This window comes from Neltuma alba, unplaced genomic scaffold, assembly GCF_004799145.2.
Source record: "Neltuma alba isolate B1F8T4 unplaced genomic scaffold, ASM479914v2 tig00007577_pilon, whole genome shotgun sequence".
Taxonomy (NCBI): Eukaryota; Viridiplantae; Streptophyta; class Magnoliopsida; order Fabales; family Fabaceae; genus Neltuma; species Neltuma alba.
Genome location: NW_021634817.1, coordinates 1 through 122,567, shown reverse-complemented (window position 1 = coordinate 122,567; position 122,567 = coordinate 1). Strand labels below are relative to the sequence as shown.

The window sequence follows — 122,567 nt, the reverse complement described above, 5'->3', positions numbered from 1 at the left end:
CGCCGCAGGAGCTCCGGTGATCGACTGGCCAGTAGGGGCTTGGTATTTTGAAACAATAAAAAAGAAGGACAATTTGATCTTTTCATTTGACAAGATAATGCCAATTTGGTCTCATATGACCAAAATGGGATTTTGCAAGTTGAGCGGATGTTCCGGTCATTCTCAAGTTAATATGTCATTTTTCTGTCTTTTTTCCTTTAAAGATCGTGAAAGCTAATTTTTTAATTCCATATTTTCTTATATTATAACTACACAAGGCACCTATTAACTCGACATGGGTTAGCATATATTGCAAAGTCGAAGGTCATCAACTGAACTATTATGGTATAACCCGTTACCTATAAATAAATGCTTGGTATAAGAGTTAGTGGGATAAATAAATTTGATTTGAAATCTAATTACGACCTTAATCTATTTTATTTCACATTCTTTTCAAAATATCCCTCTCAATTATGAGAGATTCTTGCCAAGGTATGACTCCAACTTCCTACACACACATGATTAATAAATGGAATAGCTTAGAAAAATCAACATGTATTTGTTACAATAATTTTAAATTAATTAATTTTTTTAATTTTTTTTAGGGTTAAGATGCATCAAATACCTAAACTATTTCGTGATATACCCCGCACCTTGAAATATTTTTTCAAGTGCACGCGTCTAGTACCTTAAAGTATTTTGTGTACGTCTAGTATCATAAAGTATTTTTAAGTGCATCCAGCACTCTAAAAATATTAAAAAATACTTTATGATGCTTAATATACATTCATTTAATGGATATTTTGAGGAGATAATGACGAAATTAAAAACTATTCATGAAATAATACTTTAAAAGTACGTCTTCTTCTAAAAAAATTAATACTTTAAGAGCAAAATTACACAAAATATTTTAGGGTACTAGATGAACCTGAAAAAATATTTAGGGTGGTGGATGCACCACAAAATACTTTATAACGCTAGGCGCATTGACAAAATATTTTGGGATGCTGGACGTACGTCTATTATCTTTTTTTAAAATTAATTATTTAGCTCTTATATTGAAGATCGAAAACATAGTACAACTTTTTATAAATTTCATATGACATATTACGCCCTTCATTTCTTTAATTTTTGCACATTAATTACCTAAGGATTAATATATTTATCATTTTACAGTCTTCAATTTTCATTATAAATATATTACTCTTATCCTTAATATTATATATATATGTATATGTATAGGAGTAGTAGGGGTTCAATTTAGTCATAAATATAAAAACCTCAATCTATTTTGTTCCCTTATTTATCCAAACTAACCCTATTGATTGTATATGTAAAGAAAGATTGCATTAAACAATAGTTTCAATCCAAATAATTTTTAGGTTATTTTGGAGAGAGAAACCAACACATATTTTTTACAAATATATAATTGAATACTTCTCTTAATTTACCGAAATTAGTTAAGTAAATCTTATATTAAAGACATAAAGTAATATATAACAAAGATTATGAAACTTAAAGCTTTATATTTTGGATGCATTTATAATCTTTTGATGTCATATATATTGATCAAATATTAACCTAATTAGTCATAAAACTGTTCTATACTACTTTCGACTCTTAATATAAGAGCTAGTTGACTAATTTGAGTAGATAAAAAAATTAGTTAAATTAGTTATTTGTAATAAATAATTGTTGTATTTTCTAAAATACTCTTACTAATCATGTGCGTTAGCTAGAATTACTATTTGATAAAATCTTTAATATATGCAACTATTATAAGGATTACTTTAGAAAAAAGGAATAAACATCAAAATAAAGTAAATTATGATTTTATATTTAAGATCAAATTAAATATCAAATTAGCTCTTTATACCGAGAACTGGAGGCAACAAAATAGTTATTAAAGAATATGCCCGCCATATCACACAAGAATGTGGATTTTAATTTAATTTCATTGCGGATCTGAAGATTTTACCGATGAGTAATTTGTAAGTGTTCTCTAAGTTACTGTATGAGATATGTCCAAATAATTCTGGTGAACAGCCAAGATCCAACCTGCGTAAACTTTATGTACAAATCAATGGTCAACTTAAGTATAAGGCGTTGACTGTAGGTGTATGGTGCTTATTTAATGGAAGCTACAACCGTGTAATTATATTCACATATTCAAACATTGGGCAAAATCATGCAATATAATTATGTGTTCCTAAACAGTGTAAAAAAAAACCGGACCGGACCGGCCGGTTCAACCGGTAAACCGGTTGAATTCGGTCAGTGGTCCGTCGGTTCATAAGCTAAACCGGGGACCGGTTCAAACCGGATTGAAACGGTCAAACCGGTGTGAACGGTGAAAACCGGTATGAACGGTATTGAACCGTTTTAAATAAATATATTGATATTTATCCTATTTTTTCTCATTTAACTCCTAATATCTCAATTATTTATAGATAGATTTAAATGAATTTTGATGATGAGTTTGGCATCAATAATATTAATTTAGTTATTGAAAAAATTATAAAGATCAAAATTCTCAATATTGTCTTGTACTTATTATTATTACAATCAATTATTCTATGTATTTCTTTATATTTTGTTATTAGTAATTATTATTATTGTTATATTTTGTCATTTTTAATTAAATTAAATTATTTTAATATGACCGGTTGATCCCGAGTTGACCCGGTCTGACCCATTAACCCTTGAACCACTATCTCAACCGGTTTTAGTGTCCGGTCGGTTTTTTGTTCCTTGGTTCATAAAGTGCGTAACAACCTAAGGATCGTTTTGTTCTGTTTTGTGTCATGTTCTAGTATTTATTTGATCTCTCTGGTTCTGCCACACCAATTAATTAATTAGTGTGGAATATTATTGGGGAAATCACAAATAAAGACCCTTGAATTAGCAAAATCACTCTATGGTCACTGAATATGCTAAATTACTATGAGAGGGACCGGTCTCAAATTGTAATTATGAAATCATGGCCAAATTACTAAAATACCCCTCTTTAATTTTTTTTTTTAGAAAAAGAAAGGCACAGAGCCTCACCGGAATCCGCCACCGGCACGGAGCTCCGGCGGCCGCTTCCGGCGGTCTTCCTTTGTTTTTTTTTTTGAAACTGTTTTTTTTTTTAAATTGGGGGGGAAAGTGAGGTGGGGGGATTTGATCCCCCAACCTAATGCTTCCCAAAATAAGGAATGACCATTGAGCCAACAAATTTTTGTTAACATTATGATGCAAAAAAAAAAAATAAGTTAACTCATTTACTCTTGTTCCAGGTGATAACAACAATACATTTGGAAATAACAAGTTCTGATTGTAAAATAACACGTCTGGAATAAAAAATTAACAATATTTTTTTATAACAATAAATTTTGTTGCAGGCAATAACAACAATACATTTAAAAATAACAAGTTCTGATTATAAAATAACAAGTTTGGGATTAAAATTTAACAACACGTTTTTTTTTTATAACAACACACTTTATTTCAAGTGATAACAACAATACATTTAAAAATAACAAGTTCTGATTATAAGATAATAAGTCTGGGATTAAAATTTAACAACATGTTTTTTTATAACAACACACTTGTTTCAAGTGATAACAACAATACATTTGGAAATAACAAGTTCTGATTATAAAATAACAAGTCTGGAATTAAAATTCAACAGCACCTTTTTTTTATAACAATTAATTATTTTATACTTTGGAAAATAAATTATTTATAACTTATAAAAAGTACTTGTAATCTATTTAATTTGCTAAAAAAATAATTTTTATCTCCAATTTATAATCAGAACTTGAAGTATAATTTTTATAGATTAAAAATACTTTTTTATTGTTCAAATTTATAAATAAAATTTAGGGAAAATGGCAACACACTTTTTTAATTTTTTTTTAAATTTTTAATCTATATATCTATACAACTTATTATAAATCAAACTACTCTTATAAATTATAAATAGTACAATTTATTGTGGATTAAAAATACTTTTTGACTGCTTAAATTTATAAATGAAATTTATCTCTAATTTATAATTAAAAATACTATTTTATTCTTTAAATATAAAAACTATTTTTAATATTTAAAGAATGAAATAATATAAAATTTATACTATGATTAATAAATCAAAAATGCCTTATTATAAATACTTTATAATTTATAAGAAGTAGTTTGATTTATAATGAGTTGTATAGATATACAGATTAAAAAGTATTTTTTTAGAGAAATAAATATATTAAAAATATTTTTTATAAGTTATAAATAATTTATTTTTTAAAAGTATAAAATAATTAATTGTTATAAAAAAACGTGTTGTTAAATTTTAATCCTAGACTTATTATCTATAATCAGAACTTGTTATTTTTAAATGTATTGTTGTTATCACTTGAAACAAAGTGTATTGTTATAAAAAACATGTTGTTTGTTAATTTTAATCCCAGACTTTTATCTTATAATCAGAACTTGTTATTTTTAAATGTATTGTTGTTATCACTGAAATAAAGTGTGTTGTTATAAAAAAAAAACGTGTTGTTAAATTTTAATCCCAAACTTGTTATTTTATAATCAGAACTTGTTATTTTAAATGTATTGTTGTATCACTTGAAACAAAGTGTATTGTATAAAAAAACGTGTTATTAATGTTAATCCCAAACTTGTTATTTATAATCAGAACTTATTATTTTTAAATGTATTATTGTTATTACCTGCAAAAAATTTATTGTTATAAAAAAACATATTGTTAAATTTTTATTCTAGACGTGTTATTTTACAATCAGAACTTGTAATTCCAAATGTATGTTGTTATCACCTGGAACAAGAGTAAATGAGTTAACTTATTTTTTTTTTGCATCATAATGTTAACAAAAAAATTTGTTGGCTCAATGGTCATTCCGTATTTTGGGAAGCATTAGGTTGGGGAATCAAATCCCCCAACCTCACTTCCCCCCCAATTAAAAAAAAAAAACAGTTTAAAAAAAAAACAAGAAAAGACCGCCGGAAGCGGCCGCTGGCGGCCGGAGCTCCGGCGCCGGTGGCCGGATTCCGGTGAGGTAGTGGCTTTCTTTTTAAAAAAAAAAATTAAAGAGGGGTATTTTGGTAATTTAGCCATGATTTCATAATTACAATTTGAGACCGGGTCCCTCATAGTAATTTAGCATATTCAGGTGACCATAGAGTGATTTTGCTAATTCGAGGGTCTTTATTTGTGATTTCCCCATTAAGTTTTATATTAAAAATAGGAGGAATATATATTATCCGATCGATAATAATGTCAATGTAAACACATCGTTCGGACCGCTGACCTCGAATATTAAAACAAGAGCCATGTGATCAATATCTCAAGCAAGCGTTTAATGTCAGTATTTTTGTTTTAACTTGTAGTCCCTTTCTTTTTTTTTTAAATAACGTTCACTGCAAGAATTCGAATAATCGAATGTGCTTCATGTGTGTAGGTGTGTACATTAATACATTTCGTTGGACGATTGATTAATGCTTTTCTTAACGTCATTAATCTTACATCATGCTTGCAGATGTCTGACACAAGACAACCATACCAGCAACTTCTTTAATAAATTGAATTTTCTAAGCCTAACATTTACATTCATATGATTTTGAATCTCTCGTCCTTCACAAAATAAAACTGTGTGATATGTTTGAAAAAAGTGGTAGCAAGTAAAAAATAAAAAATAAAAACAAAAGAAATGTAAACTAGAATCATAAAATACAAATGAAATTCCGTACATTATTAAACTTGTGACTTGGCATTTGCAGGAAGCTCTCATGTTAATGGGCCATATTGGGCCCTTTCAATAAAATGGAAAGCAAAAGCCTGATAGGAATCAAACGGTCAAAAGTAATGGGCCGCACTGTTCAATTCACCCGCCCTCCTCATAACTGCGCCGTACAGAGGGATGATCAATGTCGTGGATTCTGGATTTGACGCCGTTCTTATGTGGCCACAAGACCCTCTTAACTATATCAGGATGCTGAATTATACTTTTATTCAATGTAAAAAAATCATCATACAACAGGCCTTGTCCATATATATAGACCTACACATCAGATGGGCTCAACTAATTAACTCCTAGGCCCAAACCGAAATAAAACCAAACACTACAACAACTCAATACTCCCCCTCAAGTTGGGGCTGAATACATTGGAAGCTCCTAACTTGCTAAGCAACCGTAATTGAATCTCTTTTCCTACTGGCTTTGTTAATATGTCTGCTTCCTGATCAGCAGAACGAACATGCTGAAGCTTTACTATTCCTTCTGTCACTTTCTCACGAACAAAGTGGCAATCGATCTCTATATGTTTTGTTCTCTCGTGGAACACTGGATTTGTGGCAATATGGATGGCTGATTGACTGTCACAATATACATCAACTGGACCTTCCATAGGAATCCTTAAATCAGATAACAAACCTCTAACCCAAACAACTTCTGACACAGCTGAACCAAGGGCCCTATACTCAGCTTCAGCAGAGGACCTTGAGACTGTTGCCTGCTTCTTGGTTTTCCAGATAATGAGAGTGTCTCCTAACTTGAGAAGATAACCAGTGACCGACCTACGCGTGGTCTCGCACGATCCCCAATCTGAATCACAGAAGCAGCTTAAGGTCAGGTCCTGTGTTGAACTCAGTTTAATCCCAAGTCCTGGTGACTGTTTGAGATATCTTAGGACCCCCACAGCAGCTGCCCAGTGTGATTTCATTGGCTGCTGCATGAACTGACTCAAGACCTGCACAGGAAAAGAGATATCAGGCCTTGTCATTGTCAAGTAAATCAATTTTCCAATCAACCTCCTATACTTCCCTGGTTCATTGAGCAAATCTTCCTTTCGATGTCTCCCTTCTTCATATGCCACTAACTTTAAATGTTGTGGCATGGGCAAAGTGAGTGGCTTACAAAACTCATTCCTGTTTCAGCAAGGAGATCCAGTATATATTTTCGTTGTGACAGCAAAATTCCCTTCTTGGACCTTGCTACTTCAATCCCCAAGAAGTATTTCATAACACCCAAATCCTTAATTCTGAAGTGACCGTGTAAAAACTCTTTAACTTGACTAATTCTTTGTTCAGAATTCCCAGTGATTAATAAATCATCCACATATACTAAAATAATCACAAAACCATCATCATAATGTTTCATATACAGGGAGTAATCATACTTACTCTGCAGAAAACCCCCATTAAGTAAGGACAGTGATAACTTTTGGTTCCACTGTCTTAAGGCTTGTTTAAGCCCATACAAGGATTTTCTCAATTTGCACACCACATCTCCCCCTTGGTTCTTAAAACCTTGGGGTATGGTCATGTAAACCTCTTCATCTAGATCTCCCTGCAAGAAAGCGTTATTCACATCCATTTGATACAAGGACCAATTGTTTACAGCAGCTAGTTTTAAAATAATTCTGACAGTGACCATCTTTACCACTGGTGAAAAAGTCTCATTATAATCCACTCCTTCGGTTTGATTATATCCTTTAGCAACCAATCTAGCCTTATACTTATCAATAGTCCCATCTGGTTTATATTTCACTTTATAAACCCATTTACAACCAATTGGCTTCTTACCTTTTGGTAAAGGAACTATGTCCCAAGTCTTATTTTCTTCTAATGCATCAATTTCAGATTTCATAGTATTAACCCAGTTATTGTCAGTTACAGCATCATCATAAGTAGTTGGCTCAATAACAGAATCAATAGAACAAAGATAACACATGTATGATGGAGAAATATTATCATAGGATATATAATTTTCAATGGGATATTTGCAGTCAGATTTATTATTTGTGGACTTTGATTGAGTCAAATTACAAACATAGTCTTTGGCCCAAATAGGTGGCCTCCTTTCCCTAATGGAACGTTTGCTAAACTGTGATGAACCTCCGTTTTCATTTCCTAAAACCTGATCACTTGTGTTTAGGCTATTAGTGTTTTCAACACTATGACGTTCTTCTTGGTGAGGCTCCCTCATAATCTGTGGAATTTGTAGAGAAGTATCATTATGGTCATCAAAATAAAACATTTGTTTGAAATCTGCAGATACTCCCCCTTGATCACATCCACTCTTGTTTTTAAAAGGAAATACATCCTCAAGAAACCTCACATGTCTACTAACAAATAGACTATTGTCCTTAAGACTTAATAAGGTAAAACCCTTTTTATTATCAGGATAGCCTAAGAAAACGCAGGGTATAGATCTAGGTTGCAGTTTATCTCTATTAATAAGATCACTAGCATATCCCAAACAACCAAAAATTCTCAAGTTCTCATAATCAGGTTGATGTCCATAAACAATTTCATATGGGGTTTGGAAGCGCAAGACTCTACTAGGAGTTCTGTTAATAAGATAGGTGGCCATTTTCACACATTCCCCCCAATATTGAATCGGAATACTTGACTGTATTATTAAGCCTCTAGAAACTTGCATCAGTGTTCTATGTTTTCTTTCTACAATACCGTTCTGTTCAGGTGTATAGGGCAAGTAGTTTCATGTAGGATTCCCTTTTCCCTAAAGAAATCTCTTAGTTCAAAATTAACAAATTCAGTTCCATTGTCACTCCTTACCCTCTTGACTGAAGCACCAAAGTGATTCAAAACGTAAGCAAGAAAGCCCTTGACATGATACACAGTTTCTGATTTATGTTTCATTAAAAAAGTCCATGTAGCCCTTGAGAAATCATCTACCACCGTGAGAAAATACTGAAAACCTGAATGTGTAGGTACTTTATAAGGTCCCCACACATCCATGTGTAATAAATCAAAACATTTATCAGTTTTAATACAACTGGAAGGAAAAGGCAGTTTAGTTTGTTTGGACAGGGGCATGTCCCAATCGTTTATGTAAAAGCCACAGATCAGCATGTGTAGCAGAACAACATACATCATTAGAAATATTCGCACAAACATAATCTTTCTCTAATTCCAACAGATATAGTCCATGTACTACTCTACCAATCCCCTTCATCCTGCCATCCTGAAGGTCCTGCAACATGCATTTATCAGGGTAAAAGGACACAACACAGAGCAATTCTTTGGTGATTCTAGATACTGAAATCAAATTGAATTGGAGCTCTGCAGCATATAGGACGTCTTTCAATTCAATACCATTAGGAAACTTAATATCACCTATGTGGGTCACAGAAAACCTATCTCCATTCGGAATTTTTATGTTTCTAATTGGTCCATTATAAATTCTGTAATTATCTAGTAACATTAAATCACTAACCATGTGAGTGGTAGCTCCTGAATCTAAAACCCATTTACTATGACTTATATCAGAGGAGACAAGAATGGGCAAACCTGTACCACTGAGAGCATGTGCACTTGACGCAGAGTCTTTCTTCAGAAGCTCCAGCAGGCGTTCGTACTGTTCAAGTGTGAAGCTGGGGGAAACAGTCGACACGTTTGTGAGAGCCTCTGCCTCACGGTTCACTCCACTCTGTCTTCCCTTTGCTTCTGAACCCTGTTTTCCTTTAAAACCTTTGTAGTCAGCTGGGAATCCCACTATTTCCCAGCAATTCTCTTTAACGTGGCCCTTCTTGCCACAGTGTTCACATTCTGGTGGAGGGGCTCCTCTACCCCTTCCTCTTCCCCTTCCTCTGCCTCGGGCTGCCATCGCCATTCCCTCTATGGGGTTACCTCTCTCCATGTTTGCAATGTTCTTCTGTGACTCCACTTCAAGAATCATCGCATAAGACTGGTTGACAGTCGGAAGGGGTTCCATTAGGAGTATTTGACTCCTCGAATTATCATAAACCTCATTCAGGCCCATCAGAAATTGTAACATTTTTTGCCTTTGCACAGCTTCACTATACAATTTAGAAGTATTGCACGTACAGGAGGGAATTGCTATCAGATTACTCTGTTCTTCCCATAGCTCCTTGAGACGCGAATAATATGCAGAAACCGAAAGATTGCCTTGACGTAAGGAATTAATCTCACGGTGTAAAGAAAATATCCTTGACCCAGATACCTTGTCGAATCGCTCTCGCAAGTCCTCCCAAGCCATCCGTGCATCTTGTAGATATATGAGACTGTTCGCAAGATCCTTGGAAACCGAGTTTAAAATCCAAGAGAACACCACGGCGTTGCACCTCTCCCAGTGTTCCTTGAGACGCGAATCTTGTTCAATCTTTTCGCACGATCCATCTATGAAGCCGGTCTTGTTCTTACCTCGAAGTGCAATTAACATTGCCTTGCTCCAAATCGCGTAATTCTCACTTCCCGTCAACACCTGAGTAATGATCGACGTGCCTTGCGTATCCGAAGGATGGAGGTAGAGCGGGCTCCCGAAATCAATTGTTCCGTCATCGGAGCCTTTCGCTTCTCCCACCGTTCTCGTCATCGTCAAATCAGAATTCACGGGACTCTAATCGCGAGATGATTCTTGAATCAGGGTGATTGAAAGATTGCGTGGGTGTCTTCGGCAGTGGTTTACCTGTTCATTCTTGAATCGCAGTCAAGGATGAGGGATTTGGAAGAATACGGGTTCCGGTTGCTGGGCCCTTCTGAACCGGTATCAACGGATCTTGACTGACCCGTGCTCTGATGCCATCTTAACTATCAGAGATACACGCAGGATGCTGAATTATACTTTTATTCAATGTAAAAAAATCATCATACAACAACAGGCCTTGTCCATATATATAGACCTACACATCAGATGGGCTCAACTAATTAACTCCTAGGCCCAAACCGAAATAAACCAAACACTACAACAACTCAATAGACCCAAACAGAAGTGCGATTCTAATATTGAAATTTATGATCTTCTTCGTCTTCTTCTGCTAAGAAATTCTTCCACCCCCGGTCCACTTTATTTTTTATATTTATCTGTTTTTTTCAAAGTAATCTTTCTAGTAGTTGGATATATGATTAGTAAGCATATTTTAATAAAGATAATATATAATTATTACAAATAACTAACTTAACAAATATTTTTAATCTACTCAAATTAGTTAACCAGTTCTTATATTAAGGACTGGAAGAGCATACCTGCAACATCCAACACGAAAACACGTACGAGAGGGCGCAACGCAAACTTCATACCAGATACACAGCTAGGCTCACGTTGTCTGCCTTATTTTGCTTCTCATTTCAATTTGCTCCTCCTCACTCCACAGATTGTATATCCAAATTAATTACTCTTGAACATCACTAACAGATCTCTCATAACACTACATGTTTTTCCTTCCATGAGTCAATAACTGCCAAGCATTTCTAAAACCTCTAAATACTGATGACATGAGTTTCAATATAAATTGTAGCTAGATTCTCAATACAGTTGAAACTTGTGTGTTCGATCATCCAAGTTACTCAATTTTTGACTTCACGGAGTGTCCAGACATGAACACGCCAACCCTCGCAGGACTTGTAACGTTTGCGTAAATTAATTTCCATTTTCGATCTTCTCTCGTTTTTATAATTCACAAAATAAATCTCACCAGCGCTTTACATTTTGAGATGCTTGAGAAATCTTGTTACGCATATATTCGACGAAATAAAGATTCAATTATATACTACCTCCGACCTTTAATAGAATAGTTTGTTTAATATTTATTTTAGTCTTGAATATAAAATTTCAATCCACTTTGTTTCTTATATATATCTATTTTTTCTCAAAGTAGTCCTTGTAATAATGATAATTATAGTCAATATACTTTATTAACAGGAATATTTTAAGAAATACAACAATTATTTGTTATAAATAACTAATTTAACTAATTTTCTTAATCTACTTAAATTATTCAACTGCTTTTATATTAAGAACTGATCCTAGTATCTTGGCTTCAATTAATATAAAAGTGCTGTCCCACATGGAAAATTCATCCACCACAAGAACAGGCATTTATCAACTTCAAATACTTTTTCCGATGGTGAAACCCCAAAATCCATATCTCCTGGGGCTTACGCTCCCCATACTCCATGGAGCTTAGAGAATTTGATTGGAATAAAATGGCTAATGTCTCCTCAAATGAACTGCCAAAGCAAAGTTTCCATTAACTTCCTAGTATTGAATGTATTAAGCAGAGCTTGGCAACCCTTCCTAGCAAAAGTGCTTGTGCGTAACTCCGCACACGCGTATCTCAAAATCTGTAAAATCAATCACAAAAAACTAATTCAAACACCCCTTAATCCCATTAATGATATGTGCATATTGTCGCTTCAAATTTAAAATAATCAGTATAAAATAAAAATATACTCCTCCGGTCCTTAATATAGGACCCAATTCTTGAGTTGGTCTTAGTTTTAAATGTAAGACTCATTTCTCATATTTATCAGTTTTCTCTAAATTACTCGTATGGATATTCTCTCAACCATAATCAAGTAGGAGAGTGAGAAGGGGTATTAAGAAAGATGATTATGGTGTTTTAGGAAAAATGCGTCACATTTCTTATAATTAACTAATTTACCTAACTTTTTTAATCTAATCAAATTAGTTAAATATATTTTATATTAAAGATCGGACGAGTATATATTTTTAGTTTACCTATGACCAATCCATGTATGATTGAACTACGCAAAAGTGAATCAGTATCTTACTTTTAGGACACAATGGTAAGTTCAATTTTAGTAGTGCCAGTACTTTACTCCCGCCATTGGAGTTTCATACGCTCTGGAGTCTGGATTTTTAAAAAAAATAAAATACTGAATTTATATATACTATTGTTTTGCTCAACATGGCTTCCAAGTGGAAGGTACACTAAAGAAGAAATGTGATCCGTACAAAAGCTTCCCATACATATCTCTGTTTTCTGATCATGCAGTGCTGCCCTTCTTTGACCACCTTCCCCCTTGTGATTCCACCCTTTAACCCACCGGCTTCCTTCCTTCCTTCCCTCCCGATCTTTTGTTTTCTTTGTTTTTTTTCCTTAAAATCCGCCCTAAATCCCCCCCTGCCTCTCTCTCTCTCTCTCTCTCTCTCATATGTGTGTATATGTGTATATAATAATTAAAACTACCTCCGGTTCCTAATAATACAGAATTTCATTTAATTTTTATTTTTGTTTTAAATATAAAATTCTAATTTATTTTGTTTTTTATATTTATTTATTTTTTTAAGATAATTATTCTTTTATAGGTCTAACTAATAAATTTGATTAAGAAAAATATTTTTTTAAAAAAATATATTTATTATAAATAATTAATTTAATTTATTTTTTTAATTTATTTAAATTAATCAACAATTTGTCAGATGTAATATTTAATAAAGCAAATCTGAATCCCTAAAAAGGTAGCCAATCGATGATTCAGAAGGTGAGCCGAGTACAACAGAACGTCTGCCACCTTCCCATGCTTCATCAATTATATACAACAATAACTAGAGCCGGGAATCAGGGCCGGCCCGGCCCTCCAGGGTCGGCCCTTCAGGGCTGGCGGGCTTAAAAGGACTGGCCCTCCAGGGCTGGAATTTTAAAAATACCCCAACTTGTTAGGCCCGGCCCTTAAGCTACAGGGCCAGGGCCGGCCCGCGGGCTTTTGGCCCGTTTAAGAAAAAATACTATTTTTTATATTTATCATATTTTTTATAAAAATAAATCAATGAATTATTAATAAAAGACATAAATATGAATAAAATTAAGTCACATATAAAATATCATCATATATAAATATTCATCAACATCTAAGAACATCTAAAACATTCATTAACAAGATAACAACATCTAAAAGTTTTATCTATAATGCAATTGTACAATAAATAAACACTATTATTAATCTTTTGAAACTTCATCATCACTATAATTAATTACTTTTCTTCATAAGTATACTTTTCTTTCGTAACAAAAATATCAAGTTTTTCTTCTTTATAAGAATTTTATTTTTAAATTTTGCAATCTAACTATTTTTTTACTTTAATGTGAGAAACATTGCTGTTAAAACTCATGAATTTCTAATTCAAATTATAGAATCACAAGTTATATAAGTATAAAAATATTCTATTATCAAATATATATATAGTTTAAAAATATCAACGCATATAATATAAATCAAATCATTATTAAAGTCCAAATTAACCCATTTTTTAAAAATTTAATTGGATAAATTATTATCTAAAACTAAATTTACTTTTAAAATGATAATAATAACTAAATATTTGAAATATTATTAACAATGTAAAAAATTAATAACATTAATATTATATAAAAAAATTTTAAAAATAAAAAAAATATAAAAGGGCTTAAAAGGGCCGGCCCGTGGCCCTCCAGGGCCGGCCCTTTTAAGCCCTCGGCCCTCCAGGGCCAGCCCTCCAGGGCTTATATTTCATTTTAAGAGAAAAATATCAAGCCCGGCCCTCATAATCTCAGGGCCTAAAAGGGCCGGCCCGACGGGCTCGGCCCGTTTTCCCGGCTCTAACAATAACCCTGCCCCCTCCTTCCTCTTCTTCCATTTTCTTTTTAGATTCCTTTTATTTATATTCTTAAAAATAAAAATTACCATACACTGTTCTTCATAATGAATAATATATGATTTATCAATGTAACAATTAAATCCCGTCTCCCCTTACATTTTTCGGCCAATAATTTCCCCTTACATTTGAATTATAAAAAAATTCACACTTTTTTCACGGGCCTACTCCTCTGCCTACTTATACACCGAAATCCCAAAGGTGTATCGACCTGTCATTACAAGAAATGGCCACGTGTCTCTCGCTGCACACCATGGCCATCCCCTCCCCCACCCTCTCTGCCACCACCGAACGCTGCTGTCCCCGCCGTCGCTCAATGTCCCAGACCCTCACCACACCCCCGGCGCACGTTAGCGCGTACCCCATGTTCCTGCATCCCATCAAACCCCTCAACGGACGTGTCCGGAATTCACATAGCAGCTCTAACGTGCCCGCCAGGCGCACCTTAGCGTCGCCGTTCCTTTCCACGATAAAGAACGCCTCATCGTTCACGTCCATCGATGTTACAATGAAGCCGCCCACAGTGGACCAGAGCTCATGTAATAACATCTGGCTGTTCAGGTCGAACACTATGAGCTGTGAGCTCGTACATGCCACTGCCAGGCCTTGGTTCGTCACCCGAAGCCGACCCACCGGTTCGATCAACTCCGTCAGCATGTGCCAACCCATGACGGTTTCCGGGTCAGTCAAGGATCCCCCGATGAACACGAGCTGTTCGTTTTCTGCGTCCCAAATCTGAAACGCCTGGCCCGGGAGCCCGGCGAAGAGTCCTACCCACCAACGGCCACGTCCGGCGAACTCTACGAGGACTCCGCTATTGACCACGTCACCGACGCGGGCCCTACGGGTGTGACCATTTGGCTCGTCGAGGTGTGCCACGTAGATGTCCCCGTCCAGCGTGGCGAAGACGAGCCTGTTGTCAGCGATCACGATGCCAGACACGGATCTCGCGAAGGGACCTAAACGGTTGGCTTGGTGGGACCGGTATGTCCTGAAGTGGACGCGAGTATCGAGGTGGAAGAGGCGGACGGTGCCGTCGGTGAAGCCGCAGGCGAGATGTTCATCGGAGAGGGTGAGGCAGCGGCAGATCACGGTGCTGTAGTGGTCGTCATCCATGTCCGACGGGCCAAACCACAGGGAGGCGTAAGCATATCTGCCGGCGACGAAATTCCTGGCCATTCGGTGCCAGTGAATGAACTCTTCATACCACGTGTCTCGCACTTGCACTGTGCGCCGCCATATCCTCTCGGTGAGCTGCTGCCACAGGCGATCCGACCGTGACACAGCCCGCCACCTCGAACAAACCTGCGTGCATTCAAAAAATGAACCAAGCAACAACTTTAATAAATAATATTGAATTGAAATAATTACATGAATCTGAAATATTCGAATGTCTAGACTCTAGACAATAGACATGATACAACACTATTCCCCCATCGAGTTGTCCATCACCGACATTCCCATTCAATGAGGAGTCAGAATAAATAACAGTGAAAAAGCAGTATGGCACAGTTTTACGAAGGAGTTCCACTGTTTATAATGCTGGGTCGTCGGAGAGCAGTCTTATCATGAATAAATGAATACATAATAACGTGAAAAGCTTATAAAACACCGAATTTTATTTCAAATTTCATCAACAAAAGTTACACAGGAGTATCAGTTTTCCTTTAAGTTATTGTTTTACTGTGTATTTATTACTGTGACAGCATATTTTGAGCAACGAAATGAAATACGAAAGGGCCTGGCTGAAGCCAGAGGGCAATGGAGGATCTGAGTTAGAGAGAGAGAGAGAGAGAGAGAGAATGAATGGTTGTGTCTGGGACAGCATGATGGCATCATCTGGTGGTGACAATGGCATGCGCGTAGGCTTGAGAAATAAATGAGAGATGCAGGGCTAGGGCTAGGGCTAGAGGAATACAGATTACAGATAGAGCAGGAGGAGATAGAAGAACAAGAGAAGCAGGAGAGACTAGGCACTAGAGAGCAGTAGCAGAGCTCATAAGCTAGCTGTCAGCTTGTCCCTGTCTCATCGATTCTCTCACTCTTCGTTATCAATTAATTAATCTCCTCTTACCCACGCTAGATTCGAATCCTCACAGAAACAAACACATTCATTAAACTCCCTTGTTGTTGTTATTATTATTCTGCAAAGTATATTCGAATCATTTCCAGTTTTCCATTTCATCCTAATAAGCTCTTCATAACCATCCGCGTTACTGTAATTGTAATCACTAGGAGGATAAGAAAACGAAAAGAAGAATGCACCCAGAAGGTATGGTTATGATTGCTGTGAATGAATTTACTTTGGCAAATGTACATGTACAATAAAAGAAACCCAGCAGGGCAGTGTCCTTTGAGGTTGCATTATAATGGACAATGATCAGATTTTGTCATGTAGTGATGGGAAGTATAGCTAAGAGTGGAATATTTGTTACAGAGGAATGGTACTATAATGAATTATAAATACCATACACTGTGTGTGATATTTATAACACATGAAGGGAAAAAAGAAGAGGGCTCTCGTGATATGCCTAACACTTGGTACAGGAAACATGACCGATCTGTGATAGCTACCTAACTTGTTGGTTATTACACAACCCAGTGAGGGTACACCAAGTACAATCTTTTTTGCATAATCCATGAACATTCAGATGCAGCTCACATCATAAAGTAATGTTTGGACAGAGAAATTATTTAAAAGTGAAGTCAAAGATATCAGAAGGATTGGGGTCAAAGAGAGAAAAAGGTGAAGTGGTAGGGAGGGGTTTCAAGTGTTACCCTAGCAGGCTACTTCCCTCAGCTGGGGTTGCCCTTCACCAAACAAGAGCTTTATGATAGCCAAAAGTAATGACTTGAAAGATATGGTTCTCTACTTTCTTCTATCTTGTGGTCCCATTCTTCTTCCCTCCAACACATGCACACACAGACTTCTCCTTTCTGTTTATTTTATTGAATTGACAACATTATGGGAGACAGTAAAATTTTTTTCCTAATTTTAATGATAACAATTCCCTTGTAATTGTGTGGGTATATATAGTATCTTTACTGAAGTTTTTTACTAATTTTCATGAATAATTATAATATTTTAGTGTGATTTTTGTGCTGGTTAAATCAAGAGGTCAAGTTTTACAATAAAATTTAGGGTCCCCCCCCCCCCGGGGTCTTGTGTGGAGGATGTGCATATGAAACATGGGATCAAAGCGTGCTTCTTGCAACAGCCATTTCTCTTTCATTTCCAAGAAAGGTGTGACCTAGGGTTTGTCTTTGTTGAAAGCTGCGAATCTCTTACTTTTTCCACACTCCCCCAACAACTCCTGACTCTTAATAATAATCTCTCAGGCTACCAGCTTAGATCAATATCTTTACACCCAAACCTCAAATTAAATTAACTAAATACCTTGAAAATTTATTATGAAAGTAGTAAATCACAGTAGGAGTTTAACAACAGTACAGTTAACAAATCCTCCATTTCATTACAAGCTTAATATAATCCTTCCAGTTTGTTTATTATATATAAGCATGACCTTATACGATGGCACTAAACCACCTGATCTCCAACAGTTTAAGCCCTAATAGTGATAACCCAGGTACAGTTCAAATTATGTCATATTATGAACATGGATATGGGAGAGGAGAGAAAAAGAGAGTTGAAAACGTTGATGTGACTATCTGGGAAGAATAGCAAGAAAAGGAATGAGAAGACTACACGTAACATAACGTTATAGAAGGTGACAGGGTAGCAGGAGTTTACGAAGACAGGCATTGGGCTCCATGTGCTTTTTGGCATTACATAGGCACATGTTACTTAAAAAAATTTTGTTTTTTTGACTGCTTTTGTTTTGTCACACATAACAAAACCTAATCACATCACGAGGTACTTCTCCTGCTGTGTTCTGACCCCCCCTAACCCTAACACAAACCCCTCCTTACCGAACAACATTAAATATTCAATTTCGTACAATATGATATGATACTACCCATTTCCAACAATAATATGCATAGTAGTATATAATAACCTTCGGTCGTTTTAGGTGCATGTTCATTCAGTTCTCCCGAGTCCTCCAATGTCCGTTCGCTAATCTAAAAAGTACTGATCTATTGTAGAGCACAAACAGATGAGGTTTAAAAAACCAAGAAAAAAAGATAGAATGCTTTGGTTCGCTAGGCCTTGGTAGCCGTACTGAGAGAAAGTGACAAACACATATATTTTTATTGTATTATATATAAATCCAGTTATAGACGTTATGGAGGCTTGGCTAAAAACTTGTTTGTGGAACTGGGACGAAGAATGGTTCCAATATATATATATATATATATGTCTTCTCACGTAGTACTAGTCTACTGTAAAGGCGATTCTTCTCTGGTATATATTATTTTTATTAGGAACAAAAAGCCTGTAACGTATTAAATTGTTCTTAAATATGAAACTGAAGAATGGAAATAAAACCGCATATTTTCTGCATTTCAAAAGCTAACTAAATATGGAAATGGAAGACTACTCAGGACGAAACATAAATGCTTATATGAACACATCACGAAACTAAGTTTGAAGGACATAGGGTCTCTATCTACAGGTAGAAAGGCAAAGAATGGATGTTATATGGGAACCAAAGGGGAGCCAAGTCAAAAAAGGAGAGAGGTTCATGCCAAGAAAAGGAACAGCAAATTCCAAGCCATTTTTTAGAACCCTTTTTTGATTGGATATGAAAAGGAGGTCCAAAAATAGACATTTTTAAAGAAGTATTACCACCTGACAGGGACACATAATAATACAATAATATATACATTACATTGCTTGTTTATTTGAAAATGACCCATGAAACAGTTTTCCTACCATGAACACTAAACCTACATTACCACTCGTCTCTCTATATGCATTGATTTGAATTTAAGACCATGAATCAATGCATTCAAAGAACCCCAACAAAAAAAAACAATTTTAGAAGTTTTTTAAACAAAATAAAAATAAAATTCCCTTGGATTCATCATTTCGATATCCACTAAAAGGCAGAGTTCAGTTTTCTTTTGCAGATAGCAAAACTCTTCATGTTTGACTTGACCCATACTTTGTCCAGTTTCGGATCTGTTATAACCACTACTTCCTCCGACCAGATTTTTCTCATTCATACATTCAAAAAGACAAATCCTACCGTAAAGGCAACCAAATCATATATTACACAGAGAAAAGCCAAAGAAAAAAAAACGAAGAAGAAGCTGACATAGTAAAGATACGTTATATGATGTATTGTAGTTGACCTGGAATTCAAAGAGTAACGATAATGGAAGTTACCTGAAACAAGTTGGCAAGCGCAGGAGCTGCAGAAAGACGACCAGAAGAGTGAGAAGCATCAGTGGCGACTTGGACGGTTAAGTCTTCAAGAAAAAGATCAGGCCAAACATCATTCATGGCACGACGTGGACGAGACGAAGTGGGCTCGTCAGAATATGAGATTGTTCTTGAGCTAGGGCCAGGATCAGCACCAGCATTATGGTTATGATTGGGACTATCGTGAGGGGAAGATGAAGACGAAGAAGAAGATGATGAGGAAGACATGAGAGAGAGGGGAGTAGAAGGGGTAGGCTATAAAAGTGAGAAGAGGAAGGACCAGAAAGGAACAAGGACAAAAAGGTGGGAGATAAGGACACAAAGTGAGGGACCCAAATGGAAGTGTCTGAGATTTCTCAAGCTTTATGTGTCTCTATAAAATCACTTTAATAATAAGATATCCAACAAATTGCACTTTCCCTTTTATGAAAATATATTTAAATCATGGTCGGATTAGTTCATTATTATAAGGTGTCTCTCTGAGTCTCTCCTTCTTTTTTTATTTTATTTTAAAAGCCTGCACTTTTTTTTATGCAAGAAGACGTGGATTAAGGGTTAAATTGCAAATAAAGTGTTTACTTGAGTACCAAAAAATTGCTAAGAGTATAAATTTGCTCTGAAAGTTTAATAGTAACAATTTTATCTCTTATTACTAAAAAGCTAATGTTAATTGTCAAAATAGTAACGTTGATTAATGGTTGGAGGCAAAATCGGTATGATTTTAAACTTAGAAAGCAAATTTGTATCTAAATAAACTTTCAGATACCCAATATTTCTGAATAAAAACTTTCAAGACAGATTTACATGTTAATCCAGTGAATTAAGCATGGGACTTGACAAGAGAGAATTAGATATTTACAAATTGAAAAAAAAAACCATGTTTCAAGTACTAACTATCATTTAAGCCTAACATTAGTTAAATTTAGGTTAATCATGATATTAAATACTCTTCCAGTCCTAAATATAATAGTGCAAAAATATAAGACACATTTTGTAGTGTAATAATAGTGTAATAATCATGATATTACACTACAAAATGAGTCTTATATTAATTACACTACAAAATACGTCTTATATTTACGATTGGAAGATTATTAAATTATTTTTATGAAAAATAGAATGAGTCACAATTTTAATACTACGAATTTTGCATTACAAATAAACTAATTATGGTCAAATATTTGTTGATGGTAAGTTACTCCAATAATAGTGTCATTAGTTACGTGAGGTCAAATATTCTAGACTTCAGTTTGGTATTGAAATATTTGTGTGCGTAAATGTTGAAATTGTGTGAGATAAAAAAATTACGATGAAATATATATTTATAGAATATATCAATATACAAATATGAAATATGCATTTGGCTTATTAAATTTTGTATGTAATTAAGAACACAATTATTAAAAAATAGTAAATCACATATACTTGATAAAAATTAATAAAATTTTAAATTATCTTATGTATTATGATAAAATAAACATTTGACCATATGTATAATCTATGTTCCCCTCCCCCAAACAAACACGAGAAAGAGTGCATAACTTGATGTACTATATGGGCGTTGATAGTTTTTCTTATTGGGATTGGTTAATTAACCACAAAAAGCTCAGTAATTATCACCTAATGCAATGTCATATAATGTATTATTTTTTAAATATAAGACTTATTTTATAATGTTATATTTAAGAATTAACTACAAAAAATAATATAACAAATTATTACATTACAAAATAAGTCTTATATTTAAAATCAAAATAACAAGTAATAATAATCTTGTATTCATTTAAGTTACATGAAAATTAAAATTAAAAAGATTGACATGCCTTCCAATGACCAGCCATGGCAGAGGACTCTGCCTAGTGGTGGGCAGTTTGCTAGTGGTAGAGGATAATGCATGGTGATAGTGAACGACATTATGACACTTTATTCTTTTAACGACTATCATATCAATGCATCATTTTTCATCTCAGTTTTTAGTATCATTAATATAAAACCTAAATAATTAATTTATAAATATTAAAATTATTAGTTAACTTAATTATTTATAATAAATAAATATTATCTTTCTTAAAATATCTCTATTAATTATATGTATTAAAACTACCTATTTATAAAAACTTCTTAACATCTATAATCATTACAGAAATGACTCAGGAGGCAAAATGAATAAATATTAAAAATAAAATGAATTGAGATTTTATATCTGGAACTAAACTAAATATCCAACTAACTCTTATATTAAGAAACAATAGTGATATAAAGAGATTTTACATAACCAAACTTTACAATATAATAATGATAAGTACATCAAAATGTAACCAAACTACTATAGTAAAATGTTACCTCCAATTTTAATGTAAGATATAGTTTGTAATTCAAAAATATAGTAAAAAGAAATACTTTACCTTACTTGATAATGATATGCAGTCAAATGACCCTATATTATACACAACAAGCTAGGGATTGACCCTCAAGCGAGTCTGTGCCTCCTTGTATATGCACTATTTATTTTAAATTTCGAACCTATTAATATATTCTTCTATATTTCATAAACAAAATGCTAGCTTATGGAATTGAAGAACATGGGATTTTTCTGTAGTTTATACATGAATTTAGGTATTTCTACCCTTTACATCTTTTTTTTTTGGGCAGTATTTCTACCCTCTACATAATATTGGAGTGAAGGAATGAAAATATATGCGATTTTAAATTGAAACTTCTAGGTCCCTTTGCATTATTTCTGCTCTCCCTCTCTCTAACCGGATGATAGATTAAAACTTGGCTGCATTAGAAAGCCGAAATTTTTAGCTTTTGCAGCTGCATTGCGGAGAGAGAAAAAAATGAAAATAAAAAAAAGATAAAAATATTTAATTGGGTCCTATTTTAATCTAATAATTTGATTTTTTTTCCAGCAATAATTTAATTTAATTACTTTTCATTTATTATGTTTTTAAATTTATCAAATTATAAACATGTGATGTCCTGTCTCACTCCTTAATATAAGACTTAATAAACTAATTTTAGATGATTATAAAAGCTAAATAAATTATTTGATTATATCATATATTCACGATCTCTCTAAAATATTTATACATATCACTTGATTATAAATAAATTTATAAGTCAAATAAATTAGTTCGGAGAAAATCACACCCAATTTAGTTATTTTACATCTAAAGTTATTTTTTTATTACTTATCTAAACAAGTTTCAATATATAAAACTGGTTTTTATAAAAATCAATTTAAACATAAATTACATTATACTAATTAAATTTTACAAAAATAAGATAAAATAAAAATCAATTTTATCACTATTAGTGCAAGCACACTTTAAAAGATTATCCAAATCAGAGCATAAAACGTTCTCGATTTTTGTCCCGGTCTAAGTCTTCTTTTGGGTTCCCTTTTTCTTTTTCAAGACGCAGTCAGATATTTTTCTGATATAAAATACATTTTCCGTTTTAAAGTCATAAATGTCCTTTGAATTTGAGGTTTTTTTTTTGGCCTTGCTTTGAATTTCAGTTTGAATCATTGCAAAGATTGAACTTATTGAATTTAAGTCTAAAGCATGTCTACAGATCCGAATCTTTGTCTATTAGAAAAGTAAAAGATAACTTTCATATTTATTTCCTATAAAAAATGTATTTTTTTCAGAACAGGTTATACTAACATGTTTTGACTGGCGCGAGCTAGTCTAACCCATTTATTAAATAGATAAAAACCCAACTTATTTTAATCTATACTGGGTGGTTGATAGCAGTCTTTCAAGTTAAATTGTTTCGCTCATCCCTCAACCCTAATACTATATATCTGCATGTCCATGTCAAATTGTATGCGCACCACAATATGAACACCTCTAATATCTTGGTATAATTTATTATCTACATGCTACTATCTCCGTTCTTAATTATAAGATCTTGTTTGTTGACTACAATCATTATTATCTATATGAACATGCGGCGTGCATTGAGTCATGAGCTTGTCTATATTATATTATTTTTTATTTTCTGTAGTCTCTTCTGATCTGTATTTGAATTTCTTACCTATTGTTTTGTTCAAATTTATATACGATTTAATAGGAAATTCAATTACCTCGGAAAGATTTTTTTTTTTTGCTATCACTTTTATTTTCCTATTAGAAATAACCTTGTTTAAAATACTGTCAAAGAAAGTTAGCAGCATTAAACTCAAAATTCAAAGTCTTATAAAACTACAGGGACCAACTTTTAGGATGACAGGAAGTACTTCTTTGGTCCTATTTATAGGATAGAGATAGAAGACTTTTTTTTTATCTTATTTATAAGACACTGAGGGAAATTTTTTGTATGAATATATAATTTTACCCCTCATTTATTATTATGTTGATTTTGTTTACATAAGGTATAATGTATATTAAATAGAGATATAGTTGAAAAGTTATTAAATTTTAAATGCGAGTTAATGAAGTTTAAGATTTTTCTTAATCTATATGAAACATACTAAAAATGCCTTATAAATAGGACCAGAGGAGTATAGTGATGGAAAAAAAAGAGGAAATAAAGATCAAAACTACTCATTACAAGCATAAGTACATGGAATGGGTTCAACTCCATAAAGTTATCAAGTTGATACACCATGTAGATAAGATTGTGAATACTTTATAATTAATACTATCCTAAACATAATTAACCTAAATTTTATTCTATAACAAAAAAGGCAAGAAGGAAGGAATGAATACTTAGTTGGTTAGTGAAGGAATATGGAGAGGTATGATTGATTACTTTTAGAGGAAGTGGAGAATGTGGAAGTTGGTCAGAGCAATAAGCGCCAAAACTATAGTGAGCGTGGAACCAACTGTCCCTCATTTTTGTGCCACCATTATGACCAACACACATCTCACTTGCAATCATTATTATCAATCCATAATTGGCTATCTCCTCTTAGACTATAGGATCTAATGGAAGTTGTGTGCATGTACCTACCAATCATGGCTTTTTTTTTTTGTTTTTATATATTTAATAATCATCAATCCTCCATTCTTGCTGCTTGTCCCTTCATTCTTGCTACATCATTAGACTCTCCGATCTCTTACTTATTGTCCCCCCACCGCCCCCCCTCCATTTGCACTTCCTTTCAAAATACATTTCATTTGTTGCCTATATTTCCTTTTGACTACATGATTTCCTTTCTTCTTTCCCTTTAATATTTTTAATATGATTTCTCGTTATATTGAATTAAGATTTTTTATGGCTTTTTAGAGTAACTATTACCCCGAATCCTTAACATAAAACCCGATTAACTTATTTGAGAAAATTAATGAAGGTAAATAGATTATTTAATTATATATAGTACATGTTACATTACCTCTATAAAATACTTATATATATTGCTCATCCAGTTCTTAATATAGGACCTAATTGTTAAGTTAATTTTGATCCTAAATATAAGACCTATTTCTCATATTTATTAATTTTTCTTAAATTACCCTATGGATACTCCCTCAACTATAATTAAATAAGTGGGGGAGGGAGGATATTAAGAAAGATGATTATGATGTTTTAGGAAAAACATGTCATATTTCTTATAATTAATTAACTTACTAACTTCTTTAATCTAATCAAATTAATTAAATATGTCTTATATTAAGAAATGAAGGAGTATTATATTATATACTAGTTCATAAGTTATTTGTAAGTCAGGAAAATTAGTTTGAAAAAAAATAAATATAAATATTTAAAATAATTTATTTAGCTTTTTTAATATTTCTAAATTACTCAATTAGATCTTATATTAAAAAGGTAGTATACGTATATATGGTGTGATTTTAAGATGTAAAGAAACAACGTTATGAACGTTAAAAGAAAAAAAGGAAAAATGACCCTATACATGATGATTTACGTTTACATTACTATATTGCTTAATGTATGAATCATCCTGTTTGGGTCAGCGACTGTCAGCCCAGAAGTAGCTTATTTTCATCATAAGTCCGTTTGGAAAATTAGAGTCTGTTTGGGAGAGCTTATGGGCCATTGTATATGGAGACTAAAAGCTGGATTAAAACACACTTAACATTAAGCTGATCTAAGATAGCTTTTTCAAGTGAAAATCATGCTTATGTTGGTGGATTGTTGGAATTGTCAGATTATTATTTTTCTCTCACTCCTCCCTCATTATTCTCTCATAAAACTCAAACTCATTTGGGTAATTTACAAACTAAACTTGCTAACTTAAATTCATTGTATTATGTAAATTCATTTCTTTATTATTTTTCATTTTATCTAATAAAACTCATACCCATTTTGGTAATTATACAAACTAAACTTGCTTTTATTCAATTATAATCCAAACAAATTTTTACCTAATCCAACTTTTACAAACTAACTTTTATAAAATCTAATCCAAACTCAATTTACATCATCTAATTTAACTTTTATCCAATCTAACCTTTTTAAAAATCTAATTGATAGTAAGCTATCTTTTTAATCGTTAATCTAAACGAACCCAGTGTCTGTATACGAGGGACCTCACGTTATCTCCCCCCACGCCATTCCGTTCGTAAATGAATGCTATTTGGTTAGGAGTGCCTTGTCATTTTCGTGATCCTATTTGGTTTGGCTTACATTAACTAGAATCTAATGTGATTTTTAAATATCCAATAATTTGATTATAAAAAATATTTATATAATATTAAGACAAAAACTCAATTTTAATACTCTTCATTATAATAACTTTAGAATTACTTGATCTCAACTATTTTAAATTGATCACTAATAATACTCCTTCCATCCCCTAGTGTAAGATCCAAATAACTAGATAGAGAAGTGTTAAAATTAGTTTAAAATAATAAATGTGTAAGAAATACACTTTTTTTAATATGCCATTATTTATAAGTGGGTAAGGCAGATCATGAGAGTGAGGAAAAAGATAAGAGAAAATACATGTGGAAAAAATAATGAGTGTATTAATCAAAGGTAAAATGAGTAAAAATACATTTGGACAAATCCACATTATTATAAAGATATTAAGAAGAATCAAGCATGCCTCTCTCTCATGACACAAAGGAATTTTACAAATTAAATATTTTATTTGAATATGTTCATATCCTTTGTCTATTTACAGACAATGAGGCTATCTGTAAATAATATAGCACTTCCATATAGAAGACCCCGTCCATAAGCACCCATTAAACAAAGGAACACCTATAAACACCAAAGGATCGCATAAAGATGCCTGCACTCGTTAGCAACTGGATCAGCAACTTCTAGTTTATCGCAGCTGAGGAGGCCGCAGAGCTGATAAGTCAATATTAGATCCTCAGCTGTTGTACATTAGCATATATTCAAGAAGAGAAAGACACATGATAACAGGACCGTTTATGAAACTTGCTTCTCTTTACATTTTTCCCCATCCATCTCTCTAACTGTATAATATGAATCAATTTGTGACTGCTGATGATCTGGGCTTGTCGTTAAACTAGTTCAAGTGTCGCTGCCTCGTGCGAAGGCCCGAAAGAGAATCACTTTCAATTGAACTAGAATTTACCTTGAGCAAAACCCGTGATGGAATCAAAATTCAAATGTAAATGAACCGTCAATAATCATAAAGGAGGGATTTCACAAATAATAAGATAAAAGACAAGAAACACTCTAAGATATGTTTGCTAATTTCATTTCATAAATATATCACATACAAATATGTCTAATTAAATGAATTAAAAAAGTTTCTCTGCACATTATTTTGACAACTCGTTAGCAGACTCATAAGGTTCACTTAATTTTGTCCTAAGCTAAAATACTAAACTAGTCCCATGATTCCAAAAACTACTACATATCATAAGTTGAGGATAGTGCATTCATCCAAACCATCTATGTTAATGTCAAGTGATATTTAAGGTGTCATTTTGGTCCACACCTGCATGCGATAACATCAAACAAATAAGCTATTGTGCGACTATAAATCTGCTGAGTACTAAAATCAGAAACCAAACCCGAAATACCAGTATAATGTGCATACAAAGTTTCTAGAAGGGACCTTATGGGATCGGCAAGTATTCAGTCCTAGGCAAGGGAGTATTCTCATTAGGAAATGCAACCAATTTCCACCTTTTTTTCAAGGTACTTCTTTGGCTGTCAATGGACATCAGAGAAAATAATTAGTTAATGCAATCATGTTCAACAGTGATCTTTGGGTCTATTGACTCCTCTACTTCAAGAATGGAAAATGAAGCAAATGCATGGTAACTTGCATATGCCACGATACATGCCTCCCCATTCATCATAAGCAAAAATTATCAACTAAGGAATAACAAGGGACCTATTGTTACCAGAATAATAAGATCATAGATGATTCAACGAACATTTCTTACATTGAAGCATGCAGCGTAAGAGATGTTGTTCCAATCAGACATCCATGTAATGGACAGCTTTAAGATTCATAAAACATACATGCTTATGGGCATAGAAACTCACAAGCTAAGTTGTTTGTCATTCTTTTTTTCCCTGATACCGCAGCATCAATTGTTTGTCATTCTCTACAGGGGTGCTCATAATTTTCACTTTGTCAAATCCTCTGGGCAACAGATGCCTAGCTTCCAAGTCATCACATAATATTGATGCAATTTTATTTTTTCCACACTTGCAAAGTCCACAGCAGAGCTCAGACAAAATACTAGAATCAGGAGTCATGCATCTCCCCATCATGTCTCTCATGACTTGGATGGCTCCATCAAAGTCTTCATTTTCGCAGAAGGTAGATATCAACATTTCGAAAGTGTGCTCATTTGGATGGCAATTACTCCTTATCATACTTTTATAAAGTTGAAAGGCACGCTCAGAGTTCTTTTTCATACACTGGCCAGTAATAAGAGCAGAAAAGGTAGAAGCATTTGGGACCAGGTTCTCCTTCTCAAGGTCCTTGACTAGATATGCAGCTTTCTTTGTCATACCTTCCTTGCATAATCCCCAAATCAAAGCATTATAAGTCAAAATATCAGGTTTAACCTGATTTCTTGACATTTCCTCATAAAGTTGACTGCTCAGCTCAATGTCACCAATTTGACTATATCCCTTTATCAAAGTATTATAGGTTACAATAGTAGGAGATACATTATTGGCCTTCATCTCAGTGAAGATTTTATTTGCTTCATGTAGTTTACCCTCCTTACAAAATCCATTGATAAGTGTGTTAAATGTGACCACTCCAGGCTGGACCCCATTCTTCTCCATCAAGCATTTAATCTTCATGGCCAAAACTAGAAGACCCTTGTTACAGTATCCTGAAATCAGTACATTATATGAAGCAATATTTGGACTTAAACCCCTGCTCTCCATCGTCTCTAACATTTCAACAGCCTCCTGTAGCTTTCCCAATTTACAATAGGCACACATGACCATATTGACTGTATAAACATTTGGTGAAATGCGATTACGAAGCATTGCATTATAGAAGGACAAAACTATATCTGCTCTATGCAATTTAAGCAAAGAGCTTAAATATGCATTGCATGACTCAACAGTAGGGAAAAACCCATACTCCTTCATCCGGCAAAAAGTGTCAGTTGCATTTCTGCACTTCTTCATATGAGCAAAAGTCTTGAAAAGAGAGTCAAAAGCCCTAGGTGAAGAATCACATATACGGTAGGAATACAGTAATGCTTCAAATAGTTTAGAAGGCAAATCTAAGACATTTGAAGCAAGAATATTGCGCAAAATGGATTCAGCAGATTTAAACTTGTGATTTTTGGTGAGAATATGGACAAGTATGGAATAGGTTTCAAGGGTAAGCGAGTCAGACTTATGACTTTTAACCCAATTGAAAAACTCAAGTGAGAGTACATGGTCTCTTTGAATTTTTAGCAGAACATGCTTAACCCTGAAACCTGTTAGACCAGATGATAATAAGTTTAGTTTGGCCCAGTCTGAGTTAATTAGGTGGCTGTGAGCTACATTTACAAAATCAAGATCCTGTCCTTTGGGTTCAGGTATTGTTCGATGAGGGATAGGGAATGGGCTTGAAACTCTTATATTCGGTTTGTGAGGAATTGAAGATTCAATGGAAATGCGATTGCCAGCTGATGGATCAATTAAAGCTGAAAATTGACGAAATGAAATCTTTTTCATTGCTTTCTAGATTGTGTAAACAAATGATCTATTTCCCCAACGGACGATAAAAGAGATTTGTTCTAACAAAATCAATGTTGCTCACGAAAATTTTCCTCCAATGTAGCAAATAGAGGAAGGGAAGATAAAGTTCAGATAAATTGATGTGCTCAAGCATTCTCCAGGAGAAAAAGTGGCACACATACTCAACGATGAACCTTAGTCAATTACCAAAGAATGGTTCCCAACGCGCTTCCTCTGAAACAGAACTTATTACGAAGAAAGTCCTCAGCAGCGTGGAATTGAAAAAGAAAAGGTCCTCTGCAACTTGTGTAAAGAATCTAACTCAATCTGGAATCAATTTTTGGTGGTGCGGTATATAGAGGCATTGCATAGACCTTCATGGATACTAATTTTCTCGTTGAAGAAAGGTAGAGCCCTAACATTAAACAAATTATATTCAATTGACATCAAAACACAGCAAATAAGATTCAGCAGGCTATGATGGACGAACATTGAAAGAATAGCACGGCAAACAAAGCAGCAACAAATGACTCAGTTTTCGAAAACCAAATAAAAGGAACAGATAAATTCGAGTTTTTGAAAATGAGGACAGGATCACAGGCTAGTTCCGGGTTGGACATTTCAAAATTCAGAAGAGAGAAACACGAAAAAGCTAGGCACCTGATCACCAGAAGAGAGAAGTAAGATGCCATCACTTGAACACTGGAGCTGCTCGACTTCCGCCGTAGGAGGCTAAGGCCAAAATTCTTCCAGCTGCTACGGGCGGCGCCGTCGAAGGAGTGTGACGTCAGCGCCAAGGCCCAAGGGTTTAAGCATCGGCATTTGACGTCCACTCGCGTTCACGGCTCATTAATTAAAAACGGAAAATTTCTGAAAGTTCACTTTTGTATAAATCCTCTTTTAATGTTTACATTATAATACAAACTATTTTTACACGAATTTTTTGGAAAACCTATTATAAATATCCAAATTAAGAAAATTATTAGTATCAATTTCTTTACCTGAAACTTTTCTTTATTTTTTTCCTGGTAAAAACAATTGTATTGACTATTGATAGATGCTCATGGTTTGCATGACTCTGATTTAAATCCTAATAAATAGATGAATAAAAATTGTTGAGTAAAAATAAAGTGGAAAAATGACTTTTTAATTCTCCTATTTTAATTTTTACCAATCTCAATATTGGTCCATGAATTTTTCTTTTCCTATCATAGTTTCACTTCATTTGGTTTAAGAGTTAATTTTACATGGAGTTGAAAATTAGATCAACCGATCTTGAGGTAAAAGTAGAGCCAATAATATAGGTATTGTATTATTAACCCATTTAACCTCTCCCAAAAAAAAGAGTTGAATTAGTAAAATTGTACTAGTGATTGTAATCTACTTAGCCTAATCTGTTTTAAAATTTTAAGTCTTTTGATTATCATTCCAAATTTAACCACAAACTTCTTCTTTTTTTTCCCCTCAATTTTTTTTGGTTGCCCACCCAGTTCACCGGAGTTTTACTCCGATTACATCTGGATCCGACCCGCGTCGTACACTTAGCTGTGGTAGGTGAGTCTCCCAATAAGAATTTCTGCATATGCTGAGGCTCAAAATCGAGATCTCGTTTAAACGGTACCAAGTAGCTTACTACTTGGACCAACCCCTGTTGGTTTTTCTTCTAACATGAATAAAATTTGTCTTTGGATGCAGCCCACTATCATGACCCAACCGGCTTTGAGTTACGCACAAATTTGATAGGCTTAGGTTTGGGGGCCCAAAAAATCTTCTCCTCTCATCTTAAATGTTAAAAATAATTAGGAATTTAATTTTAATCTTAAATGTAAGATTTAATTGGTTTTATCTTTTATATTTACTGAATTTTTTTAAACTAATTTATCTAACTTATAAAGTGATATATAATATGATATGACACACAGTGCTATTTTAAGAAGGTTATGTTAATTTTTTAGAATTAAATAATTTATTTAGCTTATTTAAATGATCTAGATTAATTAAGTAAATCTCATACTACCTTTGGTCTTTAATATTAAACCTCGTTGGAATTTTATTTTGGCTCTAATTATAAGACTTCCATCCACTTTATCTCTCATAGTTATGTATTTTTTCCAAGATAGTCCCTCTAGTAATGGTAGTTTTAGCTAATAAACTTAATTAGCACGATATGTTAGAAAAGACAACACCTATTTATTACTAATAACTAACTTAACTTATTTTCTTAATCTTCTGAAATTAGTTAACCAGTTTTTATAATTACGACCGGAGGTAATATTATGGATATGAGAAATAATTAATTACACTAATAAGAATGAATGTAGACTTGTCAATGAAAATATGCTCTAGGCTGCATGCCGGACCATATAACTCCGTACCTTAGCGCCGCCACCAAATTGTAGTGTCATTCTTTTTTTTTTTTTTTGGGGACTGAAATGTTAGTGTCCTTCTAATTAACCTCAAAATCTAGATAATCATTAAAATAATTGCCCACATAATTAAATTGAACAACCAACACGACGCGTATAGATAATATATACACCAAAAGTATGGTTCAATGGTCAATAATATATATGTATATATGTCTCTTGTTCATACTGCTCACCTTCTGGACCCTCATCACTATTAATTAAAGGCAGGTGAAACTAACAGCAATATATATATATATATATATATATATATATATATTTATAGACACGCTTTTGAAAGGAACATGTTTAAGTATTAACGGGAAAAAACCTTTTCGCAATTATATTTTATATATGTTTCCTGGTGATAGAAACTAATACCTAATCGCAATTGGCTGAAATATATATATATATATATATATATATATATATATATATATATAAAAGCAAGACTTTCCATGGAAAGTGTGAACGCTTACTTCGATCGTGGATCACTTTGAAGATTCAAACAGGGGGGAAATTAATGACTGAAGTAAGACTAATTCCACAACTAATCTGCAATATACTAATACTCATCAGGTACTCATCTCTTGACCTGAATTGCAAGTTTTGGACCTTTGGTTTACCTCTCGGCGACCTTGAGGTCAATACAAAAAAACTAAAATAAACCTCACCACTTAGTACGTGTATTTAAGCTCACTTGTATTTTGTGATACCTTTTAAATAATAAAGGAAAACGTACTCCTTCTAATTGTCATACATATATATGTAATTCATATATATATATATATATTAATTAGCTAACTCTAAAACCTAAATAAATTTGGAATGTTACACAACACCTATTTATTACAAATAACTAACTTAGCTTATTTTTTTAATCTCCTCAAATTAGTTAACTAGCTCTTATAATTAGGACATGAGGTACGTAGTAATAACTAATCACAATTGGCTGAAAAAAGAAACATAAAAGCAAGACTTTCCATGGAAAGTGTGAACGCTTACTTGGATCACTTCGAAGATTCAAACGAGGGGGGAAATTAATTATTGAAGTAAGACTAATTCCACAACTAATCTGCAATATACTGTTGCCCATTAAGTACTCATCTCTTGACTTAAATTGCAAGTTTTGGACCTTGAGGTCAACATAAAAAATACAATAACTCTCACCACTTCGTGCGTGTATTTAAGCTCGCTTATACTCAGTTATACCCAGAATCATCAACCAGATCAGAATTTAAGGTTCTCTCTCTGCACAACATCTGAAATATTATATTATACTGTGTTCCATCTGATTGTTTCAAAATTTGAACATGCCGGTGAGTTTACTCTAAACTGATTTTTGATCCCACACACTGGCTAATTTTAGTTGTGGAGCTGTGTAACGATTGAAGTATATATGTGTTTTGTGATTTTGGTTCAGAAAAAGATAATTATAAAGGTGGAAGTCCGCAATGAAAAATGCAGAAGCAAGGCCATGAAAATTGCAGCAGTGAGACCAGGTAACTTTGAATAATGCAACATTTAATTTTCCTCTTCTTCCCATTCTGAATTTCTTTAAAAAAAAAACGTTTCTGGCTCTGAAAAACAGGGATTCTAATAATGATAATATAAATTGATCCGGCAGGAGCAATAATTAAAAGATACTACTTCCGGTCCTAATTATAAGATCTCATTTATAGTTTGCAAATGAAATCCTATAAATAGGACTGGAGGTAGTATATATATAATTGGATTCACTAGAGTTTTAAGTTCATTTTCAATATATATATCATTATGACTTTCACTCACATCTGACATCCCAACAATAATATATCGTGTTTCAGGAGTGATGTCGGTGTCAATAGAAGGAGAAGGAAGAGACCAATTGGTGGTAACGGGTGATGGAGTTGACTCGGTTGAGTTGACGAACGTGCTAAGGAAGAAGCTAGGGCATGCTACAATTGTGAGCGTGCAAGATGAGAAACCAGAAGAGGAGAAAGAAGAAGAAGTGAAGCCAATTGAATACGTGGGATCTTATAGTTCCTACTATCCTCCTCCGCCTCCTTACTATCAAAGAGTCGTTTATGATCCTTACCCTAGCAACGGCTTTATTTGGTATTGATTATATGACTCCCAAGAAAATCAAAGGCTTGATTAACAGCTTCAAGAGAGAGAATAAAAGAAAAAAAATCAAACATCTTCATGAAGAATCTCAATTATTCAAGATGAAGTATTTTTGTATACGTACCATCATTTAGCTTATATATATATATATATATATGCAAAAGTAACTTGTTATAAATTAAAGTAAAACTATAGTTCTGGCAATACTATAGTTAATCAAGCGTTGAAAAAAAAAATATTGGATCCGTGTTTAAGCTTTCATATTAACATTTTCGACTTAAAATTTCAAACTGCGCAATTCCTTTAGTAATTTAGTGCAACATGACTAATTAAATAGTATTGAATCTCGAAAGTCTCCATGAAAAGGTTATTAATCCAAAGTGATAACGATATATTTAAATAGAATATAGGATGATATATCGAAGGTGGCAATGGGATCTAAATATGCCTTTGGAAGAAAGCTAAACAATTGATGTATGCCCTTTTTTTTGGTGAAAAATAAAAAAGTCACGGTGTATAGGCAAAAATTTATTCACTTAAAGATTTCGAAGCAAGGAAACAAGAAGTATTTAATTAGTTATACTTCTCTGATCTTAAATATAAGACTCCTTTTACAGTGTAATTTTTACTTCAAAAAAGGTTTTATATTTAGGATCGGAAGAGTATTATTTATTAGTGTTGGGTTTTGTAATAAGACCATCTTTAATATATTACATTTTGTGACAGTTTAGAATGTATGAGTAGACTCGTCATTGAAAACATCACATATTCGATGTTTGAGATTAGCTTTGAACCAAGAATTTGTTATTCTACTCAAATGCATTAAAATTTTTTCTTTTGGGGAAACACGGCCATTGCTGGGATTGTGTGTTTCTTTTGGAGAAACACGACCTCTTCATATTTGTTGTGTTAAAAAGTGAGTCTTTGCGCTTTCTAACGTTTCTCTTCATTGTCTCATCTATCATTTGATAGAAACTTTTTTTCGCTAATTTATAATTTCTCTTCTTATTATATTGATATCATTCCTAAATCTACTTAGCCTAATTTTTTTTAAAAGTCCTTTAACTTTATGTAAGGTTTCAGTTTGGTCTCTTAACTTTTAAAAGTATACTTTTAGTCTTTTAACTTTAAAATTATTAGTATTAAATGATATTTTTTGTATCAATCATAATTTTTTTGAATATTAAATTTGATATGTTAGCATTTAGTAATATTTCATCAGCATTCAAGAGTTTAATATCATCATTTTTTGTTAACAGTTTTAGGGTTAGAAGACTAAAAGTTTACTTTTTAAAGTTAAGGGGCCAAAATAAAATCTTGTGTAAAGTTAAAAGACTAAAAGTATACTTTATTTTTTTAAAACTTTTAAGTCTTTCGATTATCCTTCCAAATTTAACTACAAACTTCTTTTTTTCCTTCTCAATATTGAAACTTCTAACATCGTAAACAAAATTTGTCTTTGGGTTCAGCCCAATATCATGACCCAACCTGCTTTGGGTTATGCACAAATTTGATAGGCTTAGGTTTTGGGGCCCAAACAAATCTACTCCTCTCATCTTAAATGTTAAAAATAGTTAGGAATTTAATTTTGATCTTAAATGTAAGATTTAATTGGTTTTATCTTTTATATTTACTGAATTTTTTAAAACTCATTTATCTAAATTATAAAGTGATATATAATATGATATGACACAGGGCTATTTTAAAAAGGCTATGCTAATTTTTTTTAGAATGAAATAATTTATTTAGCTTATTTAATTTGTTGAGATTAATTAAGTAAATCTTATATTATGGATATGACAAATAATTAATTATACTTATAAGAATGAATGTAGACTTGTCAATGAAAATATGCTCTACGCTGCATGCCGGACCACATAACTCCGCACCTTAGCATCGCCACCAAATTGTAGTGTCATTCTTTTGTTTTTTTTTGGGGGGGACTGAAATGTTAGTGTCCTTCTAATTAACCTCAAAATCTAGATAATCATTAAAATAATTGCCCATATAATTAAATTGAACAACCAACACGACGCGTATAGATAATATATACACCAAAAGTATGGTTCAATGGTCAATAATATATATGTATATATGTCTCTTGTTCATACTGCTCACCTTCTGGACCCTCATCACTATTAATTAAAGGCAGGTGAAACTAACAGCAATATAAATATATATATATATATATATTTATAGACACGCTTTTGAAAGGAACATGTTTAAGTATTAACGGGAAAAAACCTTTTCGCAATTATATTTTATATATGTTTCCTGGTGATAGAAACTAATACCTAATCGCAATTGGCTGAAATATATATATATATATATATATATAAAAGCAAGACTTTCCATGGAAAGTGTGAACGCTTACTTTGATCGTGGATCACTTTGAAGATTCAAACCGGGGGGAAATTAATGACTGAGGTAAGACTAATTCCACAACTAATCTGCAATATACTAATACTCATCAAGTACCCATCTCTTGACCTGAATTGCAAGTTTTGGACCTTTGGTTTACCTCTCGGCGACCTTGAGGTCAATATTAAAAAAATCAAATAAATCTCACCACTTAGTGCGTGTATTTAAGCTCACTTGTATTCAGTTATACCCAGAATCATCAAACCAGATCAGAATTTAAGGTTCTCTCTCTGCACAACCTCTGAAATATTAGATTATTATATACTGTGTTCCATCAGCTTGTTTCAGAATTCAACATGCCGGTGAGTTTACTCTAAACTGATTTTTGATCCCACACACAGGCTAATTTTAGTTGTGGAGCTGTGTAACGATTGAAGTATATATGTGTTTTGTGATTGGTTCAGAAAAAGATAATTATAAAGGTGGAAGTCCGCAATGAGAAATGCAGAAGCAAGGCCATGAAAATTGCAGCAGTGAGAGCAGGTGACTTTGAATCCAACATTTAATTTTCTTCTTCTTCTCGTTCTGAATTTCTTTAAAAAAAACGTTTCTGGGTTTGAAAAACAGGGATTCTAATAATGATAATAATATAAATTGAGCTGGCAGGAATGATAATTAGAAAGATACTACCTCTGGTTCTAATTATAAGACTTTGTTTATAGTCTACGAACGAGGTCTTATAAATAGAATCGAAGGTAGTACATATATAATTAGATTCGCTGGAGTTTTAAGTTCATTTTTAATATATATATCATTATGAATTTCACTCACATCTGACATCCCAACAATAATATATCGTGTTTCAGGAGTGATCTCGGTGTCAATAGAAGGAGAAGGAAGAGACCAATTGGTGGTAACGGGTGATGGAGTTGACTCGGTTGAGTTGACGAATGTGCTAAGGAAGAAGCTAGGACATGCTACAATTGTGAGTGTGCAAGATGAGAAACCAGAAGAGGAGAAGAAAGAAGAAGAAGTGAAGCCAATTGAATATGTGGGATATTATAGTTCCTACTATCCTCCTCCGCCTCCTTACTATCAAAGAGTCGTTTATGATCCTTACCCTAGCAACGGCTTTATTTGGTATTGATTATATGACTCCCAAGAAAATCAAAGGCTTAATTAACAGCTTCAAGAGAAAGAATAAAACAAAATCAATCAAAATTCAATCTCAATTATTCAAGCTGAAGTATTTTTGTATACTTACCATCATTTTGCTTACGGAAAACTGACTTGTTATAAATTTCTGGCAATACTATAGGATAATATAGTATTGAGTATATGAGTATATGATTTATGGGGGGGAAAAAAGTATTGGATCCGTGTTCAAGTTTTCATGTTAACATTTTCGACTTAAAATCTCAAACTGCGCATTTCCTTAGTGCAATATGACTAATTAAATAGTATTGAATCTAGAAAGTCTTCATGAAAAAATTATTATTCCACCCACGATTTTGCAAGTGATAACGATACATTTAAATATAATATTGCCTCCGGTACTTAATATAAGATTTTGTTTGACTTTTATTTTGGTCATAAATATAAAACCCCGTCTATTTTATCTTTCATATTTATCCATTTTTTTCAAGATAATCCTTTTAATAATAGTGGTTCAAGTCAATAAAATTGATTTACAAGGATCTTTTAAGAAAGATAATCCTTATTTATTGTAAATAACTAACTTAACTTATTTTCTTAATTTATTCAAATTAATTAACTAGACTTGAGATAGTATAGGATAATATATGGAAGGTGGCAATGGGATCCAAATATGCCTTTGGAAGAAAGCTAAACAATTGATTTGTACTTTTTTTTGGGTACAAAATAAAAAGTCAGGGTGTATGCACAAATTTATTGGCTTAAAAATCTTAAAGCAAGGAAACAAGAAGTTAATTAGCTATATTATTTATTAATATTGGGTTTTGTAACAAGACCATCTGTAGCATGTAAAAAATGGAAGGAGATCCTCTCAAAATACCTCGTCTTTTTCTTCTAAAATCCGATTTTTATCGTTGAATTAAAAAATAAATAATTCAGATTTAATATTTTGAAAAATATTACTATTATAGTAAATAAATAAGAGAGAAGGTGGATATCCATTAATCTAAACTATTCATTTTTTAATCCAACGGTGGAGATGAAATTCTGACAAAAAAATGAGAGGAGGGATTTCAAGGGAATCTGGATCCATAAAAACTCTTTTTAAAATGACCTCTTAACAAATGTCTTTTTAATAAATTTTTTTCCTCTCCTCTGTGGGAGTTTTCTCTCTCTCGAGTGAGAGGTGGTTTTTCGACGGTTATCGTCGTAGTTGTGAGAGCCCTTCGCCGCCCACTGCGACGGAGGTAAAGAGAGTTTCAGGCTATAACGCATTGTGATAGTCCTGAAGTGGTGAGGTTCAGAAGGCATAAGGTGGAGTTTCGAAGGAAATGGAAGGAAGTTCAAGGGAATTTCTCTGAGGTTCGAGAAGTTGCAATCAGAAGGAAGAGTTGGCTGTGAACTTGACTTGGTGGAATAACGATAAGAGGAAGCTGTGTGGTGGTGCGCTGGTACAGAAATTAATGACCGATAGGCACCTTAATCGCTTGGTCACGATTCAGATGATTTGCAAGGGTTGGAACCTTGAGAGGACTTCAGATCTAGAGATAACAGATGCAGATCGGAACGCTTTTAGCTTCGAATTTAGAAGACGCGATGACTATTTGAGGATCCTGAGAGGGAGGCCATGGTCGATCCAAGGAATCTTGCTGAATGTTCAGTAATGGCAGGAATTTACAATCTATAAGGAGGTCGACTTCCATTACTGTCCTTTCTGGATTCAATTTCAAGATGTGCCATTAGGAGCAATAGATGAGGAAAATGCAGTCACATTGGGATCGATGATCGGTGAGGTGGTAATGGTGGAGAATCCTCGGAGGAATAATCTGTTGATACGGAGCTTTCTACATGCTCGAGTGATTGTTGATTTAAGAAAGCCACTGATTAGTGGAATGTGGACTCCAAGACCAAATAAGGATCCAGTGTGGGTCAAGGCTAGATATGAGAGGTTATAGAATTTCTGCTATAAGTGTGGAAGAATTGGGCACGATCAGAGGAATTGCACGTATGTGGAGGATGAGGAGTCTGAGGCTGAATTGAAGTATGGAGGATGGTTGAGTACTCAAGCTGCTAGACCAATTGAGAATACTGTGAGATGCTGTAGGAGTGATTGGGTGGAGTGTCCGGAGAAGGGGAAGGATGCTGATGTGAGAAACGCTGGAAGAAGTGAGGATGTTATCAGGGGAGGTGAAGCGAAAACTGATGTGAGACCTGCTAAGAGTGACTGTGTAGAGGAGGCTTTGAAGGAGGGAACAATAATAAGGGAAGGGGAGGTGGAAAACGATGTTTCTATTATTGTGAAGAGCAGTGAAGTTGCAAAAAGTAACGAAGGGATTGAACTTGCGGTGGAAACTCCTCTGGTTAATGATAAGGAGGTCAAGTCTCCATTGGTGAAGAGGGAAGACTTATCAAAGGCCATTGTGATATATGGTACTCAATCTCCAATGTCTAAGGTTGTAGCAGGTCTTAAGAAAGTTAAGCTGAAGAGGCCATTGGAGGAAGATAGTGGGAGAGAGGAGATTAAGAAGAGAAGGATTGATTTTAATATAGTGGAAAATTGTGAAAATTCACCCATCGAATCTATACGGAGGAATGAGGGCAGGAGATGTGTGTGGGTTCTAAAAGGGAGGATAAGGAGAGGGACTAGAAGGAAGGGAGGCATAAGTGGTGATAGTAAGGGGAATATGGCGAGAAGTAAGGAGGAAGTAGGGAGTGGAGAGGAGGTAAGTGGGGGTTTGCTGAAGGAGATTAATGAGGGTTGTGGTGGCTGTCCTTTAACAGCCACCAAGGGGCAATGATGTTATTATCATGGAACTGTCAGGGCTTAGGAAGGGCTCTGACAGTTAGAAAGTTGAGGGAGGAGTGTTTCAAGAACAAGCCCTCAATTGTCTTCCTAATGGAAACAAGAATGAAGGATGGAAAGATGCAGAGGTTGAGAAATAGGTGTTAGTTGGAGGAGGAATTTTATGTTGGGCCAAGAGGGAGGAGTGGAGGATTGGCCTTGTGGTGGCAGAAGGAAGTGGTGATTTACATTTGGTACAATTCGAAGAATCTGATCCATGTGAGTGTTACCTCTACTACTATTAAAGCTCCTAAGTTCATTACCTTTGTGTATGGGGCTCCAACGGTGGAGGAGAAATTAGCAGTATGGAACAAGCTTAGGAACATTGCGACAACATTAATGGCCTGTGGCTCTGTATTGGTGACTTTAATGACATTGCTTCTATTGATGAGAAGTGGGGATGCAGGCCTGCAGATGTTAGAAGAATCTTGAATTTTCAAAGAATGCTGTCTGATTGCTAGTTGGTGGATTTGGGGTTTAAGGGGTCTTCCTACACCTGGTGTAATAAAAGGATGGGGGATGATCATGTGAAGGAACGTCTGGATAGAGCTGTGGCAAACTATGAATTTATAGATGAGTTTCAACATGCTACGGTGACTCACATTGAGCCAGTTGGATCTAACCATCATGTGCTTCTGTTGAACTGTGATTTTAAATATGAAAGGGTGCCTAAACCGTTCAGATTTGAGGTATTCTGGGCAGAACATGAAGAGTTTCTTTCAGTAGTAAGGAGGCGATGGAGGTTTGGTGGAGGGGATGCAGAGAATAAGGTCTATGAAATTCTGTGTAGACTTTTGAAGTGCAGGAAAGAGCTGGTTAAGTGGGGAAGATGAACCTTTCTGAATGCAAAGAAATTAGTGGAGGAATTGACTAAGAAACTCGGTGACTGCAATAAGGGCATCCTGAATGAAGAAAGGAAGGCTAGAATGGAAGAAATCACTAGACAAATTGAAGAAGCTTGGGACCGGGAAGAGAAGTATTGGCGGCAGAGGTCCAGAGTAAGCTGGCTTAACGATTGTGACAGAAACACTAGATTCTTTCACTCCAGTACTGTGCAGAGAAGGGTGAGGAATAAAGTGTGCAAGTTAAGAGATGATAATGGTGATTGGTTGGTAAGGCAGGAGGATATCAATCAAGCTTTTATCAACTTTTACTCTGAGTTATTTGCATCTAATGGAAGAGGAGGAATGGAGGAGGTGTTGAGTTTTGTTAACAAAAATGTTAATGATGCGGATAGGTTGGCTTTAGAAAGAATGGTAACGGTTGAAGAAATAAAGACTGCAGCTTTTCAGTTGAATGGAATGAAAGCTCCGAGGCCTGACGGTTTTTCTGGAATTTTTTACCAAACAGCTTAGGGGGAGATTAGTAAAGAGGTAATAGAGATGGTGGTAGATTTTTTCTAGAACGCTGTAAGTTTGGGCCCCCTAAATACTACCAATGTAGTTTTAATTCCTAAAGTGGTGAATGCTGAATAGGTTGGCCAGTATAGACCTATTGGCTTGTGCAATTTTGTTTATAAGATAATATCCAAGATTTTAGCCAATAGATTGAGGCCTATCATGATGAAAGTGATTTCAGAAAACCAGAGGGCTTTCGTGGCTGGAAGACTAATTCAAGATAATATATTGGTTGCTCATGAAGCCTTCCATTACCTGAAAAACAAGAAGAAAGGAGGAAAGGTAGAAATAACAGTAACGATAGATATGAATAAAGCCTATGATAGGCTTGAGTGGAAATTTATAAAGGAGGTCATGAGGAGGATGGGCTTTGGGGAAAGGTGGATTGGATGGGTAATGGAGTGCATCTCCTCGGCTAGCTTGAATTTGGTAGTGGCAGGAAGAAAGGTTGCAGACTTGGGCATGTCAAGGGGTATTAGGCAAGGTGACCCTTTATCCCCTTACTTGTTTATCATTGCAGCTGATGTGTTGTCAAAGATGATTCAGTGGCATGTGGATTACAATAGGTTAAGGGGAATCAGACTAGCTAGAAGATGTCCAATTTTGTCACATTGCTTCTTTGCAGATGATGCTCTCTTTTTCATCAATGCAAGGCGGCATAATTGTAGAGTCTTGAAGAGGATTATTGATTGCTATTGCAGTGCTTCTGGTCAGGCTGTGAACTTTGATAAGTCATGCGTTTTCTTTTCAAAGAATGCAAGTACTGTGGCTAAGGCAACAATGTTTGAAGTTTTGGGGATTAGGGACACTGATAACCCAGGCAAATATCTGGGTATGCCGATGATTTGGGGAATGGCAAAATTAGATGCTTTAGCCTTTGTTAAGTGCAAAATGGGGATGAAACTACAGGGATGGAAGCAAAAGCTCCTTACTTTTTCAGGTAGGGAGGTCTTGGTTAAAGCTGTTGCAAATGCCATCCCTATCTTTCCAATGTCATGCTTTAAGTTCCCTAAGAAGGTTTGTACAGAGCTAAACAGTATGGTGTCAAAGTTCTGGTGGGGACAGAAAGGGAGTGAGAGGCGTATACATTGGAAGGCTTGGCAATCTCTGAGTAGCTCTAAAGGGGAAGGAGGTATGGGCTTTAGAGATCTTGAATTATTCAACAAGACCCTTTTGGCTAAGACAGCCTGGAGAATTATTCAAGATCCAGAGGCTCTTTGGTGTAGGATATTGAAGGGTCTTTATTTTCCTAAGGACGATTTTCTGCACGCGAAGAGAGGTAGCAAGGCCTCTTGGGGGTGGATTAGCATTTTAGAAGGAAGAGAATTGCTAATAAATGATTTGTGTTGGAAAGTAGGAAACAGTGAGAAGATCAAGATCTTTACTGATAAATGGTTGCCTGCTTGTGATGACTTTAAGTTGAAAAGCAGAAATTTGAGCGAAGAAATGAAGGAATTATATGTTAAAGATTTGATCAGAAATGGTGAGTGGAGTTTAGAGGATGGAAATGGATGGTTAGACGAGGATGACAGGGAGAAGATTAGTAAAGTGTGGCTCCCTCTGATTCAATCTGCTGACAAAATTGTTTGGTTAAAGAGCAGAGATGGAGAGTATGCGGTTAAGCTCAGATATAAGGTAGCTTGGGAGAAGGAGAGAAGAAAGGATCAAGCTAGTCCCAGTAGCTCTTTTCGGCCTTCTAAGCTATTTTGGGATGGAATATAGAGGATTAGAGTCCCTCCAAAGGTTAATAATTTCCTGTGGAGGGTAGTAAATGGGGCTTTGGCAACAAAGGATGCTCTGTTCAAGAGGAAGTGTGCTAATAATCCGATTTGTGAGATTTGCAAGGTAGAGGCAGAAACAGTGGAGCATTTGCTGTTCCTTTGTCCTTGGGCATCTCAGTGTTGGTTTGGATCTCCTCTTTCGCTGAGATTCGATAGATATAAGGTGGGAAGGTTTGACAAGTGGCTGGAGGAGTGGATGATGTTGAAGGAAGGTCCTGATGACTTTGCTCTAGCTCTTTTCGCTTGCATATGCTGGGGAATTTGGAACTCCAGGTGTAAATTCTTGTATGAACACATTGACGAAGATGGCTTTTTCTGTGTTACTGGTGCTATGAGGTTAGTGAGGGACTACTAGGATGCAGGTGAAAGAAGGGGTCGAATCTCTATGGTAAATCACAGGCTTGATCGGAAGCTGAAGTGGGAGAGACCTGAGTGGGGAGATGTGAAGGTAAATGTAGATGCTGCTTTCTGTAAAAACTCTATGAAGGCAGCGATTGGGGTAGTGGGTAGAGACTAGGAAGGAAGGTTTTTGGGAGGAATAGGCAAGTTGATTGATGCTGGGTCAACATTCCAAGCTGAGTGCTGTGCTATGCTTGAGGCACTTAATTGTCGTGATCTATGGGGTGGTAATAAGGTGACTGTGGAAACAGATTGTCAAGGTCTTTATGACAGACTAAAGAAAGCAAAGGTGGATGGCTGTGAATGGGGTAGTGTAGATATCGTGCAAAAGTGCTTGCTTATTTTGAAGTCGGAAGAGTGTAGATATTGGGATATTTCTCTTGTTGCTTGGACGGGCAATAAAGCTGCAGACTGTGTGGCAGCTGAAGTTATGAGGGGACTGGTACCACAAGGATGGCTATTCAGGCCACCACCCTCTCTGAATTTTTTGATGTTACAGGACATTGAGATTTTACAGGCCGAAGTACACAATAGGACTGGCATAGGCTGATTCTTTTATTGATGAGTATAGTTCTCTCTTTTTACTACGTTTTTGCTTGGACGCCTTGGTCCTTTTCAGTTTCGTTACTGTTTCTCTTTTTGGTTTCTTGATTAGTGGATGTACTCTCTTTCGTCTTTTAATAGAAGTATTATTCAGTGCTAAAAAAAACAAATGTCTTTTTAAATTGGTTAAAAATGACTTTTTTTTTAATAACGGTTCTACCTATTACAGTATTACCCCAATTCTCAAGAAACTAGCGTATAAAATTAAAAAAAATACAAATTTTATTTGCGAAAATACCAATGCAAAAGGAGCATGAAAGAGAAGTGACATTTTGCAACAATGTAGAATGTATATGTGGATGCGCCATTGAAAATATCACATGTTCGATGTTTGAGATTAGCTTGGAACCAAGAATTTGTTATTCTAGTCAAATGCATTACAATTTTTTCTTTTCGAGAAACACCACCATTGCTAGTATTGTGTGTTCCATTTTATTGGCTTATGAGCTCTTATGTCATTACTCCTTACTCGAAGCCTCCACTTTATATTCATTGTGTTGAAAAATGTTTTTTTTTTTTTTTGCGCTTTCTAACATCTCTCTTTGTTGTCTCATCCAACATTAAAATATTTTCTTTTAGATGAACACGACCATTGGAGTACCGTGTGCGCCACTTTATTGGATTATCAACTCTTATGTCATGACTCCTTACTCGAAGCCTCCACTTTATATTCATTGTGTTGACACTACAAAAAAACATGCTACTAGTAATAGAATTAGTCATGGATTAGTGACAGAATTTTAATTTCATCGCTAATTAACCACGGATTAACAACAGAATTTTCCGTCGCTAATTATTAACAAAAATTTCTGTCACAAATTAGCAAGGAAAAATTCTGTCACTAATGCTAACCCAATTTTAAAAAAATTAAAAATTAAAATGTCACGTGACCTCTGCCTATCACATGTGCTATCACGTCACATGTCACCTCTGCTTGTCATATGTTGCCACCACATAATTCCCTCATCAAAGTGACTTTTCCATGGCTCGAACCTAGAACCTCATTTGTGAGGGCGTGTGGCTTTATCAATTGAGCTGTAATGAACCTATTGATTTATTATGTAAAATTGAATATATATATATATAATATTTTTTTACACAAACAATTATATACAAATATATGTTATTAAAAACTAAAAATAAACTATATAATAATTTTAATCATAAATATTTTAATCACAAAATATTTTTTAAATATTTTTTTACTATTTATTTTATAATGTTTTATTTTTAAAAAATATTTTCAATATAATTTTAATTCCTAATGACACTATTTTTTAATTTTAAATCATAAATAAGTTTTTTATAAATATTTTTTTAAATTTATTTTTTAATTAACATTGATAAGATATACAATTTAATTATATACGTATTATATTACATTATATTATATTATCTATATGTCTTTTATATATTTAACAAAAACCATTTATAGTTAGTCAAAAAATCTTGTTATTCAAAAAATAACTACTATAATAAAATCTAGTAAATTATTCTATATAAAAAATTAAATGATTTGAATAGATTATGATAAACAATATTCTCCTACTTGCATATATATCTTATATAATTTGTTTTCTTAAAATTTTTTGTATATACCATTTGTTTTTGTATTGAAGACCAAAATCAATATATATCATGAGTATTAATTATTTCATGATTAAATTTTATTGTTTAATGATTGAGCTTCAAAATTTACTTCAATATTAGTTTGTGTTCATATAAATTCACTTTTCAGTTTTGAATTTCTATAATATATTATATCTTTCAATGTATTATATATATGATAAAATTATTTCTTTCTATTTGTATAAGAAAGTTATTAATATTCTTATTATATTTTTTAATTATTATTAATAATCAAGAGGAATTTATTTTAACAAAATATAAACAAGTTTTCTAAGAAATTGTTTTCCTATTTTCAATATATATCTAATGATGATATGAATGATGACGATATCTTCATTAACACCAATTCCACAAATATATCAATTTATTTTATAATTAAAAATATTTTTAAATCATTATATTCTTAATTTTTATTATATAAATTGTTGTAAGATTATAATCTAAAATAATAAAATTTAAAATTAGTGACAGATTAGCGACGAAATTGCGACGGAATACAATTAGTGATGGAATTAGTAACAGAAACTTCTATGACAAACAATTTAGCAACAAAAATTTCTAACGGAAAAAATTCCATCACTAAATATTTATTGATGGATTTTTCAATAGATTAGAGATGAAATTTAGTGAGAGATAGAAATTCTGTTACTAATCCGACGGAATAGTTTTCGGTTACTAATTCTGTTAGTAATAACCTGTTTTTTTTGTAGTGTGACAAATATTTTTTTTGCGCTTTCTAACATCTCCCTTTGTTGTCTCATCCAACATTATATGAAACAATATTTGGGCTCAAACCCCTGCTCTCCACCGTCTCCAACATTTCAACAGCCTCCTGTAGCTTTCCCAATTTACAATAAGCACACATGACCATATTGACTGTATAAACATTTGGTGAAATGCGATTACGAAGCATTGCATTATAGAAGGACAAAACTATAAATTGCATAGAGCTTAAATATGCATTGCATGACTCAGCAGTAGGGAAAAACCCATACTCCATCCGGCAAAAAGTGTCAGTTGCATTTCTGCACTTCTTCATATGAGCAAAAGTCTTGAAAAGAGAGTCAAAAGCCCTAGGTGAAGAATCACATGTACGGTAGGAATACAGTAATGCTTGAAATAGTTTAGAAGGCAAATCTAAAGACGTCTGAAGCAAGAATATTGCGCAAAATGGATTCAGCAGATTTAAAGTTGTGATTTTTGGTGAGAATATGGACAAGTATGGAATAGGTTTCAAGGGTAAGCGAGTCAGACTTATGACTTTTAACCCAATTGAAAAACTCAAGTGAGAGTACATGGTCTCTTTGAATTTTTAGCAGAACATGCTTAACCCTGAAACCTGTTAGACCAGATGATAATAAGTTTAGTTTGGCCCCGTCTGAGTGAATTAGGTGGCTGTGAGCTACATTTACAAAATCAAGATCCTGTCCTTTGGGTTCAGGTATTGTTCGATGAGGGATAGGGAATGGGCTTGAAACTCTTATATTCGGTTTATGAGGAATTGAAGATTCAATGGAAACGCGATTGCCAGCTGATGGATCAATTAAAGCTGAAAATTGACGAAATGAAATCTTTTTCATTGCTTTCTAGATTGTGTATTTCCCCAACGGACGATAAAAGAGATTTGTTCTAACAAAATCAATGTTGCTCACGAAAATTTTCCTCCAATGTAGCAAACAGAGGAAGGGAAGATAAAGTTCAGATAAATTGATGTGCTCAAGCATTCTCCAGGAGAAAAAGTGACACACATACTCAACGATGAACCTTAGTCAATTACCAAAGAATGGTTCCCAACGCGCTTCCTCTGAAACAGAACTTATTATGAAGAAAATCCTCAGCAGCGTGGAATTGAAAAAGAAAAGGTCCTCTGCAACTTGTGTAAAGAATCTAACTCCATCTGGAATCAATTTTTGGTGGTGTGGTATGTAGAGGCATGGCAGAGACCTTCATGGATACTAATTTACTCGTTGAAGAAAGGGAGAGCCCTAACATTAAACAAATTATATTCAATTGACATCAAAACACAGCAAATAAGATTCAGCAGACTATGATGGACGAACCATGAAAGAATACCACGGCAAACAAAGCAGAAACAAATGACTCAGTTTTCGAAAACCAAATAAAAAGAACCGACAAATTCGAGTTTTTGAGAATGAGGACAGGATCACAGACTAGTTCTGGGTTGGGCATTTCAAATTTCAGCTCTGCGGTCGACAAAAGAAAAATACGGTGGAGAAGAGAGAAACACGAAAAAGCTAGGCACCTGATCAACAGAAGAGAGAAGTAAGATGCCAACACTTCAACACTGAAGCTGCTCGACTTCCGCCGTAGGAGGCTAAGCCCAAAATTCTTCCAGCTGCTAGGGGCGGCGCCGTCGAAGGAGTGTGACGCAAGTGCCAAGGCCCAAGGGTTTAAGCATCGGCATTTGCCGTCCACGCGCGGTCACGGTTCATTAATTAAAAACGGAAAATTTCTGAAAGTCCAATTTTAATATCTACGTTACAAGTTAAATTAAAAAAAACTTACAACCTAATTTTTTACACAAATTTTTTCGGAAAACCTATTATTCATATTCAAACTTTACCTGAAACTTATCTTTATTTTTTTCCTGATAAAAACAATTGTATTGACTATTGATCCATGCTCATGGTTTGCATGACTCTGATTTAAATCCTATATAAATACATGAATAAAAATTGTTGAGTAAAAATAACATGGAAAAATGACATTTTAATTCTCCTATTTTTAATTTTTACCAATTTCAATATTGGTCCATGAATTTTTCTTTTCCCATCACAGATTCACTACATTTGGTTAAAATGTTAATTTTACGTGGAGTTGAAAATCAGATCAACCGATTATGAGGTAAGATTAGAACCAATAATATGGCTGTTCAGTTATTAACCCAGTTAACCTCTAAAAAAAAGAGTTAAATTAGTAAAATTGTACTAGTAATTGTAATCTACTTAACCTAATATATTTTAAAAACTTTAAATCTTTTGATTATCCTTCCAAATTTAACCACAAACTTCTCTTCTCTCTCTTTTTTTTGTCAATATTCAAACTTCTTACATTGTAAACAAAATTTGTCTTTGGGTTCAGTCCAATATCATGACCCAACCGCCTTTGAGTTATGCGCAAATCTGATAGGCTTAGGTTTTGGGGGCCCAAAAAATCCACTCCTCTCATTTTAAATGTTAAAGATAGTTAGGAATTTAGTTTTAATCTTAAATGTAAGATTTAATTCGTTTTATCTTTTATATTTATTGAATCTTTTAAACTAATTTATTCAGCTTATAAAGTGATATATAATATGACATGACACATAGGGCTATTTTAAGAAGGTTGTGTTAAACTTTTTTAAAGAATTAAAGAATTTATTTAGCTTATTTAATTTATCTAGATTAATTGAATAAATCTTATATTATGGATATGAAAAATAATTAATTATACTTATAAGAATGAAGGTAGACTTGTCAATGAAAATATGCTCTATGCTTCATGCCGGACCATTGTAACAGATCCAGGTGCAGTGGGTTCAGATCCAATGAAAGGGAAGGCCCAATGTCAAACAAAGAGCCCATTGCGGTCAGAAGGAGCACTCGTGCCAGGAAGAAGACCTGGAAGGTTCGCGATATGGAGGGAACGCATGATAAATAGGGATAGAAACGGTTAGGGAGGGTGTGGATGATTTTGGTTGTATTCTTTCCTCTCTCCGGTCCTTCTCTCTCTTTTCTATTATTTTGTCTTGACAGTTTGTAATTTCTGTTACTCTCATTTCATTTATGCATTTTCATCACTAAATAGCTCTGTAGCATCTGCGTTATTTGAGCATTATCAACATATTACGAGTCTTATTCAACACTTTGTTCCATTCATTTTCTGCAACTACGCTAACGTTACAAATTGGTGCTTTGATTGAGAGGGCATCAGATCATGGCAGACAACACTTGGATGAAGGAATTGCAGGCAGACATGCAGAAGGCTAATGAGTTCATTGACGACGCTAAGGGCCGATTTGACTAGATCGACTGCCGATTTGATCAGTTGGAGGGTCTGATGCAATCCATGGAGAACATGAAAAAGAGGGTTGAACAGTTACCTTCGTCGAGCTCAAAGGATAGCATATCACAACCTAATAGTCCGGTGGTGCAATCGGGCAGCTATGTGGCTACTACGGGTAAAGTGATTAAGATGGATTTCCCGAGATTTGACGGTACCGATGCATTGGATTGGATCTACAGAGCTGAGCAATACTTCAAATATTATGAGGTGGGGGATCCGCAGAGGCTGGTCATTGCTTCAGTACACATGGTGGGCGATGTCCTTCCATGGTTTCAGATGATGGAAAAAGCCGGGCGTATTACCAACTGGTATATTTTGACAAAGGCAGTCAAAAGCCAATATGGGCCGTCTCAATTTGATTGTGCCCGAGCTCAACTTTTTAAACTGACACAAATGGGATTAGGCAGAAGAATCGAAGAATATAACCAGAAATTCTTATCCCTCGCAAACCGAAGGGAGGACGTCCCGGAGTCAGCATTAATAGACTGTTACATTGGTGGACTTAAACATGAGCTAAAAAGGGACGTACTGATTCAACGTCCTGCTACATTACTCAGTGCTATGGCTCTTGCACGACTATTCTCGGGACCCACGACACCAAGGGCGACATCGGTGAGACCTTCCGTAGCAGGGGTTGGACAGAGCAAAGTGATAGTACCATATACAGGAAATGTAACGAATACTGCAGCTACCTATTCGAGCGGGGGAAAAGCAAACCTTCCTCCTTTACTGCCCACCCTCCCTAACTATTTTTATCCCTATTTATCATGCGTTCCCTCCATATTGCAAACCTTCCAGGTCTTTTTCCTGGCACGAGTGCTCCTTCTGACCGCAATGGGCTCTTCATTTGACATTGGGCCTTCCCTTTCATTGGATCTTGAACCCACATTGTGGCTCTGTTTTCTACTCTAAACTTGACCTCCGTTCAGGATACCACCAAATTTTGATGAGGAGTACAGATCGGGGGAAAACTGCTTTTCGGGCTCATATGGGTTTGTATGAATGGCTTGTTATGCCATTTGGCTTGACAAACACACCAACAACCTTCCAAGCTTTGATGAACACTATATTTCAATTGTTCCTGTGCCGATTTGTTCTGATTTTTTTGTGATGATATTCTCATTTATAGTTCATCATGGAAAGCACACCTACAGCATCTAGAGCAAGTGTTGACTGTGTTGACAGAACATCGCTTGTTCACGAAGCGGTCGAAGTGTTCCTTTGGCCGGAGGCGAATAGAGTACTTGGGGCATGTAGTTTCGGCAATGGGAATTGAGATGGACCCAGATAAAATTCAAGCGGTGCAAGACTGGCCTGTGCCCACTACTGTCTCTAAACTGAAGGGATTCCTGGGTTTAAGCGGATATTACAGGTGCTTCATTAAGAATTATGCACAACGGGCTGGCCCACTTACAAAGCTACTTTGTAAAGACGCATTTGACTGGACTCAAGAGGCTCAAGACGCGTTTCTCGGGTTAAAGGAGGCAATTACTCAGGCACCGGTATTGGCTTTGCCCAATTTTACTAAGCCATTTATCTTAGAAACGGATGCATCAGGTTGCGGAATAGGTGCAGTATTGAGCCAAGATAATCATCCAATTGCATTTTTTTCCCGAAGAAACTGTCTTCAAGGATGCAGTCGCAGTTAGTCTATGCTCGTGAACTTTATGCCATTACAGAGGCTGTGGCCAAGTTCTGGCATTACTTGTTTGGGCATCCGTTTATTATCCGCACTGATTATGCCAGTTCACACCACCTCACAGACCAGAAAATTCAAACACCAGAGCAAGAAGCTTGTCTGCCGAAGCTTTTGGGTTATCGTTTTTCTATTGAGTACAAGCCTGGAAAACATAACCAAGCTACCGACGCATTGTCTCGTGCGACCCACATGGCTCTTTCTGCCATCACTAATACTTTCATGGACACGGTTTACAACGCGGTTCATTCTTCCTCCTTTATTACCCAACTGAAGCAACAACTGGAATAGGGTCTTACCGTTGACCCTCATTTTAATGTACGTCAAGGTGATTTGTACTGGCATGCTCGTTTAGTCATTCCCCCTGATGATGCTATTCTCATCCATAAGATTTTGGAAGAGTTCCATTCCTCTGTATTGGGAGGACATTCTGGTTACCTGAGGACCTTCCAGCGCATTGGTCGCTTATTTTATTGGTCTAAAATACGTCAGGACATCCACACTTTTGTCCATAATTGTGTCATTTGTCAACAGGCTAAACTCTCATAATTACACCCTGCTGGTCTTCTCAGCCCTCTTCCTATACCGGAGCATATTTGGGAGGATATTGCCATGGATTTTATAGTGGGTCTACTGGTAGTTCGAGGACAAGGCAATATTCTCGTGGTGGTGGATCGTCTCTCTAAATACGGTCATTTCATGGCATTATCACCACATTTTTCTAGCTCACAGGTTGCAGAGGTGTTTTTACACCACATGGTCAAGCTACACGGCTTACCTCGTACCATAGTATTAGATCACGATCGTGTGTTTACAAGTGCTTTTTGGCGCCATTTGATGAAATTTCAGGGTACGCAATTGAATTATACCACGGCCTACCATCCTCAATCGAACGGTCAGTCGAAGGCCCTCAACAAATGCCTCAAAATGTATCTATGTTGCTTCGTACATGACTATCCGCGCAAGTGGTTAACCCTTCTCCCCTGGGCAGAACTATGGGACAATAATTCATTTCATCATTCTACGGGCATGACACCATTCAAAATCATTTATGGTCGTGACCCGCCCCCTTTGATTTGACACTCTTCTATAGAGGATACACCAACAGATATACATTTGCAGTTGGAGTTGCGTGATGAGGTCCTTCAAATACTCAAGCGAAATATTCAACATGCGCAGGCTCGAATGAAATGTTACGCTGACACCAAGCGTTCTGATCTGGAATTTAATGTTGCTAATTGGGTCCTAGTGAAGCTGCAACCATACCGCCAGCATTCTGTACAACTCCGGCGATTCCAGAAACTCGCACTGGTTTATTTTGGTCCTTTTCAAGTTCTTGAACGGGTAGGAAAGGTTGCTTATCGTTTAGCTCTGCCCGACCACGCACAAATCCACCCAGTCTTCCATGTCTCATTACTAAAAAAATTTCATGGAACTGAGCCCAAAGAGTCCTATCTTCCATTGCCGCTGCAGACTTTACTGGAACGACCACTTTCGCAACCTCTTCAAGTTTTGGGTACTCGCCTCTTGACACGTGGTCAACACCAAATTCCACAACTGCTCGTTTAGTGGGATGGGGCTATTGATCCATCCTGGGAAGATCGTGATAGTATTGTCGCTCTGTACCCATCACTGGTCCTTGAGGACAAGGTCCAATCTAATGGGGGCGGTATTGTAACAGATCCAGGTGCAGTGGGTTCAGATCCAGTGAAAGGGAAGGCCCAATGTCAAACGAAGAGCCCATTGTGGTCAGAAGGAGCACTCGTGCCAGGAAGAAGACTTGTAAGGTTCGCGATATGGAGGGAACGCATGATAAATAGGGATAGAAACGGTTAGGGAGGGTGTGGATGATTTTGGTTGTATTCTTTCCTCTCTCCGGTCATTCTCTCTCTTTTCTGTTATTCTGTCCTGACAATCTGTAATTTCTGTTACGCTCATTTCGTTTCTGCATTTTCATCACTGAATAGCTCTGTAGCATCTGCATTATTTGAGCATTATCAACATATTACAAGTCTTATTCAACACTTTGTTCCATTCATTTTCTGCGACTACGCTAACGTTACAACCATATAACTCTGCAGTTAGCACCGCCACTAAATTGTAGTTCTTATTTTTAAAATCAATGTTAGTGTCATTCTAATTAACATCAAAATCTAGATAATCATTAAAATAATTGCCCATATACTCCTCCGGTCCTTAATATAAGACCTATTCAACTAATTTGATTAGATTAAGGAAGTCAAGTAAGTTAGTTAATTATAAAAAATATGACATATTTTTCCTAAAATATCATAATGATCTTTCTTAATATCTTCACTCTCTCACTTACTTGATTAGGATTGAGGGAGTATCCATAGGAGTAATTTAGAAAAATTAATAAATATGAATAATAGGTCTTACATTTAGGATCAAGATTAATTTAACAATTAGGTCTTATATTAAGGACTGGAGGCGTAATTAAATTGAACAACCAACACGACGCGTATATATAATATATACACCAAAAGTATAGTTCAATGCTCAATAATATATAGGTATATATGTCCCTTGTTCATACTGATAATCTTTTGGACCCTTATTAGTTATTACTATTAATTAAAGACACGTGAAACTAACAGCAATATATATATATATATATATTGAAAGGAATATGTTAAGTATTAACGCGGAAAAACCTACCGTAATTATATTTTATATACGTTTCCTGGTGATAGAAAATAATACCTAATCACAATTGGCTGAAAAAAGAAACATAAAAGCAAGACTTTCCATGGCACCTGTGAACGCTTACTTCGATCACGGAACGAGGGGGCAAATTAATGATTGAAGTAAGACTAATTCCACAACTAATCCGCAATATACTAATACTCACCAAGTACTCATCTCTTGACCTGAATTGCAAGTTTTGGACCTTTGGTTTACCTCTCGGCGACCTTGAGGTCAATACAAAAAAACTAAAATAAATCTCACCACTTAGTACGTGTATTTAAGCTCACTTGTATTCAGTTATACCCAGAATCATCAATCAGATCAGAATTTAAGGTTCTCTCTCTGCACAACATCTGAAATATTTTATTATACTGTGTTCCATCTGATTGTTTCAAAATTTGAACATGCCGGTGAGTTTACTCTAAACTGATTTTTGATCCCACACACTGGCTACTTTTACTTGTGGAGGTGTGTAACGATTGAAGTATATATGTGTTTTGTGATTTTGGTTCAGCAAAAGATAATTATAATACGGGGATTCCAATAATAATAATGTAAATTGAGCCGGCAGAAATGATAATTAAAAAGATACTACCTCCGGTCTTAATTATAAGACCTCGTTTATAGTCTATAAATGAGGTCTTATAAATAGGATTGGAGGTAGTACATACATAATTGGATTCGTTAGAGTTTTAAGTTCATTTTCTCTCTCTATATTTATATTATTATTATTATTATTATTATGACTTTCACTCATATCTGACAACCCAAGAATAATGTATCGTGTTTCAGGAGTGATCTCGGTGTCAATAGAAGGAGAAGGAAGAGACCAAGTGGTGGTAAGGGGTGTTGGAGTCGACTCGGCCGAGTTGACAAACATGCTAAGGAAGAAGCTAGGGCATGCTACAATTGTGAGTGTGCAAGATGAGAAACCAGAAGAGGACAGGATGAGAAACCAGAAGAGGAGAAGAAAGAAGAAGAAGTGAAGCCAATTGAATATGTGGGATATTATAATCCCTATCCACCAACTCCTTATTACCAACGAGTCGTTTATGATCCTTACCCTAACAATTCTTGCTCTATCATGTGACGCACACACCACAACCAGATCCTATATCTACTACAATGAGTCGTAATTATATGTTTATATTTCATAACTACGGCTTCTTATGAGTTTTTATAATGTGCATCGAATAAAGATATTCCATTCCCCCCCCCCTCTCTTTGTGGCTTTTATGGTGATATTTCTACATCCATCGCAAAATGAATAAATGAAAAGGGATTTTTGGCACACATATATATTAGGAAAATTGCAATAAGATCTCACTCAAGGGAATTAAATACAAAAAAGTCCCTTAAAATTATCAAATTATTCTGAAATCCCAAGAGACCTAATTGCAAGAGAATTCATTTGCTTAATTACCAAATTGCCCTTATTATTTTTTTTTAAGTTTGCATTAACAACTGAAAGAGCAGTCGTTGACAATTTAAGGTGTGAGGATTAACAACTATCACGGCAGGTATTGACAATTCATGTATTATATTTTATGATGTGCTGACAAACAACTATCGCGGTGGGTCAATACCTACTCACGTATTATATTTTATGATATGCTCAGAAAATATGTTGTCAATACCTGCTGTAATGGTTGTTAATCCTCACATCTTAAGTTGTTGATGACTGCTCTTTTAATTGTTAATGCAAGCTTAGACAAAAAAATAAGAGCAATTTGGTAATTCAACAAATAAAATTTTTACTGCAATGAGGTTCTTTGGGGTTTTAGAATAATTTGATGATTTTAAGAGATCTTTTTTGTATTTAATTTCCTTAGGTGGGACATTTTTTTTCAAAGCCGTAATTATGAATATAATCATATGAAATTTTTTTTTTAAAAAAATGGAAGGTATATATTACCTAAGGTTACAAATGAGATCAAAATCATAACATTCCATTTATAGGGTCACGAAGTGAATGTCACAATGATGCAAAATTAAACATATCAATCTATGTGAAAAAAATAAAAAAATAAGAAAAAATTAGTCTTATTGTTTGAATATTTTTGAGCTCAATCCCTGTAATTTGGACTCGACTGTGAATAGGACTTTGAACTTTAACTGAATTAAACTCAATCCTTATAATTTAATCATTTCAAATATTGGTCTCTATATGGTAGACAATAAAATTATATATTTCATGAAGGTTAGGGATTAAAGTTTTAAATGTTAAAACTATAAGGATTATGTTGCAATGAATTAAAGTTTAGTGATTGAATTTTGACTAAATCAAAACGATAAGAATTGAAAGTTTAAGAACTGAAGTTATAACTTACTTAAACTTGTGAAAACCAAAATGGTCAAATTTTCAAAAAGTCAATAATGTAAAGGACCGGAGAAGGTGCGAACCTAGTGGTATTAATTAATTATTTACCTTTTCTATGAATAGGATAAAAAAATTAGTAACACATGTGAATTGTTGGACCAACAACCCAAAACACACACACATGCATATAGAACCAGGAAGTGTGATAAGCCTCATTATTTGCATATATTTCTAGCCTTAAACTCATGCTTTTGGCATTTATATGTGCATATTTTGGGTATAATTAGTTTTCATTATGCATAAGAGTTGGTGAAGGAAGTCGTGAGGTTTTCTTTGTGTTTTTGCATGATTTTATGTTATTTTATTTGTGTGTACTTTTGATTCCTTGTCTAGTGTGAGTTTCAGGGAGCTTCTTCAGTGTTCTGGCCATTCTGTCTGAGGCGCCACGGCATGTCATCTTAGGTGCCACGGCGGATTTGCCAGAGGACTCTCTGGGATAGGCGCCACGGCAGACCAAGTTTCACAAGGAGCTCAGAGTCACTAATCCAAACGACATCGTATTTGTAAGGCACCGCGGCGGATGACAGAAATCAACAATTTAAACCAGAAGGCGCGTGATAGAATTTGGGGGGGAATGGAATTGGATCTTGGAGCTCCATTTCGGTTAGAACGCGGATCCTGAACTAATTTTCAACTGAAAGGTGTTAAATACAAGGAAGGAGAGCATTTTAGGAGACGGAGGCTTTGAGATTCAGTTTTGGGGAAGTTTCCATCTTCATCTTGATCACTAGCTCCCAGCATTTCTGGATCAGGCTGGAACCCTTCGTCCAGATCCTCCATTTCCCACCCATCACCATTGCTTCGCTGAGTTCCTATCCTCCAGCTTGAGTATTTCATCCTCCATGTCCAGCTAAGCTTCAAGGATTTCTAGAAGTTATAATGGAGCCTCAGCTATGGTTAAACAGGGAAGAGTTTAGAGTTTATAGGTGTTCAATTTCAGTAACATTTTGATTGTGTTGTCAATCTTTGTTTCTAGATTCAGACCCCTCTTTGTCCATTTCTGTGAGTTGAGATTTGGTTAATTGTATTCAGAAGTTATCTTCTTGATTTAGAGTAATGATGTATGGTTCTTTAGCTAGGTCTAGTTATGGATTTATACATTGTGATTGAATTCTTGAGAAGTATTGGTTAATATTTCTTTTGGAAGTGACTGGATCTCCATTTAATCAATCTTACCTCATCAAAAATTAATTCAATTAAAGCTCTTAAATTCTGATTGATGCAAGAAAGGCAATGAAGGCAAAGTTATACCTCCTAGGAATCATTCATCTCATTAATTTCCAATCTCAAACCATTCTCCTTTCTGAATTCTGAATTTTTGTAGCATTTGATTACAGTCTAGAAATGATTTCATCTCATTTGCCAATGCATTCACCTAATTTCTTCCCTAAGTTGTGACTTAATCACTTAATAACACTATTAGACTCTTGAGTTCCTTGAGATCGACCTCTGATTGGAAGCTACTTTGCTGCATTTTTAGAGTATTAAATTTGGTTTTAAACGACATAAGATCAAAGTGCTCCTGTTCCTGTTGACTTCACAGTTCTCAGAAAACGTTCCTTTCGGATGTGGTAATTCAAAACTTCAGTCTGGTTATTCGATTGCATAGTTAAGCTGCAGCAATAATGAAGCATGCTATGCTTTTTCTGGTCATACTTTTGTGGTCCACGTTAAGCTTCTACTCCATGTCCACGTTAAGCTTCTACTCCATTGCATAACTAGATTTCGATGTTCGCCCACGTTTCTCTACCGAGACCAGGTTCTTTCTGAATTTCTATCTCATATGTTCTCATATGCTGAAACAGGTTTGAAAGTTTCTCTGCATACTAATTCATTCCATAGAAACAGTTGGTTTTAAAAATTTCTTGAAGCTGAAGCATTGAAGTTTTCGTTTGTGATAGATTGTTTGATTGCTCTTTGATTCTCACTGCAGATATGGAGTTGCGAAAGCCATTGCTGATAATTCCTTTGTTCCTTCTGATATTCCTGAAGGATGTGTTCCAATCCACTTAAATCTTGTGGTAACTTTCCCTGACATTGTTCAGCTTTCCACTGTTAAAAATCATAGCGCCATAGATATGGAAGGACGAAAACTTAGACAAACAGTCTGCTTTATGAAAAACTTTCTTGCCTTTCAACATGATCTATCCGTGGCAATTTAATCACTAATGATGGATGCTAATGCTGCTTCATATTCTCAGGCAAGACATGGAACTTGATCTCCTACAAAGAAAAGGACAAAGGAACTAGATCGTTTGGAACGTCGTCCAAAATCACTGACGAGCGATGCAAAAAAGCAAAATATACCGTTGGATAGAATTCCTTAATGGTTGCGTGAATGGGAATCTCCTTAGAAAGGACGGATCCATGGTGGTGAATTAATAAGCATAGGAGAGAAGGAATTATATGATCTGGGAGTCAGGACCAGGAAACAATTTCCAAATTTGATTATACAAGGCCAAGTTTGATTTGGTATCTGTTTAGCCCTAACTATTGAATGCTCATTGAAATGTTGGTTTTGCTTGTGTCCTTTTAGATTACTTTGTTAGAGTGGATGGATGATGCGGAGCTGTATATATTGAAAGGTTATGGAAATTCACTAAACTATAGAATGGCGGTGCCTTTACTTAAAGATGTTGTTGAATCCATGAAGCAAGCTATTCAGGCTAAAGAAAGTAGTTTTTATATACACACACGCGCATATAATTTTTGTCAAACAATTAAGTAAAGATTATAAATAGTTTAATAATATCTAATGTTCCCCCATCAGATGAGCCAAACATTTGGAGATAGAAACATTTGGAGAATCGTGACCCCAAAAGCTAGTCCATGAGTTTAGAAGGTTCAAAGCTAAGAATTTGTGTGTTTAGTGTGGGACTCAAATCCTACACCTTGCAATTGGGTTCTAACAAAGTGACTTAAAGTTGTCAAGTAAAGGTCTTATAAGAGTTTTATAAGCTCTAGCTATCATGTTGTTCTACTGTACCAAACATGTAATAGTATTTACATATGGTCTTACAAATGGTCATGTAGCATATATAGTTGTTTTGCCTTTTGAATGATGTCTGCATGAAATTTTCTTTTGGCATATTTTCATTTTGCTGGTTTTTTTTTTTGGGGTAGAAAAACGAACTCCTGGAAGCTATGAAAAGGAAAGACTTCGGTTTGCCCATGCTAAAACTCTACTTCCTTTCTCATGCTTGCTCGGTCTTTTTCTTGAAAGATCTGGTGAGACTTTTAGAGTGATAGCATCAATAACTGAAAACTAAACCATAAATCATATTACTCTCTTCAATCCTTAATATAAGAGTTATTTAATTAATTTGGATCGATTGAGGAAATGAAATAAATTAGTTAACTAAAACAAATTTGACTTACCCTCTTTAAAATAACCATGCGTAACAATATGTTATATATCAGTTTATAAGTTTGGTAAATTAGTTTGGTAAAAAATAATAAACATGGATAATAAAGTAGATTGAGGTTTTATACATAGAACCAAATACAACTCTATATTAAAGATCGGAAGTGGCATTTTGGAATTGCTACTTGCAATGTGCTTATAGTTAGCATCAATTTGAGCAAATTCAAAAGGAGCAACGTGGGCGGCTCCCTCAAGTGCCTCCCCAGAAAAGAAAATGGCGGGGGAGCACTATGGTACCTTTTGCTAGTAACAACATGTTGATCCTCTATAGTTGTCCGGCAACAGAGAAATCCACCAGCAGCTACTTTGTGCAAGTTTTGCACAATGAACATCCCGTGCCAATGCCAGTAAGCTTTTGAAATTGATCTGACATGATGCCAAGTTCAAATTGAATCTTAGCTACAGTTTAGACCTTCCATAATTTTAAACTTAGCATTGTTAATTTTGTTATCATTTGTGCTTTTTGTTTTTGGTACAGGCTTGTCACCATTTTGATTTCTGTGCATTTGAAGTATTCAGGGTATTTTGAATAATCCTAATCTAATGCTTCAGATCAGCCATGCCGTACTTTGTAGTTGTGGAATCCTTCAATTGCAGTATTCTGATTTCTATGTTCTCTTATACAGGAAACGGTATATGGGCCTCATGAGAAGCATAAGTTTTATACACTCTGTAATGGGAAGGGAGAACACACAGGTGACTAAGGAAAAGGGGATAACAACGGCAAAGATGAGCTTTAGGCTACCAGGGGGTTCATTTAGCCCTTTTTCCTTGTTGATGCCGCTATACAAATTTTCAGCCTGGGAGAAAGCAACTATAATGAAATTGTAGAACAATTTTTTCTGTTGGGTTTCATTTGGTGAATTTTGATAAAACTTAGCTTGACTTGTTACAAGTAAGATCAAATTCATTTTTTTTTCCTGCACAATACACCTATCATGTCTGATTGGAAAACGAACTTTATTACAAAAAAAAATCTGACTTAAACTTTGTCCTAAGAAAATTTTTATAGATTTTTTATCTTAGTAACCTATTCCCGCCCCGCCCCTCCCCCCAAAAAAAAAAATTTGCTCTGCTTATTACACCAAGGTGTGGCATGTTCGGGCCAAAAAAAGGGTTGGCATATTTTTAATTCTGAGTGACATTTTTTTTTTCAAATGTTACTACTTTCGGTTTTTAATATGAGAGTTTGTTTGATTTTTATTTTAACCCTAAATATAAGATATCAATCTACTTTATCTTTCATATTTATTCATTTTATCCAAGATGGTACTTATAATAATGGTAATTCTAGCCAATGCACTTGACTAGTAAGGATATTTTCAGCAAGATAATACCTATTTATTATAAATAATTAACTTAACTAATTTTTTAACTTATTCAAATCAGTTAATTAGTCCGGAGGTTAGGAGGTAGTACTTTATAATTAAGGTCGGATAATTATTAGCCATTTTGTTCAACCAAAAGCCCCAAGCATCCAGCCCACTCGTTGCGCGTTCGGTTCCTGCTGAGTCGGAAGCCAAAACATTCTCCACTGTCACTTTTCAGTTTGCCGTAAATTGTAGTAATTCGAAACTTCTGTGTGGACGCGATTGTACAGTTAACTTCAGCGACAATGAAGCATCCTCTGCTTTCTCTCGCGATACTTCTCTTCTACACGTTGATTTACTACTCTAATGCAGAAGGAGATTTCGATGTTCGCAAACATCTCTCAACTTTGTCCAGGTCTCTTCCGAATTGCGAATCTGATTTTCAGTCGTTTCGCTTCCTACATTTTATGTTACTGAGCTTGTAGTTTTAGTCGTTTAGTTAGCATTCATCTGTAAAACGTCCGGTTGTTTCTCATTGACCCTAATTCGCGATTGTCTTCAGTAATTGGAATGAGGCTGGTTTATTTGGTAAGACGCTCACACTTATCATGGACACGAGCTCTGCGTTTCATTTCATTGCTCATGCCTTGCACCAGATTGTATGCCACTGTCAAATCTGAATAACTTGAAGGGATATCCTTATTTGATTCCGCAACTTATTTAACTCATCATATTGGGAAATCACTCAATTTAAGAGTTGATTTTACATGGAGTTGAAAATCAGATCAACTGATTGTGAGGTAAGAGTAGAGTCAATAATACGGGTGCTGACTTATTAACCCATTTAACCTCTCCCAAAATAAAAAAAAAGGAGCTGAATTTGTATAATTTAATCTACTTAGCCTAATCTTTTTTAAAAGACTAAAGTATACATTTAGTCCTTTAACTTTATGTAAGGTTTGAGTTTGTTCTCTTAACTATTAAAAATGTACTTTTAATCCTTTAACTCCAAAATTATTAGTGTTAAATGATATTTTTTGTAACAATATAGTTGTTCTGAATATTAAATTTAATATGTTAGTATTTAGTAATTTTATAATCAGCATTCAAGAGCTTAATATCATTATTTTTTGTTAACAGTTTAGGGTTCGAGGATTAAAAGTTTACTTTTTAAAGTTAAGGGACCAAAATAAAATCTTGTGTAAAGTTAAAGGAATAAAAGTATACTTTAGCCTTTTTAAACTTTTAAGTCTTTTGATTATCCTTCCAAATTTAACTACAAACTTCTTTTTTTCCTTCTCAATATTGAAACTTCTAACATCGTTATGGAGGGAACGCATGATAAATAGGGATAGAAACGGTTAGGGAGGGTGTGGATGATTTTAGTTGTATTCTTTTCTCTCTCCGGTCATTCTCTCTCTTTTCTGACAGTCTGTAATTTCTGTTACGCTCATTTCGTTTCTGCATTTTCGTTTCTGCGTTATTTGAGCATTATCAACATATTATGAGTCTTATTCAACACTTTGTTCCATTCATTTTCTGCGACAACGCCAACGTTACAACCATATAACTCTGCAGTTAGCACCGCCACTAAATTGTAGTTCTTATTTTTAAAATCAATGTTAGTGTCATTCTAATTAACATCAAAATCTAGATAATCATTAAAATAATTGCCCATATACTCCTCCGGTCCTTAATATAAGACCTATTCAACTAATTTGATTAGATTAAGGAAGTTAGGTAAGTTAGTTAATTATAAAAAATATGACATATTTTTCCTAAAATATCATAATGATCTTTCCTAAGATCTTCACTCTCTCACTTTCTTGATTAGGATTGAGGGAGTATCCATAGGAGTAATTTAGAAAAATTAATAAATATGAATAATAGGTCTTATATTAAGGACCGGAGGCGTAATTAAATTGAACGACCAACATGACGCTTATATATAATATATACACCAAAAGTATAGTTCAATGCTCAATAATATATAGGTATATATGTCCCTTGTTCATACTGATCATCTTTTGGACCCTTATTAGTTATGACTATTAATTAAAGACACGTGAAACTAACAGCAATATATATATATATATATATATTGAAAGGAATATGTTAAGTATTAACGCGGAAAAACCTACCGTAATTATATTTTATATACGTTTCCTGGTGATAGAAAATAATACCTAATCACAATTGGCTGAAAAAAGAAACATAAAAGCAAGACTTTCCATGGCACCTGTGAACGCTGACTTCGATCACGGAACGAGGGGGCAAATTAATGATTGAAGTAAGACTAATTCCACAACTAATCTGCAATATACTAATACTCACCAAGTACTCATCTCTTGACCTGAATTGCAAGTTTTGGACCTTTGGTTTACCTCTCGGCGACCTTGAAGTCAATATTAAAAAAATAAAATAAATCTCACCAGTTGGTACGTGTATTTAAGCTCACTTGTATTCAGTTATACCCAGAATCATCAATCAGATCAGAATTTAAGGTTCTCTCTCTGCGCAACATCTGAAATATTTTATTATACTGTGTTCCATCAGCTTGTTTCAGAATTCAACATGCTGGTGAGTTTACTCTAAACTGATTTTTGATCCCACACACTGGCTAATTTTAGTTGTGGAGGTGTGTAACGATTGAAGTATATATGTGTTTTGTGATTGGTTCAGCAAAAGATAATTATAAAGGTGGAAGTCCGCAATGAGAAATGCAGAAGCAAGGCCATGAAAATTGCAGCAGTGAGAGCAGGTGACTTTGAATCCAACATTTAATTTTCTTCTTCTCCTCATTCTGAATTTTTAAAAAAAAAAACGTTTCTGGCTTTGAAATACGGGGATTCCAATAATAATAATGTAAATTGAGCTGGCAGAAATGATAATTAAAAAGATACTACCTCCGGTCTTAATTATAAGACCTCGTTTATAGTCTATAAACGAGATCTTATAAATAGGACCGGAGGTAGTACATATATAATTGGATTCATTAGAGTTTTAAGTTCATTTTCTATATATATATATATATATATATATATATCATTATGACTTTCATTCATATCTGACAAGCCAAGAATAATATATCGTGTTTCAGGAGTGATCTCGGTGTCAATAGAAGGAGAAGGAAGAGACCAAGTGGTGGTAAGGGGTGATGGAGTTGACTCGGTCGAGTTGACAAACGTGCTAAGGAAGAAGCTAGGGCATGCTACAATTGTGAGTGTGCAAGATGAGAAACCAGAAGAGAAGAAAGAAGAAGAAGAAGTGAAGCCAATTGAATATGTGGGATATTATAATCCCTATCCACCAACTCCTTACTACCAACGAGTCGTTTGTGATCCTTACCCTAACAATTCTTGCTCTATCATGTGACGCACACACCACAACCAGATCCTTTATCTACTACAATGAGTCGTAATTATATGTTTATATTTCATAACTACGGCTTCTTTGAGTTTTTATAATGTGCATCGAATAAAGATACCCCCCCCCTTTTTGTGGCTCTTATGGTGATATTTCCACATCCATCGCGAAATGAATAAATGAAAAGGGATTTTTGGCACACACATATATATTGGGAAAATTACAATAAGATCTTACTCAAGGGAATTAAATACAAAAAAGTCCCTTAACATTATCAAATTATTCTGAAATCCCAAAAGACCTCATTGCAAGAGAATTCATTTGCTTAATTACCAAATTGCCCTTATTGTTTTTTAAGTTTGCATTGACAACTGAAAGAGTAGTCGTTGACAACTTAAGGTGTGAGGATTAACAACTATCGCATCAAGTATTGACAATTCATGTATTATATTTTATAATGTGCTCACAAACAACTGTCGTGGTAGGTCAATACCTACTACGTATTATATTTTATGATGTGCTGAGAAAATATGTTGTCAATACCTGCTGTGATGGTTGTTAATTTTTACATCTTAAGTTGTTGATGACTGCTCTTTTATTGTTAATGCAAGCTTAAACAGAAATAAAGCAATTTTGGTAATTCAACAAATAAAATTTTTACTGCAATGAGGTTGTTTGGGATTTTAGAATAATTTGATGATTTTAAGAGATCTTTTTTGTATTTAATTTCCTTAGGTGGGACTTTTTTTTACAAAGCAGTAATTATGAATATAATCATATGAAATTTTTTTTTTAAAAATGGAAGGTATATATTACCTAAGGTTACAAGTGAGATCAAAATCATAACATTCCCATTTATAGGGTCACGAAGTGAATGTCATAAATGATGCAAATTAAACATTCAATCTATGTGCACAAAATAAAAAAAATTAGAAAAAATTAGTCTTATTGTTTGAATATTTTTGAGCTCAATCCCTGTAATTTGGACTCAACTGTGAATAGGACTTTGAACTTTAATTGAATGAAACTCAATCCTTATAATTTAATCATTTCAAATATTGGTCTCTATATGGTAGACAATAAAATTATATATTTCATGAAGGTTAGGGATTAAAGTTTTAAATGTTAAAACTATAAGGATTATGTTGCAATGAATTAAAGTTTAGTGATTGAATTTTAACTAAATCAAAACGATAAGAATTGAAAGTTTAAGAACTGAAGTTATAACTTACTTAAAATTGTAAGAACCAAAGTGGTCAAATTTTCAAAAAGTCAATAATGTAAAGGACCGGAGAAGGTGCGAACCTAGTGGTATTAATTAATTATTTACCTTTTCTATGAATACAATAAAAAATTAGTAACACATGTGAATTGTTGGACCAACAACCCAAAACACACACACATGCATATAGAACCAGGAAGTGCTCCATTGTTCCTGTTGACTTCACAGTTCTCGGAAAACGTTCCTTTCGGATGTGGTAATTCAAAACTTCAGTCTGGTTATTCGATTGCATGGTTAAGCTGCAGCAATAATGAAGCATGCTATGCTTTTTCTGGTCATACTTTTGTTTCTCTGCATACTAATTCATTCCATGGAAACAGTTGGTTTTAAAAATTTCTTGAAGCTTAAGCATTAAAGTTTTCCTTTGTGATAGATTGTTTGATTGCTCTTTGATTCTCACTGCTGATATGGAGTTGCGAAAGCCATTGCTGATAATTCCGTTGTTCCTTCTGATATCCCTGAAGGATGTGTTCCAATCCACTTAAATCTTGTGGTAACTTCCCCTAACATTGTTCAGCTTTCCACTGTTAAAATTCATGGCGCCATAGATATGGAAGGAAAACTTAGACAAACAGTCTGCTTTATGACAAACTTTCTTGCCTTTCAAAATGATCTACCGGTGGCAATTTAATCACTAATGATGGATGCTAATGCAGCTTCATATTCTCAGGCAAGACATGGAACTTGATCTCCTATAAAGAAAAGGACAAAGGAACTAGATCGTTTGGAACGTAGTCTAAAATCACTGATAAGCGATGCAAAAAAGCAAAATATACCGTTGGATAGAATTCCTTCATGGCTGCGTCAATGGGAATCTCCTTAGAAAGGACGGATCAATTGTGGTGAATTAATAAGCATAGGAGAGAAGGAATTATATGATCTGGGAGTCAGGACCAGGAAACAATTTCCAAATTTGATTATACAAGGCCAAGTTTGACTTGGTATCTGTTTAACCCTAACTATTGAATGCTCATTGAAATGTTGGTTTTGTTTGTGTCCTTTTAGATTACTTTGTAGAGTGGACGGATGACGCGGAGCTGTATATATTGAAAGGTTATGGAAATTCACTAAACTATAGAATGGCAGTGCCTTTCCTTAAAGATGTTGTTGAATCCATGAAGCAAGCTATTCAGTCTAAAGAAAGTAGTTTTTATATACACACAAGCGCGTATAATTTTTGTCAAACAATTAAGCAAAGATTATAAATAGTTTAATAATATCTAATGTTCCCCCATCAGATGAGCCAAACATTTTGGAATCACTTTGGCTGTCTGTAGAATTTGAGTAGATTCAAAAGGAGCAACGTGGGCGGCTCCCTCAAATGCCTCCCCAGAAAGGAAAATGGCGGGGGAGCACTATGGTACCTTTTGCTAGTAACAACATGTTGATCCTCTATAGTTGTCCAGCAAAAGGAAAATCCACCAGTAGTTACTTTGTATGAGTTCTGTACAATGAACATCCCATGCCAATGCCAGTAAGCTTTTGAAATTGATCTGACATTATGCTAAGTTTAAGTTGAATCTGAGCTACAGTTTAGACCTTTTATAATTTTAAACTTAGCATTGTTAATTTTGTTATCATTTGGGCTTTTTTTTTGGTACAAGCTTGCCACCATTCTGATTTCTGTCCATTTGAAGTATTCGAGGTAGTTTGAATAATCCTGATCTAATGCTTCAGATCAGCCATGCTGTACTTTGTAGTTGTGGAATCCTTCAATTGCAGTATTCTGATTTTTATGTTCTCTTATACAGGAAAGGGTATATGGGCCTCATGAGAAGCATATGTTTTAGACACTCTGTAATGGGAAGGGAGAACACACAGGTGACTAAGGAAAAGGGGATAACAACGGCAAAGATGAGCTTTAGGCTACCAGGGGGTTCATTTAGCCCTTTTTCCTTGTTGATGCCGCTTTACAAATTTTCAGCCTGGGAGAAAGCAACTATAATGAAATTGTAGAACAATTTTTCTGTTGGGTTTCATTTGGTGAATTTTGATAAAACTTAGCTTGACTTGTTACAAGTAAGATCAAATTCATTTTTTTTTCCTGCACAATACACCTATCATGTCTGATTGGAAAACGAACTTTATTACAAAAAAAAATCTGACTTAAATTTTGTCCTAAGAAAATTTTTATAGATTTTTTTATCTTAGTAACCCTATTCTCACCCCCCCCCCCCAAAATATTTGCTCTGCTTATTACACCAAGGTGTTGGCATGTTCCGGCCAAAAAAAAGGGTTGGCATATTTGTAATTCTCAATGACATTTTTTTTTCAAATGTTACTACTTTTGGTTTTTAATATGAGAGTTTATTTGATTTTTATTTTAACCCTAAATATAAGATACCAATCTACTTTATCTTTTATATTTATCTATTTTATTCAAGATGGTACTTATAATAATAGTAATTCTAACTAATACACTTGATTAGGAAGAATATTTTAAGCAAGATAATATCTATTTATTATAAATGATTAACATAACTAATTTTTTAATTTATTCCAATTAGTTAATTAGTCCGGAAGTAGTACTTTATAATTAAGGTCGGAACAGAATTAATTATTAGCCACTTTGTTCGACCAACAGCCCCAAGCATCCAGCCCACTGTATTAATTGTAGTAATGATTAACAGTGTGGACGCGATTGTACAGTTAACTTCAGCGACAATGAAGCATACTCTGCTTTCTCTCGCGATACTTCTCTTCTCCACGTTGATATACTACTCTAATGCAGAAGGAGATTTCGATGTTCGCAAGCATCTCTCAACTGTGTCCAGGTCTCTTCCGAATTGCGATCTGATTTTCAGTCGTTTCGCTTCCTACATTTTATGTTACTGAGCTTGTAGTTTTAGTCGTTTAGTTAGCATTCATCTGTAAAACGTCCGGTTGTTTCTCATTGACCCTAATTCGCGATTGTCTTCAGTAATTGGAATGAGGCTGGTTTATTTGGTAAGACGCTCACACTTATCATAGACACGAGCTCTTGTTTAATATCATAGACACGAGCTCTTATTTAAAATGAAAGGATATCCTTATTTGATTCCGCAACTTATTTAACTCATCATGTTGGGAAATCACTCGATCTAAGAGTTAATTTTACATGCAGTTGAAAATCAGATCAACCGATTGTGAGGTACGAGTAGAGTCAATAATATGAGTGCTGACTTATTACCCACTTAACCTCTCCCCAAAAAAAAAAAAAGAGCTGAATTTGTAAAATTTAATCTACTTAGCCTAATCTTTTTTAAAAGACTAAAGTATACATTTAGTCCTTTAACTTTATGTAAGGTTTGAGTTTGGTCTCTTAACTTTTAAAAATATACTTTTAATCCTTTAACTCCAAAATTTTTAGTCTTAAATGATATTTTTTATAATAACCATAGTTGTTTTGAATATTAAATTTAATATGATAGTATTTAATAATATTTCATCAGCATTCAAGAGCTTAATATCATCATTTTTTGTTAACAGTTTTAGGGTTAGAGAACTAAAAGTTTACTTTTTAAAGTTAAGGGACCAAAATAAAATCTTGTGTAAAGTTAAAGGATTAAAAGTATACTTTATTCTTTTTAAACTTTTAAGTCTTTCGATTATCCTTCCAAATTTAACTACAAACTTCTTTATTTCCTTCTCAATGTTGAAACTTCTAACATCGTAAACAAAATTTGTCTTTGGGTTCAGCCCAATATCATGACCCAACTGGCTTTGAGTTATGCACAAATTTGATAGGCTTAGGTTTTGGGGCCCAAACAAATCTACTCCTCTCATCTTAAATGTTAAAAATAGTTAGGAATTTAATTTTAATCTTAAATGTAAGATTTAATTGGTTTTATCTTTTATATTTACTGAATTTTTTTAAACTCATTTATCTAAATTATCAAGTGATATATAATATGATATGACACATAGGGCTATTTCAAGAAGGTTATGTTAATTTTTTTTAAGAATGAAATAATTTATTTAGCTTATTTAATTTTTCGAGATTAATTAAGTAAATCTTATATTATGGATATGACAAATAATTAATTATACTTATAAGAATGAATGTAGACTTGTCAATGAAAATATGCTCTATGCTGCATGCCGGACCATTTAACTCCGTACCTTAGCACCGCCACCAAATTGTAATGTCATTCTTTTTTTTTTTTTGGGACTGAAATGTTAGTGTCCTTCTAATTAACCTCAAAATCTAGATAATCATTAAAATAATTGCCCATATAATTAAATTGAACAAACAACACGACGCGTATAGATAATATATACACCAAAGGTATGGTTCAATGGTCAATAATATATATGTATATGGTCTCTTGTTCATACCGCTCACCATTTGGACCCTCACTACTATTAATTAAACGCAGGTGAAACTAACAGCAATATATATATATATATATGTATATGTATATGTATATGTATATATGTACACGCTTTTGAAAGGAGCATGTTAAGCACTAACGCTAAAAAATCTTTTCGCAATTATATTTTATATACGTTTCCTGGTGATAGAAACTAATACCTAATCGCAATTGGCTGAAAAAAATATATATATAAAAGCAAGACTTTCCACGGAAATTAAAGTGTGAACGATTACTTCGATCGTGGATCACTTTGAAGATTCAAACCGGGGGGAAATTAATGACTGAAGTAAGACTAATTCCACAACTAATCTGCAATATACTAATACTCATCAAGTACTCATCTCTTGACTTAAATTGCAAGTTTTGGACCTTTGGTTTACCCTCGGACCTTGAGGTCAACATAAAAAAATGCAATAACTCTCACCGCTTCGTACGTGTATTTACTATTTAAGCTCGCTTATGCTCAGTTATACCCAGAATCATCAACCAGATCAGAATTGAAGGTTCTCTCTCTGCACAACATCTGAAATATTATATTATACTGTGTTCCATCTGATTGTTTCAAAATTGAACATGCCGGTGAGTTTACTCTAAACTGATTTTTGATCCCACACACAGGCTAATTTTAGTTGTGGAGCTGTGTAACGATTGAAGTATATATGTGTTTTGTGATTTTGGTTCAGAAAAAGATAATTATAAAGGTGGAAGTCCGCAATGAAAAATGCAGAAGCAAGGCCATGAAAATTGCAGCAGTGAGACCAGGTAACTTTGAATAATGCAACATTTAATTTTCCTCTTCTTCCCATTCTGAATTTCTTTTAAAAAAAAAACGTTTCTGGCTCTGAAAAACGGGGATTCTAATAATGATAATATAAATTGATCCGGCAGGAGCAATAATTAAAAGATACTACTTCCGGTCCTAATTATAAGATCTCATTTATAGGTTGCAAATGAAATCCTATAAATAGGACCGGAGGTAGTATATATAATTGGATTCACTAGAGTTTTAAGTTCATTTTCAATATATATCATTATGACTTTCACTCACATCTGACATCCCAACAATAATATATCATGTTTCAGGAGTGATCTCGGTGTCAATAGAAGGAGAAGGAAGAGACCAATTGGTGGTAACGGGTGATGGAGTTGACTCGGTTGAGTTGACGAACGTGCTAAGGAAGAAGCTAGGGCATGCTACAATTGTGAGCATGCAAGATGAGAAACCAGAAGAGGAGAAGAAAGAAGAAGAAGTGCAGCCAACTGAATATGTGGGATATTATAGTTCCTACTATCCTCCTCCGCCTCCTTACTATCAAAGAGTCGTTTATGATCCTTACCCTAGCAACGGCTTTATTTGGTATTGATTATATGACTCCCAAGAAAATCAAAGGCTTGATTAACAGCTTCAAGAGAAAGAATAAAAGAAAAAAAATCAAACATCTTCATGAAGAATCTCAATTATTCAAGATGAAGTATTTTTGTATACGTACCATCATTTAGCTTATATATATGCAAAAGTAACTTGTTATAAATTAAAGTAAAACTATAGTTCTGGCAATACTATAGTTAATCAAGCGTTGAGTATATGATTTATGAAAAAAAAAATATTGGATCCGTGTTTAAGTTTTCATATTAACATTTTCGACTTAAAATTTCAAACTGCGCAATTCCTTTAGTAATTTAGTGCAACATGACTAATTAAATAGTATTGAATCTCGAAAGTCTCCATGAAAAGGTTATTAATCCAAAGTGATAACGATATATTTAAATATAATATAGGATAATATATCGAAGGTGGCAATGGGATCTAAATATGCCTTTGGAGAAAGCTAAACAATTGATGTATGCCCTTTTTTTTGGTGAAAAATAAAGAGTCACGGTGTATAGGCACAAATTTATTTGCTTAAAGAAATCGAAGCAAGGAAACAAGAAGTACTTAATTAGTTATACTCCTTTGGTCTTAAATATAAGACTCCTTTTATAATGTAATTTTTACTGCAAAAAGGGTCTTATATTTATGATCGGATAAGTATTATTTATTAGTGTTGGGTTTTGTAACAAGACCATCTTTAATAATATTTTGCGACAGTTTAGAATGTATGAGTAGACTCGTCATTGAAAACATCACATATTCGATGTTTGAGATTAGCTTTGAACCAAGAATTTGTTATTCTACTCAAATGCATTAAAAAATTTTCTTTTGGGGAAACACGGCCATTGCTGGGATTGTGTGCTTCTTTTGGAGAAACACGACCTCCTCATATTTGTTGTGTTAAAAAGTGTGTCTTTGCGCTTTCTAACGTTTCTCTTCATTGTCTCATCTATCATTTGATAGAAACTTTTTTCGCTAATTTATAATTTCTCTTCTTATTATATTGATATCATTCCTACAAGTAATTTTATTTCATTTAAAGTGGTTGATATAGGTTATCTGACTATTTATAACATTTGAACTCTTCGTTTTATTTTAATTAAAAAAAACCAAGAATTCCTAATCCTAATTTTTAAAGTCGTCTCTACCAAATATAAAGATAAATCTGAAGAAATAGAAAAATGAATATCAAATATCCAAATCAATGTTAGGGTCATGATAATATATAAAAATCTAGATAATCATTAAAGTAATTACGCATCTGGTTAAACTGAATATATAGTTTGAGCTTAAACCAATCCAAATATTAGAATCATCATAATACACCAAAATATAGTTCAATGCCCCGTATATTATATATGCAAGGCGTACGTTGACTATGTTCATACCGTTCGCCTTTTGGACCGTATATAAATTAAAATCATGTCATTGGCAAAAATAAAAGAAATAAAAACAGGTCAAACTAACTGCGAACAAAATTTACATTTTAACTTTCAATAACATAAGAAAAAATTGAAAATACATATCAAAATTATTATTTTGGGCTAAGACACGTGACTAAATAACTGTTAAGTAATATTTAGTTAATGGGAAATATTTTTTTGGTAAAATATTAAGAAATATTTTGGTTCAAACAAAACGTCAATGTTGTGATTCAGCAATTAACTAACCGTCGAAAAAATGAAATTTGAATTTTAAAATTAAAAGAAAGGTTTATATAATGTATATTTCGGTTTTAATGAAGACACGGCGTGTATATTTTTAGAATAAAATAGAGGTGTTTTTAATACTACCTCCGGTTCTAATTATAAGAGTTAGTTGACTAACTTGAGAAGATTAAGAAAAAAAGTTAAGGTAGTTATTTGTAATAAATATGTGTTGCCTTTCCTAAAATATCATTGCCAATCAAGTATATTGGCTAAAACAACTATTATTAATAGGACTATTTTGAAAAAAAAAACATAAATATGATAGATAAAATGGATTAGAGTCTTATATTTAGGATCAAAATAAAAGTCAAATAAAGTTTTATATTAAAGACCGGAGGTAGTATCTCGCTTACGTGTATATTTTATTGTCATTCTTTTTTTTTTTGGGACTGAAATTTTAGTGTCATTCTAATTAATCTCAAAATCTAGATAATCATCAAAATAATTGCCCATATAATAAAGTTGAACAACCAACACGACGCGTATGTATAATATATACACCAAAAGTATAGTTCAACGCCATGTCTCTTGTTCATACTGACCATCTTTTGGACCCTTATTACTATTTAATTAAGGGCAAATTTCACTGTAGGACCGCAGAAGGCAATTAATTTCAAAGAGCTCCCAAAACTTTCTGAAATTTCACTGTAGGACCAAGGGGGCAAACTGATATTAATTCCACAAAGAAAATGACCCTATTGCCCCTCATGTGAACAAGTATGGGAGAACCCATTTGCAAGTGAGGTTAGATAATTTACAACATGCATAAATATATTTACAATTAAAATTAGTCCATTTACATATTACATTCTTCACCTGAAGAATGTGTCTGAGTGAACAAGTGTGGGACAGCCCATTTGCAAGTGAGACTAGACAATTTGTAACATACATATATTTATTTACAACTGGAATTAGTTCATTTACATGTCACTTCGTTCACCTGAAAAAGGTCTCCGTGAATAAACAAGTGTGGGAGCGCCCATTTGCAAATGGAATTAGTCAATTTGCAACATACATACATTTATTTACAATTAGAATTAGTCCATTTACATATCACCTCATTCACCTGAAAAAGGTGCCTATGAGTGAATAAGTGTGAGAGAACCCATTTGCAAGTGGGACTAGTCAATTTGCAACATACATACCTTTATTTACAACTGAAATTAGTCTATTTACATGACACCCTGCAATAAGTATTATGAGGGGCAATAGCGTCATTTTCTTTGTGGAATTAATATCAGTTTGCCCTCTTGGTCCTGCAATGAAGTTTCAGAAAGTTTTGGGAGCTCTTTGAAATTAATTGTCTTTTGCGGTCCTACAGTGAAATTTTCCCTTTAATTAAAGACACGTGAAACTAACAGCAATATATGTGTGTGTGTGTGTATAAACTTTTGAAAGGGGGCATGTTAAGTATTAACGCGAAAAAAACCTTTCGTAATCATATTTTATATATGTCTCCTGGTGATAGAAACTACTCTTCCGGTCTTTAATATAGGACTTAACTGTTGAGTTGATTTTAATCTTAAATATAAGATATATTTCTCGTATTTATCAATTTTTCTTAAATTACCCATATGAATACTCTCTTAACCATAATTAAGTAGAAGAGGGAAGGGGATATTAAGAAAGATGATTATGGTGTTTTAGAAAAAAAAATATGTCATATTTCTCATAATTAACCAACTTACCTAACTTTCTTAAGTTAATCAAATTAGTTAAACGGGTTTTATATTAAGGTCTGGAGGAGTAATAACTAATCACAATTGGCTGAAAAAAGAAATTTAAAGGCAAGACTTTCCATGGAAAGTGTGAACGCTTACTTGGATGATGGATCACTTTGAAGATTCAAACGAGGGGGGAAATTAATTATTGAAGTAAGACTAATTCTACAACTACTAACACTCACTAAGTATTTTTGTATCCTTGACATCATTTTGCTTATGCAAAAGTAACTTGTCATAAATTAAAACTATAGTTCTGGCAATACTATAGGATAATATAGTATTGAGTATATGAGTATATGATTTATGAAAAAAAATAAAAAGGTATTGGATCCGTGTTCAAGTTTTCATATTAACATTTTCCACTTAAAATCTCAAACTGCGCAATTCTTTTAGTAATTTAGTGCTATATGACTAATTAAATAATATTGAATCTAGAAAGTCTCCATGAAAAAGTTATTATTCCACCCACGAGTTCACAAGTGATAACGATATATTTAAATATAATATAGGATAATGTATCGAAGGTGGCAGTGGGATCTAAATCTGCCTTTGGAAGAAAGCTAAACAATTGATGTGTACTTTTTTTCGTAAAGAACAAAAAGTCAGGGTGTACATGGATGCATAAATTTATTGGCTTAAAAGTCTCGAAGCAAGGAAACAAAAAGTATTATTTAAAAAATCATGAAGGAAGGAAACAAAAAATAAAGAGTATTATTTGTTAGTGTTGCGTTTTGTAACAAGACCATCTTTAATTGTTAAATCAAAAAATAAATAGTTCAGATTTAATATTTTAAAAATTATTATTATTATTATGATACCTAAATAGGAGAGAGTGTGGACATCCATTATTTAAAATACCAAATGTCTTTTTAAATTGGTTAAAAAAGACTTTTTCTAATAACGGTTCTACCTATTACACCGATCTCCTAAGAAACTAATGTATAAAATTTTTTAAAAAAATACAAATTTTATTTACGAAAATACCCATACAAAAGGAGCGTGAAAAGGAAATGACATTTTGCAACAGCGTAGGATGTATATGTAGACTCGTCGTTGAAAACATCACATATTCGATGTTTGAGATTAGCTTGGAACCAAGAATTTGTTATTCTAGTCGCTTGCATTAAATTTTTTTCTTTTGGAGAAACACGACCATTGCTGGGACCATGTGTTGCATTTTATTAGATTATCAACTCTTATGTCATGACTCTTCACTCGAGGCCTTATCTTCATATTTATTGTGTTAAAAAGTGTTTTTTTTGCGCTTTCTTTTCTCTTCATTGTCTCATCTATCATTTGTAGAAGTTTCTTTCGCTAATTTATACTCCTCCGATTTTTAATATAAAACCTTATTATTAAATTAATTTTGATTCTAAATATAAGACTATTTATCATATTTATTAATTTTTTCTAAGTTACTTCTACGGAAATTCTCTCAATCATAATTAAGTAAGTGAATGAGCGGGGATATTTAAAAGATAATTATGGTGTTTTAGGAAAAACATGTTATATTTTTTATAATTAACTAACTTATCTAACTTTCTTAATATAATCAAATTAGTTAACTAGATATTATATTAAGGACGGAAAGAGTAATTTGTCTTCTAATTGTATTGATGTCATTCCTAAAATTAGTTTTATTTTATTTAAAGTCGTTAATGTTATCTGACTATTTGTAATATTTGAACTCTTCGTTTTATTTTAATTAAAAAAACCAAGAATTCCTAATCCTAATTTTTAAAATCGTCTCTCCCAAGTATAAAGATAAATTTGAAGAGATAGAAAAATGAATATAAAAAATCTATAAATATCCAAATCAATGTTAGGGTCATGATAAGATATCAAAATCTAGATAATCATTAAAGTAATTGCGCATCTGGTTAAATTGAATATTATAGTTTGAGCTTAAACAAATCCAAATATTAGAATTATCATAATAAACCAAAATATATAGTTCAATGCCCCATATATTATATATGGAAGGCGGACGTTGACTATGTTCATACCGATCGCCTTTTGCACCATATATAAATTAAAAACACGTCATTGGCAAAAATAAAAATAAAAACACGTCAAGCTAACAGCGAACAAAGTTTACATTTTAACTTTCAATAATATAAGAAAAAATTGAAAATACACATTAAAATTAATATTTTGGGCCAAGACACGTGGTCAAATAATTGTTAAGTAATATGTAGTTAATGGGATTTTTTTTTGGTAAAATATTAAGAAATATTTTAGTTCAAACAAAACGTCGATGTTGTGATTCAATAATTAACTAACCGTCGAAAAAATGAAACTTGAATTTTAAAATTAAAAGAAAGTTTAACTAAATATAGAGAAAGTAAGTGTATTTTATTCTACATTTTGTTATGTTTCGTAGTCATAAAAACTATTACCTCCTGTGTTTAATATCTAAGAGGAAGATAACTAATTCGTGATCTTACATTTATAATCAAATTAAATCTCAAACCAGCTTTTATATATTATTAAGGACAGGAGGTAGTAATAACTAAATATATATCAGGCTGAACAAGAGCAAAATAACCTATGAATTCGCAGATTGTGTGACGCTTAGTTCAGTTTGAAAGTTCAAACGAAAGGGTGAAAATAAATATACAATTGAATCGAAGTAGGACTGATTATATTCTACAACTAAAATACAACATAATGCTCAACTAAAATCTAATATTATCTTTCCATGATGACAACTTGAATAGCAAGTCATGGTGTACTTTGAAGTCAATATAAACAATACAGTAAAATCGCAGTACTCCTTGTATTTAAGAGCACACATACCAGTTCCCCAGAAAGGATCACAAAAAAAACCCACAGAATTTTCTTTCATCTCAATTGAATCTTCTCTCTTGTTGTTTTTCATCGTCGAACATGCCGGTGAGCTTGACTTTCTCAAGTGATTATCACACAACACACACAATTGGCTGTTTTTATTTTATATATATATATATATATGTATTGTGTAACGATCGAAGTATATATATGTGTTCAGAAGAAGATAATTATAAAGGTGGAAGTTTGCAATGAAAAAAGCAGAAGCAAGGCCATGAAAATTGCAGCAGTCACACACGGTAACTTGCAACAACTCATTAAATTACCCAATAATTTCTATATACAGATGATGACTTGATCTATGTTGAAGTTCTTTTTTCGTTATGAAATTTGTTCATTACAGCGCTCTACATGCTTTGAATATCCTTTGGTTTTGATCTGGACGGTCTAGATTTTCATTCGTGCTCGTTCCACATCCAAACTCGATATCTTGTGATTGTGATGATGATATTGTGATTTAGGAGTGAACTCGGTATCGATGGAAGGAGAAGAAAGGGACCAAGTGGTGGTGATGGGCGACAGCGTTGACTCGGTCTGTCTGGCTAACATGCTGAGAAAGAAGCTAGGGTATGCCACGATTGTGAGTGTGCAAGATGTGAAAGAAGAGAAGGAGAAGAAGGAAGGGGAGGAAGTGAAGCCAATTGAATATGTGGGATGTTATAATCCCTATCCTCCAGCTCCTTACTACCAAAGAGTCGTTTATGATCCTTACCCTGACAATTCTTGCTCTATCATGTGACGCACACACCACAACTAGATCCTATACCTATCACAATGAGTCTAGTAATATAATTTTGAGCCGTAATTATATGTTTATACTACCTCCGGTCTTTAATATAAAATTTCGTTTGACTTTTATTCTGATCTTAAATATAACATCTCAATCCATTTTGTTTCTCATATTTATGCATTTTTTTTCAAACTAATCTTTCTAATAATGATAGTTTTAGCCAATATACTCAATTAGTAAAGATATTTTAGAGAAGACAATACATATTTATTGCAAATAAATAATTTAATTTATTTTCTTAATTTTTTTCAAATTAGCCAACTAGTTAGCTATTTAGAACTGGAGGTAGTATTTTGTAACTACAGCTTCTTTGAGTTTTCCTAATATACATAGAATAAAGACATTTTTTTCCTCTTTTTGTGGCTTTTATGGTGATATTTCTACATCCATCGCAAAATGAATAAATGAAAAGGGATTTTTGGTACACACACATATAAATATATATATTTATAGTTGATAACATACACCAAAAATAAATCAAGGAATAATGGATACCTCAACCCTATGTGCCATAGTTTATTCGCGATGGTTATAAATATATATAACTGAGGAAAGGGAACCGTAAAAATTTGTCTTTTTCAGCGCTGTAAAAGTATGACCTTGACTAAGGGGATGTTTGGATGAAACCAAACCATGGTTTAGAAAATAGCTCCTGGAGAATAGATTCTGGGGAGAATAAATTTTGTGAAAAATAGATTTTGTGAAAAAGTGATTCTGAGAAGTGAGAGTGTTTGGATAATTGTTATCAAAAGTATTTTTTATATATACACATTACTAAAAAGGGCATAAGTTAATATGATAATTATATAAAAGATAAGTTTTATGATATATTTTAAATTGAAGGAATAAAATTGTTAATAATATATTTTTTTACCAACATAATTAATAATACATAAAATAATATAATTAATATGTGTATATATTTATAAAATATAAGATTAAATATGCTTATAAAAAAATAATTGAGGAGTGTTAAAGTCATATTATCGTTGAGATATACTCTGACAGGCACAATCACACTCTCTAATTTAAGCCAGAAGCAGAATGGATTCACTTTTCCTGAAACCATGGTTTTGAGTCCAAAACCATGGTTTTGACCTGAAACCGTGGTTTGCTAATTTTCCTCCCTATTTGGCAAATTTGAGACCCAAACCATGGTTTGATCTCAAAACCATGGTTTCATCATTTTCCCAAACACCCCCTTAAGTCCAATTTCATCGTTATGCTGTGAATGTGTGCATGTATGTATATAATTAAAACAAAATTATATTGTTCTTATTGCAACTAAATAAATTAAGCTTATTACATTTTTCTTTTTTAACTCTTTTCTTTTATTAATCCTTTTCGAAGTAACTATTTAGTTCAATAAAATTTCAAAATCATATAAGAAAACTTCTCTTACAGTATTTCTTTATCATTCCTACTTGTTTAATATTTTTACTGCAAATATATACATACATAAAGATACATTTTCCAATTAGGTATTCATTAAAAATGATTTAATATCATCTTTAATTCATCATATTTGACCATATTTTGATTTTGGTTCACGAAATCTTAAGTCAATGATTCGGGTCCTTAAGATCTTGTTTCGGGGACCAAAAACGCTATTTCAACTTTTAAGGATAAATTTTTTTTAGGCAAACAAAAATGAAATCAAATTTCAAGAACTAAAACTGCTATAATTTCAAATTTTAGAGACTAAAATTAAAATATAATCAAATTTTAGGAATTAAAAATGATATTAATTAATTCCTTAAAATTTCACACACTTTCACAGGCCAAATTCGCGCACGAGGCGTTTAATGGTGTCATATTAATCAATATCACGTTGGAATTTTTTAAGAACTTTGGGCTTTAGCATCTGGAGCCTAGTGTTTTGCCCTTTTTCAATAAGGCACTTGTCGTTTGTCGTTTGTCGTTTGTCGTTTGAATGTGATGTCGCGTCGTTGACCAATGGCCATGCATATATGAAAATATCATCATCATTCATACAATATTAAGTTATTAATTGTCCCATTTCTTATTTAAATTATAGGAGGTATCATGCAAGATACCCATGTGATCTGAGGCCAATAAGGATGAATAATAGGAAGTGGTGGAGTTAGGAGAGGGAGGAGGCAGGGGCAATTTTTTTTCCCATTATAATTATAACTACTAATAGCTTGAGATTATACAATCTCAATTTAACAAAACTTTTCTGCTAATAGATTATAAAATTATTGGTGGGACATTTTTTCCAAAGAAGTAATTATGAACACAATCATATGAAGTTTTTTTTATAAAAAAATTAGAAAGTATATTTACAAATGAGATCAAACTCATAACATTCCATTTATAGGGTCACAAAGTGAATGTCATAATCATGCAAAATTTAACATATCAATCTATGTGCACACAATAAAAAAAATTAGAAAAAATTAGTCTTATTGTTTGAATATTTTTGAGCTCAATCCATATAATTTGAACTCCAGTGTGAAGAAGATTTTGAATTTTAACTGAATGTAACTCGATTCTTATAATTTAATCATTTTAAATATTGGTCTCTATATGTTAGATAATAAAATTATGTATTTCATGAAGGTTAGGGATTAAAGTTTTAAATGTTAAAACTCCAAGGATTGTATTGTCATAAATTAAAGTTTAGTGATTGAATTTCAACCAAGCCAAAACGATAATAATTGAAAGTCTATGAGCTGAAGTTACAACTTAATCAAACTCATAAAAGCCAAAATGGTTAAATTTCAAAAAGTCAATACCGGAGAAGGTGTGAACCTAGTAGTTATTTACATTTTCTATAAATACAATAAAAAATTAACACATGTGAATTGATGGACCAGCAACCCAAAACACACAAACATATAGAACCAGGAAGTGCTTCATTGTTCGTGGTGACTTCATAGTTCTCAGAAAGCGTTCCTTTCGGATGTGGTAATCCAGAACTTCAGTCTGGTTATTCGATTGCATAGTTAAGCTGCAGCGATAATGAAGCATGCTATGCTTTCTCTGGTCATACTTTTGTTGCCCACGTTAAGCTTCTGCTCCATTGCACAACTAGATTTCGATGTTCGCCAACATCTCTCTACTGTGACCAGGTCCTTTCTGAATTTCCATCTCATATGTTCTCATATGCTGAAACAGATTTGAAAGTTTCTCTGCATACCAATTCATTCTATAGAAACAGTTGGTTTTAAAAATTTCCTGAAGCTTAGGCGTTGAAGTTTTCATTTGCGATGGATTGTTTGATTGTTCTTTGATTCTCACTGCAGATATGGACTTGCGAAACACATTGCTGACAAACCTTCTCATATTCCTGAAGGATGTGTTCCAATCCACTTAAATCTTGTGGTAACTTTCCCTAACAATTGTTGAGCTTTCCACTGTTAAAAATCATAGCGCCATAGAGATAGAAGGAAAACTTAGACAAATAGTCTGCTTTATGACAAACTTTCTTGCCTTTCAAAATGATCTATCTGTGGCAATTTAATCACTAATTATGGATGCTAATGCTCCTTCATATTCTCAGGCAAGACATGGAACCCGATCTCCTACAAAGAAAAGGACAAAGGAATTAGATCGTTTGGAAGATAGTCTGAAATCACTGATAAACGATGCAAAAAAACAAAATTTACCGTTGGATAGAGTTCCTTCATGGTTGCTTGAATGGGAATCTCCTTGGAAAGGACGAATCAATGGTGGTGAATTATTGAGCATAGGAGAGAAGGAATTATATGATCTGGGAATCAGGACTAGGAAAAGATTTCCAAATTTGTTTGATGAGGAGTACCATCCTGGCATATATACTATAAATGCAACTCAGGTTAGTTTATCCTTAACTTTCTTTTCTCTGTCTAGATTGATTTGATTTGTTTTTCCCAGTTTTTTCTCTGTTTGATTAATGCAGTTGGAAATTTGGGTCTAGTCAATATCAGTTTATTTCAAGAAAGAAATGAATTGTTATTTTGAGTTGATGGGTAAAATGCTGTGGTTTGATGATCAAATCTACTGCAACTGCAACTTATGTTGTCAACTAGGAATTTTAAGTGTTCATATGTAATATGAAGTGTCGTGTCTTGTCATACAAGTGTTTGGCAGGGGCTTTTCCACCAATAAGCCAGTAAAAGAAATTCCTGAAATGCTACATAGTGGGAAGTATCTACTAAAATACTGCACCAGAAATTGCTCACTTATAAATCTTAACTCATTCACAAACTGAATGATTTCTGGGGCAGTATTTTGGTAGATATTTCTTGCATCTCGGTAATTTCTTTTACTATTTGTAGTATATTAGTAAAAAAGCCTTTTGGCCTGTGTCAAACACGAACGGCTCCTTTTATGAAGCGGATGGGCTTCATAGGCTGTGAATTAAGAGAGGACTTTTCTATGCTTGTACAGAAATTTTGACCTTAGAAAACTTGTGCAACTATCTTCTCTGTCAAACAGATTCCTCGAGCATCAGCTAGTGCTGTGGCATTTGGAATGGGGCTTTTCAGTGGGAATGGAAGCCTTGGAGCAGGGAAGCACCGAGCTTTTGCTGTTACAAGTGCAAGTAATGCCAGCGACATACTTCTGAGATTCTTTGATACGTGTAGTAACTATAAGGTATTTTGTGGCCTATGCATTTTAGATGGTACTTTACTGAATTGCACTATTTTGTTTATCTAATTTCCTTATGTACATATGCTTGTTATGCTTTATAATGCCATATATCTGTCCAGACTCTGTCTGTCACCCTGCTCATGAGCTCTTTCTTTATCAATGAAGAATTTCAGGAAACAGAAGGAGCCTGAAGTTAATGAACGAAAGAAGACTATCTTGGGTGAGATTACTTCTGCATTGGCTGGCCGCTATGGGCTGCACTTTGGAGGGGAGGTTATATCTTCTCTTTGGTTTCTGTGTAAACAGGTGATCACTACTTATCTTTGTGCCTTGCCCCTTTTTGTTTAAACGTCAAACAATTACTTCTGGTTTTGGGAGTCTACAACTAAGATTTTACTGATGCAATGGGGGTTGCTTTTTTCTTTACAATTTCCCAATTGGTGGTTGATCTTGGCAGGAAGCATCCTTGTTGGATAAAACAGATGGAGCATGTAAACTGTTCAACACTTCTGAGGTATCTAGTATGAGACCTTACAGCAAAGACTTATTCTCAGTATTAAATGTCTTCTGGCATAAAAGATTTCAGAAATTGAGTTAGCTTCGACCTGATTTTACAAGGCCAAGTTTGACTTGGTATTTGTTTATCCCTAACTATTGAATGCTCATTGAAATGTTGATTTTGCTTGTGTCCTTTTAGATTACTTCGTTAGAGTGGACGGATGACCTGGAGCTCTATGAATTGAAGGGTTATGGAAATTCACTAAACTATAGAATAGCCGTGCCTTTACTTGAAGATGTTGTTGAATCCATGGAGCAAGCTATTCAAGCTAAAGAAGGTAGTTGACACACACACATGCGCACAAAAATAATTTTTGTCAACTTCGCTTATTTATAAGTTGGCTCCTATTTGATTGTAGTAAACGTTGCCTATCTAGCAAAAAATCTTTTGTTTTCGAAAAAACGTACTCAGTTATATTTGCCTTGAATTTTATCGAAGGCAAATTCACTATCTTGAAGCTTGAACAATTAAGTAAAGATTATAAATAGTTTAATAATACCTAATGTTCCCCCATCAGATGAGCCCATTGGGATTGAAGTTTGATAGAAACATTTTGGAGAATCATGACCCCAAAAGCTAGTCCATGAGTTTAGGAGGTTCAAGCTAAGAATTTGTGTGTTTAGTGTGGGATTAAATCCTATACCTTGCAATTGGGTTCTAACAAAGTGACTTAAAGTTTGTTAAGTAAAGGTCTTATAATAGTTTTATAAGCTCTAACTGTCATGTTGTTCTACCGTATCAAACATGTACTAGTATTTACATATGGTTTAGATTTTTGGGGAAGGTCATACTTACAAATGGTCATGTAGTACATATAGTTGTTTGGCTTTTAAATGATGTCTGTATGAAATTTTCTTTTGGCATATTTTCATTTTGCTGGTTGTGGTTTTTTGGCAGAAAAACGAACTCCTCGAAGCTATGAAAAGGCAAGACTTCGGTTTGCCCATGCTGAAACTCTACTTCCTTTCTCATGCTTGATCAGTCTTTTTGAAGGATCTGGTGAGGCTGTAAAAGTGATAGCATCAATAACTGAAAACTAAATCATGGATCATATTACTCCCTCTTATCCTTAATATAAAAGCTATTTATCTAATTTGCATCGATTGAGAAAATGAAATAAATTAGTTAGCTAAAACAAATATAACTTAACCTCCTTAAAATAATCTTGTGTAACAATATGTTATATATCAGTTTATAAGCTAGGTACATTAGTTTGGTAATAAATACGGATAACAAAGTGGATTGAGGTCTCATATTTAGAATCAAATCCAACTCTATAACTAGCTTCTATATTAAGGATTGGAGGTAGTATTTTGGAATTGCTACTTGCAGTGTGCTTATAGTCAGTGTCACTTTGGTTGTCCGCAGAATTTGGTCAGATTCAAAAGGAGCAACTTGGCCAGCCCCATCAAATGCCTCCCCATAAAAGAAAATGGCGGGGGAGCACTATGGTACCTTTTGCTAGTAACAACATGTTGATCCTCTATAGTTGTCCAGCAACAGAGAAATCCACCAACAGTTACTTTGTGCGAGTTCTGCACAATGAACATCCCATGCCAATGCCAGTAAGCTTTTGAAATTGATCTGACATTATGCTAAGTCTAAGTTGAATCCCAGCTACAGTTTAGACGTTTTATAATTTTAAACTTGGCTTTGTTAATGTTGTCATCATTTGTGCTTTTTGTTTTTGGTACAGGCTTGTGACCATTCTGATTTCTGTCCATTTGAAGTATTCAAGGTAGTTTGAATAATCCTGATCTAATGCTTCAGATCATTCATGCTGCACTTTATAGTTGTGGAATCCTTCTATTGCAGTATTCTGATTTCTATGTTCTCTTATACAGGAAAAGGTATATGCGCCTCATAAGGAGCATACGTTTGATACACTCTGTAATGGGAAGGGAGAACACACAGGTGAACAAGGAAAAGGCGATAACAACCGCAAAGATGAGCTTTAGGCTACCATGGGTTTCGTTTAGCCCTTTTTCCTTGTTGGTGCCGCTTTACTAATTTTCAGCATGGGAGAAAGCAACTCTAATGAAAGTTTAGAACAATGTTTCTGTTGGGTTTCATTTAGTGAATTTTGATAAAACTTAGCTCGACTCGTTACAAGTGAGATCAAAATCATTTTTTCCCACCATAATATGCCTATCATGTTTGATTGGAAAAATGAACTTTATTACAAAAAACTGACTTAAATTTTGTCGTGAGAAAATTTTTACTGATTTTATATCTTACTAACCCTATTTTTCCCCCCTAAATATGGGATAAAAGTGGTAGTTATATTTTTCCTAATATTTGCTCTGCTTATTACACCAAGGTGTTGGCATGTTACGGCAAAACAAAAAAAAGGAAGTGTTGGCATATTTTTAATTCTCAGCCATATTTTGTTAAATGTTACTATTTCCAATTATTAATATAAGAGCTAGTTGACTAATTTGAGTAGATTAAGAAAACAAGTTAAGTTAGTTATTTATAATAAATAGATATTATTTTTTTAAAAATATCCTTACTAATCAAATGTATTAGTTAGAATTATCAATATTATAAGAACTGTTTTAATTTTTTTTTTAAAAAAAACATGAGGCACGGCTAAAAAATTAAGTGACAGATGAATTGTTCGACCAAAAGCCCCAAACCCAAACATACAGCCGACTCGTTACGCGTTCGGTTCCCGCTACGCCAGAAGCCAGAACGTTCTCCACTGTCAATTATTCAAGGTGAAGTATTTTTGTATACGCACCATCATTTAGCCTATGCAAAAGTAACTTGCTATAAATTAAAGTAAAACTATAGTTCTGGCAATACTATAGTTAATCAAGCACTGAGTACTGGGGTGTTTGGGTAATCTCAGAATCACTTTTCAGAAGCACTTTTCCGTAAATCGAGACAAATTCCTCCACATATTTACTTCGTATACTGTAAAAGCACTTCTGAAACCATAGTTTTAATCTTACTCAAACACCCCCTATATGATTTATGAAAAAAACAAATGTATTGGATCCGTTATTAAGTTTTCATATTAACATTTTCGACTTAAAATCTCAAACTGCGCAATTCCTTTTGTAATTTAGTGCTATATGACTAATTAAATAGTATTACCTCTGGTCCTTAATATAGGACTTCGTTTTACTTTTATTTTGATCCTAAATATAAGATCCCAATCCATTTTGTTTCTAATATTTATGTATTTTTTTTCTAAAATAATTCTTCTAACAATGGTAGTTCTAGCTAATACACTTGATTAGCAAAAATATTTTAGAAAATACAACACCTATTTATGACAAATAACTAACTTAACTTTCTTCCTTAATCCCCTCAAATTAGTCAACTGGTTTTTATAATTAGGACCGGAGATAGTATTGAATCTAGAAAGTCTCCCTAAAAAAGTTATTATTCCACCCATGAGTTTACAAGTGATAACGATATATTTAAATATAATATAGGATAATACTAGCTTTAGTTCTAATTATAAGAGCTAGTTGACTAATTTGAAGAGATTAAAAAAATAAATCAAGTTAGTTATTTGTAATAAATAAATATTGTTTTTCTTAAAATATCTTTATTAATAAAGTGTATTGGCTAGAACTACCATTATTAGAAAGATTACCTTAAAAAAATACATAAATATGAGAGACAAAATAAATTTAGATCTTATATTTAAGATCAAAATAAAAGTTAAATAAGGTTCTATATAAACGGGGTAGTATATCGAAGGTGGCAATGGCATCTAAATATATCTTTGGAAGAAAGATAAACAATTGATGTACAATTTTTTTTTTGGTGAAAAATAAGAAGTCTCCGAAGCAAGGAAACAGGAGGTATTTAATTAATTATATTATTTATTAGTGTTGGGTTTTCCAACAAGACCATCTTTAATGTATTAAAAGATGCCTAAGTGCTTATCTAAGAATTACTCCTCTGATCTTATTTATAAGACAGAAAGAGATGATATTTTTTTGTCCTATTTATAGGACATTGAGAGAAATTTTTTGTGTGGATGTATAATTCTACCCCTTATTTATTATTTTATTGACTTTATTTACATGAGATATAATGTATATTAAATATGGATAAAATTGGAAAGTTATTAAATTTTAAATAAAAGTCAATGAAATTTAAGGTTTTTCTAGATCTGTGTGAACATGTTGAAAAAATTCTTATAAATAAGATCAGAGGAATAGCACATAAAAAAATGGAAGGAGATCCTATCAAAGTTTCTCCTCTCTTTTTCTTCTCCAGATCTGATCTATACTGCCGAATCAAAGAATAAATAGTTCGGATTTAATATTTTAAAAACTATTATTATTATATTCCATAAATAAGAGAGAAGGTGACATCTATTATTTAAAATATTAAATCTAAATTATCCATTTTTTAATTCAATGGCGGAGATGAAATTCTAAGGAAAAAATGAGATGGGTTTCAAGAGAATCCAGAGCCCATAAAAACTCTTTTTAAAATGACATTTAAACAAATTGTCTTTTTAAATTGGTTAAAAATGACTTTTTTTCAATAACGGTTTGCCTATTGCACCAATCTCTTAAAAAAACTAGTGTATTAAATTAAAAAAATACAAATTTTATTTACAAATTTTAAAAAAAATATATTGTGATATTATATTAATATTTAATTCATTACTTACCGCTATCTCCTCAACTTCATCCGACGCACGCCCGTCTCGGGGTCTATACAAAATTAGCCACATCTCACCATAAGTGGGCGTGTATCCCTGCTCTTGCTGCGTCTTTTCCCTCTGTAAATGAAACGAAAGAAATAATTAGTTACAAATTAAATACATATACATATTTAACAAATTTATTTCAAGTACTCACAATCTCATTATAGGTGATCGCAAAGCTCCTAGATCCAGTCCTATGACGTATCGTTTGATGCCTGATGCTCCCAACATTTTTCGCGGAAAGAGCCTGAAGCAAAATGTAAAAAAATTAAATTAAATTAGTCAAATTGGACAAAAAATAAAGAAATTATAATTAATATAATATTATCATACCATCTGATTAGCCGACATCCTAAAATAGATGTAACTGGACTAGTCTTGCTTTGGGACTCCACCAGGTACATCTGCCAGTATCTCCTGCAGGGGCCTTGTCCCGTCACCTTTCTTCTCCCTCCACAGGTCGACTCTCCTGTTCTTCCATGCCACCCCAAGCCTCTTGATCGTGTCGGCTCTCAACTCCTCCCCCAGTATAAATTTATTATGTGATTAAAACAATAAATTAAGTAAATAACAAATTATAAACAAACAATTAAGCAATTTCAATAAAAATATATATTTATTTAACTAATTTAAAAATATTATAAATAAAATATAAATTATATCAATAACAAATCATAATTAAACAATTAAATAATTTAAATGAAAATATATTTTTACTCAACTAATTTAAAATTATTATAAGTAATAAATTAATGAAATCAATAACAAATTATTTTCAAAAAATAAAGTAATTTAAATAAAAAATATATATATTCATTTAACTACTTTAAAAATATTATAAATAACAAATAAGTTAAATAAATAAACAATTACAATAAAAAAATTAAATAATTTGAAAACAAAATATATAATCATTTATTTAAATTAAAAAAATTATAAATAATAATTTTATATTACCTTTATCATTTCCCAACCTTGCTGCTTTTTCTCTGAGGTGATCTGCTTCTAGTCCTGCACGTAGATGGGAAACAGCGTCCACTACTGACCAAGGAGGTGCACGTACTTGTTGTACAATTGGCCACCTTTCTTCGTTGGTTGGCCCAACTCATTGAGTGGTACAACCACCCGTCCGCTTGTCATCATAGACAGCTCTCTGGCTGTCAGCCTCCTATAGGACCTATTCCCTCTCAGAGTCTGTAAAATTTAATTAAGAAATAAATTATATATCAATGAATTAAAACAATTTCTATATAAATTAAATAGTTGTCAAATTTAAAAAAGTTAAATAAATATTTACCCTCAAATTCCACCTCAAAACCGGCCTGATGTCTGGGAGCAGGACGCTGCTCAGCATGGGGATTCTCATTCCCCTGAACCTGCTCCTCCTGCTCCTCCTCCTCAGCAGCATCAGCATAGGATTGTTCATCTCCAATAAAATGAGCCTCCTCAGTCCGCTCAATATCGTCCTGCTTCATAAAGCTGAGGAGATCCTCCTCGTTGAGATCATAGTCATGAATGCTGGGGAATGGCTCACCAGTATCATGACCGCCATCACGACGATCCTCACTAGGTCCTGCCCTCTCAGGATCAACTGGCGCCTTCCCTGGCCGACGACTCATCCTAATAACAACAAATAGTAATTATTTATAAATAAAACAAAAAGAGAAATTATTTATAAACAAAAAATATAATAAATTAAATAAAAAATAAGAATAAAAATTATTTATAAATAAATTACTATTTCTACCTGAAAATAGGGATATGCAACTGAATCCGAACTCAGATATATTTTGTGGAGAGAATTCAGCAGGGCTTTGCTTCACGAACGAATGAAATAGTAAAAATGACTGTGGGGGGTATATATAGACAGTGAATTTCTAGCGGTTTTACCCAAACCACTAGAAATTTCTAGCGGTTGTCATTAAAACCGCTAGAAATGTCTAACGGTTGGCTGCCGCATTTAAGGCATCTCAGGAAATATACAAATTTTCTAGCGGTTTCTAAGTTAACCGCTAGAAATTTCTAGCGGTTTTGGCGACAATCACTAGAAACTAATAACGGTTATTAATTAAAACCATCTTGGGAAAATTAAATATTTTCTAGCGATTTTCGACAAAACCACTAGAAAAGTGCATGATTTACTAGCGGTTCACCAAACCGCTAATAAATTGGACGACTCTTTGCATTCTCTTGCGGTACCCAAACCGCTAGAAAATAAATGCTAGAATTTTGGCGCCAAGTTCGCGCCAAAACCGGGGAAGAGTTCTAGCCGTGATTTTCTAGTGGCTGGCATAGAACCGCTAGAAAATTACGGGCTCCACAGTCTTTATGGTCAAAGTGATGCTAATTTCTAGCGGTTTGTCGTAAAACCGCTAGAAATATATTAATTTGTAGCGGTTTGTTTGAACCGCTAGAAATGTTCAGCTACTAACTTGCTAATTTCTTATAGTGTCTCACTCCAAGCCTCCTCTTCATGTGCATTGTGTTAAAAACTGTCTTTTGCGCTTTCTAACATCTCTCTTCATCATCTTATCTATCATTTGACAGAAATTTTTTTCGCTAATTTATAATTTCTCTCCTTATTTTATTGACATCATTCTTAAAAATAGTTTTAATTTATTTCATTTAAAGTAGCTAACATGGGTGATCTGACCGTCTGTAATATTTGAACTGTTCATTTTAATATATCATTTGGTCTTAGTTCAAAAAAAAAATTCTAATTCTAATTTTTAAAGTCCTCTCTCCCAGGTACAAAGATAAATTTGAAGAGATAGAAAAATGAATATAAAAAATCTATAAATATCCAAATCAATTTTAGGGTCGTGATAATATATCAAAATCTAGATGATCATTAAAGTAATTGCGCATCTGGTTAAATTGAATATTATTGTTTGAGCTCAAACCAATCCAACTATTAGAATTATCATATGCACCAAACTATAGTTCAATGCCCCATATACTGTTTAATATATGACATAATTGTTAAGTTGATTTTGGTCTTAAATATAAGGTCTATTTCTTATATTTATTAATTTTTTCTAAATTACCTCTATGATTACTTTATCAACCACAATCAAGTGGAAGAGGGAAAGAGGATATTAAGGAAGATGATTATAGTGTTTTAAGAAAAATGTGTTATATTTCTTATAATTAACTAACTTATCTTATCTCTTTAATCTAATCAATTAGTTAAATATGTCTTATATTAAGGACTGAGAAGTATTATATATGCAAGGCATACGTTGACTACGTTCATACCGATCACCTTTTGGACCATATAAAAATTAAAAACACGTCATTGGCAAAAATTAAAAAATAAAAACGCGTCAAACTAACAGGGAACAAAATTATTATTTTGGGCTACGACACGTGATGAAATAATTGTTAAGTAATATTTAGTTAATGGGAAATTTTTTTTGGTAAAATATTAAGAAATATTTTAGTTCAAACAAAGCGTCAATCAATGTTGTGATTCAGCAATTAACTAACCGTCCAAAAAATGAAATTTGAATTTTAAAATTAAAAGAAAGGTTTATATAATGTATATTTTGGTTTTAATGAAGACACGGCGTGTATATTTTTAGAATAAAATAGAGGTGTTTATAATTCAAACCAAATGTAGAGAAAGTAAGTGTATTTTGTTCTGTATTTTGTTATGTTTCGCAGTCATAAAAACTATTACTTCCTGTGTTTGATATATAAGAGGAAGAAAACTAATTTATGATCTTATATTTATAATTAAATTAAATCTCAAACTAGTTTTTATATAACATTAAAGACAGGAGATACTAATAACTATGACTTCGCAGGTTGTGTGAAGCTAAGTCCAGTTTGAGACTAATATCAAAATTTAGGCAAACAAAAAAGAGATCAAATTTGAAGAACTAAAATTATTATAGTTTTAAATTTTAGAGACTAAAACTAAAATATAGTCAAATTTTAGGGATTAAACATGGTATTGATTCCTTGAAAAAATTTCAAATACATTCATAGGCCAAATTCGCGCATGTGGCGTTTACTGGTGTAATATTAATCAATGTCACATGAGAACTTTTGTGAGAACGCGGGTTTTAGTATCTAAAGCCTATTGTTTTTCCCCTTTTTAATAAGGCATTCGTTGTTTGACTGTGATGTCGTGTCATTGACCATGCATGTATTAACAAAACTTTGATGCTACTGGATTGTAAAATTATTGGTGGGACATTTTTTTCCAAAGAAGTAATTATGAATATAATCATATGAAGTTTTTTTTAACAAAAAAAATTAGAAGTTATATATTACTTAAGGTTACAAATGAGATCAAACTCATAACATTCCATTTATAGGGTCACAAAGTGAATGTCATAATCATGCAAAATTGAACAAATCAATCTATGCGCACAGAATTAAAAAAAAAATAGAAAAAATTAGTCTTATTGTTTGAATATTTTTTAGCTCAATCCCTGTAATTTGGAGCCGATTATGAATAGGAATTTAAACTTCAACTGAATGCAACTCAATCTTTATAATTTAATCATTTCAAATATTGGTCTCTATATGGTAGACAATAAAATTATATATTTCATGAAGGCTAGGGATTTAAGTTTTAACCGTTAAAACTCGGTAGTGTAATAAATTAAAGTTTAGTTATTAAATTTCAACAAAGCCAAGACGATAACAATTGCAAAGCTTAAGGACTGAAGTTACAGCTTTATCCAACTTATAAAAACCAAAATGGTTAAATTTTCAAAAGGCCAACAGTGTAAAGGCACAGGTGTGTAAAGGACATAATTATATACTTTTTCTATGAATACAATAAAAGATTAACACGTGTGAGTTGTTGGACCCACAGCCTCCATTGTTCTTCTTGAGTTCATAATTCTCAAGAGAGCGTTACTGTCGGATGTGGTAATTCAGAACTTCAGTCTGGTTATTCGATTGCATAGTTAAGCTCCAGCAATAATGAAGCACGCTCTGCTTTTTCTGGGCATACTTTTGTTGTCCACATTAGGCTTCTACTCCACTGCACAAGGAGATTTCGATGTTCGCCAACATCTCTCTACTGTGACCAGGTGCTTTCTGCATTTCCATCTCATATGTTCTCATATGCTGAAACAGATTTGAAAGTTTCTCTGCATACTAATTCATTCTACAGAAACAGTTAGTTTTCAAAATTTCTTGAAGCTTAAGCATTGAAGTTTTCATTTGTGACCGATTGTTTGATTGTTCTTTGATTCTCACTGCAGATATGGAGTTGTGAAAGACATTGCTGACAATTCCTTTGTTCCTTCTGATATTCCTGAAGGATGTGTTCCAATCCACTTAAATCTTGTGGTAACTTTCGCTAACAATTATTCAGCTTTCCACTGTTAAAAATCATGGCGCCATAGATATAGAAGGAAAACTTAGACAAATAGTCTGCTGTATGACGAATTTTCTTGCCTTTCAAAATGATCCATCTGTGACAATTTAATCACGAATTATGGATGCTAATGCTGCTTCATATTCTCAGGCAAGACATGGAACTCGATCTCCTACAAAGAAAAGGACAAAGGAATTAGCTCGTTTGGAAGATAGTCTGAAATCACTGAGAAGCGATGCAGAAAAACAAAATTTAACGTTGGATAGAATTCCTTCATGGTTGCTTGGATGGAAATCTCCTTGGAAAGAAGGGAGCAATGATGGTAAATTAATGAGCATAGGAGAGGAGGAATTACGTGATCTGGGAATGAGGACTAGGCAAAAATTTCCAAATTTATTTGATGAGGAGTACCATCCAGACATATATCCTATAAATGCGACTAAGGTTAGTTTATCCTTAACTTTCTTTTCTGTCTAGATTGATTTGACTTGTTTTTCCCAATTTTTTCTCTCTGTTTGGTTAATTCAGTTGGAAATTTGTGTCTAGTCAATATCAGTTTATTTCAAGAAAGAAATGAGTGGTTATTTTGAGTTGATGGGTAAATGCTGTGGTTTGATGGTCAAATCCACTGCAACTGCCACTTATGTTGTCAACTAGGAATTTTAAGTGTTCATATGTAATGTGAAGTGTCATGTCTTGTCGTACAAGTGTTTGGCAGGGGCTTTTCCACCAATAAGACAGTAAAAGAAATTACCGGAATGCTACATAGTGGGAAGTGTCTACTAAAATACGTCACCAGAAATCGCTCACTTCTAAATCTCAACTCATTCACAAACTGAATGATTTCTGGGGTAGTATTTTGGTAGATATTTGTTGCATCTCGGTAATTTCTTTTACTGTTTGTAGTATATTAGTAAAAAGGCCTTTTGGCCTGTGTCAAACACGAGCGGCTCCTTTTATGAAGCGGATGGGCTTCATAGGCTGTGAATTAAGAAAGCACTTTTCTATGCTTGTACAGAAATTCTGACCTTAGAAAACTTGTGCAACTATCTTCTCTGTCAAACAGATTCGTCGAACATCAGCTAGTGCTGACGCATTTGGAATGGGGCTTTTCAGTGGTAATGGAAGCCTTGGACCAGGGAAGCACCGAGCTTTTGCTGTTACAAGTGCAAGTAATGCCAGCGACATACTTCTGAGATTCTTTGATATATGTAGTAACTATAAGGTATTTCGTGGCCTATGGATTTTAGATGGTACTTTACTGAATTGCACTATTTTGTTTATCTAATCTCCCATGTACGTTTGTTTGTTATGCTTTATAATGCCATATATCTGTCCAGACTCTGTCTGTCACGCTGCTCATGAACTCTTTCTTTATCAATGAAGAATTCCACGGAAAGGAAGAAGCCTCTTGTTGATAAACGCAAGGACCCTATCTTTGATGAGATTACTTCTGCATTGGTTGGCCGCTATGGGCTGAACTTTACAAGGGAGGATATATCTTCTCTTTGGTTTCTGTGTAAACAGGTGATCACTGCTTATCTTTGTGCCTTGCCCCTTTTTGTTTAAACGTCAAACAATTGCTTCTGGTTTTGGGAGTCCACAACTAAGATTTTTTTACCGATGCAATGGGGGTTGCTTTTTTCTTTACAATTGCCCAATTGGTGGTTGATCTTGGCAGGAAGCATCCTTGTTGGATAAAACAAATGGAGCATGTGAACTTTTCAACTCTTCTGAGGTATATAGTAGGAGACCTTACAGTGAAGACTTATTCTCTGTATTAAATGTCTTCTGGCACAAAAGATTTCTGAAATTGAGTTAACTTGGACCTGATTTTACAAGGCCAAGTTTGACTTGGTATCTATCCCTAACTATTGAATGCTCATTGAAATGTTGGTTTTGCTCGTGTGCTTTTAGCTTACTTTGTTAGAGTGGACGGATGACCTGGAGCTCTATGAATTGAAGGGTTGTAGAGATCCACTAAACTATATAATGGCAGTGCCTTTACTGGAAGATGTTGTTGAGTCCATGGAGCAAGCTATTCAAGCTAAAGAAGGTAGCTTATATATATCTACACACACAAATAATTTTTGTCAACCTCGCTTATTTATAAGTTGGCTCCTATATGACTGTAGTAAACGTTGCCTCTCTAGCAAAAAAATCTTTTGTTTTCGAAAATACGTACTCCGTTGTATTCGCCTTGAATTTTGTCACAGACAAATTCACTGTCTTGAAACTTGAACAATTAAGTAAAGATTATAAATAGTTTAATACTCCCTCCGTTCCTTATTATAAGAGATATTTGATACTTATGGTATGTTTCTATATATAAGAGACACTTAAAAGTTGTCTCTATTTTTTTGTGTTGATTTCCTATTTTACCCATATTTATTGTCTTCAACTCACATTCTCTCTCCCTCATACTTCTCTTTCTTTTAATAATTTAATTGTACTCTCTCATGCTCTCTCTCCTTATTAATGAGGGTATTTTTGAAAAAAAAAATTATACTTTTTATACATTGATTGTTCTTAACTAATTTTAACTTTTTTTTTAATTAACGTAATTCAGTTATTTGTCTCTTATAATAAAGAATGGAGGGAGTAATATCTAATGTTCCCCCATCGGATGAGCCAAACGTTTTGGAGAACCATGACCCCAAAAGCTAGTCCATGAGTTTAGAAGGTTCAAAGCTAAGAATTTGTGTGTTTAGTGTGGGACTCAAAACCCTATACCTTGCAATTGGGTTCCAACAAAGTGACTTAAAGTTGTCAAGTAAAGGTCTTATAATAGTTTTATAAGCTCCAACTGTCATGTTGTTCTACTGTATCAAACATATAATAGTATTTACGTGTGGTCTTACAAATGGTCATGTGGCATATATACTTGTTTTGCCTTTTGAATGATGTCTGCATGAAATTTTCTTTTGGCATATTTTCATTTTGCTGGTTTTTTTTTTTTTTTTTGGTTAGAAAAACGAACGCCCGGAAGCTATGAAAAGGCAAGACTTAGGTTTGCCCATGCTGAAACTCTACTTCCTTTCTCATGCTTGCTCGGTCTTTTTCATGAAGGATCTGGTGAGGCTTTTAAAGTGATAGCATGAATTACTGAAAACTAAACCATGGATCATATTACTCCCTCTAGTCTTTAATATAAGAGCTATTTAATTAATTTAGACATATTAAAGAAATGAAATAAATCAGTTAACTAAAAGAAATATGACTCAATCTCTGTAGAATAACCCTATGTAACAATGGGTTATATATTGGTTTATAAGTTAAATTATTTTGGTGAAAAAAGATAAATATGGATGATAAAGTGGACTAAGGTCTTATATTTAAAACTAAATCCAACTATATATTAAAGATTGGAGGTAGTATTTTGGAATTGCTACTTGCAGTGTGCTTATAGTCCGTGCACTACAAAAAAATAGACTTTAGGCGACGACTTTCGGCGGCGACAAAAAAAGTCGCCGCTGAAACCAAGACTTTCAGCGGCGACAAAAGTGTCCCCGCCGAAAGTGGACTTTCAGCGGCGACTTTTCTAGTCGCCGCTGAAAGTTCGCCATTGAAACCAAGACTTTCAACGGCGACAAAAGTGTCGCCGCTGAAAGTGGACTTTCAGCGGCGACTTTTTTTTGTCGCCGCTGAAAGTATAATATAATAATATATATTTTATTTTACAATATTAATAAACAAATTCAATCTGGCTCAGCGGCAAGAAGGTTGGACACGAAGGGAGGCGGTCACGAGTTCGAACCTGGAAGAAGACACATTTAAGGTGAAAATATTTAGACGATGACGTGGCGAGGAGGAGTGACGTGGCAATGACGTGGAGGTGGCTAGTGATGATGTGGCGATCGGCGGTGATGACGTGGCCGCCGATGGCAATGACGTGGAGGTCGACGGTGCTGACGTGGCGGCCGGAGACGATGACGTGGCACCGGCGGTGATGACGTGGCATTGGTAAAGCCAATTCTTCTTAGGCATTACTTTCAGCGGCGACAAAAAAGTCGCCGCAGAAAACACTTTCGGCGGTGACATTTGTCACCGCTGAAAAGCCTTTTGGCGGCGACAAGAGTGTCGTCGCCGAAAGTGTTTTCTGCGGCGACTTTTTTGTCGCCGCCGAAAGGCTTTTCAGCGGCGACAAATGTCGCCGCCGAAAGTGTTTTCGGCGGCGACATTTGTCGCTGCTGAAACTTCTAAAAGTCGTCGCTGAAAGTATCTTTTAACGGCGACTTTTTTAGTTGCCACTGAAAGTTTTCAGCCACGGCTGCTACGGCAACGACTTTTCAGCGGCGACTTGTCGCCGCAAAAAACTTTCGGCGGCGACTTTTGTACTTTCAGCGGCGACTTCAATTTTTTTGTAGTGGTGTCACTTTGGCTGTTTGCAGAATTTGATCAGATTCAAAAGGAGCAACCTGGGCAGCTCCCTCCAAAGCTACCCCAGAAAAGAAAATGGCGGGGGAGCGCTATAGTTCCTTTTGCTAGTAACAACATGTTGATCCTCTATAGTTGTCCAGCGACAGAGAAATCCACCAGCAGTTACTTTGTGCGAGTTCTGCACAATGAACATCCCATGCCACTGCCAGTAAGCTTTTGAAATTGATCTGACATTATGCTCAGTTTCAGTTGAATCGTAGCTACAGTTTAGACTCTTTATAATTTTAAACTTGGCTTTGTTAATTCTGTTATCACTTGTGTTTTTTGTTTTTGGTACAGGCTTGTGACCATTCTGATTTCTGTCCATTTGAAGTATTCAAGGTAGTTTGAATAGTCCTGATCTAATGCTTCAGATCATCCATACTGTACTGTATAGTTGTGGAATCCTTCTATTGCAGTATTCTGATTTCTATGTTCTCTTATACAGGAAGAGGTATATGGGCCTCATGAGAAGCATACGTTTGATGCAATCTGTAATGAGAAGGTAGAACACACAGGTGACCAAGGAAAAGGCGATAACAACCGCAAAGATGAGCTTTAGGTTACCGTGGGTTACATTTAGCCCTTCTTCCTTGTTGGTGCCGCTTTACTAATTTTCAGCATGGGAGAAAGCAACTATAATGAAATTGTAGAACAATGTTTCTGTTAGGTTTCATTTCCTGAATTTTGATAAAACTTAGCTCGACTTGTTACAAGTCAGATCGAACTCATTTGTTCCCCCGTATAACACGCTTGTCATGTTTGATTGGAAAAACGAACTTTATTACAAAAAAAATCTGGCTTAAATTTTGTCATAAGAAATTTTTTACTGATTTTATATCTTACTAACCCTATTTTTCCCCCCTAAATATGGGATAAAAAATTGTGGTAGTTATATTTTTCCTGATATTTGCTTTGCTTATTACACCAAGGTGTTGGCATGTTAGGGCAAAAAAAACAAAAAGTGTTGGCATATTTTTAATTCTCAGCCATATTTTGTTAAATGTTATTATCTTTGATTATTAACATAAGAATTAGTTGACTAATTTGAGTAAATTAAAAAAGTAGGTGTTGTTTTTTCAATAATATCTTTACTAATCAAGTGTATTAGTTAGAATTATTATTATTATGAAGATTACTTTAAAAAAATTAATAAACATGAGACACAGTTAAAAAATTAAGTAACCGATGAATTCTTCGACCAAAAGCCTCACTCTTAACGCGCTTGGTTCCCGCTACCTCAGAAGCCAGAACGTTCTTCACTGGTCAATTATTCAAGCTGAAGTATTTTTGTATACGTACCATCGTTTAGCTTATGCAAAAGTAACTTGTTATAAATTAAAGTAAAACTATAGTTCTGGCAATACTATAGTTAATCAAGCACTGAGTATATGATTTATGGAAAAAAAAATGTATTGGATCCGTGTTTAAGTTTTCATATTAACATTTTCGACTTAAAATCTCAAACTGTGCAATTCCCTTTAGTAGTTTAGTGCTGCATGACTAATTAAATAGTATTGAATCTAGAAAGTCTCCATGAAAAAGTTATTATTCCACCCACGAGTTCACAATTGATAACGACATATTTAAATATAATACAGGATAATGTATCAAAGGTGGCAATGGGATCTAAATATGTCTTTGGAAGAAAGCTAAACAATTGATGTACACTTTTTTTGGTGAAAAATAAGAAGTCTCGAAGCAAGGAAACAAGAAGTATTTAATTAGTTATATTATTTGTTAGTGTTGGGTTTTCTAACAAGAGCATCTTTAATATATTAAAACATGCCTAAGTGCCTATCTAAAAATTATTTCTCTGGTCTTATTTATAAAATAGAGAGAAAAGGCATTTTTTGGTTCTATTTATAGGGTACTGAGAGAAATTTTTTGTGTGGATATAAAATTTTACCTCTTATTTATTATTATGTTAACTTTGTTTACATAAGGTATAATGTATATTAAATAGGAATAAAATTAGAAAGTTATTAAATTTTAAATGAGAGTTAATGAAATTTAGAGTTTTTCTTCATCTATGTAAAACATGCTGGAAGTACCCTATAAATAGGACTAGAGGAGTAGCACATAAAAAATGGAAGGAGGTCCTGTCAAAATCCCTCCTCTCTTTTTCTTCTCTAAATCGAATCTATATTGTTGGATCAAAAAATAAATAGTTCAGATTTAATATTTTAAAAACTATTATTATTATATTACATAAACAAGAGAGAAGGTGACATCTATTATTTAAAATATTAAATCTAAATTATCCATTTTTTATTCAACAGTAGACATGAAATTCTAAAAAAAAATGAGAGGGGGTTTCAAGAGAATCCAGAGCCCATAAAAAACTCTTTTTAAAATGACCTCTTAACAAATGTCTTTTTAAATTGGTTAAAAATAATTTTTTCTTTTTAAATAACAGTTCTACGTATTATCCCAATTCTTAAGAAACTAGTGTATAAAATTAAAAAAAATACAAATTTTATTTACGAAAATTCCAATTTTTTTTTCCTAGTCAAATGCATTCCAGTATTATAAAATTTTGTCATTCTAGTCAAATGCATTACAATTTTTTTCTTTTGGAGAAACACCACCGTTGCTAGTATTATGTGTTCCGCTTTATTAGATTATCAACTCTTGTGTCCTGACTTCTCACTCCAAGCCTCCTCTTCATGTTCATTGTGTTAAAAACTGTTTTTTGCGCTTTCTAGCATCTCTCTTCAGTCTTCATCATCTTATCTATCATTTGACAGGAAATTTTTTCGCTAATTTATAATTAGAAAAATAATAAATAAGGACCCCTTAATATGTGAAATTACAATTTGTGACCTTGAATTTGAAAAATAATAAATAAAGACCCGGTCCCATATTGCAAATATGAAATCTTGGTAAAATGTCTGAAATGCCTCTCAACCAAGTTGTGATTTGGTCTACTAAAATTGTCATTCGTTAAAGTAAACTTGTCATTTTTCATAACCAACTTGTTATTTGGCATACCCTCAGCCATGTTGTGATTTGGTCTACTGAAGCTGTCGTTGGTTAAAGTGAACTTGTCATTTCCCATAGCTAACTTATCACTTGGCCGAGGGGCATTTTAGATATTTTACCAAGATTTCATATTTGCAATATGAAACTGGATCTGTATTTGTTATTTTTTAAATTTAGAGTCTCAAATAAAAATCCTAATTCTAATTTTTAAAGTCCTCTCTCCCAAGTATAATTTGAAGAGATAGAAAAATGAACATAAAAAATCTATAAATATCCAAATCAATTTTAGGGTCATGATAATATATCAAAATGTAGATAGCATCTGGTTAAATTGAATATTATAGTTTGAGCTTAAACCAATCCAACTATTAGAATTATCATATACACCAAAATATAGTTCAATGCCTCATATACTTCTCCAATCCTTGATATAAGACCTAATTATTGAGTTGATTTTAGTCCTAAATATAAGACTTATTTCTCATATTTATCAATTTTTTTTAAAATTATCCTTATGAATACTCTCAAATACAATCATGTGAAAGAGGGAGAGAGGATATTAAGAAAGATGATTATGATGTTTTAGAAAAAATATGTCATATTTTTTATAATTAACTAACTTACTTAACATTCTTAATTTAATCAAATTAGTTAAATATATCTTATATTAAGGATATGAGCAATATTTATATGCAAGGCGTGCGTTGACTACGGTCATACCGATCGCCTTTTGGACCATATAAAAATTAAAAACACGTCATTGGACAAAATAAATAAATAAAAACGCGTCAAACTAACATCTAACATAATTTATATTTTAACTTTCAATAATATAAGAAAAATTGAAAATACGTATTAAAATTATATTTTGGGCTAAGACACGTGATTAAATAATTGTTAAGTAATATTTAGATAATGGGAAATATTCTTTGGTAAAATATTAAGAAATATTTTAGTTCAAACAAAACGTTGTGTTGTGATTCATCAATTAACTACCCATCAAAAAAAAGAAATTTGAAATTTAAAATTAAAAGAAAGGTTTATATAATACTACCTCTGATCCTTAATATAAAATCTCATTTGACTTTTATGTTGATCCTAAATATAAGACCCCAATCTATTTTATCTCTCATATTTACTTAATTTTTTTCAAGATAGTCCTTCTAATAATTATAGTTTTAACCAACATACTTGATTAGTAAGGATATTTTAAGAAAGACAATACCTATTTATTACAAATAACTAACTTTACTTCTTTTCTTAATTTCTTTAAATTAGTCAACCGGCTCTTATAATTAGGACTGAAGGTAGTATATATTTTGGTTTTAATGAACACATGGTGTGGATATGTTTAAAATAAAATAGAGGTGTTTATAATTCAAACGAAATGTAGAGGAGGTAACTGTATTTTATTCCATATTTTGTTATGTTTCGCAGTCATAAGAACTATTACTTCCTGTGTTTAATATATAAGAGGAAGATAACTAATTTATGATATTACATTGATAATCAAATTAAATCTCAAACTAGTTTTTATATAACATTAAAGACAGGAGATATAAATATATTAAAACATGCCTAAGTGCCTATCTAACAATTACTCCTATGATCTTATTTATAAAACAGAAAAAGAAGATATTTTTTGGCCCTATTTATAGGGCAATAAGAGAAATTTTTTGTGCGGATGTACAATTTTATTCTTTATTTATTATTGTATTGATTTTATTTACATAAATATAATGTATATTAAATAGAGATAAAATTAAAAAGTTATTAAATTTTAAATCAGAGTTAATGAAATTTAAGGTTTCTTATAATTAACTAATTTACCTAACCTCTTTAATCTAATCAAATTAATTAAATATGTCTTATATTAAGGATCTGAAAAATATTATATATGCAAGGCTTATGTTGACTACAGTCATACCGATCACCTTTTGGACCATATAAAAATTAAAAACACGTCATTGGCAAAAATTAAAAAATAAAAACGCGTCAAACTATCAGCGAACAAAATTATTATTTTGGGCTAAGACACGTGATTAAATAATAGGTTAAGATGCATCCAGTATTCTAAAATATTTTTTCAGGTGCAACCAGCATCCTAAAGTATTTTGTGGTGTATCGAGCATCTTGAAGTATTTTTTAGGGCCATCTAACACCTTAAAGACAGGAGATATTAATAACTAAATACACACTTGGCTGAACCAGAACAAAATAAGCTATGACTTCGCCGGTCGTGTGACGCTAAGTCCAGTTTCAGATTAATATCAAAATTTAGGCGAAAAAAAAAAGAGATCAAATTTTAAGAACTAAAATTATTATAGTTTTAAATCTTAGAGACTAAAATTAAAATATAGTCAAATTTTAGGGATTAAACATGGTATTAATTCCTTAAAAATTTCAACTACTTTCATGGGCCAAATTAGGGGTGAGCATTCGATTTTTCGGTTCGGTTATCGGTGATAACCGAATTAACCGAATAACCGAATAGAGTAAATTTTAAACATCGAACCGAAACCGAATAACTAAACTAACCGAAACCGAATTAACCGAAAATTTCGGTTCGGTTAACCGATTAACCGAAATATATAAATATGAAAAATAATTTTAAATTAAAAATAATAATAAAACACAATTATAACCATTAATTAATAAATATTTCATCATTCAATGTGATTTATTATAATAATATTTATTATAATCATATTTATTGAATATAAATATATTTAAAAAGTTCACATATACCCACATATATATTTATTATAATAATAATAATTATTAAATATAAATATATAATATATTTATTTCGGTTATTCGGTTATAACCGAATTTTTTTTTTCTACTAACCGAACCGAACACCGAAACCGAATTGTTTAAGAAATAAAAACCGAATATATAACCAAAAACCGAAATAACCGAACCGAAAAACCGAAATTAAATTCGGTTCGGTTCGGTTTTCGGTTACGGTTCGGTTTTGCTCACCCCTAGGCCAAATTCGCGCATGTGGCGTTTACTGGTGTAATATTAGTCAATATCACATTAGAACTTTTGTGAGAACGTGGGATTTAGTATTTAAAGCCTATTGTTTTTCCCCTTTTTACTAAGGCATTCGTTGTTTGACTGTGATGTCGTGTCATTGACCATGCGTGTATGAAAATATCATTATCACTCATACCATATGTGATCTGAGGCCAATAAGGATGAATAATACGAAGAGGTGGGGTTAGGATGGGGAGCAGGTAGGGACAAGGGGCAATTCTTTTTCCACTATAAGTAAAAATACTAATGGCTTGAGGTTATACGAGCTCAATTTAACAAGACTTTGATGCTAAAATTATTGCTGGGACTTTTTTTCAAAGAAGTAATTATGAATATAATCATATGAATTTTTTTAAAAAAAAATTAGAAGGTATATATTACCTCAGGTTACAAATGAGATCAAACTCATGACATTCTATTTATAGGGTCACAAAGTGAAAGTCATAATCATGTAAAACTAAACATATCAATCTATGTGCATACAATAAAAAAAATTAGAAAAAATTAGTCTTATTGTTTGAATATTTTTGAGCTTAATCCCTATAATTTAGACTCGATTGTGAATAAGACTTTGAATTTTAACTGAATGCAACTCAATCCTTATAATTTAATCATTTCAAATATTGGTCTCTGCATGGTAGACAATAAAATTATATATTTTATGGAGGTTAGGGATTAAAGTTTTAACTGTTAAAACTCCAAGGATGGTAGTGTAATAAATTAAAGTTTAGTTATTAAATTTCAACCAAGCCAAGACGATAACAATTGCAAAGTTTAAGGACTGAAGTGACAACTTTATCCAACTTATAAAAACCAAAATGGTTAAATTTTCAAAAGGCCAATAGTGTAAAGGACAGGTGTGTAAAGGACATAAGTGCTTACATTTGCTATGAATACAATAAAAGATTAACACGTGTGAATTGTTGGACCCACAGCCACAGACGTAGAACGAGGAGGTTCTCCATTTTGCTTCTTGAGTTCATAGTTCTCAGAGAGCATTCCTTTCCGATATGGTAATTCAGAACTTCAGTCTGGTTATTCGATTGCATAGTTAAGCTGCAGCGATGATTAAACACGCTATGCTTTTGCTGGGCATACTTTTGCTGTTCACATTAGGCTTCTACGCCGCTGCACAAGGAGATTTCGATGTTCGCCAACATCTCTCTACTGTGACCAGGTCCTTTCTGAATTTCCATCTCATATGTTCTCATATGCTCAAACAGATTTGAAAGTTTCTCTGCATACTAATTCATTCTATAGAAACAGTTAGTTTTAAAAATTTCTTGAAGGTTAAGCATTGAAGTTCTCATTTGTGACCGATTGTTTGATTGTTCTTTGATGGTCACTGCAGATATGGAGTTGTGAAAGACATTGCTGACAATTCCTTTGTTCCTTCTGATATTCCTGAAGGATGTGTTCCAATCCACTTAAATCTTGTGGTAACTGTCGCTAACAATTATTGAGCTTTCCACTGTTAAAAATCATAGCGCCATAGATATAGAAGGAAAACTTAGACAAATAGTCTGCTTTATGACAAACTTTCTTGCCTTTCAAAATGATCCATCTGTGACAATTTAATCTCCAATTATGGATGCTAATGCTGCTTCATATTCTCAGGCAAGACATGGAACCCGGTCTCCTACAAAGAAAAGGACAAAGGAATTAGATTTTTGGAAGATAGTCTGAAATCACTGATAAGCGATGCTAAAAAACAAAATTTACCGTTGGATAGAGTTCCTTCATGGTTGCGTGAATGGGAATCTCCTTGGAAAGGACGGATCAATGGTGGTGAATTAATAAGCAAGGGAGAGAAGGAATTATATGAGCTGGGAATCAGGACTAGGCAAAATTTTCCAAATTTGTTTGATGAGGAGTACCATCCAGACATATATACTATAGATGTGACTCAGGTTAGTTTATCCTTAACTTTCTTTCCTCTGTCTGGATTGATTTGACTTGTTTTTCCCAATTTTTTCTCTCTGTTTGATTAATTCAGTTGGAAATTTGTGTCTAGTCAATATCAGTTTATTTCAAGAAAGAAATGAGTTGTCATTTTGAGTTGATGGGTAAATGCTGTGGTTTTGATGGTCAAATCTACTGCAACTGCAACTTATGTTGTCAACTAGGAATTTTAAGTATTCATATGTAATGTGAAGTGTCATGTCTTGTCGTACAAGTGTTTGGCAGGGGCTTTTCCACCAATAAGCCAGTAAAAGAAATTACTGAAATGCGACATAGTGGGAAGTATCTACTAAAATACTACACCAGAAATTGCTCACTTGTAAATCTGAACTCATTCACAAACTGAATGATTTCTGGGGTACTATTTTGGTAGATATTTCTTGCATCTCGGTGATTTCTTTAACTGTTTGTAGTATATTAGTAAAAAAGCCTTTTGGCCTGTGTCAAACACGAACGGCTCCTTTTATGAAGCGGATGGGCTTCATAGGCTGTGAATTAAGAAAGGACTTTTCTATGCTTGTACAGAAATTTTGACCTTAGAAAACTTGTGCAACTATCTTCTCTGTCAAACAGGTTCCTCGAGCATCAGCTAGTGCTGTGGCATTTGGAATGGGGCTTTTCAGTGGGAATGGAAGCCTTGGACCAGGGAAGCACCGAGCTTTTGCTGTTACAAGTGCAAGTAATGCCAGCGACATACTTCTGAGATTCTTTGATTCATGTAGTAACTATAAGGTATTTTGTGGCCTATGCATTTTAGATGGTACTTTACTGCATTGCACTATTTTTTTATCTAAGTTCCTTATATATATGCTTGTTATGCTTTATAATGCCATATATCTGTCCAGACTCTGTCTGTCACCCTGCTCATGAACTCTTTCTTTATCAATGAAGAGTTTCAGGAAATGGAAGGAGCCTGACGTTAATAAACTCAAGAAGCCTATCTTGGATGAGATTACTTCCGCATTGGTTGGCCGCTATGGGCTGAGCTTTACAAGGAAGGATATATCTTCTCTTTGGTTTCTGTGTAAACAGGTGATCACTACTTATCTTTGTGCCTTGCCCCTTTTTGTTTAAACGTCAAACAATTACTTCTGGTTTTGGGAGTCGACAACTGTGATTTTTTACTGATGCAATGGGGGGTTGCTTTTTTCTTTACAATTACCCAATTGGTGGTTGATCGTGGCAGGAAGCATCCTTGTGGGATAAAACAAATGGAGCATGTAAACTTTTCAACCCTTCTGAGGTATATAGTCTGAGACCTTACAGTCAAGACTTATTCTCTGTATTAAATGTCCTCTGGCATAAAAGATTTCTGAAATTGAGTTAACTTCGACCTGATTTTACGAGGCCAAGTTTGACTTGGTATCTGTTTATCCCTAACTATTGAATGCTCATTGAAATGTTGGTTTTGCTTGTGTCCTTTTAGATTACTTCGTTAGAGTGGACGGATGACCTGGAGCTGTATGTATTTAAAGGTTATGGAAATTCACTAAACTACAGAATGGCAGTGCCTTTACTTGAAGATGTTGTTGAATCCATGGAGCAAGCTATTCAAGCTAAAGAAGGTAGCTTACATATATCTACACACACAAATAATTTTTGTCAACTTGCTTATTTATAAGTTGGCTCCCATATGACTGCAGTAAACGTTGCCTATCTAGCAAGAAATCTTTTGTTTTCAAAAAAACGTACTCAGTTATATTCGCCTTGAATTTTATCAGAGACAAATTCACTATCTTGAAGCTTGAACAATTAAGTAAAGATTATAAATAGTTTAATAATACCTAATGTTCCCCCATCAGATGGGCCCATTGGGATTGAAGTTTGATAGAAACATTTTGGAGAACCATGACCCCAAAAGCTAGTCCATGAGTTTAGAAGGTTCAAGCTAAGAATTTGTGTGTTTAGTGTCGGACTAAAAATCCTATACCGTGCAATTGGGTTCTAACAAAGTGACTTAAAGTTTGTTAGGTAAAGGTCTTATAACAGTTTTATAAGTTCTAACTGTCATGTTGTTCTACCGTATCAAACATGTAATAGTATTTACAGATGGCTTAGATTTTTTGGGAAGGTCATACTTACAAATGGTCATGTAGTATATATAGTTGTTTGGCTTTTAAATGATGTCTGTATGAAATTTTCTTTTGGCATATTTTCATTTTGCTGGTTGTGGTTTTTTGCAGAAAAACGAACTCCTGGAAGCTATGAAAAGGCAAGACTTCGGTTTGCCCATGCTGAAACTCTACTTCCTTTCTCATGCATGCTCGGTCTTTTTGAAGGATCTGGTGAGGCTGTTAAAGTGACAGCATTACTAACTGAAAACTAAATCGTGGATCATATTACTCCCTCTAATCCTTAATATAAAGGTTATTTAACTAATTTGGATCGATTGAGAAAATGAAATAAATTAGTTTACTAAAACAAATACGACTTAACCTCCTTAAAGTAATCTTGTGTAACAATATGTTATATATCAGTTTATAAGTTAGGTACATTAGTCTGGTAAAAAATAATAAATATGGATAACAAAGTGGATTGAAGTCTCATATTTAGAATCAAATCCAACTCTATAACTAGCTTCTATATTAAGGATTGGAGGTAGTATTTTGTAATTGCTACTAGCAGTGTGCTTATAGTCCGTGTCACTTTGGCTTTCTGCAGAATTTGATCAGCTTCAAAAGGAGCAACCTGGGCAGCTCCATCAAATGCCTCCCCAGAAAAGAAAATGGCGGGGGAGCACCATGGTACCTTTTGCTAGTAACGACATGCTGATCCTCTATAGTTGTCCAGCTACGGGGAAATCCACCAGCAGCTACTTTGTGCGAGTTCTGCACAATGAACATCCCACGCCAATGCCAGTAAGCTTTTGAACTTGATCTGACATTATGCTAAGTTTAAGTTTAATGCTAGCTACAGTCTCGACTTAGCATTGTTAATTTTGTTATCATTTGTGCTTTTTGCTTTTGGTGCAGGCTTGTGACCATTCTGATTTCTGTCCATTTGAAGTATTCAAGGTAGTTTGAATAATCCTGATCTAATGCTTCAGATCGTCCATGCTGTACTTTATAGTTGTGGAATCCTTCTATTGCAGTATTCTGATTTCTATGTTCTCTTATACAGGAAAAGGTATATGCGCCTCATAAGAAGCATACGTTTGATACACTCTGTAACGGGAAGGGAGAACACACAGGTGACCAAGGAAAAGGTGATAACAACCGCAAAGATGAGCTTTAGGCTACCATGGGTTTCATTTAGCCCTTTTTCCTTGTTGGTGCCGCTTTACTAATTTTAAGCGTGGGAGGAAGCACCTATAATGAAATTGTAGAACAATGTTTCTGTTGGGTTTCATTTCGTGAATTTTGATAAAACTTAGCTCGACTTGTTACCAGTGAGATCAAACTCATTTTTTTCCTGGCATAATACGTCTATCATGTTTGATTGGAAAAACGAACTTTCTTACAAAAAAATCTGACTTAAATTTTGTCGTAAGAAATTTTTTACTGATTTTATATCTTAGTAGCCCTTTTTTCTTTTTTTCCCCCTAATATTTGCTCTGCTTATTGCAGCACGGTGTTGGCATGTTCAGGCCAAAAAAAAAAAAGTCATATTTTTAATTCTCAGCGATATTTTTTAAAATGTTACTACCCCTTCTCTTTAATATAAAAATTTGTTTAACTTTTATTTTAGTTTTAAATATAAAACTTAATATATTTTATCTCTCATATTTATTCGTTTTGTCTAAGATAGTCCATATGGCCAATACACGTGATTAGTAAGGATATTTTAAGTAAGATAATACTTATTTATTATAAATAACTAATCTAACTAATTTTTTAATTTATTTAACTTAGCTAACTAACTTTTATATTAAGGATGGGGTAGTAGTTTATAATTAAGGGGGGAACAGAATTAATTATTAATCATTTTAATCAATATACTACCTCTGGTCCTTAATATAAGATTTTGTTTGACTTTTATTTGGGTCTTAAATATAAGACCCCAATTCACTTTATCTCTTATATTTATACATTTTCTCCTAAGGTAGTCCTTCTAATAATAATAGTTCTGGCCAATACACTTGATTAGTAATGATATTTTAGAAAAGATAATACATATTTTTTACAAATAACTAACTCAATTTATCTTTTTAATCTTTTTAAATTAATCAACTATTTTTTATAATTAAGACGAGAGGTAGTACGATTGAAAAAAATATTAAATAACAGGTGAATTGCGCGACCAAAAGCCCCAAACATCCAGCCGACTCGTTACGCGTTCAGAAGCCCGAACATTCTCCCCTGTCACTTTTCAGTTTGTTGTAAATTGTAGTAATTCGAAACCTCAGCATGGACGCGACTGTGCAGTTAACCTTAGCGACAATGAAGCGTCCTATGCTTTCTCTCGCGATACTTCTCTTCTCCACGTCAATTTACTACTCTAATGCAGAAGGAGATTTCGATGTTCGCAAGCATCTCTCAACTGTGTCCAGGTCTCTTCCGAATTGCGATCTGATTTTTAATCGTTTCACTCCCTACATTTTATGTTACTGGGCGTGTAGTTTTAGTCGTTTAGTTAGCATTGATCTGTAAAACGTCTGGAATAATAGCGTCCTTGTTTCTCATTGACCCTAATTCGTGATTGTCTTCAGTAAATGGAATTAGCCTGGTTTATTTGGTAAGACGCTCACACTTATCATAGACAAGAGCTCTGCGTTTCATTTCATTGCTCTTGCCTTACACCAGACTGTATGCCTCTGTCCAATCTGAATAACTTGAAAGGATATCCTCATTTGATTCCGCAACTTATTTGACTCATCATATTGGGAAATCACTCGATTTAAACGCACAGGGCGCAAACACGCAAAAGCATATCAATGACGAGGACTTTATTCAGAACTTTTCAAAATAATTGTAAAAGCTTCCCCTTCCCTTACGAGGGCTCTTCAACCTACATGCTTAAACTTCAATTAAGTTCTGCTAGAGGTAGAGACTAAACTTGCTTATTGAAATTCGCATATATAATTATCGAATGCTGGAGGTTGTGAAATTTTTTTGTATTTCTAATTTAAATCCTTTTCAAGCTGATTAATTGAATTTAAATTAGGACATAATCATATCACAATAATTTTGATTCTCTATAATTCATACTCACCCTGCCCGATTTTCTATCTCTGGTGGTTATCAGTATGACTTAATAGGCTTGAACAAATAATATTTTTGTCCGAACATATTGTATACCATCTAATTCTGGACTGTAACTGCCGACATGGTGTAAGTGCAATAGTAGTCAAGTTGCAACTATGACTGCGTTGGAGCAGCATCTCATTGTTAGGATTTTGGGTTGCAAAACTTAAGTAGTTTTAAATTCAACAAAATGGTTTTGTTTAGTACTTGGACACTGTATTAAGATTTCAATAATTGTTCACTATTTTCTTGTCTCAAAAGTCAAATATCTGCCTAATCTAAGTTCATAACAGATAATGTGATTTATACAACAAATTGCTTCCGATAGCATTAAGTATCAAAATGGAATTGATATTGTGGTTCAATGAGCACGTTCTCATTTCAATGAGCACGTTCTCATTTCTTTAAAAAGATATATATTCTCATATGTTGAAAGAGACCATTGTGATTGAAAGCTGCTGCACACTAATTCATGCTATGGAAACAGTTCGTTTTGCTACTTGGGGTTTATTTTTCCTTTAACATGGAAGACCGATTAATGACTAACTATATTATTTTGGAATTTAATTTTTTTTTTAATTTTGTTGCACTATCACTTAACTAGCTGTTGATACTTAAGCTCACTGATGCAGGATTTAACCTTAGATAAATAAACTGAGTTTTGAAGAGATGGAGTCTAGTGTCTTGTTTTTCATTGTCCTTTATTCGTCAATGTCGGAAACATGTCTGGAATTAGCTTGAATTGACATGTATTGAGTGACATGTCCCTAAAAACTTTGTTTTTCCTTGGGTGTAGTTATAATCCTATATTTTTCTGAACAAGTGCCACAACTTTTCAACGACTGCCAGTGCTGCGCAGAGTATCATTATATTGTTTTAGTCCTGCAACTTAAGCATTAAATTAAGTGTTGAAGTTTTTATTTGTAAAAGATTGTTTGATTGTTCATTGGTTCTCACTGCAGATATGGAGTTGTGAAAGACATAGCGGACAATTCCTTTGTTCCTTCTGATATTCCAGAAGGATGTGTTCCAATCCACTTAAATCTTGTGGTAACTCTTCCTAATAATCGTTGAGCTTTCCACTGATGCAAATCATAGCGTCATAATTAGAATAGCTTAATTAGAAATAGGAGGAAAACTTTGGATAAATAGTTTTCCTTTGTTACAAATTTTCTTTCCTTTTAAAATGATCTATCTGTGACAATTGGTGATTAAAATTGTCTATCAATTAACACGATGGAAAATGGATGCTAATGCTGCCACATATTCTTAGGCAAGACATGGAACTCGATCTCCTACAAAGAAAAGGATAAGAGAATTAGATGGTTTGGAAGCTCATCTGAAATTACTGATAAGCGATGCAGAAAAACAAAACGTACTGTTGGACAGAATTCCTTCGTGGTTACGGGGATGGGAATCTCCTTGGAAAGGGCGGCTCAAGGGTGGTGAATTAATAATTAAAGGAGAAGAGGAATTATATGACCTGGGAATCAGGACTAGAGAAAAATTTCCAGATTTGTTTGATGAGGATTACCATCCAGACGTATATCCTATAAAGGCTACTCAGGTTAGTTTATCCAGCAATTTCTTTTCTTTGTCTACGTTGATTAGAGTTTGTTTTCTCAAATTTTTTTTTTTTGCCTGTTTTCAAGAAAGAAATGAATTATTATTGAGTTGATGGATAAATGCTATGGTTTGATGATCAAGTCTACTGCAACTGCAAGTTGTGAACTAGGAAGCATGGACACTGACATGCGCCCTATGACTTTACAAAATTAATTGTTCATATGTATTTTGAAGTGTCATGTCTTGTCATCCAAGTTCTTTGCATGTCCCAAACATGAACAGGTCCTTTTATGAAGTGGATGGGCTTCATGGGCTGTGAGTTAAGAAAGGAATTTTCTATGCTTGTATAGAATTTTTGACCTTAGAAAACTTGTGCAACTATCTTCTCCATCAAACAGGTTCCTCGAACATCGGCCAGTGCTGTGGCATTTGGAATGGGGCTTTTCAGTGGCAATGGAACCCTTGGATTGGGGAATCACCGAGCTTTTGCTGTTACTAGTGAAAGCCGTGCCAGTGACATACTTCTGAGATTCTTTGATTCTTGTGCTAACTATAAGGTATTTTGTGGCCACAATTCAGTTCTTATAGTACTTTTAATATGCTCTTAAGATGGTACCTGACTAAATTACACTATTTTATTTATCTAATTGTATATATAAATTTCTTTATGTACATATGCTTGTTATGCTTTATGATACCATATATAACCATCCAAACTCTATTTGTCACTCGGCTCATGAACTATTCTTGATATCTTTGTTTCTTTTTCAATCCCCTCCCCTCTATAAAAACATCATAAAGTTGTTACTCTAGTGTCTGGTTGATGATCAGAAAATAAGTAGCAGGTGTTCATTGACAGTGTGAGTTTGTCACCAAGAGACAGTTGATATTATATGGTTCATGCTTCCTTCTGCATGTTGACATTAAGACGTTGCACTTTGTATACCTGTATTAATATCATAGGTTGGATATGAAAGTTTTCTTTCTTTGTTTGTAAGGAAAATATTTGAGGTGAATCATAGGCAGCATAGTTATTGCTAAATGTTCATGCAAGATTATAAGATTAGTTGTGCGAAGTTCAACAAATGGGATTCAAGGAAATGGATTTTACCTTAATTGATATTATGTTGTGGGTGTTTGAGACTTCTTGTGATCTTCGGTGCTACTTAATATTAATGGGAAAAATTCAAAAAATGGGATTCAATGCAGAATTTCAGGGAAAGCCAGGAGCCTGCTGTTAATAAACTCAAGGAGCCTATCTTGGATGAGATTACTTCTGCATTAGTTGGGCGCTATGGGCTGAGTTTTACAAGGCAGGATATATCTTCTCTTTGGTTTCTGTGTAAACAGGTGATCAATTATCTTTGTGCCTTGCCCCTTATCGTTCAAACGGGAAACAATTACTTTTGGCTTTGGGAGCCTACAATATTTTACTGATGCAATGGAGGTTTCTTTTTTTTCTTTATAATTACCCAATTGGTGGTTGATCTTGGCAGGAAGCATCCTTATTGGATATAACAAATCAAGCATGTAGACTTTTCAGCCCTTTTGAGGTATACAGTGTTCATGATATTGCAATGTAATATGAGACCTTATAGTAAAGATCTATTCTCTGTATTAGATATCTTCTAGTGTTAAAGATGTCTGAGTTAATTTCTTCCTGATTTTATGAGGCCAAGTTTGACTTGGTTTTTCCATCTTGATATAGAACTGGAAATCTCTTCAACGTGTAGATGCTGCTGACTAGTGATAGTGAAATAGAAGGGATGGATAATGAATAGGTTGTTGTGAACGCTTAAATAACAAGATTGTAAATATGCTTGAGTTGGCATATAAAAAATTGATGAGATTTTCTGTTCTATTAATTCATTAAGGACTGGTCATTAGTGACTGTTAATAATGATAGCCTATAAATACTAGTCTAAGGTTATTCTTTGATGTTAACGACGGATTAGCACCATTCAGGTTCTGAATTCTCTCTCTTTCCTTATTCCATTTCTATAACAGCGCCCTTTCTTGTTACAATTTCCTATCATTTCCCTACTTAGTGCTCAGTAATTTTTCCTTCTTTTTTTTTTTTAATTTTTAAAATCAAATTGTATCTGTTTATACCTATACTATTGAGTGCTTATTGAAATGTTGCTTTTACTTGTGTGCTTAGATTACTTTGTTAGAGTGGACGGATGACTTGGAGCTGTATATATTGAAGGGTTATGGCAAATCCCTAAACTATAGAATGGGAATGCCATTACTTGAAGATGTTGTTGAATCCATGGACCGAGCTATTCAGGCTAAAGAAGGTGTGTGTGTTAATATTATTACAGGCACTCCGGTGTGGGCAGTTGCTTCCACATCATTCATGGACGAAACTCAAATGAATTTGCACAAAAGATAGGACCTTTGCTGCAATGAAGTTATTATAACTTGATTCATATTTGACTGTACTAAACATTGCCTACCTTGAAGAAATTTTGTTTCCCAAAATTCGTAGTCTGTCATATTTATAATCATTTGCTTTATGAACTGATCGTCTGGTATATAATTCCTTGATGTATTTCAATTATAACATCACATTGCTGTCTGACTTGTATTCATATCTGTCGTTCAGATATCAGGGATTTTACTGTTGGCTGGAATGTGTTAATGATTCTCTCTCTTCATATTTTGATTGTGTTTGGTGGGCCCCCCCTCCCAAAAAAAAAAAAACCTTTTCCCCTAATTCCACGATAGATTTTTGTTTGCTTTTCATAATATATGGATTTCAAAACGCATGTTTTGGAATACTATATTTTGAACTTTCCACTGTTCTATTGGTTGAGTGTTTTCTTTATGCAAAATTTGAAAGGAGAACTTTTGGTGTCTGTAGTATTTATGGTTGATTTGCCTTTTGAACGATGTCTGGATGAAATTTTCCTTCAGCATATTTTCATTTTGCTGGTTATTTTTGTAGAAAAACGGACTCCTGGAAGCTATGAAAAGGCAAGACTTCGGTTTGCTCATGCTGAAACTGTAGTTCCCTTCTCATGCTTGCTTGGTCTTTTCCTTGAAGGATCTGGTGAGGATTTTACAGTGATAACAGGAATAAATGAAACTTAAATCATGGATCATATTATTTTGCAATTGCCACTTGCGATGTGTTTATACTCATTGTCACTTTGGCTTTTGGCAGAATTTGAACAGATTCAGAAGGAGCAACCTTTGCAGCTCCCCCACAAGCCTCCACAGAAAAGAAAATGGCGGGGAAGCACTGTGGCGCCTTTTGCTGGTAACAACATGTTAATCCTCTATAGCTGTTCAGCAACAGACAAATCCACCAGCGGTTACTTTGTTCGAGTGCTGCACAATGAACATCCCATTCCAATGCCGGTAAGCTTTTGGGATCGATGTGGCGTTATGCAAGTTTAAATTGAATCTTAGCTACTGTTTCAATATTGGTGTATGAAATCCTATTTAAACTTAGCATTGTTAATTTTGTTGCCATATGTGATTTTTCTCTTGTACAGGCTTGTCACGGTTCTGATTTCTGTCCATTTGAAATATTCAAGGTAGTTGAATAATCCTGCTCTAATGCTTCAGATCATCCGTGCTGTACTTTAGCTGTGGAATCCTTCTATTGCAGTATTCTGATTTTTGTGTTCTCTTGCGCAGGAAAAAGTAGTCACGCCTCATAAGAAGCATGCGTATGATACAATCTGTAGTGGGAATGTTGAGCACACGGGAGACGAGTTTTCTCAAATGTCTCTCTCGCAGGGAAAAGGTGATGATACCCGCAAAGATGAACTCTAGACTGTTTACTGGGAAAAAGAGAACCATAATTTTCTTTTTATCTCTTTTCCTTGGTGCCATTTTACAAATTTTCAGCGTGGGATATGGCCTCTTGAATAAAGATTCTGCTGCCTGCAGATTAACCTCTTTGTTATAATGAGATTGCTGCTTGATTTCACCTAATATGTGGAGAATTCAGAGCTGCAAACACGTTGTGCTTTAGTTTAGTTTGTTCCAGGATTTTGCTGATTCCACCATAAAGGTGCTAGCTAAATGTTTTATTTTCATCTGTTCCTTAAGCTTCAATTTTGTTATTATAGAATAGAGAGATACTTGATCAGCCAACTTCGTTTCGTGACTTGCATTGTAATAGTCCTATTTATGTTTTGCCCTGGTTTCTGTAGAAAAATTTTATATGGGGTGTCAGAAAACATGCTTAGAAATGCATGATGATTACCTAGGAATCCTAGGGAGTTGATTTGAGCATGCCAGTGCTTTTTATACACACGCTATTCAAAATGTTCTACCTAATTACCCGAATTCGACAATTTATAAATTAATTATTCCGATGACGAAAAAATTATTATCCGGTTTAAAGACATGCTACGAAATTTTATAATAGTTATTCTGAGAATTAAAAGGAGTTGTTACTCAACTTATTTAAAACTTTAACCTTTTTTAAACTCAATACCATACAGTTAAATATTTCATAATAAATCTTTAAATTAAAATATTAAATTTAAAATGAACAAAATTCACGAGGGGAACAAATAAAAATAAAGGAGATCTGCAAAAAAACTTATGAATATGTAAATAAAGTAAAAACATTATAACGCAATAAAGGCCCGGCGGTACCCGTTCTGTAGTAGTACAACTATTTGTTATTAATTTTTAATAATTAAAATTAAAAGTTATAATTAATTTGAGTAAGTGGTCCGAAATTTTCGTTTTTATTTATTTATTTTTGACTAAATTCTCATTTCGTTTCTCACCTCTCTCTCTGACCGGCGATCGGCTGAAGCTCCTAAGTCCTATCCATCGCCGCCGCCACATAGCCCCGAACTCGGATCGGACCCACTTCCCAACCCGAATCTGGGAACCTGCACCTCCCACTTTCTCCTTATCTTGTCTGTACCAACGCCCCTTGCCTTGAACTTTATCATTTATTTAGCACACTTCACTTTGTGCTTACAAATCGATTTGCGTTTCCACGGTTTCAGTGCCTTGAGAATTCGCAGTTTGCTATCTGTTCAGTTTTGCTTCAGCTGGGATCCCAAGTACATGTGCCGATCTAGGTCTTCAATCCCCATTTCCTGCCCCAATCTGTGAGTTTTCTTTTTCTTTAATTTCTGTAACAGAATATTTTTATACAATCCGGTTTTTTTAATAAAAATAAATGCATTCTGGTGGTGAAACTTTGAGGACTCTTGTGCGAAAATCTAGGTTTCGATCAGTTTTTGTTTAATTGGTTGCCGATTGCCGATTGCCGATTGAAAGTTTGGTAATTTTCCGCTTTTGGAGGGTGTCAAGGGATTAGATGGTTGCTTTGGTTTCTGGAAATTTTCACTGACGTGGGCAGTTTGATTTTTCAAAAAGTAATTTTTTTTGGTTTTTTGAAATAAAGTGAAAAAAAATTATACAAAAAAGGAAGGCAAGGAAACAATGGCAAATTTGTTTCCCAGGGTGAAGTGAGGTGCTCTCTCATCCTTTTTGCAATGGCAAATTTGTAATAATTTGTCATTTTCAGGGTAGTCTCTCTCGCGCCTCATTCCCAGATCTCCCTCGCCGCAATCTTTCTGGGCACTGGGCAGATCTCTCTCGCCTCGCGTTTCCCTCACACACTCACTGCTCGTGGGTCCTGGGCGTCGCCCTTCTCTTGCTACTCTCAGGTGCTTGGCGCTCTCACTCACTCTCAGCTTTGTCTTCTTCGTCTTTGGTGAGGTAGTCTTTCTTTATTTCCCGCTCAACCTTCGTCTTCCTCTACGGCTACCCCTTTTATCTCTCAGGCTTCGATCTTTCTCAGCTATTGTTAGTTATTTTCTGCTGTTTGAAAACCTGCATCTTCACTTCTCGAGGTGAAGCCACTGTACGTAGTTGCATCTATTCTGCATTTTCTTCGATGCTTGGGAACAATTCTGCGGGAAATAGTTCTTGGTTTATGAGCATCAAAGTGTTTTATTTATGATATTTCTGCGACCTTTTGTGGGATCAATTCAGTCGCAAGATTTGCTGCTAGTGCATATTTTCCTGTTTTATTTGAGTTGACGGTTTTCCCTCTTTCAAAATAAAATTTTGAATTTATGCTGGGATTTGAGTATTTGTTGAGAGTATTACGTATTGTTGCTTGTGAACGTCAAATGAAAATTTTGTTAGCCTCCAAACTCAAACTATTGTTTCTTTACTAAAAATTTTAGCAGACATAAAGTCCAGATGCGAGGATGGAAGCCCTGTGACAGATAATTATGCTGGGCTGGTCATAGCTTTTGCTAAAAGAGTGGAATTCTGAAGTTCCCTGGGTTCCTACATGGAAGCAAGCAAAGAGGAGGCGCTTCAGGCAATAGAGGTTGCTGAGAAGCGATTTGCTCAGAGAGACTTTGCAGGTGCCAAAAGTTATGCATTAAAGGCAAAAACAATATGTCCTGAATTGGAGGGAATACCTCAAATGGTGGCTACATTTCAAGTTTATGTAGCTTCTGAGGCAAAATATAATGGCGAAGTAGATTATTATTCAATTCTTGGAATAAAACCTTCAGCAGATAAAGAGACCGTTAGGAAACAGTATAGGAAGCTGGCTGGGTTGCTTCACCCGGATAAGAACAAATGTGTGGGAGCTGACGGGGCCTTTAAGCTGGTATCTGAAGCATGGACTTGGCTATCAGATAGTGCCAAGCGAAGTTCTTATGATCTCAAGAGAAATACACAAACGGCTGCTGGGGTCAATCAGACGAATTTGTCATCAGTCCATTCTGCAGGAACTACAGGTTATAACAAATGTTTCAATTTATCAACTTCTCATGGTCGGCATGATACTTTCTGGACCATTTGCACTTCATGTAATGTCCAGTATGAGTACTTGCGTAAGTATGTGAATAAGAGACTTTCATGTAAAAACTGTCGGGGAACTTTCATTGCTGTTGAAACCGGGGCAGCCCCAGGAAACGGTTCTTTCCCTTACACTCCTTGGTCATATGTGCCGGGCAATGGGTATGGAGGTCATTCATTTGATAATGTCACGTATGTGCCTACCAATACCAGCTATTTCAATGGCAATGGTATCAGTGGATATCATTCTCCACATGGATATGAGTATGTTTCAAATGTTTCATTTCAGTGGAATCCTGCTGGACATGTCAATGGAAATGGTTCAACTCCCCTATCTTCTGATTCTGTTTGTAAGGTCAATGGAAACAGGAAGAGAGGAAGACCAAGAATCAAACCAACAGTTGATCCGAGGCATCAATCAGCAGAGACTGTGCAAAATGTAAATTCAGATGTATCATTCCACTGTAACGAACCTCAGGAAATTAAGCCCACTAGACCTGACAAAAAAAGGAAAATTGTTGTGGCAGCCAGTTTCCGAAATGGCTGTGAACAAAAGGAATTGAAATCAGCTTCTGAATCAAGATTAGCTGATGGGAATGAACGCATTGTACATGACCAGAAAGTTTCCTGTGCAAATGAAGTCCAAACTAAGCAGTATTCCATGGCACCAGCATTTGATGCGAGAAAATTACTGATTGAGAAGGCCAAGGCGGATATTCAGAAGAAACTGGAAGAGATGAAACTGGCATCTGACGCTGCTGCTGTTGGGGAGAAAGCAAAATCTCTAGCAGAAGCTGGTCAAGTCAATAGAGAGGAATATAAAAGAGCATGTCTAAGTGTTTCTGACCATCAATTAGAGCATAGGAAAACTGCTTCCGTCACATAACTGTCCCGGATTCTGACTTTCATGACTTTGATAAAGACAGGTCAGAGCAGTGCTTTAAGCCAAAGCAAATCTGGGCTTTATATGATGAGGAAGATGGCATGCCTCGTTTATATTGTCTAATCCGTGAGGTCATCTCTGTCAATCCATTTAAGATTCATATTAGTTATTTGAACTCAAAGACTGACAGTGAGTTTGGCCCAGTGAACTGGATGGATTCTGGTTTTACGAAATCTTGTGGAAATTTCAGGGCATACAATTCTGATGTTGTTGACCAGGTAAATGTTTTCTCTCATCTTCTAGCACGGGAGAAGGCTGGTCGAGGTGGTTGTATTCGGATTTATCCGAGATGTGGAGATATTTGGGCTGTTTATCGAAACTGGTCTCCAGACTGGAATAGATCGACTCCAGATGAAGTGAGGCATCAGTATGAAATGGTGGAGGTTCTTGATGATTACTCTGAGGAGCTTGGCGTTTGTGTTAGTCCCCTTATAAAGCTGGATGGATTTAAAACAGTGTATCAAGCAAATTCAGACAAAAAGGCTATAAGATGGATACCGAGGAGAGAAATGCTACGCTTTTCACACCAAGTGCCTTCTTGGTTGCTGAAGGGAGAGACAAGCAACTTGCCAGAAAGGTGTTGGGACCTTGACCCGGCTGCAACTCCTGATGAACTTCTTCATGCTGTTACAATCGCGAATGCTTCATAGGCAACAATGAAACACTTATTTGGTTTCTAATTAAGAATTTTCAACACTATCTATTCTGATTTAACTGTACACTATGCCACGCTTGGCCAGAGAACATGAGAATTAACCACTTATGTCTTTTATTTGGGGGTGGAATTCTACTTTTTCGATGTGTATAGGCTCCCAAATCTAGGATTTCTTGTTCACTAAGGTTTGCTTCTTGCCCCCATAGGAGCCAGGTAACTCTTGTAAGAATTCAGGACAGATTGGATCTGCCTGACAGCAGTGTAGCTCTGGCCAGGATTGACTGGCAAAGAA

General features: G+C 34.0%; 9 protein-coding genes and 3 pseudogenes across 13 annotated transcripts; 9 read left to right on the top strand and 3 right to left on the bottom strand.

The window, feature by feature from the left end:
- Positions 1-14,567: 14,567 nt before the first annotated feature.
- LOC114752840 (transcriptional regulator STERILE APETALA-like) lies at positions 14,568-19,950 on the bottom strand. Its single transcript, XM_028941541.1, has 2 exons — positions 19,687-19,950; positions 14,568-15,701 (listed from the first exon to the last, which is right to left on the bottom strand). Exons 1-2 carry the CDS (start codon positions 19,948-19,950, stop codon positions 14,577-14,579), a joined length of 1,389 nt encoding a protein of 462 aa, XP_028797374.1. The 3' UTR covers positions 14,568-14,576.
- Positions 19,951-26,766: 6,816 nt separating this feature from the next.
- On the bottom strand, positions 26,767-30,607 carry LOC114752831 (pentatricopeptide repeat-containing protein At4g26680, mitochondrial-like). Of its 5 annotated transcripts, none has more exons than XR_003740908.1 (3): positions 30,484-30,607; positions 28,068-30,238; positions 26,767-27,828 (listed from the first exon to the last, which is right to left on the bottom strand). XR_003740908.1 is itself a non-coding variant. In XM_028941532.1 (3 exons), exon 2 carries the CDS (start codon positions 29,818-29,820, stop codon positions 28,186-28,188), a length of 1,635 nt encoding a protein of 544 aa, XP_028797365.1. In that variant the 5' UTR covers positions 29,821-30,238; positions 30,484-30,607; the 3' UTR covers positions 26,767-27,828; positions 28,171-28,185. The 5 variants fall into 5 exon arrangements, 4 of the variants coding, with proteins under 4 accessions (XP_028797365.1, XP_028797366.1, XP_028797367.1 ...); XM_028941532.1 differs by having other exon boundaries at positions 28,171-30,238; XM_028941533.1 differs by having other exon boundaries at positions 26,767-27,613; positions 28,171-30,238.
- A 2,934-nt stretch (positions 30,608-33,541) lies between these two features.
- On the top strand, positions 33,542-34,332 carry LOC114752838 (heavy metal-associated isoprenylated plant protein 47-like). The gene is made up of 3 exons (XM_028941540.1): positions 33,542-33,547; positions 33,652-33,730; positions 34,055-34,332. Exons 1-3 carry the CDS (start codon positions 33,542-33,544, stop codon positions 34,330-34,332), a joined length of 363 nt encoding a protein of 120 aa, XP_028797373.1.
- Positions 34,333-37,051: 2,719 nt separating this feature from the next.
- LOC114752837 (heavy metal-associated isoprenylated plant protein 47-like) lies at positions 37,052-37,842 on the top strand. The gene is made up of 3 exons (XM_028941539.1): positions 37,052-37,057; positions 37,160-37,238; positions 37,562-37,842. The coding sequence occupies exons 1-3, from the start codon at positions 37,052-37,054 to the stop codon at positions 37,840-37,842; spliced, it is 366 nt and encodes a 121-aa protein (XP_028797372.1).
- Positions 37,843-47,258: 9,416 nt separating this feature from the next.
- LOC114752836 (pentatricopeptide repeat-containing protein At4g26680, mitochondrial-like) lies at positions 47,259-48,081 on the bottom strand. The gene is made up of 2 exons (XM_028941538.1): positions 47,797-48,081; positions 47,259-47,648 (listed from the first exon to the last, which is right to left on the bottom strand). The coding sequence occupies exons 1-2, from the start codon at positions 48,079-48,081 to the stop codon at positions 47,259-47,261; spliced, it is 675 nt and encodes a 224-aa protein (XP_028797371.1).
- Positions 48,082-58,230: 10,149 nt separating this feature from the next.
- LOC114752835 (multiple inositol polyphosphate phosphatase 1-like) lies at positions 58,231-61,479 on the top strand. Its single transcript, XM_028941537.1, has 7 exons — positions 58,231-58,277; positions 59,285-59,372; positions 59,888-60,026; positions 60,475-60,593; positions 60,922-61,122; positions 61,254-61,295; positions 61,402-61,479. Exons 1-7 carry the CDS (start codon positions 58,231-58,233, stop codon positions 61,477-61,479), a joined length of 714 nt encoding a protein of 237 aa, XP_028797370.1.
- A 911-nt stretch (positions 61,480-62,390) lies between these two features.
- Positions 62,391-68,562, top strand: LOC114752834 (uncharacterized; annotated as a pseudogene).
- An 804-nt stretch (positions 68,563-69,366) lies between these two features.
- On the top strand, positions 69,367-99,694 carry LOC114752833 (multiple inositol polyphosphate phosphatase 1-like). Its single transcript, XM_028941536.1, has 11 exons — positions 69,367-69,507; positions 94,598-94,685; positions 94,864-95,157; positions 95,780-95,938; positions 96,100-96,240; positions 96,395-96,451; positions 96,631-96,769; positions 97,684-97,788; positions 99,105-99,301; positions 99,433-99,474; positions 99,581-99,694. Exons 1-11 carry the CDS (start codon positions 69,398-69,400, stop codon positions 99,692-99,694), a joined length of 1,446 nt encoding a protein of 481 aa, XP_028797369.1. The 5' UTR covers positions 69,367-69,397.
- On the top strand, positions 82,519-86,649 carry LOC114752830 (multiple inositol polyphosphate phosphatase 1-like). Its single transcript, XM_028941530.1, has 11 exons — positions 82,519-82,628; positions 82,803-82,881; positions 83,060-83,353; positions 83,977-84,135; positions 84,298-84,438; positions 84,590-84,646; positions 84,830-84,968; positions 85,589-85,690; positions 86,060-86,256; positions 86,388-86,429; positions 86,536-86,649. Exons 1-11 carry the CDS (start codon positions 82,519-82,521, stop codon positions 86,647-86,649), a joined length of 1,434 nt encoding a protein of 477 aa, XP_028797363.1.
- Positions 99,695-106,134: 6,440 nt separating the features above from the next.
- Positions 106,135-110,610, top strand: LOC114752829 (multiple inositol polyphosphate phosphatase 1-like; annotated as a pseudogene).
- Positions 110,611-111,401: 791 nt separating this feature from the next.
- LOC114752828 (multiple inositol polyphosphate phosphatase 1-like) lies at positions 111,402-118,154 on the top strand. The gene is made up of 11 exons (XM_028941529.1): positions 111,402-111,610; positions 113,267-113,354; positions 113,578-113,871; positions 114,269-114,427; positions 115,080-115,220; positions 115,367-115,423; positions 116,032-116,170; positions 116,821-116,925; positions 117,040-117,236; positions 117,374-117,415; positions 117,519-118,154. Exons 1-11 carry the CDS (start codon positions 111,468-111,470, stop codon positions 117,654-117,656), a joined length of 1,503 nt encoding a protein of 500 aa, XP_028797362.1. The 5' UTR covers positions 111,402-111,467; the 3' UTR covers positions 117,657-118,154.
- Positions 118,155-118,619: 465 nt separating this feature from the next.
- LOC114752827 (uncharacterized) lies at positions 118,620-122,324 on the top strand (annotated as a pseudogene).
- The last annotated feature ends 243 nt before the right edge of the window (positions 122,325-122,567 follow it).

Coding starts and splice junctions, on each gene's coding strand:
- LOC114752840 (XM_028941541.1), bottom strand. CDS start 19,950: ATGTCTTCCTCATCATCTTCTTCTTCGTCTTCATCTTCCCCTCACGAT. Junction 15,702..19,686: donor CGCTTGCCAACTTGTTTCAG/GTAACTTCCATT, acceptor GAATGCACGCAG/GTTTGTTCGAGGTGGCGGGC.
- LOC114752838 (XM_028941540.1), top strand. Junction 33,731..34,054: donor AATTGCAGCAGTGAGACCAG/GTAACTTTGAAT, acceptor ATCGTGTTTCAG/GAGTGATGTCGGTGTCAATA.
- LOC114752830 (XM_028941530.1), top strand. CDS start 82,519: ATGAAGCATGCTATGCTTTCTCTGGTCATACTTTTGTTGCCCACGTTA. Junction 84,439..84,589: donor TTTGGTTTCTGTGTAAACAG/GTGATCACTACT, acceptor TGATCTTGGCAG/GAAGCATCCTTGTTGGATAA. Junction 85,691..86,059: donor CAGTCTTTTTGAAGGATCTG/GTGAGGCTGTAA, acceptor GGTTGTCCGCAG/AATTTGGTCAGATTCAAAAG.
- LOC114752837 (XM_028941539.1), top strand. Junction 37,239..37,561: donor AATTGCAGCAGTGAGAGCAG/GTGACTTTGAAT, acceptor ATCGTGTTTCAG/GAGTGATCTCGGTGTCAATA.
- LOC114752828 (XM_028941529.1), top strand. CDS start 111,468: ATGGACGCGACTGTGCAGTTAACCTTAGCGACAATGAAGCGTCCTATG. Junction 114,428..115,079: donor ATTCTTGTGCTAACTATAAG/GTATTTTGTGGC, acceptor GATTCAATGCAG/AATTTCAGGGAAAGCCAGGA. Junction 116,926..117,039: donor TCTTTTCCTTGAAGGATCTG/GTGAGGATTTTA, acceptor GGCTTTTGGCAG/AATTTGAACAGATTCAGAAG.
- LOC114752831 (XM_028941531.1), bottom strand. CDS start 29,820: ATGAAAAAGATTTCATTTCGTCAATTTTCAGCTTTAATTGATCCATCA.
- LOC114752833 (XM_028941536.1), top strand. CDS start 69,398: ATGAAGCATACTCTGCTTTCTCTCGCGATACTTCTCTTCTCCACGTTG. Junction 94,686..94,863: donor CAATCCACTTAAATCTTGTG/GTAACTTTCGCT, acceptor TCATATTCTCAG/GCAAGACATGGAACTCGATC. Junction 97,789..99,104: donor TCTTTTTCATGAAGGATCTG/GTGAGGCTTTTA, acceptor GGCTGTTTGCAG/AATTTGATCAGATTCAAAAG.
- LOC114752836 (XM_028941538.1), bottom strand. CDS start 48,081: ATGAAAAAGATTTCATTTCGTCAATTTTCAGCTTTAATTGATCCATCA. Junction 47,649..47,796: donor TAAAAATTCAAAGAGACCAT/GTACTCTCACTT, acceptor TTCTTGCTTCAG/ACGTCTTTAGATTTGCCTTC.
- LOC114752835 (XM_028941537.1), top strand. CDS start 58,231: ATGGAGCCTCAGCTATGGTTAAACAGGGAAGAGTTTAGAGTTTATAG. Junction 59,373..59,887: donor CAATCCACTTAAATCTTGTG/GTAACTTTCCCT, acceptor GTGTCCTTTTAG/ATTACTTTGTTAGAGTGGAT. Junction 60,027..60,474: donor AGCTATTCAGGCTAAAGAAA/GTAGTTTTTATA, acceptor TTTTTGGGGTAG/AAAAACGAACTCCTGGAAGC.